The sequence below is a fragment of the Physella acuta genome, unplaced genomic scaffold (genome assembly GCF_028476545.2).
Source record: "Physella acuta isolate Inbredline_101_S28 unplaced genomic scaffold, ASM2847654v3 ptg000532l, whole genome shotgun sequence".
Classification (NCBI taxonomy): domain Eukaryota; kingdom Metazoa; phylum Mollusca; class Gastropoda; family Physidae; genus Physella; species Physella acuta.
In genome coordinates, this window is record NW_026732051.1 from 107,501 (window position 1) to 245,000 (window position 137,500).

The following is a 137,500-nucleotide window of genomic DNA, read 5'->3' on the forward strand; positions in this document are numbered from 1 at the left end:
CTGTAAGACAGGTCTAGCTGTAGCAGGTCTAGCTGTAAGACAGGTCTAGTTGTAAGACAGGTCTAGCTGTAAGACAGGTCTAGCTGTAAGACCGGTCTAGCTGTAAGACAGGTGTAGCTGTAAGACAGGTCTAGCTGTAAGACCGGTCTAGCTGTAACAGGTCTAGCTGTAAGACAGGTCTAGCTGTAGGACAGGTCTAGCTGTAGGACAGGTCTAGCTGTAACAGGTCTAGCTGTGAGACAGGTCTAGCTGTATGACACGTCTAAGACAGGTCTAGCTATAAGACAGGTCTAGCTGTAAGACAGGTCTAGCTGTAGGACAGGTCTAGCTGTAACAGGTCTAGCTGTAAGACAGATCTAGCTGTAAGACAGGTCTAGCTGTAGCAGGTCTAGCTGTAAGACAGGTCTAGCTGTAAGACAGGTATAAGACAGGTCTAGCTGTAAGACAGGTCTAGCTGTAAGACAGGTCTGGCTGTAAGACAGGTCTAAGACAGGTCTGGCTGTAAGACAGGTCTAGCTGTAAGACAGGTCTAGCTGTAAGACAGGTGTAGCTGTAAGACAGGTCTAGCTGTAAGACAGGTCTAGCTGTAAGACACGTCTAGCTGTAAGACATGTCTAGCTGTAAGACAGACAGTTCTAGCTGTAAGACAGGTCTAGAATACCTGATAGGGCAGATTTAGCTATATGCAGGGGCAAGTGTAGGTTTAGCCAGTCCAGGTAGAGTTGTTTGGCAACAGTTTGTAAGGCGAGCTATTTCCCAAAAAACATTATCCATCCCATCCTCATATAAAAACAGGTTTATGTTTAAAAAACAGGCCAGTGTGTAAAAACAGGCGCAACAGCAAAAAATGAAAAGAACAAAGCAGTAGTAAATTTTTTTTAACAATCGCCGTCTTTTTAAAATATTGTTTTGTCGTTTGTCCCGTTGGAATAAAAATTGTGAGAATAGACCCAGGTTTGAATAACAAACGAAAACAGTAACATCAAAATTGGAATAAGCTTCTGAAAAAACCTGGATAGTTTTGATCAAGTTGTTTTGTTTCTCTGTGTGCTCGTGTATGCTTTTGTGTTTGTTTCGTTGTATGTTTTATGTGGCTTTGGAAGCCTGTTTATGTTTCAGTGTGTGTATGTTTATGTATCTGAGTATATTTATGCGTCTGTATGTGAGTATATTTGTGTGTCTGTGTAATTGCATATTTATTTAGTTTTCTGTGTGAATGCTTATGCGTCTGAGTGTTTGTGTATGTGTTTTGTGAGTGCATATGTATGTGTCAATGTTTACATATGTATGTATCTTTGAATGTATGTTTATGTGTCTTGTTAGGGTCCATGTTTATACTTTTCTTTTGTTTGTGATTAAACTTCCCATTCTATTTTTAACTCGCACGTGCTATACCTTTTTATTTAAAGAGTGCACTTTTAAAAAACAAAAACGGGTGTTTCCGATTGTGAATCTTACTTTTGTTAATTACGTTTGTCAAAATTTGGCATTCAGCCTAGTTGGGCATGCCGATCAATTTGCTGGTTTTAAAAAACATGAAAATATTTTTAAAATTAGATCCTTGAAATTATTAATTTTATTTTGGAAACTTGTCAAGGAATAAAGCGAGAGTGATCTCCCCTAAATAAAAAAGCGATCTTGTTTAGACGTGTGAGTTGTTTTAGCTCAAAAACGTTTTAGTTTTTTTTTAGGACAAGAGCTGTAGGACGTTGTTCTAGGCACACACGTCACACTCACACGTGATGTTTGACGTCAACCTTAGTACTCACCTTACAGGGGCCTTCGGGGTATTTAAGAAAATCTTGAGGAACGTCTATATTCAATATGTAACTAACTTGATTCTCCACATCGTAGGGAAGCCTTTTTGTAAAATGTATATAAGTATCATCCGCATTTAAGGGACGCCTCTTGTTAACTAACAAGATCTCTTTGTGAGTAACGCTTATGGTTAACTAACATGTTCCCCTTGACGCCTATGGTTAACTAGAAAGTTCACCCATGTGTGTGACACCTCTGTGGAACAAGATATATTTATTATATTTATTTATTTATATATTTATTATATTTATTAGTGACGCCTCTGGTTTACTAGCAAGTTCCTCTTGTGAGTGACGCCTCTGGGTAACAAGTTCCTATTATAAGTTACGCCTATGGTTAACAAGTTCCCCTTATGAGTGACGCCTATGGTTAACAAACAAGTTCCCCTTCTGAGTGACGCCTATGGATAACAACAAGTTCCCCTTATGAGTGACGCCTATGGATAACAACAAGTTCCCCTTATGAGTGACGCCTATGGATAACAACAAGTTCCCCTTATGAGTGACGCCTATGGTTAACAAACAAGTTCCCCTTATGAGTGACGCCTATGGTTAACAAACAAGTTCCCCTTATGAGTGACGCCTATGGATAACAACAAGTTCCCCTTATGAGTGACGCTTCTGGTTAACAAACAAGTTCCCCCACGCTCCTAGGTCACTAGCAAAAACAATCACCTACAAAATAGCAATGGAAAACCCCAAAAAACTAGGTGAAGAATTGACCACAAAATCCAATAGTAATCGCAAGCATCAAGTAAGGAACGTATTTTCCAAATCCCCTTTGTAGCTCTTAAATCAAGCAGAGACTCTCAGTGCCTTTTCAGGGTGTACAAGGGAGAGAATTATTAAAATGTCATTGACATCCGTGGATTATATTCTCTCCCTTCTGATTAAATCAAAACCGGATTAAGTCTCCCTTCGGTTTGTGTAATCAAGAAAGCTAAGTAATAAATTGTGAATAATAATAAGTAAAACAAAATAGGGGACAGGGGACGTCATTTTAATTGCAAATATTGGTAACCTCCCTTGTATATTTATAGCACATCTTATTTAAGGATAAATTAACAGGCAATAGCAGCCATATTTTTTTTTTCTTTTTTTTTTCATTTTACCAAACGAGAGAGTTGTTGATGCGTTACCACACACACATTCCTAGATATTTTCATGATTCGGTAATCAATAAATAATTTCTTATTCACTACACAACATAATTATTTTCAATGAAAGGTAGATAACTTTTGTTTTATAAATAACATATAAATTGTCTCCCATTTTAAACACCAAAATAAAAAAATAAGTTTCTTTTTCTGTGTCTTAAATTATTACGTTAGAACGTTGTTTTTTTAATTGTGTAATTTTCTCCAAATAGACTTGCTAATACAACAAAGGTTAAAGGTCCCTGGGTTGATGGGTACCTAACTTGGGCTTGGTGAGTACCATACACAACAATGGACTATTCTAGCAACTTTCTACACAAATGGAATATTCTAGGAACTGAACAACAATGAACTATTCTAGTATCGATACACAAAAATTAAAAATGGTCTATACTAGTACCAAACGGACTATATTAGCAACTATATACTACAGTGAACTATTCTGGTATCGATACACAACAATGGACTATTCTGGTCGATACACAAAAAGTACCATTCTAGTGCCATTCTAGCAATTACACTACAATGAACTATTCTAGCATCGTTTGAATGAAACAGGAAGAAATACAAACAAGAAGTCTGTTCCTTCGAAAACATTCTCATAATATGAGAGGGTGGAAATAGCAGTATTAAATATATCGTGTGATAATGCTATTTATATCCCACGCCGGAAGGATGTTTGAAGTGAAAGCACGAAACGACGCTAAACCTGGACAACGGCTTCTTAAAAATGGCCAGTCGTGCGTCGAAAAACTGGGCTGTCCCCCTCAATCGGAAAATGATTTGATAAAAAAAAATTGTGTAATGTGTTTAAAAAACGAAGACGAATTTATCTAAAGTGAAGTTTAGCTTAAAGAAATGATCTGGAAACCGTTCAAGTATAAAAAATTTAAAAGCCGGGATCCATGCTTCAATAAAAAGAGTGGGTTTTTTTTCTGTTTTTAGAAAGGGAGGGGGGAATTCTATTTCTTTTTTATTTGTTAAATTTGGACGATTTGGTGGGGAGTAACCACTTTTCATGGACATCCCACCCTTTCCCCCCCCCCCCCAGATGAATTAATTCGCATGATAATTTACAAAATTTGGCGGGGGCCAGGTTCCAGTTGCTCCTAGCTTTTTTTTAATATACGAGTGCGTGCTTGCTTGCGCATGTGAGTGTATGTGTATGTGTATTTTGAAGTAGGGATGGGAATTAAACCACCCACAACATAAATAACAAAATTTTGGGGAAAAGGCTATTTTTAACTGTGTATCTATAAATCTACATTTGGCAGCATTTCTATCCGGAACTGTCTTATTTAGTGCCGTTGATATTAACATTATAGGTAGAAAGTCAGTATAAATTCTATATTCAGATTTAACTTTAATGTTTTATAAATGTTTAGGCTGTATTTCTATCAGCGGTGAATCCAATGAAGATGAGAAAGTGGTGGTTATAGCCAATGTGTTTTCCTAATGTAGTTTTTGTTTACTGCTTACTGCGTCAATAACTTTTTTGTGGTTTATATAATTTCAGAGGCCGATTGGATGAGCAGTTGGAGGCTAGCCCGAAGGTCTTGCGTTCGGATCTCGGTTCGGACTTGCGACTTAATGACGACACTGAGTTCATCCAGCCCTGATGGGTACCTGACCTTCGTTGGGGAAAGTAAACGCAGCTGGGCATAGTGCTGGCTACTACAATGTCAAATTCTACTTCATCTACCCAATGGATCGGTGGATCTATAGAGGAATCTTTACTTTACTTTACATAATTTAGGTATTTTTTTTACCCTGCCTATAGCTTCCAGTAACTATTCATTTTTTCAAACTGGCGGCCCAATGGGGCAACTGAAGTAGTGTTCACCCGTTTCTATGACCTCGGCATTTGAAATGATAGTATGGTCAATACAATGGCTAGCTACCTTTACTTCCCCCCCCCCCTTAAATAAGATACCCAAGTTTTTAGCAAGCTTACACAATTGTAGGTAATTGTTGCCCTATCAGTAGTTTTAAGTGGGTAACTGCACCTTGTATCAACACGTTTGTTAATGAACCTAAATAAAAATTATGAACGCAAAGATGTCTATTTTTAGAAAAGTAGGATTTTTTCGTTTCTTGCTAGGCCTAGTGTGCAAACCGCACCAAACTACTGACGTCACATCCGCTTGATTTTGCACTACAACTGTGTTTTGAATTTTACTATTTGGTTTTAAAATATCTTCGCAAGATCTAGATTTCTTCTAGATCTATCTTATTTGTGAGATAAGGTTGTGTCTTCCTTGAGCGAAAAGATATAAATTTCATGTAATACAAAATGCCGGCGTGAATGTAGCCTATATTTGTTAGATTGGTGAATAATTAACTACATTTATTTCTAGATCTACAGTTTACAAATAGTTTACATTTTGCATTGTTTAATCTTTATTATTAGTAGGATTTTGACTAGAATCTAGATCTAGATCTAAATCTATTACGTTAAAATTAATTTATTATATTATACAAAAAAAAGTATTGTGCAACTATTAAAAAAATAGATTCTATGCCGCGAAAGAAGCTTAATGTTATAAAAACGTTATTTAAAGTTCTTTTAATATCAATGGGGTGTGTTAATTAATTCAGTTTATTGATAAATTATAGTTTCTAAGTGTATTATAGTCGAACCTTTCTGTTCTGATACTATAACTGAATGCAGTAATTACACAAGATCACTATAACAAATAGACTAGGTTTTGGTAAAGTAAAAACCCCGATATAGCGTCTATAGGACATACAGTCGTCTATCCCATTCCGGAATAAATACCAGTGCTATATTCTATCCTGGTTTCATCCAGTGGCGTCGCTAGGTCGGGTGTCACCCGGTGCGGTCCGCACCCCCCGCACCCACCTCGCGACGCCTCTGGTTTCATCTATATTTAACGTTAGGCCCATCCAATGCTGAGCTAAGGGTTTGCCTTGCTCCAAAGTCGAATGAAACTTTTTTTTCAGTCCCGCCATGTTCTGAGAGGTTCATTCATAGTGTGGTGATGAGGTACCTCAGATGTGTGACATCCTGGGTCCTTCTTCATATCGCTGCGGTCATTGGCTATTCTGATCTTAGAAGTAAGTTGGTGTGTTTTGGCGGGCATTATATGGAGGTGTTGGGGGGTTGCTTAGGGGTTGGGGGTTGTGGCGCGACCCGGTTTTACATACAAAGGTGTTATATTATTAATGAAAAATGCATTTATTTACATCGTGAAGTTCCATTTTCGAATCTGACTTTAACGGTCTATAAGCCAAGTAAAGTAGAGTTCACCGGTTTTTGTGGCCTACACATATGAAGGGATAGTGTGGTCAGCTTTGTGCCTAACTAGTGTTAGGAAAAGTAAAGGCGGCTGGGCAAATTGCTGACCATACCTTTCCCTTAATATGCCGAGGTCAAGAAACATAAGCTTTACTTAATCTGCCAAATAGATCGTTAGGTCTTAAGATAATTATTTACTGGAACTGTCTTTAACTATAAACATATCCATTAAAATAAACCGGGAGTGATCTCCCCTAAACTTTCTCGAATATTTTTATATAACACTACGGGGATGGCAACTCAGGACAATATTTTTAATCCATTTTTAATTACTTAAACTTTTTAAAATAGAATAAAGCATAAAAATTACACATTTGTAAATGTTATTTTTATATGCCTAAATTTTACCCTATAATGTTACTAAGTATTTAGAGGAGGGAGGAAGGGTGGCCTAACCCACTTAAACCCACCACACCCTAACAACACCTTGGTTCAAATAAGTAGCCATTTTATGGGAGCTGGTAGAAGGGTGTTACGTCATTTGGGAGATCCTTGTAAAGTACGGGACGGGGTGGGTGGGGGGGGGGTGAGTGGAGACTGAGATGTTTGGACGTCATACCTTAAACACGCTTTCACAATTTTTAAAATAAACTCTGCTCGCAGACGACAAGTGCGTGGCTCCCTCCATGGCTGTGAACCTGCCACCGTCAAGGACTGTGTGGTCTGGGCGTGTAGACATCACCATGGAGTGTGACCAAGGTTACGACCTCGCACTTAACTCCCCGCCCGGGGCGAGGTTCATGTGTTTCCCCAACGGCAGCGACTGGATACCCGACTACATACCGGACTGTAACAGTAAGAGAGGGGGGGGTCAATGTCAGTCAGCTGTCCCCTAATGGTCAGTTGTTGTCTGTCTTTCTTCTTCTTCTTCGTTCTTAATTTTAGTGTTGGAAGGGATCCCCTCCAACACAATTAAGTATATTGGTTATGCGCCATTTAGGCCATTGACTCCGATTTCAGCCTGCTTTTCTTTTTGGGTTTGCTTCCAAACAAGAACAAACTACAAGGCAGCCGCAGCAGTTGTTTGATTTTGGAGTTGTCTCTCCTAAAAGAGTTGCTGCCCCCAGCTAACGAGCCTCAACTGCCCGACGGTTCGAACTCGAGACTTTTCGGTTTAGCTACCATGAGCTTTACCAACTCGTCTAAGCCGACCCCTATATATATGTCTGTCTGACTTGTCAGTTGTCTGACTAAAAAATTCTATCATTTCTATTTATACTCTTCGATTATGCATAGGATTATGCATAGGCCTACCTACATATTTTTGCGACTTCAATAATACCATAACCTTCACCGTGTCCCTTAGACTACAAATCCACAACGTTTCACCAGTACCTATGAATGATTGATTAATTAAAGCCCAAATTTGTGGATAAATATACCGGATAAGTGTGGATAAAGTGTGGATACATCTGGCCGAGAGAGTGAGAACAGAACATAGAGTGAGTTTGGCTAACAGATCCGAACTCTCTCACAACATGGTGATTTTTCCACAGCGAAAGCATTTCCTCACAAAATTATCCTGGTGACCACAATCATTTTGGGTAAAAACTGCCCCACTATCCCGGACATCTCTATGCATAACTCTGAGAATTTGAAGGTTGGACCTGACAAAATAATTGACATTAGCAAGTAAGTGAGCGATCTTACATTATATATATATATATATATATATATATATATATATATATATATATATATATATATATATATATATATATATATATATATATATATATATATATATATATATAAGGTAAAGACAATCATTTTGCTGTATCGTGTTTTATGGTATATTGTGGTCTGTGTATCTTATTTAAGGACTGAATCGATTTTCTTCTTTATCTTTTTTGTTATTAAGAGAGCAACAGTCCCCACCATCTGTTAAACACATAGCCTTGATTAACCACCGTTACTTGTGCGCTGATGACAGTTTTCATTATTTTAATACTGTATCTAAAAGTAACCTAAACTATCTTTTTACTTTCTCGTATATACGTAGTATAGAGAAAGTATTGTAATCGTGCAAAAAAAAAAAATCGAGATTTTTACAAATCTCGACGTTTTACACCTCACTGATACGGAAAAACATAATTTTGCAATCTTGTCCGTATGTCTGTGTGTGTGTGTGTCTGTCTGTCTGTCTGTCTGTCCGTGTGTAAACACGATAACTTGAGTACCGTTACAGCTAGGTTGATGAAATTTCATATATAAGTATTTTATCAAAATCGTAGATCCGTATCAACTTTTGAGCGATTTCCGATAACCGGAAGTGGTACTTTTCCTACTTTGAATTTTTCAAAAGCCTATAACTTGAGTACTATTTCAGATAGATAAATGAAATTTCACATGTAAGTAAAAGATCTTATTCTCTACCTTCTGTTAAATTTTGAGTAATTTCCGTTGACTGGAAGTAGTAATTTACGCTACTTCCGATTTCTCAAAAAACTAATGTAAATTTTTAAAGTACTAATAATATTGCGCACTATTATACGCGTTTTTATTCGGCGTTTGCTTGGTGCGCAATGTTTTTTTTATGAGATTCTATTCTATTTTTAAAAGTTTAAGTATTTAAAATGGATTAAAAATCATAACTATATCCCCAGTTACCATCCCCTGTTGTTTTATATAAGAATATTCGAGAAAGTTTAGGGGAGATCACTACCGGTTTATTTAATTGTTGTTTAGCCATTACATTATATTTGTCTACTCTAACCGTGACACCATTTTCCCTTAATTATAACATTTGTATTTGAAGTCCAAACTTTTAAGGATTATATAGATATAATCAACATTATGGAATATTCGCATAAGTTTATATAAGCCTTGTATTTTGTGCACATTATTTTCAAGAAATTTACACAATTATCTATTAAATTTCGCGAAATAAATAAAATTTTATGATCTATACTCACATATATATTTACTTTTGTATACATATTTTTCATGATCTAGACTTTCCAATTATTTACCTACTTATCCACTTAATTTCAAGATCTTTGCTCAACCATATCCTTTACCTAATCATAACTCGCCAACTATTTACTTCTTATACACCTACTTCAATGATCTTGACTCAGCCAGTTGACCAGATTCTCAAACTTTTTTGTCAGGATCTGTGGCCTGAGCAAGAATTTTGTCACATGTGATATCCATAGTGTATCTAAAGAGTGTGGCAAGGCGCCCAACAAGCCAGAGAATTATGTAAGTTGTGGGCTTCAAAATACGGATGGATGGAGGAAAGATATTAAAACTGAAACATATGAAAGCTTTAAAGTGGGGTGGGGTAGAAATATTAAATCACAGGAAATTATTAAAATGACTGTCTATAAGATGAATATAAAATCGATATAATAGTTATAAGTAAACAGCATAATAATTTTGAAACAAAACTAATAAAAGCCTTAGTCGTTTAGTTTCATTTTTGTACCCCTGCGCAATAGAGGTACATAGACGACGATCCATCTACTGGTTCGAGGGAATGATTTATCAATTTTGCACCTTACCCCCCCCCCCCCCCCCCTCCCCAACACAAACAAAATAATATTAATTTTCTCAAGGTGACGAAATCTGAAGGTTTTTAAATTTACCCAAATTTACCCTTTGTAAATACTGCATTAGTTGACCAAAAATCATGTTAGAAATACGATTACATTTCATATTTTTGTAATGTGTCAAGTATCCGTCTCCCCTACTCCCCCTACTCCCCCCCCCCTCCAGATTCGCATACAGATCATCGACTCCTTCACAAAAGACCTGACCTGGACTCAATACAAGTCTGATGCAGAAGAACTGAGCAAGCATCTTGTTGACCAGCTTTCTGAGGTCACCGGAAGTTCAGAGTTCAACACGGCTTTAACCGCAAGTTGTAAAGCCGGCTCGCTTGCTGTGCTTGCTGCCGGGAAGGAGATCGTCTGCCGTAAGATTGTTAAATGTATACTATATTTACTGTAGGGGGTATCGAAGTTGGTACTTTTTTAAATGACGGTAGGAAATATCAAAGTAGGTACTTTTTTAAAAGACGGTAGCAAGTATCGAAGTTGGCACTGTTTAAAATAACGGTAGGAAGTATCGAAGTTGGTACTTTTTAAAATGACGGTAGGAAGTATCGAAGTTGGTACTTTTTAAAATGACGGTAGGAAGTATCGAAGTTGGTACTTTTTAAAATGACGGTAGGAAGTATCGAAGTTAGTACGTTTTAAAATAACGGTAGGAAGTATCGAAGTTAGTACTTTTTAAAATGACGGTAGGAAGTATCGAAGTTGGTACTTTTTAAAATGACGTTAGAACTTTCTTGAGTCGATCCAGCTCTGTTGGGTACCTAATTCCGTTTAGGGATAGTAAAGGCGTCTGGGCAAAGTGCGGACTACAACTTCTCTTCATATGCCGAGGTCAAGAAATATATGAACTCTACTTCATCCGTCGAATGGATCGCTAGGTCCAATGAGGATTCTTTACTTATTGAGAAATGAAAGACAATACTTTTTTAATGGACTCTTTAAGATATCGAAGAAATTTTTTAAAATGAATGTATGAGGTTTCGAAGCTAGCTATGTTTTTTACAGTTATCCCAAAATGAACCTTAACCTTATATTTAGACTCTACCTCTGCTTAGATAGTCTTGGCCGTGCCGGTGATGTGCGTAGCAAGCCTATGAAATATTTACAGTTTAAATAGGAACCCACCCTTCCAGAGTTTCTTCCAGGCATCTCTTCGAGGATGAAAAACGTCTACAACACCCCCCCCCCCCCCCTCCCCACCCTGAACGAATAGAATATATATATAAATATTTACTTTTAGCAGTGTCCTCTTCCCCCCCCCCCCCCCCGAAATGTTCAAGTGCCCCCTCCCTCGGTGAAAAATGTCTGGAAGAAACATTGCTGCCTTCACTTCTCCCCATACTCCCTGTTGGTTATTTAGCACGGGGAGGCAACACTTTTAACAACGTAACCTTTCGTACCTCAGAGGGCTGTTCCCTGGGCCACTACCTTGTACCCGAGCAGAAGAAATGCCTGCCGTGTAAGCCCGGCTACTACGCCGACACCCCCCTGCGAACCAACTGCACCCTCTGCCCGGGCCTGGTGGGCGTGAAAGATGACGTCATCTGGGCCAACGTCAGCCGGATGCCGGACCGAGGCTACAGCCTGACCCTGTGCCCGTATGTGAAGAACGTCCACGGTCAGGCCACCGTCATCAACCCCATGGAGCAGCCGGAGGCCAAACTACAACTCTCCTCCTCCCAGGATAATAATCAAGGTACAGCGGCGGGGTACTTTGGATGGCTGAGTTAGCGTTAGGGCTGAGGTTAATGTTAGGGTTAGGGCTAAGGTTAATGTTAGAGTTAGAGTTAGAGTTAGAGTTAGAGTTAGGGTTAGGGTTAGGGTTAGGGTTAGGGTTAGGATTAGGATTAGGTTTAGGTTTAGGTTTAGGTTTAGGTTTAGGTTTAGGTTTAGGTTTAGGTTTAGGTTTAGGTTTAGGTTTAGGTTTAGGTTTAGGTTTAGGTTTAGGTTTAGGTTTAGGTTTAGGTTTAGGTTTAGGTTTAGGTTTAGGTTTAGGTTTAGGTTTAGGTTTAGGTTTAGGTTTAGGTTTAGGTTTAGGTTTAGGTGTAGGTGTAGGTTTAGGTTTAGGTTTAGGTTTAGGTTTAGGTTTAGGTTTAGGTTTAGGTTTAGGTTTAGGTTTAGGTTTAGGTTTAGGTTTAGGTTTAGGTTTAGGTTTAGGTTAAAGTTAAATTTAAGGTTATAGTTAAGGTTAAGGTTAAGAATGGGGTTAGTGGTTGGTGTTAAGATTGTTAGGATTAGGATTAGATCTAGCGTTGAGGCTATGGCTAGGATTAGGGTTATGGTTAGGGTTAGGGTTAGGTTTAGGTTTAGGTTTAGGTTTAGGTTTAGGTTTAGGTTTAGGTTTAGGTTTAGGCTTAGGTTTAGGTTTAGGTTTAGGTTTAGGTTTAGGTTTAGGTTTAGGTTTAGGTTTAGGTTTAGGTTTAGGTTTAGGTTTAGGTTTAGGTTTAGGTTTAGGTTTAGGTTTAGGTTTAGGTTTAGGTTTAGGTTTAGGTTTAGGTTTAGGTTTAGGTTTAGGTTTAGGTTTAGGTTTAGGTTTAGGTTTAGGTTTAGGTTTAGGTTTAGGTTTAGGTTTAGGTTGTTTAGGTTGTTTAGGTTGTTTAGGTTGTTTAGGTTTAGGTTTAGGTTTAGGTTTAGGTTTAGGTTTAGGTTTAGGTTTAGGTTTAGGTTTAGGTTTAGGTTTAGGTTTAGGTTTAGGTTTAGGTTTAGGTTTAGGTTTAGGTTTAGGTTTAGGTTTAGGTTTAGGTTTAGGTTTAGGTTTAGGTTTAGGTTTAGGTTTAGGTTTAGGTTTAGGTTTAGGTTTAGGTTTAGGTTTAGGTTTAGGTTTAGGTTTAGGTTTAGGTTTAGGTTTAGGTTTAGGTTTAGGTTTAGGTTTAGGTTTAGGTTTAGGTTTAGGTTTAGGTTTAGGTTTAGGTTTAGGTTTAGGTTTAGGTTTAGGTTTAGGTTTAGGTTTAGGTTGTTTAGGTTGTTTAGGTTGTTTAGGTTGTTTAGGTTGTTTAGGTTGTTTAGGTTTAGGTTTAGGTTTAGGTTTAGGTTTAGGTTTAGGTTTAGGTTTAGGTTTAGGTTTAGGTTTAGGTTTAGGTTTAGGTTTAGGTTTAGGTTTAGGTTTAGGTTTAGGTTTAGGTTTAGGTTTAGGTTTAGGTTTAGGTTGTTTAGGTTGTTTAGGTTGTTTAGGTTGTTTAGGTTTAGGTTTAGGTTTAGGTTTAGGTTTAGGTTTAGGTTTAGGTTTAGGTTTAGGTTTAGGTTTAGGTTTAGGTTTAGGTTTAGGTTTAGGTTTAGGTTTAGGTTTAGGTTTAGGTTTAGGTTTAGGTTTAGGTTTAGGTTTAGGTTTAGGTTTAGGTTTAGGTTTAGGTTTAGGTTTAGGTTTAGGTTTAGGTTTAGGTTTAGGTTTAGGTTTAGGTTTAGGTTTAGGTTTAGGTTTAGGTTTAGGTTTAGGTTTAGGTTTAGGTTTAGGTTTAGGTTTAGGTTTAGGTTTAGGTTTAGGTTTAGGTTTAGGTTTAGGTTTAGGTTTAGGTTTAGGTTTAGGTTTAGGTTTAGGTTTAGGTTTAGGTTTAGGTTTAGGTTTAGGTTTAGGTTTAGGTTTAGGTTTAGGTTTAGGTTTAGGTTTAGGTTTAGGTTTAGGTTTAGGTTTAGGTTTAGGTTTAGGTTTAGGTTTAGGTTTAGGTTCAGGTTTAGGTTTAGGTTTAGGTTTAGGTTTAGGTTAAAGTTAAAGTTAAATTTAAGGTTATAGTTAAGGTTAAGGTTAAAGATGGGGTTAGTGGTTGGTGTTAAGATTGTTAGGATTAGGATTAGATCTAGCGTTAAGGCTATGGCTAGGATTAGGGTTAGGGTTAGGGTTAGGGTTAGGGTTAGGGTTAGGGTTAGGGTTAGGGTTAGGGTTAGGGTTAGGGTTAGGGTTAGGGTTAGGGTTAGGGTTAGGGTTAGGGTTAGGGTTAGGGTTAGGGTTAGGGTTAGGGTTAGGGTTAGGGTTAGGGTTAGGGTTAGGGCTATGGCTAGGGTTAGGATTAGAGTTAGGGTTAGGCTGAAACCAATTTCTATTGTTGGTTATTGTTTTGTGTTTAGTTTTAGGCTGAGGTGGATGCTAAGTTTAGGTCCTTTTCTTAAGGTTAGGATTAAGGTAATATATATATTGGTATAGAATTCTAATTAAGGTTAGGATTCTAACTTGAAGGAGGGGTGGGGGTCATTGACAGGGGGGGTCATTGCTCCGGGGGGTAAATACGGGGGGGGTAATGTCCTGTTGCCTTTAGTAACACCAGCTAGCCATTGCGTCACATTTCAGAATAGCCCAGACCAAACTACACAATATCAAGAAGGCGGAGGCCATGAAGTCCCTACCCCCAAGCCCAGTAGAGGCGTGCTACCTGTCATCAGACTCCACTGACTCCAAGGACAGAACGTCCATAGATGACCAGAGGAGTCAGGCAATCCAAGCCATCACGCTGGGGATGGAAGCTGGGGAAACTTTTACAATCAATCACATAGTCGACTAGTCTAGATCAATCAATAAACAAATGGAGATTCTTCCTTTCGTTTAATATTGTGACTTTTCCTGTGCATTCCTTAGCATGTATTTTAGATGTGTTGTATTCCACAGTACCCAGTTTTATTGTGAGTTAGAGAAGTCTCAAAATTTACCTCTTGAAGAACTGTCACAAAAAAAAGTATATTAATACGGTGGTTTAGCTTAACCTGACATATTCTAACCTTAAAATTTGATTTTTCTCTAGGACTATATTTACATTTGACAAAATAAAACCATTTTTTTTTCTTTTACATAACGAGAGACTTATTGAGGGACGTCTATATTTCATGTGTAACTAACCACACACACTGTCCCAGATATTGTCATAATTTGATAACCAACAAATAAGTTGTTATTCACTATACAACAAAATTATTTTAAATGAAAGGTAGATAACTTTTGTTTTACAAATAACATATACATTGCCTCCCTTTTTAAACAACAAAATTAAAAATCCTTTTGTTTTTCTGTGTCCTTAGTTAATACGTAGAACGCTATATTTTTTTTTTGAGTAATTTTCTCCAAATATACTTGCTAATACTACAAGGTTAAAGGTCCCTGGGTTTATGGGTACCTAACATGGGCTTGGTGAGTACCATACACAACAATGGACTGTTCTGGCAACTTTCTACACAAATGGAATATTCTAGGAACTGATACACAAAAATGATTCTAGTACCAAACGGACTATATTGGCAACTACACACTACAATGAATTATTTTGGTCGATACACAATAATGTACCACTCTAGTGCAAAATGTACTATACTAGCAACTACACACTACAGTGATCTATTCTAGCATCAATACACAAAAATGGACTATTCTAGTACCAAACGGTCTATATTGACAACTATATACTACAATAAACTATTCGGGTCGATACACACAGAGACGTAGCTAGGGGGGGGACATATGTCCTCGGGCGCCGACCTTAGGGGGCGCCAAAATGTGTTGAAAAAACAAATCGAAAATTTGAGGGGTGGGGGTGCAAATCGAAAGTATGAGGGTGGTGCAAATCGAAAGTTTGAGGGGGGTGCAAATGGAAAGTTTGTCCCCGGGAAGGGTCGCTACGCCTCTGGATGCACAACAATGGACTATTCTAGTTCCAAATGTCGTATACTAGCAACTACACACTACAATGAACTATTCTGGTCGATACACAAAAATGTACTATTCTAGTACCAAATGTAGTATATTCCCAACTACACACTACAAGGAACTATTATAGCACCGTTTGAATGAAACAGGAAGAAATACGAACAAGAAGTCTTTTCCTTCGAAAATATTCTCACGATATGAGAGGGTGGAAATAGCAGTATTAAATATATCGTGTGATAATGCTATTTATATCCCACGCCGGAAGGATGTTTGAAGTGTAAGCACGAAACGACGCTAAACCTGGACAAATGCTTCTTAAAAATCGCCAGTCGTGCGTCGAAAAACTGGGCTGTCCCCCTCAATCGGAAAATGATTTGATAAAAATTTTTAACATTGTGTAATGTGTTTAAAAAAAACGAAGACAAATTTATCTAAAGTGAAGTTTAGCTTAAAGAAATGATCTGGAAACCGTTCAAGTATAAAAATTTAAAAGCCGTGATCCATGCTTCAATAAAAAGAGTGGGTTTTTTTTAAGGGAGGCGGAGTTCTACTGATTTTTTATTTGTTAAATTTGGACGATGTGGTGGGGAGTAACCACTTTTCATGGACACCCCCCCCCCCCCCCCCGATAAATTAATTCGCATGATAATTTACAAAATTTGGCGGGGGCCAGGTTCCAGTTGCTCCTAGCATTTTTTTTCGCGTATGTGAATGTGTATTTGGAAGTAGGGATGGGAATTAAACCACCCACAACATAACAAAATTTTGGGGAAAAGGCTATTTTTAACTGTGTATCTATAAATCTACATTTGGCAGCATTTCTATCCGGAACTGTCTTATTTAGTGCCGTTGATATAATCATTATGGGTAGAAAGTCAGTATGAATTCTATATTCAGATTTAACTTTAATGTTTTAAAAATGTTTAGGTTGTATTTCTATCAGCGGTGAATCCAATGAAGATGAGAAAAAAGTGTTGTTATAGCCCATTTGTATTGCTACGTAATTTTAGTTGATTGTTTTCTGTGTCAATAACTTTTGGTTGTTCGGATCTAGGTTCGGACATGCGACTGAGGACGTCCTTGAGGTCATTTACTTGCCCCCAACCTACGTTGGGGAAATTATAGGTAGCTGGGCATAGTGCTGACAATACTACCTCTTTCACATGTCGAAGTCAAGAAACAGACTGCTTCATCTGCACAATGGATCGCTAGTTCTAAAGAGGAATCTTTACTTTACATAACTTTAGGACCTAAATGTATTTGTTTACCCCGTCAGTAGCTTTAAATAAAGTTGCCCTTTCGAACCTGGCGGCCCATTGGGACAAATGAAATTGTTTTCTGAGCCCTTGACATATGAAATGATAGTACAGTGGCTAGCTACCTTTACTTCCCCCCTCATGTAAGGTACCCAAGCTTTTAGCAAGCTTACACAATTGTAATAGTTGCCCTATCAGTAGTTTCAAGTGGGTAGCTGCATCTTGTATCAACACGTTTGTTAATGAACCTAAACAAAAATTATGAACGCAAAGATGTCTATTTTTAGAAAAGTAGGATTTTCGTTTCTTGCTAGGCCTAGTGTGCAAACCGCACCAAACTACTGACGTCACATCCGCTTGATTTTGCACTACAACAGCGTTTTGAATTTTACTATTTGGTTTTAAAATATCTTCGTAAGATCTAGATCTAGATTACCTCTATCTTATTTGTGAGATAAGGTTTTGTCTTCCTTGAGCGAAAAGAAATAAATTTCATGTAATACAAAATGCCGGCGTGAATGGTCACTATCGGGAACTTATATTTGTTAGATTGGTGAATAATTAACTACATTTATTTCTAGATCTACAGTTTACAAATGTCAAATAGTTTACATTTTGCATAGTTTAATCTTTATTATTACTGGGATTTTGACTAGATCTAGATCTAGATCTAGATCTAAATCTATTACGTTAAAAATTAATATATTATATTATACAAAAAAAGTGTTGTGCAACTATTACCATAAATAGATACTATGCCGCTAAAGAAGCTTAATATTATAAGAAAAGTTATTTCTAGTTCTTTAAATAATGGGATGTGTTAACTAGTTCATTTTATAGATAAATTATAATTTCTATGTTTATTATAGCCGAACCTTTCTGTTACATAGTAAAATTGAATGTAATAATTAAACAAGATCACGATAACTATTAGTCTACTATTAGATGAACACGTTTTGGTAAAGTAAAAACCCCGATATAGCGTCTATAATTATTCCGGGACGTTTTAACTATAAAAAAAAACAATGAAACAAAGACATACGGTCTTCTACCCCATTCCGGAATAAATAACAGTGCTATATTGCATCATTTTTTTATCCAGTGGCGTCGCTAGGTCGGGTGTCACCCGGTGCGGTCCACACCCCCCGCCCCCACCTCGCGACGCCTCTGGTTTCATCTATATTTAACGTTAGGCCCATCCAATGCTGAGCTAAGGGTTTACCTAGCTCCAAAGTCGAATGAAACTTTTTTTCAGTCCCGCCATGTTCTGAGAGGTTCGTACATAGTGTGGTGATGAGGTACCTCAGATGTGCGACAGCCTGGGTCCTTCTTCATATCGCTGTGGTCATTGGCTATTCTGATCTTAGAAGTAAGTGCGTGTATTTTGGCGGGCATTATATGGAGGTGTTGGGGGTTGCTTAGGGGGGGAGGGGTTGTGGCGCGACCCGGTTTTACATACAAAGGTGTTATATTATTAATGAAAAATTCATTAATTTACATCGTGAAGTTCTATTTTCGAATCTGACTTTAACGGTCTATAAGCCAAGTAAAGTAGAGTTCATCTGTTTCTGTGGCCTCAACATAGGAAGAGATAGTGTGGTCAGCACTATGCTTAACTCGTGTTAGGAAAAGTAAAGGCGGCTGTGCAAATTGCTGACCATACCTTTCCCTTAATATGCCGAGGTCAAGAAACATAAGCTTTACTTAATCTGCCAAATAGATCGTTAGGTCTTAAGAGAATTCTTTACTAGAACTGTCTATAACTATAAACATATCCATTAAGAAAAAAAACATGATATTAAAAATATAAAAATTACACATGTGTAAATGTTATTTTTAAATGCCTGAATTTTACCCCAAAAGATTCCTAAATTTTAAGGGGAGGAAGGGGGGTTTATCCCACCCCACACTAACAACATCTTGGAACGATCTTAAGTTCAAATAAGTGGCCATTTTAAAGGAAGCTGGCAGAAGGGTGTTACGGCATTCGGGATATCTTTAAACAGTACGGGACCGGGTTAAGGAAAGTGGGACATAAATGTTTTGACGTCATACCTTAAACATGCTCTCACAACTTTAAAATCTTCTCGCAGACGACAAGTGCGTGGCTCCTTCCATGGCCGTGAACCTACCAAAGTCAAGGACGGTGTGGTCGGGGCGTGTGGACATCACGATGGAGTGTGACCAAGGTTACGACCTCGCGCTCAACTCCCCGCCCGGGGCGAGGTTCATGTGTTTCCCCAACGGCAGTGATTGGATACCCGACTACATACCGGACTGTAACAGTAAGAGAGGGGGGGGGGGTCAATGTCAGTCAGCTGTCCTAATGGTCAGTTGTTTGACTGTCTGACTGGTCTCACTTGTATGACTACCCGTAACAGTAAGAGAGGGGGGTGGGGGCTGGTCAATGTCAGTCAGCTGTCCTAATGGTCGACTGATGTCTGTTTGACTGGTCAGTTGTTGACCGTTATTGTCTGTGTGACAGGAGTTGTCTAATAAACCTGTTGTCTGTCTAAAGTGACTTGCAGGAAAACAAAATTCTACCATTTCTGTTTATACGCTTTGATTGGGCACAGGCCTACCCAGTGTTTCTTCCAGACTTTTTTTCTCCGGGGGTGCACTTGAAATTTTCGGGGGGGGGGGGCGGTAGACTTTCTTCGGGGGGGGGGGGCGTACACTGTTAAAAGTATATATTTTCTATATAAACTATATAAATTTTATATCGTTCGGGGGGGGCGGTAAAAAATTTTCGGGGGGGGGGGCAAGCCCCCCATGAAGAGATGCCTGGAAGAAACTCTGGGCCTACCCACAAACTTTTGCAACTTACACCATGATAAACATAACTTTACAGAGGCTTAGCGGGGGGGGGGGTATATATGTCCCCGGGCGCCGACCTTAGGGGGCGCCAAAATGGGCAGGAAAAACAAATTACAATGTAATTTTAGTTGCATGTTTGCATTATAAATAGTTTGGGGGGGGTGCAAATCGAAAGTTTGAGGTGTTCTTCTTCTTCTTCTTCGTTCTTAATTTTTAGTGTTGGGAGGGATCGAGCCTTATCTGCCAGAGGGTTTTGAACTCGAGACTTTTTTCGAATTTATCAACCATGAGCTTTGACTCGACCATGCTTCCATCACAATTAAGGATTACGTGTCAACTGGTTACGCGCCATTGTCTCCAGCTAACGAGCCTCATCTGCCCGAGGGTTCGAACTCGAGACTTTTCGGTTTAGCAAATCGAAACTTTGAGGGGGGGGTACAAATCGAAAGTTTGAGAGGGGGGGTGCATATTGAAAAATTGAAAGTTTGTCCCCGGGCGCCAGGAAGAGTCGCTCGGCCTCTGTAACTTTACCGTGTCCCAAAGCCTACAAGAACACAATGTTTCACCAGTGCCTATGGATAATTGATTAGATACCAAATTTGATGGTAAATATACCGGATAAGTGTGGATAAAGTGTGGATTAAATCTGGCCGAGAGAGTGAGAACGGAACATATAGTGAGTTTGGCTAACAGATCCGAACTCTCTCACAACATGGTGATTTTTCCACAGCGAAAGCATTTCCTCACAAAATTATCGTGGTGACCACAATCATTTTGAGTAAAAACTGCCCCACCATCCCGGACATCTCTATGCATAACTCTGAGAATTTGAAGGTTGGACCTGACAAAAAAATTGACATTAGCAAGTAAGTGAGCTATCCTGCATTGTATATATAAGGTTAAGAGTTTTACTTTAAAACTGTATATTAAAGTAACCAAACTTCATTTTTTCAATTGTTGATTATACATCCTAATATATAAATCCCCACGTTCGCACATCTCTCTCTCTCTCTCTTTCTCTGTCCGCAAAAAATTTTCGCCGGACATCACGTCAGAATCGGCAGCGATAAATCGAGAACTTTTTACGGACTTTTGTTGCAAAAAATATGTTAGATGTTTTAAATGTATAACCACAAAATTATTTAAAGAAGAAAAATAAAAAATAAAGGCGTATTCGAATATAGAGAAACAGTATTATTTATGCAACCGGAAAAGCATTAATATATGTGAAAAAGAACGCATAAAACTGTGACGTCACTATTGCTTATACATTAACTAATGACGTCATCTGCCGTGTTTAGAATGAAAAGAAATGAACTATTTCATTCAAATTTGATTTAGATCTACGTACACTATGAAATGTATACAATACAATTTTTCCGGCCTAAACTCATAAAATTTATTTTATGTATTTGGATTCTAGATCTAGAGATTCTAGATCTAGACTAAATCTAAATCTAAATCTACGCAATAACTAGATCTAGACGTAGACGCTAAGATCTAGTTTTAGACTCTAACTTCTCTAAAATCAATTCCAAAAATAAATTTCTATATTAGGACTAAACTATTTCAAGACTTATTTATTTTATACAAAATCTTTGTTATGAACTGGCTAATTTGGGATAAAAAATTAATTTGAAAGAATAGGCATATTCGCGTAAGTTAAGATTTTAAAATACGTCTTTCATTCTCCGTATTTTATAAGGTGCCTAAATAGCGGAGATGTTAGTGTACATTAAACCACGCAGGTGGTGCGGGTTCGAGACACAGCAAGTCAACTTGGTTAATGTATTATTTTTTATTATGCTCGGGCTAAACTTAAAAAAAAAATTCTTTTAGGAATCTAGCTCTAGATCTAGATTGTCGGGTGTCCGATAGGGCACTTCCCGGCGCCGCAGGCGCTTCAAATTTGGCATGATCTTGCCTTGGTGCGACAGAACACGGGGGCCGGTTGGCCGAAAAGTCTACGATGTGGGGGTCAAAACTGACCTCGACTGACCGGTACCTTATATGAGCTATAAATCGAAAAAAAATGTCCACGGAGGAACCTCTTCATAACTCTTGAGGTCGTAGACCGACCTTCGGGCGAATTAATTAAGCATTCAAATTCTCAATGTTTTCGAAAGCCTAAGCGAAGCTGGGCAGCATGCCTAGTAACATTATATTTGTCTACTCTAATGGTGACACTATTTTCCTTCAAACATAACTTTTGTTTTGTAAGTCCCAACTTTTAAGGGTTATATAGGTGTAATCAACGATATGGAATATTCGAATAAGTTGATATAAGCATGTATTTTGTGCACATTATTTTCAAGAAATTACACAGTTATCTATTAGATATCGCTTACTTAAATTTCATGATCTTTACTCACATGTATATTTACTTTTGTATACATATTTTTCATGATCTAGACTTACCAATTATTTACATACTTATCCACTGAATATCAAGATCTTTGCTCACACATATCCTTTACCTAATCATAGCTCGCCAACTATTTACTTCTTATACACCTACTTGAATGATCTCTACTCAACCATATCCTTTACCTAATCATAGCTCGCCAACTATTTACTTCTTATACACCTACTTGAATGATCTCTACTCAACCATATCCTTTACCTAATCATAACTCGCCAACTATCTACTTCTTATACACCTACTTGAATGATCTCTACTCAACCATATCCTTTACCTAATCATAACTCGCCAACTATCTACTTCTTATACACCTACTTCAATGATCTCTACTCAACCATATCCTTTACCTCATCATAACTCGCCTACTATTTACTTCTTATACACCTACTTGAATGATCTTGACTCCGCTGACCAGATTCTCAAACTTTTTTCTCAGGATCTGTGGCAAGAGCAAGAATTTTGTCACGTGTGATATTCACAGTGTCACTAAAGTTTGTGGCAATGCGCCCAACAAGCCAGAGAATTTTGTAAGTTGTTGGGCTTCAAAATACGGATAGATGGGGGAAAGATATTAAATCATATGAAAGCGTTAAAATGGGGGGGGGGGGGGCGTTGGTTATTAAATCACATGAAAGCTTTAAAGTGGGTGGGGGGGGGCTTGGAGAAATTAAATCATATGAAAGCGTTAAAATGGGGTTGGAGATATTAAATCATATAAAACCATTACAATAACTGTCTATAAGATGAGAATAAAAATCGATATATTAGTTACAATTAAACTTATAAGTAAACTGCATAATAATTTTGAAAAAAAAAAGTAATGAAAGTCTTAGTCGTCTAGTTTTATTTTTTGGATCCACGCGCAGAGGCCCGTAGACAACAACCCATCTACAGGGTCGAGGGAACCGGAACGATTTATCTAATTTGCACCTTACCCCCCCCCCCCCCCCCCCCCACTCACCCTCTCCATCACACACAAAATAACATTAATTTACACAAGGTGACGAAATCGGGAGGTTTGGTGGCGCTTTTTTTTTCAGACCATTTCCCTAAAGATTTTTTTTTTGTATCACACATTCGATGTAGATAATAGTTAAGCCGAGTAGCAGCCTGTTTTCTTAAATGTGACTGTTTTCGGTATTGTGGCTCAAACGAACTTTTTTTTTTCCCGGTTTGGTGTCCATTTAAGTTCAGTGACCGGGGCGGCCGTCCCCCCTTCCCTATAGCTACGCCTCTGTCCGTCTGAAGTCTAAGTCAAGGAGGCATATGGCGCATAATATGTTGACATGTAATATTTAATGTGTGGAAATCCCCTTCAACACAACAGTTAAGAACTAAGATGAAAATTAAGTTTACTAAAAATTACCCATCGAATTTTGTTTTTATTTCATGTAAATGCTGCATTCGTTGACCAAAATCATGTAAGAAATACGATTACATTTCATATTTTTGTAATGTGTCAAGTCTCCGTCTTCCCTACTCCCCCTACACCCCCCCCCCCCCTCTAGATTCGCATACAGATCATCGACTCCTTCACAAAAGACCTGACCTGGACCCAATACAAGTCTGATGCAGATGAACTGAGCAGACATCTTGTTGACCAGCTTTCTGAGGTCACCGGAAGTTCAGAGTTCAACACGGCTTTAACCGGAAGTTGTAAAGCCGGCTCGCTTGCCGTGCTTGCTGCCGGGAAGGAGATCGTCTGCCGTAAGATTGTGAAACGCAGTGGCGTAGACAAGGGATATTGGGAGGGGGGGGGGGTTGTAACCCCTACTATTTACTCACATCCCTATATATATATATATATATATATATATATATATATATATATATATATATATATATATATATATATATGATATATTCGAACCCCTCTCATGACCAATTCCTGGATACGCCACTGGTTAAACGTATATATATTTACAGTAGGGGGTATCGATGTTGGTACTTCTTAAAACGGCGGTAGGAAGTATCGAAGTTGGTTCTTTTTTAAATGACGGTAGCAAGTATCGAAGTTGGTACTTTTTTAAATGACGGTAGGAAGTATCGAAGTTGGTACTTTTTTAAATGACGGTAGCAAGTATCGAAGTTGGTACTTTTTTAAATGACGGTAGGAAGTATTGAAGTTGGTACTTTTTAAATGACGGTAGGAAGTATTGAAGTTGGTTCTTTTTTAAAATGACGGTAGGAAGTATTGAAGTTGGTACTTTTTTTAATTGACGGTAGGATGTATTGAAGTTGGTACTTTTTTTAAATGACGGTAGGAATTTTGAAGTTATTTTTTTTTATTATCAGAAAGAGGTATAGAAGTTGGTATTTTTTGTAGAAGGTATTTTGGTTAAAATACATTAAATGACAAAAAAATTATTGAAGTTGGTACTCTTTGAAATGTGGTTAGGAAATATTACATTTGTTCCTTTTTAAATGACGGTAGGAAGTATCGAAGATTTAACTGTTTTAAAATAGTTGTAGAAGATATTGTTTCTGTTGATACTTTTTAAAAATGTACATGTACGAGGTATCGAAGTTTTTATCATTCAAAATGGCTGTAGGAAGTTTAAATGATTGTATGAGGTATAAAATGGGACGGCATGGTCGAAGCGGTAGAGCGTTCCTAACCCAAAAAGTATTGAGTTCGAATCCGGGTCCAAGTCAGTAGAACGTTCTTGAGTCGATCCAGCTCTGTTGGGTACCTAACTCAGGTTAGGGAAAGTAAAGGCGTTTGGGCAAAGTGCTGACCACACTATCTCTTCATATGCCGAGGTCAAGAAATATATGAACTCTACTTCATCTGTCCAATGGATCGCTAGGTCTAATGAGGATTCTTTACTTTTTGAGGAATCAAAGTCAATACTTTTTTGAATTGACTCTTTAAGGTATAGAAGATATTTTTTAAATGACCGTATGAGGTATTAAAGCTAGCTATGTCTTTTACAGGTATCGCAAAATGAACCTTATATTAAGCCTCTACCTCTGCTTAGATAATCATGGCCATGCCGGTGGTGTGCGTGGCAAACCTACAACTTTCTCCAGTGTTTCTTCCAGACTTTTTTCTCCGGGGGGGGGGGGGGGCACTTGAAATTTTCGGGGGGGCGGTAGACTTTCTTCGGGGAGGCGGACACTGTTAAAAGTATATACTTTCTATATAAATTATATAAATTTCATTTTGTTCGGAGGGGCGGTAAAAAAAATTTCGGGGGGGGGGGGGGGGGGCTTCCACACCCCCCCCCCCTCCCCCGAAGATATGCCTGGAAGAAACTCTGACTTTCTCCTTACAAAAAGCAACTCAGAACAAATGAAATATTTATAGTTTAACTAGGAACCTTCCCCCCCCCCCTTCCGAAATTTTCAAGTGCCCCCTCCCCTAGGAGAAAAATGTCTGGAAGAAACATTGCTGCCTTCACTTCTCCCTATAGCCCCTGTTGGTTATTTAGCACGGGGAGGCAACACTTTTAACAACGTAACCTTTGGTACCTCAGGGGGCTGTTCACTGGGCCACTACCTTGTACCCGAGCAGAAGAAATGCCTGCCGTGTAAGCCCGGCTACTACGCCGACGCCCCCCTGCGGACCAACTGCACCCTCTGCCCGGGGCTGGTGGGCGTGAAAGATGACGTCATCTGGGCCAACGTCAGCCGGATGCCGGATCGAGGCTACAGCTTGACCCAGTGCCCGTATGTGAAGAAAGAGCACGGTCAGGCCACCGTCATCAACCCCATGGAGCAGCCGGAGGCCAAACTACAACTCTCCTCCTCCCAGGATAATAATCACGGTACTTTAGATGGCTGAGTTAGCGTTAGCGTTAGGGTTAGCGTTAGCGTTAGGGCTAAGGTTAGGGTTAGACTTAGAGTTAGAGTTAGAGTTAGAGTTAGAGTTAGAGTTAGAGTTAGAGTTAGAGTTAGAGTTAGAGTTAGAGTTAGAGTTAGAGTTAGAGTTAGAGTTAGAGTTAGGGTTAGGGTTAAGGTTAAGGTTAACGTTAACGTTAGAGTTAGGATTAGGAGTAGGTTAATGTTAAGCTTCGGTAGGAGTTCGTGTTAGGATTGTTAGGATTAGGGTTAGTGTTAAGCTTGGGTAGGGGTTCATGTTAGGATTATTAGGATTAGGGTTATTCAAAATGGAACGGTTTTTGTTTTTGTTCTATAGCGTGTGGTGTTAAAATCCGATCTAGAATTCTGTGCTTTATTTTAAAATAAGCTAAGATATATATATATATATATATATATATATATATATATATATATATATATATATATATATATATATATATATATATATATATATATATATGAGTGTGTGTGTGTGGCGGGGGTTAAGCCTTCAGGTCTCTTCTACGATCACCCTCAATGCTACGCAAAGTTATTAGAAAATAAATACACTAATAATTTCCAAAATACAATGCTGATCTACATGTTCTACCAAATTGGTTTAACCGAGCTAAGTGGAGGGCTGAAATCTCCCATCCGTAATCTCCACACTTTCCAGACAGCCGTATTAAAATACTCTTTCTAGATAATCGGATGGAAACACACGTTCTGGTCAAAAGAAAATACACTTTCTACTGTTGTCCACTCTCACAACAGTTCTACCCTTTCTGCTGACAGCGACCGACGCCCGAAAAAATCTCCCCCCCCCTCCCTTAAAGAGGGAGGGGGGGGGAGATTTTTCACTGACGGAAAAAGTCTATCCCCTCCTTCTTTAAATTCACCGAAGGAAGAAATCTATCCCTTCCATCTTTAAATTCACTGACTTATAAAATCTACCCCATCCCTCTTTAAACTGACTGACGGAAAAAACCTACCCCCCATCCCTCTTTAAACTGACTGTCGGAAAAAACCTACCCCCCTCCCTCTTTAAACTGACTGACGGAAAAAACCTACCCCCCTCTCCCTCTTTAAACTGACTGACGGAAAAAACCCACCCCCCCCTCCCTCTTTAAACTGACTGACGGAAAAAACTTCCCCCCCCCCTCCCTCTTTGAACTGACTGACGAAAAAAACTACCCCCCTCCCTCTTTAAACTGACTGACGAAAAAAACTACCCCCCTCCCTCTTTAAACTGACTGACGGAAAAAACCTACCCCCCCTCCCTCTTTACACTGACTGACGGAAAAAACCTACCCCCCCCCCCCTCCCTCTTTAAACTGACTGACCTTTAGTTACTTCCACAGGCAGCAGGGCCGAGAATTGGAGCATAATCCTGGCAGTCGTCGGCTGCACAACGCTGTTCCTGTTGGTCACGTACACCCTTAGCGCGTAGGTAATGAAATCCCTATCTCATATAGATCTAGACTTAGTGTGTAGGTAATGAAATCAGCTGTGATGATAGTGTACTTAATAGGCCTACCACGCAGGTGGTGCGGGATCGAGACACACCGAGTCAAACTTAATTTTTTTTTAAATATGTGAATCTTCCAATTTTAGACTATAAAGAAAGGAACTACTTCATTCAAATTTGATCTAGATCTATAGATCTACTCATCAAGACGTACGGATTTTTAGCTAATTAGTTATTTCGTTGCTTTGACACTAATATCGTTCAGCGTGTAGTAAAGCACATTTCGTTTTGACCAATAACTATTTCATAAATTATTTTTCTCAAACAAGTACAACATTTTAAAATATATAGGCCTATAATTCACGTGAAACGGGTACCAATGGCAAGTCTTATATAGTCTTAGTGTGTAGGTAATAAAATCAGTTGATTCTGTATCCCTACCTTATATAGTCTTAGTTTATAGGTAATGAAATCAGTTGTTTCCGTATCCCTACCTTATATAGTCTTAGTGTATGTAATGAAATCAGTTGTTTCCGTATCCCTACCTTATATAGTCTTAGTGTATGTAATGAAATCAGTTGTTTCCGTATCCCTACCTTATATAGTCTTAGTGTATGTAATGAAATCAGTTGTTTCCGTATCACTACCTTATATAGTCTTAGTGTGTAGGTAATAAAATCAGTTGTTTCCGTATCCCTACCTTATATAGTCTTAGTGTGTAGGTAATAAAATCAGTTGTTTCCGTATCCCTACCTTATATAGTCTTAGTTTGTAGGTAATGAAATCAGTTGTTTCCGTATCCCTACCTTATATAGTCTTAGTTTGTAGGTAATGAAATCAGTTGTTTCCGTATCCCTACCTTATATAGTCTTAGTGTATGTAGTGAAATCAGTTGTTTCTTTATCCCTACCTTATATAGTCTTAGTTTGTAGGTAATGAAATCAGTTGTTTCCGTATCCCTACCTTATATAGTCTTAGTTTGTAGGTAATGAAATCAGTTGTTTCCGTATCCCTACCTTATATAGTCTTAGTTTATAGGTAATGAAATCAGTTGTTTCCGTATCCCTACCTTATATAGTCTTAGTTTGTAGGTAATGAAATCAGTTGTTTTCCGTATCCCTACCTTATATAGTCTTAGTTTGTAGGTAACGAAATCAGTTGTTTCCGTATTCCTACCTTATATCGTCTTAGTGTAGGTAATGAAATCAGTTGTTTCCGTATCCCTACCTTATATCGTCTTAGTGTTGGTAATGAAGTACAATGCTTCTACGTACTTAGCGTCCTGATAAAGAAATACAATGTCTATATTCTAGGAAAATGTTATATATTTCTATAAAAGCACAGTGTGGGTAGTTTTTTACTCACACCCAGAATTAGATTGCGTACTTGCAGATAAGTTGAAGAGGAATATTTCTTGATAACTTGTGCGGTTCACTTTGATCTAATAAGAAATGTATAGACATCTCAATAATCAAGTTTAAGTGACCGAAAACTTAACTAAGCTGACCGCGGCCTTGTATAAACCTTCATCGGCCACTTTCCGATGCAAGTAAAATGCTATATAATCTGATCGTTGTTATTTTATAAATTGAATACCATAGTGCAAAAAGTACATATGTCTCAAACAACATTTTGAAATAAATGAATTTATTAATTTAAATTGGCTATAAAACTTATCGTTTTTGTTTTATTTGTTTGTTTGAAAGAGGCACTTAACTAATTTCATATCAATATTTGTACGTAAGATAAAGTCATATTCGAGGAATAATGACCATTGCTTAGTTTGTTTTTCACACAAATGTGACTTAATTAATTTTAACATTAGGCTCTTCCATTGTAATTGTAACGAGATGGTGTTCTTGTTCATCAGGAGAGGAAAAGTAAGTATAATGATGTGGCTCTGGTGCTAGTTATATTTGTCTAATGGACCGTGTAATCAAGGGATTGCAGGTGATGTGTAGGTTACATTTTAAAATCAACTCAAAGTGTACGTGTTGCTGATTTGAGAGCATGCATTGCCATTTACATTTTTTATTTTATTTTAAACATACATACATGTTTCAGTTATCATTTGACATGGTGGCTATATACGGCTAGAGCAAAGCCTAGCCGATATCGGAGTCAGTTACAGTGTGTAAATATATCAGTTCATAGGGATTAAGGGAAGAGGCCAGTTTTGGAATATAGCCATTAATATGGATTAAGATAGGGGTCCTAGGTGGAATATACCTTGTCATTCATTTCACTATTAGCCATTAGTTCCACCTAGCCATTAGTTCAATCTAAACATTTGATCAACCTAACCATAAGTTCCACATAACCATTAGTTTCACATAACCATTAGTTCCACATAACCATTAGTTCAATCTAAACATTTGATCCACCTAACCATTAGTTCCTTCTAGCCATTATTCCCACCTAGCCATAACTACCATTAAACCATCAGTTCCACCTAGACTTTAGTTCCTACCTAGTCATTAGTTCCACCTAGCCTTAAATACCATCCAACCATAAGTTCCACCTACCAATTAGTTCCATCCAACCCTTACTTCCATCTAGCCATTAGTAACGGGAACATGACATTACACCCACCCCGCGTCAATTACCCCCCCCCCCCCGGACAATTACCCCCCCCCATTACCCCCCGGAGTAATTACCCCCCTGTCAATTACCCCCCACCTCCCACCCCCGCCCAGTAGGACATTACCCACCCCCCCACCCCCGGACAGGATTAGGGTTAGAGTTAGGGCTAGGGTTAGGGTTGGGGCTATAGCTATGGCTAGGGTTAGGATTAGGGTTAGGCTTAAACCAATTTCTATTGTTGGTTATTGTTTTGTGTTAAGTTTTAGGCTGAGGTGGATGCTAAGTTTTGGTCCTTTTCTTAAGGTTAGGATTAAGGTAATATATATATAGGTATAGAATTCTAGTTAGAGTTAGGATTCTAACTTGAAGGAGGGGGGGGAGGGTAATTGACAAGGGGGTCATTGCTCCGGGGGGTAAATACGGGGGGGGGGTAATGTCCTGTAGCCATTAGTAACACCAGCTAGCCTTTTGCGTCACATTTCAGAATAGCCCAGACCAAACTACACAATATCAAGAAGGCAGAGGCCATGAAGTCCCTGCCCCCTAGTCCAGTAGAGGCGTGCTACCTGTCATCAGACTCCACTGACTCCATAGACAAAACGTCCATAGATGACCAGAGGAGTCAGGCAATCCAAGCCATCATGCTGGGGATGGAAGCTGGGGAAACTTTTACAATCAATCACATAGTCGACTAGTCTAGACCAATCAATAAACAAATGGAGATTCTTCCTTTGATTTAATATTATGACTTTTCGTGTGCATTCCTTAGCGTGTATTTTAGATGTGTTGTGTTCCACAGTACCCAGTTTTATTCAGAATTAGAGGTCTCAAAATTCACCTCTTGAAGAACTGTCACCTTCAATATGCGCCGCTAGGTAGTGTGCCATTCCGTCACATCATTCGCGGTTATAGGGCGTCCGAGCTTTGTCAATGTGGTCTCATCATAAATTTCGCCGAATGGGCGGTCTCTCACAGTGCGGACGCCCATGAGAGCACGCTCGGCTCTTCCTAATCAGTCTACCAGGAAACAAGTTAATAAAAAGTCTAGTGACAATTTAAGCGCAATTTCCTTAATTAATTTTTTGTGACCGAACGAAAGGATATTTTTGAAAACTTTCTTCGGCAATATTGTTCTAAATTACGGCAGGAATCAATTGGTAAATGTTTCAAGTCGCTAAGTGGTCTGGTTGCCGAGATATGGGCCAAAAACTGCATTTTTTTCTGGGAAATCCAGGAAGGAATTCCGGGAATTTTTTTGGCCCACAATCATCATCGGAACTTGCTTAACATATTTGCTTTTGGAACTAATCGATATTGCTTCGTTGAGGAGGAGATACTACTTAAAGCTGCGGACACACATCGGACACACATCCATCCAGATGTTAACAATCATTTGCGCTAAACCGTTGCAAACGTCCTTGTGGGCATTATAACTTGTTTTAAATCGGCCCTAATTTAAACGAATGGTTGCTATGTCTTTCTATGACGTCCGCTCCACTGAATATAAACGTATCTTTCACTAGCCCCAGTCACGGTTCGTACTTAACTGCACCATCCACTAGAGTGGTCTGTGCTTACCCGCTCGTGACCAGGGACAGTACGTCACCCCAGCCTCCGACCAATCTGACTACGCATTTGTCGTGCCCAGCTTAGTTTGAGTGCACCCACACATGGAGCTAAGTGTGTAAGTTCGCTTACGCCACTGCCTATGCCTCTTCTCTAGCTCGACGTGTAGGCTTGTCTGACCGCTGCTTAACTCGACATGGGGCTTGTTTGTAAGGCCACAGTGGCATGGCTAAGATTTGTATGTGCCCACGGCTTGTGTTCAGTGTTGGTTATTAAATATGGATATGCAGGCTTGAAGTTTCTGCTTGAGGTATTTATAGTATACCCATGTTCGAGTAGAAACAGGCCTGCATTTTTTTTTTAAACACATTGATGAGTCTTCTAAGAGGTCCGCGCGTTTGAAAAATTCACTTCTTGAGCTTGCATGATAAATTTGAATAGAAAAGAATTGCTTATTCCTAAAGCTAAAGCTATCATGTTTAGCACAATATTTATAACTTTTTAAAGAGCTAAGCCTAAAAATTAAAGAATGGCCGAAAATTTCCTGCCGTTGCCATGGTGATGGAAGCCATCTTGGATTTTATTTAATGCCCTTAATTAAATGACCTATGGCTATAACACAGAGGTCATGATATGAATTTAATGAAAATCTCAACTTTATTCCAGCTAAACAGATTAGATTTCTTTAGCGCAAAACAATTTTACTTTCATATAAATGACATTTTCTCCCCCTAATTTCAAAGCTTTTAATTTTAAAATTAATATACAGACTGCCTTCTTTCTACTTTTCAGTAATTAGATAATATGGTGAAAAAAATATTTCTAAATACTAATATTTTAACTTTTTTTACAGTTCGCAAAAATTTAATGAACATAAAAATGATTAATTAATAACAGCAATCAAAATCACATAATTCTACCTTTCTCATTAGGACTTTATTCAGAAAAGGGAGGTAAAAACAAATATCTGGAACATTTTCAATTCTGTATTACACCAAAAACTATGGATTTATTAAAGAGTACAGACAAAAGTTTTATCAGACAATACAAGAAAAACATTCAAAGAACTGCAAATTACAAAAATGTAAGATTACAATTTACAGTTGTATGGTTACAATGGAAAAAATTGCATGGTGTATGATAAATAAATGCAGACCTGGTATAATGTAAACTCTTGTTTTTACAACAGGCATTGAAAGACTTGATAAATATAAGCAGTACAAAAACATGTCAAATTGTAGAGACAAATCATGTTGCATAGGTACTCATGGATAAATATGGAATTAACATTGTCAATCATTGCTAGGGAAATATCTGATAGTTTTCTTTTTGGGGATGTCATGTTTCTGTGGGGGTTATGTGCCCATGTCATGCAGTGTGTGTGTTTGCACTAAGTTATGTGTAGTGTGTGCATTTGCACTAAGCTATGTGTAGTGTGTGCACTAAGCTATGTGTAGTGTGTGTTTGCACTAAGCTTATGTGTAGTGTGTGCGTTTGCACTAAGCTATGTGTAGTGTGTGCACTAAGCTATGTGTAGTGTGTGTTTGCACTAAGCTATGTGAAGTGTGTTTGCACTAAGCTATGTCTAGCGTGTGTTTGCACTAGGCCTAAGCTATGTGTAGCGTGTGTTTGCACTAAGCTATGTGGTAGTGTGTGTGTTTGCACTAAGCTATGTCTAGCGTGTGTGTTGGCACTAAGCTATGTGTAGTGTATGTGTTTGCACTAAGCTATGTGTAGTGTGTTTACCATTTACAAATGTCAGATTTTCATGATACACAAAATTAATCTGATTATAACATACTGACCACTGTCAAAAAAAAAATATCAAGGAAAATAATGCAGAACAAATTTTAGAGGCCTGCACAATATTATGTACATATATAATTAAAGAAATCAATACAGTTTAAGTATATCAATACTTACCATAAAAGGTAAGAATTTTTCTTTTAACAATGTGAAAGTAAGGCAATGATATTGTAAATTAATCAAACGATGGGTAGGATCATACTTGTGTACAACAAGTGAAAATAAAAAGAAGTACTTGTAAATAATTTTCTAGGCAGAAATCTCAACAAAAAAAAAGAATTGATATTACAATTGATATGAGACAATTTGTAGTTGTAAACACTAAACTAGAATCTGACGTTGATACTGTTAATGGATATGAGATCACAAATATCAATAATTCTTAGGATCAGTCCATAAATAATTGCCAATTCAGCAAAAGGGACATATAAACACAGCAATCTGTCATTTAAACTGCAAATGTGATAATAACTGCAGTCAAATCTAATTTCCCATCCCACCAGGATTACTGAACCACTATTTTAACAATGCCAGTCTCCTTTTAACTTTGAGCTTATAAACATTTTACTAATAAATTATATACTCCCTTACAATGAGTAAAAAGACTAAATTACATAGCATTTTGTGTAAAGAAACAATTTGAGAACACATGACAAAAAACAGTTTAAATATATAAATAAAATGTGACATGAAACAGCAATATTTAAACAATATACATATGTATATTTTAGCACCAAATTGCTACCAGTGCAAGAAACCAATGTCATCAAAGAACTAACTATATCACAGAACAGAATTCCTGCCTTGTATAAACTGCTATAGGTTAGCATTGAGCTACAAAAGCCCTTGGAAGTTCTGCTCAAAAAGTGCCGGGTAAGATTTCTGGAACTGCTTGAGTCTTTGTTTCTTCTCCTTGAGGGAGATGCGGGTGTTGTCTAGCACTGAGTTCATCAAGTCTATCAGGGACTCCTCTGTACAGTCCTTGGACTGCCTCTCAAATTCCTCTGCTGTCACCCGGTTACAAAAACTTGATTCTGGAGGGAATGATATGGAACAAATATAACAGATGGACTACAAAAACATGATTCTGGAGGGAATGATAAGGAACAAATATAACAGATAGACTACAAAAACTTGATTCTGTAGGGAATGATATGTAACAAATATAACAGATAGACTACAAAAACATGATTCTGGAGGGAATGATAAGGAACAAATATAACAGATGGACTACAAAAACACGATTCTGGAGGTAATGATATGGAACAAATATAACAGATGGTTACAAAACCTGGATAAGAGTGTTCCCATCCTCCTCACATGTGTGTAGTTGAATAATTAGTTACAGGAATTATTACCACATGGTTTCTTACAGCAATGTATATACATTTCCCCCAATCACACTCACCACAGGACAACATGGGCTTGCCGGTCTTGAGCTGGTAGAGCTTGAGCGCCACCTTCTGCCTGATGTAGCGAGGTATGGTGAACATGTTCTCCACCTTGTTCATCATGAACTGGATCAGCTTCTGGGCCACAGTGGACGCCAGCAGCTTGTGCTGGAAGATGGAGTTGGTCAACAGACCCAGGATGGCCAGTTCATTGGATTCCTGGCAGCAACAGATAAACAAGACTTAGGAGTGTTGACAGAACTAGGCTCTAAACCTAATGTGGAAGATGGAGTTGGTCAACAGACCCAGGATGGCCAGTTCATTGGATTCCTGGCAGCAACAGATAAACAAGACTTAGGAGAGTTGACAGAACTATGCTCTGAACCAAATGTTAGTAAAAGGATCTTATATCACTGAATATAAAGACGGGAGTGCCTTCGTGTATGGTAGAGCTCACTACCCCTAACCCAAAAGTCATGAGTTTGGACCCCTGGCTTGAGTCTGTAGAAATGCCTGAGTCAACCCAGCTCTGATGAGTTCCTCACGTTAGGGAAACAAAGACGGCTGAGCATTGTGCTGAACACACTATCCTTTAAATGCCAGTCACCAAAAAAAGATGAACTCTACTTCATCTGACACACGTGTCTTGGGCACAAACAGGAAAAGGTGATTGAATATGAGAACACTGCTAAAATGTTGCATTGAACCCTGCTTAAGGTAACCCCTTTATATCACAAGTAAAAAAATTCTTTCTTTTTTAAGTAATACACTTGAATGTCTAATAAAATGCTTGCATAAGATTATCAATCAGGGACATGCCGCTTCATTCGCATTACAAAAACTTCATACTTGAGGTATAATGGTTGACTGACATTTCAGGTGAAAGTGGATGTATTCATTTGCTGACCATACAATCCCTACACACACCAAGCTGACTCCACAACCCCCATATACAACTAACATCAACAATGAAACTCTACTTCACCTGTCAATGACAGGTTACTTTAAGTTAACAACCCAAGGCCTCCATCATCTATTCCGTATGTGTGGTAGCACACAAGAAAATGGGTACCTGAGCATCAATACGAATTGTGGAATCACAGGCAACTGAGCGCATGAACTTTAGCAGCCTGTACAACTCCTCTCTCACAGTAACTGGCAGCAGGATCATATACAGCTGCAAGGCACTCAAAGCTGGAATAAAAACAATACAGGATCATATAGAGCTGCAAGGCACTGAAAGCTCGAATAAAAACAAAACAGGATCATATGTAGCTGCAAGGCACACAAGGCTGAAATAAAAACAAAACATGATCATGTACAGCTGCAAGGCACTCAAAGCTGAAATAAAAACACAACATGATCATATACAGCTGCAAGGCACTCAGAGCTGAAATAAAAACACAACATGATCATATACAGCTGCAAGGCACTCAAAGCTGAAATAAAAACACAACATGATCATATACAGCTGCAAGGCACTCAAAGCTGAAATAAAAACACAACATGATCATATACAGCTGCAAGGCACTCAGAGCTGAAATAAAAACAAAACAGGATCATATACAGCGGCAAGGCACTCAGAGCTGAAATAAAAACAAAACAGGATCATATACAGCTGCAAGGCACACAAGGCTGAAATAAAAACAAAACAGGATCATATACAGCTGCAAGGCACTCAGAGCTGAAATAAAAACAAAACAGGATAATATACAGCTGCAAGGCACTCAGAGCTGAAATAAAAACAAAACAGGATCATATACAGCTGCAAGGCACACAAGGCTGAAATAGAAACAACGAACATACCCTTAAAAGTTAATAATAGAAATCAAATATAGAAAATACAAGTACAACTGCAGTTGTAATTAGGTAAACTTAAATTATGGTTTGGCATAAATTTTATGCTAAACAGACGAGTAAGCAAGCATGCATGTCACCTCCCCCAGGAGTTTCCATTGCTCTTTCATTCAGAAATAGTGGCCTTAAATGTGATTTTACACACCTGTAAATTTTGTCGCTATTCGTCTTATTAAAAACTATGGCTTAAGCTTATGTTTCAAGCAATAAAACCATTTTAATTTCCTTTTTTAAAAACAAGTTTGACCTACCATTATCATCCTGGCCAGCTAGAACTAGATTTAAAATGGCTATATTTAGCTCCAAATACTTTTGTGGCAACAGACATTCAGCTTGGCTGGTAAAATGTTTCACGATTATATCCTTGGCCCAGACTTTAGCTTCAATACCTCGTCTCTTGAAGATTGGCTCACTCAACAAACTAAATCCTGAAAAGAATAATTCACTCAGTTGACAGAACTTCACATTTTAGTCTATACAAGTTAATTGATACATATGCCGAGGTCACAGAAACAAGTGAACTCTACTTCACTTGCCCCATAGACCGTCAGGTTTGAAAGGGAAACAAGAGAGAGGGAAACAAAAGTCGGCTGGGTATTGTGCTGACCACGCTATCCTTTACATTCCGAGGTCAATAAAAAAGATGTACTCTACTTTATCTGCTCCATTTAAAATTAAAGCCAAATAATTTCCAATTTCATTAACAACTAACCTGAATAAAAATTTTCAATCATTGTTATAAATAACCAATGATCAACAAAAAGATGAACGTATAGAGAGGTTATATTGTAAAATTATATTATAGATAACAAATTTTTTACTACCCCTCCAACACATTAAGTATACGTGTCAACTGGTTATGCACCATTGAGGCCATTAACTCTGATTTCAGCCTGCTTTTCTTTTTGGATTTGCTTCCATAGCCTTTGTCCAACCAAGAACAAACTACAAGGCAGCAGTTGTTTGATTTTGGAGTTATCTCTCCTAGAAGAGTGGCTGTCCCCAGCTACAAGCCTCATCTGAGGGGTTTGAACTTCAGACTTTTCAGTTTAGCAATCATGAACTTTACCGACTCGACCACCCCTATCGGTAGTAAAATGCATAGATCTATATTTGCAGTAGCCAGATCTACCTCTAGGGAGGAACTCAATGCACTCCATGGCTGTCTTGAGAAGTGGGTCTGATGGTGTGTTGAGGCTGCTGGGGGTCAGGGGCACATGCCAGCTGCGGGCCACGATGTTTGAAATGATCAAATGGTCTCTCTGTTGCTGCTGCCGACTCCTTTTCTCCTCACTCAGGATCCCATCCAGGAAGGTCAGGTCTACTATGGTCAGCAGCTGCCTGAGGGCCACCTCTCTCCACATGTCATCAATTTCTGTTCAAACATACAGCAAGCAAAGATGTACTGGCATCGGATAAAAAGTAGCATTTTTTTTTACAAGGAGGGAAATTGTTATTATTACCACAAATAAAAACGGAAAATAGAGGTTTTAAAAATTACACATAAAAATATCTGGTGGGAAATTTTCTTCAAAGTTAAAAATTGGATTTCCTAAAATATTTCATATCTGAAAACGGTGACCAGAAAGATGCGCAAATACAAGTAATTATACCTATACACTTTAATTTTGTTATTAATTAACGATGGACATATGCTTTATTATGCTAAAATGCACTTTATTAATGTCTATAATTGCTTGATACTTGATTAGAAAAAAATAAAAATGCCCTTGTGCACTATTACTGTGAACCCTGGAAAGGAAAATTATCTTTTCACTTGCAGAAGTCAATAGAATAAGGCATAAAACAGAATTCATGGGAAATCTGGATCTTGTGTGGGTAACTACTAAATTGCCTTTACTTTTTACTATTTGAATTAAGCCATCCACAAATAAAGATTTATAAGAATATAAGAAACTAAGAAAAACTTGCCTTTTGTGACTTACTAGGATTTTTAAAATTTAGAGCCAAATTAAGTACTTGAAAAAATAAACTATGTGACATAATTTTTAATAAGACAATAATAAATTATTTAATTATTAGCTTGCCTATATTTAAAATGTGATGCCAAGATGGTTTTAGAATAGAAACTGGAAGTAAATTCAAACCTTCAGCGGAAAGTGCTTTAACTTTTGTGCCTGGTGTTAAGGAACAATCCAAGTCAAATGTCACAGTCCCATCTTTTATATGTTGATTTTGTATCTCTCTGAGTGGCCTGGTGTTGGTAGAGGCTTCAGAGTCATTTGGCTCCTCATCTGGCTCAAAGGCTCCAGACATCCTGGAAAATAGCAGATAACTTTTAATGATTAGGGTAAAACAAATTTCTACTATAGCTCTGTATCACAGACATACTGTATGTTTAGAGTTACTGACCCTTTGAATGGTGAGAACATTAAAACATCCTGACAGGATTATAAGACTTATTTTTACAAGAACTTGAAGCTTACTGTGAGGACCCTGATTTTTCAATCTGCACCATCACAACAAAACAAGCATATATTATCATATAGTGACCTCATGCTTTGTCTATTGAGCAAGTTTCAACATCTACAAACCTAACAGAATCAGATGACTGGGTCATGTTGTGAACTACTGATCTGTCCCCATCTTCTTCATTCAAATCCAGCGCATCCTCATCCACTGCATGCTCCCCTATAAACTGATACAGCTTGTTGCTGCTATCTTCAAACATTATTTTTTCTGTGTCTGGTTTCTCTGTGGCGGACTGAAACACTTTTCTCTGCATCAGCATTTGACAAACCTTCAAAATTCAAACACTGAATCAACATCATTTTAAAGTAATTAATTACTTTTTTTCATAATACTAAGAAAAAAACTTTTAAAATTTATCATAATAACAGTATGAAAATAATTACTACCTCTAAATTATAAAAAGATAACAACAAAATCATACTTTAACAGCCTTTTCCCTAGATAAATCTGATGAAAACATTTCCTTGTCATTAAGAAGAAAATGAAGCACAACATCAACAGCATCAGTGCCAGTAAAACATGATTCTATATGCCTCATTTTGTACCGCCTTCTCTTCAGTTCTACCTTACATTTTAAATGCTCAATAAGATCATTCCAAATTTTTGTGGCACGGAAAGGACCTGTGATTTTTTTCACATGAAAAAAAAAAATTAAAATCTGTTAAAAACAAGAATATAATTAGGGCTAGGCCTATAATAAATAGTGGGACAGACTAAATTATTGCTATTGTATTAACTTTAGGTAACTAGGCCTATGTGGTATTTAAAGTAGAAAATAAAAATCACTAGGCCTAATCACACAATTATTTAGGGTCTGCAAGGTCTAGATTTCTAGTTACTAGATCTAGATCAAGTCAAAACTATAAACTATAAACTAATGAATAGAAAACTAGAAAAGACTAGTTTTTTTTTATTTGGTTTTTTTTAAAGCTTTTTGTAAGCCCTAGTAGTAGTAGTAGATAGATAGGCCTACAGATATTCTATTATTATTAAGGCCGATTGCAGCTGGAAAAAGATGTGCATATCATAAATGCATAGCTCTACAATTACCTGGTTTTTATCAACATTTACAATATTACATTTAGCCTACATGATTGCTGTTTAGTGTTTAATGTTTGTTTACTGTATGATTGTTTAATGTTTAGGCTTCCGCTAAGGCTAGGCTAATGTCACATATGTATGTATGTTGTGATGGGACAGGTATTAACAAGATAAATACTACTTATAATTATTATAGTATAGGCCTACTTAAATAAATAAATAGTAAATCATAGGCCTACTAAATTAGTAGTTTTTCTTACTATATGTGAAATCTACTCAATTCTCAATTTAAACATGACAACTGAATAAAAAACGTCCATACTTTATCCTCTAGGCACTAATTTTGGGGGTTGTAGCGAGTTTAGACTAAATTATTGAATTTTAAAAATTTTTGTCACTCACAGCTATGATATGACGGATCATCCATGACAACCTGGTTAAAAGTTGAAAGGTTTAACTTTTTAAGTGACCGTGAAATAGATCTAATTTTTTTTCACAAGAGAGTTCCTAAAAGTAGAATTGGCCCGTCTATCGTCGGGTAATATTTTTAGAGGAAAAAAATTTAAGAGAATGTCATCAGAAAAGAATTTAAAATAAGACAAGACAGAAGTGATGTTTGAATTCTTTTATTTCTTTAATTTTATAACATTTTTTATTGTACAAAAGAGCAAAATAAAAAACCATGCCAGGTTAACGTTTCCATTCAAATAGCGGTCACGTGGTCAATCTTATAAAAAAAACGGTTGAAGATATTTGATTTATTTTTTCATAGACTGATAAAACTAATAATGCTTTACTATGGAAATCAATTTTGTGATATGGAGATCTATATTTAAAAAGTTATATTATTTTGAATGACACCGACTTTAAATTTAGCCTACATTCCCCAAAGCAATTTTTGAAAATGCTTTTCTGGCATATTTAGCCTTGCCACCTATAGCATGTTTTTATAACGTGAAAACCCGCCATTTTACTCGTGATAAACATTTTTAAAAGTAATTCTAAGAAGGTCTCTGGAACTTAGTCGAAAAACTCGCTGGAAGTCATGGTCCGATCCTTACGCCATGTTCTGGTTAGCAACCAAGGACGCTTTCAAGTTAGTGAGCCTCGCTATAAATTAGTAAAATAGGCCGTTACTAGTACTCTAGTACTAGAGGAGCTTACACTTTTCGGACACACATAGCAAAAAAACGCAACGTAAAAATTCCATGCGGTCTCATTCAGTAACCGCTTAACATAGAACACAAAAAAAAGTATCATATCTATCCGCAACCATTCTACTTTAATAATGTGTGTGTCATTTTGTATTCATACGCATAGAACTTAAGCTATTCTTGTTATAGTGACTGGGGGGTCTTAACGTGTGTTCGAACACATGTAATACAGTTTTACATGTGTTCGGACACCTTTACCCGTCATCGGACATAGCACTTTTTGTTCATTTAGAATAATTTAAAGTCAATTTAATGAATAAAAACATATATTATATGCATGTATATTGTGTTATTGATTGTTTGTGAGGTAATTTTAATAGTATAAAACCTTTTTCCCACACTCCCAAAGTTCATCCCATTCAGCCATTGCGGCTCGCGCAGTACGCTGCTAAGCCAGCCAGGTCACATGATTCCCCCTCCTCTTTCGCATTCCACTGCCTTCTTGACCTTATTTTGACCCTTTCCCTTCAATAACCAGCCCCTTTTATGCTCTAAATTCTTATTTAGTAATATTTTTGTGTTGCTGTCCGCTCCCATGTAAGGCCAAATAAGTTAGCGAACACCCCTTTTTTATTGTTCAAGCACAAAAAAACCCATTAACCTTGACATTTACGATGTTCCATACATATATAGAAGCTATTTATAGTGTAACCTTTTAGCTAAGCATTGATTGGTTCAAGTTTTGCCCCTAAGTCCAACCCTAGGTCACTTCATCCGGCTGGTGTAAAAATAGAAATGTGCGTACCATGCAACGTTAAAAAATTTCTAAAAATAATTCTTGAGAAAGGAAACGGAAGTACTTGACACGGAAGTGTTCATAAATGAACAGTTTACGTGCAGGCGCCGTGGTTTCGCGTGAGACATGCTAATTAAAGTTTCTATGAGCCAAAAACCGACGAAGTGTTCGCTCCTACGTAATTTTTGGTGTGTGTCCGAAAAGTGTAAACTCCTCTAGATCTAGTAGTAGAGGAGCTTACACTTTTCGGACACACATAGCGAAAAAACGCAACGTAAAAATTCCATGCGGTCTCATTCAGTAACCGCTTAACATAGAAAACAAAAAAAAGTATCATATCTATCCGCAACCATTCTACTTTAATAATGTGTGTGTCATTTTGTATTCATACGCATAGAACTTAAGCTATTCTTGTTATAGTGACTGGGGGGTCTTAACGTGTGTTCGAACACATGTAATACAGTTTTACATGTGTTCGGACACCTTTACCCGTCATCGGACATAGCACTTTTTGTTCATTTAGAATAATTTAAAGTCAATTTAATGAATAAAAACATATATTATATGCATTTATATTGTGTTATTGATTGTTTGTGAGGTAATTTTAATAGTATAAAACCTTTTTCCCACACTCCCAAAGTTCATCCCATTCAGCCATTGCGGCTCGCGCAGTACGCTGCTAAGCCAGCCAGGTCACATGATTCCCCCTCCTCTTTCGCATTCCACTGCCTTCTTGACCTTATTTTGACCCTTTCCCTTCAATAACCAGCCCCTTTTATGCTCTAAAATTCTTATTTAATAATATTTTTGTGTTGCTGTCCGCTCCCATGTAAGGCCAAATAAGTTAGCGAACACCCCTTTTTTATTGTTCAAGCACGAAAAAACCCATTAACCTTGACATTTACGATGTTCCATACATATATAGAAGCTATTTATAGTGTAACCTTTTAGCTAAGCATTGATTGGTTCAAGTTTTGCCCCTAAGTCCAACCCTAGGTCACTTCATCCGGCTGGTGTAAAAATAGAAATGTGCGTACCATGCAACGTTAAAAAATTTCTAAAAATAATTCTTGAGAAAGGAAACGGAAGTACTTGACACGGAAGTGTTCATAAATGAACAGTTTACGTGCAGGCGCCGTGGTTTCGCGTGAGACATGCTAATTAAAGTTTCTATGAGCCAAAAACCGACGAAGTGTTCGGTCCTACGTAATTTTTGGTGTGTGTCCGAAAAGTGTAAACTCCTCTAGTAGATTTAAATAGGCTATAAAAACAGATTTGTAAAAATTATCTTAACTTATAGATCTAGAATAGAACTGTTTGCCAGATATAACTAGATCTAAATCTATACTATACTATCATACTAATGCACTATGACAAGTTATGAATATGATTATGAACCCTCAACCTCTGCGGCCTGTGGCTGATGACTTGCTGTACTGTAGCTAGGCCGTAGCCGTAGTAATTTAGGCATTAGGCCTAATAAAGAACCAACATGTTAAATACTAGATCTAGATCTACATACCTACTGGTCCTTTCGATTCTCTGAACGGGATCGCTCTTTCAAAACGATCAGGTTGAGGAGATAAAATATCCGTAGTTAAATAAGATGCCATTCTTTCATATCTACACTTTACTTTGTTTTGAATGAACCTCCTCGGACAAAGTATGCCAGATTTTTTTAGATCAAGTTGTCATCTTAACTTCAAGTGCTCCCAAACAACTTAAAAAGTGCTATTTTGTTATGTTTGCTCTCAAAGAATTACTCACTGTTTGTCTTTAAACTAAAACAAAGAAAATAAATTCAAAAGTTAAAAAAAATATTCTGTTGTAATGCATTTCTCAAAATTACTTAGATCTAGAACTTTTTAGTTCAGCATATTTCCAACACCCTCTTCAAACCTATGAGTATTTACTACCGGGACACTTTAAAAGCTTCTGGTCAATGTTATTGAAAAGAAAATTGAAACTGATTTCAGTACGTCAACATTTTCTAAGCTTTGCAACCCATGTTTTTAGTTAACTTCATAAAATGTAACACTATTGGAATCAATAATTAGATCAATAGGCTCACAACTGGCATTAGGTCTAGGCCGGAAGTTTTGATTTTGGTTATGACAAAAAATGGCCGCATCCTTAGTTCGTACTTGTGTATTATCTCGGTTTACATTAGCGGTCACTAGAGGTACTCCCATTTGTCTAAATTATGGTGAGTAATTGAATTAAAAATTGCTTATCTCCTGTATTTAAGTACAAAACTAAGCAGGGCAAATGTTCTAAGTATTTTAAAATTGTACTCAAAATTAAATAGTAATAAAAATAGGCAGAGCGCCTATCGGCTACTAAAAAAAACTAAAGTGAAAGTGACGCTAAAGTCAAAGTGCCGGGCTAAAGTTAAAGGCCCTACCAGTGAATGGTGCCAGTGCACTGAGTGCAGTATTTGAGTATTTGCCCTATTAATTTCGAAGTCTATTCCCAGTTTTAATTTATGTTTTAAACACCAAATTAATCATGAGGTTGTGTGGCCGAGTGGAAATGTGGGTGGCCGCTGTGCTGGAAGGTGCGGGTTTGAACCAATCGGCATCAAATGTCTTGTCTTTTACACTTAATTTTATTTTTTCCTGTTCATGAAAGGGTTATGTTTGTTAATTTTTTAATCGTATGTGACGTGATTAGGCCTAATGGCATAGCTGCAATAAAAATAAAATACTTAAAAAAAACTTTTTAAAAAACCACGTTTTTCTTGTGGACTAAAAAGTAGAAAATAAATTTTTCTTTTGTGCTTCCTCGAGCTGTGCAGATTCTTGTGATGACTGACAAAAAACGTGGGTACGTTCACCATCAAATTTCCCGACCCATCTGCCCGACCCACGTTTTTTGTCAGTCATCACAAGAATCTGCACAGCTCGAGGAAGCACAAAAGAAAAATTTATTTTCTACTTTTTAGTCCACAAGAAAAACGTGGTTTTTTAAAAAGTTTTTTTTAAGTATTTTATTTTCTCCTTTTTAGTCCGTTGCTACACATGAGAAACGTGGTTTTTAAAAAAGTTTTTTATATAGTTTATTTTCTACTTTATCTAATGACTTGATTAAGTATGACTTGACTAAGTGTTTATAAATACACGGACTAAAAATCTTGAGCGACCAGGATTCGAACCTGGGTTGTCGCGGCCACAACGCGAAGTACTAACCACTATACGATCACGGCCAGCGCGCTCACATCGATTGGGGCCGAAGTAACTGTGCCAATAGGCCTCCAGTCTTGTCGGTATCTTTAGAAATCATGTCCTCAATTTTATGGTCCTTGGGGCGTAATTAAATTAAGCTAATTACGGTCTCTAATTGCTAGTTTTTATGATTGCATCTGAAATTGTTAGGCGAAAGTAGCCTGCATGCCAAATTTCAGATCTGTAGAGCAATCAGAAGTGGGCTAATTTTCGATGTCAATTTTAACAACAAACAAACAAACAAACGCGAAGCTGAGTTAAGAAAAACGTGTTAAAAATGACATGTCCCTTAGATTTTTGGGTAAAATCTTAGTTTAGCGTCGTAAATTCGGCCAAAACTAGTAATGTGGGAGAGAGTGAATTAATGAATATGTCATTAAATATGAGTATATTTTCGTATATTTTGATAAAGTATTATAGATAATTGAATAATAGATCACCATTGATGGTTAAATCAATTTAAATATCCTGAAATTAATTTTTATCAACCCTGTTCGAGATAGTAAATTTGCTATTAAAAACAGCAGCCATCTTAAGAAAATGTTATTGAGATTAGCTTCCCTTTAATTTCTATTCATATGAAAATGTATTTAAATATGATCGTCTTGTTGTGTAGTCCGTATTACAAAGCATTTTTTTTTTAAATGTGAATTTCCTAACAAACAACTTTATTAATTCTAGAAGCATTGTGAGATGCAACTTGTATCCATGTATTAAATCACGTTTTTTTTTTACTAATGTTTATTTGATCTTACTATTATTAAATAGTTGTGAGTTTTTTCTTATTGTTTGAATGTTCACTATTTTCATTTCAGGTTTTTCTTTTCATCAATTAGTAATTCTATCGTAACTTATGACATTTTTTTACTTCTCTTTACCATAATTAAACCCCAACCTCCGTCATATTTTTGTCGTCAATGTCACAACAAGTCATAATGTAAAAAAAGTACGCTTCACTCTGCCTTATCTAAGATCTCTAACCATAATTTTGACAACATTAAATGTTTGTCATCATTTATATATACAGAGAGACAAAATGTATTATCCACCAGCTTCCCTCGTAAAACATCATCTAAAACAATGAGCCAGTCCACCCCTTAAGTGCGTGTTGTCATTATTTATGGTCGATCGCAAGTCTCCACCTGCCAGACACATTTTGGTTATCCTTTGTTGTCAAATTGTCAATATCAAGTACACAAGTGAGTGATATGGGGTTGTCCATAAATGATGTCACATATGATTTGCTACGGGAGTGAGTGAAGATTTGTGACGTCAACTCAGGCGGCTTTGCAATTTATGACGTGTCGGTCTCATGAATGAAGGGAGGTGAACGGGGAAAAATACCTAGGTGATTGATGGAGAACCTCTATAATGCTTTGTTCAATCAAAATAACGATAAATAAGCATTAATATACGTATACCTTGCTTAAAACGAATCATCACAAATGTTGCAAGCCTGCTAGTTTAAGACATTCGGCAAAACGGCCGCAACACATTATCCCCGTCAAAAAGGCTTGCCACCAAATGCCTGCCGACGAATAAGCCGCGTCTAATGCGGGGCGTTAGGAATACGGCCATTAGCATGGGCCGCGTTAGAGCACCAGTAGGCTATCGCGCTTTGTAAGATGACGTAAATACTTAAATTCAATTTCGCTAAACTAAGCGAAAATTTAGTAATGTTCCATCGTTTGAGGAAATTTATTTTCTTGGACTTAAATTGAAATATCATGTTGACTGTCTGGCTCTTAATTTCCGAATATCACTTTTAATGTATCAAGATTCAGAACTATAATTTACTTTAATAAGTGACATCTTATCGTTTATTGTGGTTTTTATAAAGCGCAGAGCAGCTTCAAAATCGGACGGCCATCCTGTTTTCACCAAGCTTCTTTTGGAGCTTAATATGGGTAGTCTAGTTCTATACGATGAGAGCTTAATACATTTTTAAAGGGCCGAAAGTTTCAAGACAACAAGCTTGCAGAAATAACTACGTACGTTTAAATGGACGAGTGATAGATGTGTTAGGGGCCGTTTAATGAACACCAACTTATGTAATCAAATTAAACGTCGCAAAAGCGTCAAAAAGGCAGTGCTTGTTGTTTTTTTTTCTATAAAATTAGCCTAACGGTCGGCGGTACCGCTACATGACGTCACGTGCGAGCGTTAACTCGGTGACGATGTGCTAAGTGGGGGAATGAAAAAGGTGGGGTTCAAGAAATGCGACTCGGCAAGCTTTTTACATTTCTTGACCCTTCTTAATAGTTCTTTCGTCCCCACTGAGAAAATGGATCACCAATGAATGACGCGTCATACTTCTACAGCTGGTCTTTCTCCCACAACCATCCCGTTTTCACGAGAGAAAAAAAACCTGACCCGTCTCCAAAATCACATCGCTGAGTTCTATTCAACCTCTCCCCACCACAAATCACAATTTCTATCTGAAGCAATATGTTCATATGTTTGCTCTGTAATAATGCACGTTGTCATTACTATCTTAAGCTCGACGTCATTTATGAGCGATCTAACATTGATTTGCTTACTGCAAATAAAGTGTTCAAAAGTTCGACCTCCCAACAATTGTTGTGGTCTTGGATGCACACTATTAAGTCTGATAAGGTCTATTAGTCATTCATGTCAACTATATTAAAAAAAAATTACTATACAGGGGGTCATCCATAAATGATGTCATGCTTTTTTTTGACGATTTTTACCTCCCCCCCTCCCCTCCGTCACACGTCGTCACAAAAAGCCAGACCCCCCCCTAAAATGACGTCACACCTCAGCCTACAACCCCCCTCAAAATTGCAGTTGAATTGTTTTTAAACAGCTATATTTTTCCAAAATCTTGTCTGAACTCTGTCAAAATAGAGTATTTTAATCAATTGTTATTACAATGTATTAAAACAGTTTTTTAAAACGCAAAATAATGTCTAAAATTCGTTTTCTAACATTGCTTTTTTAAAATGCAAAAGTGTGACGTCGCACCATCTGAACCCCCCCCCCCCCTCCCCCTCATCACACAACGTCACAAAATTACGGACCCCCCCCTCCCCCCTACGAGTGTGACGTCATTTATGGACGACCCCCGGCATATACTAAAGCAATACAAAACAATCATATTAAACCACAAAATCAACACAAAAGACATGTGAATAGACAATTTATTGTTTTTAAAACATGGCCACTGCTTGTATTTACTCATTGTTGTCTCGAACGGAGTAGTTTAAAGTTTATTCCAGGATATTTATGACTGGTTTGGTCTTGGATTGTGATTTGTTTTTCAATTATCTGTTATATTATGTAAAATATGACATAAATTTGGCCAAATGAAAGAAATATTCATTAGTTACCTTCATCGCACATTACTAGCTACGTTGGAATTTACGACGCTAAACTAAGATTTTACCGATTTTTGCTAAGAAAAAAAACAACTTGGGAAAAGTGAGATGGAACTGTGAATTATAGTTGATTAAAAAGGACATCCTATTCCTATTTCACCTGATATTTGTTCTATGCGAATTTTAAATAGTAATTGACAGTTGAATATTAATGTGAACTACTAACTAAATTGATGCATAGGACTAATTAATATAGCCTATTAGGATTTATTTTAAAATTACTAGATCTATTAGGTCTAATTAGTAATTAGACTAGTATAGATTTAATTATAGTGCATAATGATAATTGATCAGTTTATCTATGACCAACGTAGCAGAGAAATATTATCCTAAAAGCTAAACTTAAACCATGTCTAATATTTTTTTTAATGAAAATGTAACACAATTAAAAAAAATAGCACTGCTCTCTTCTTAATCTATATCTCACTCCCCAATCACAATAAATGCTTTTATTATTGTAAGATATTATTCCCAGTCGTATTTAGCATGAAATGACAGCCGACTGTGAATAGCCCAAATACGGCTATTCCCAACCGAATACGGCTATTCCCAACCAGCTGGGAATAGCCTAAACCATTGGCCTATTAATTTATTAACTAGATCTATAGGCCATAGGCGTAACTACTATTAACTAGACTCTTTCAGCTATCATGATTTTCTTATTTTAATGTTAACGATTGATGCCAGTTGATAGTCATGATTTAAAATCTAATTGGAATGTACTTTAAGAACTCATGCCAGGATTTTATAACCATATTATTAATTTTAACTACGCCGTGCATAATTTAAAAAAACATTTAATGGGCCTCTCAAATACCTTTGAGACTTTTAAACTACTTTTCTCGCTCCATTCAATAATTATGCCTATTTTAATATGAACATATTCCTTGTTTTAAGTCCCCGCAAGAAACCATGACCAGTACAGAATGAGGTATTTAAGAGAAATGTACAACAGAAGGTTAAAAGTTGGTCCTGAAAAACTAAGGAAAAGATCTGATTGGATAAACTGGTAAAATAACAAGCTTACTGTTTTTTTAATCCTATTAAATTAATGAAATGGTAGTATGAATCCCGAAAACAAAGAGAATTATTCTAAATTCAAAGTTTATTGCACTCATTATTGTTAAATTTTATATGATGTTTCGATTAATGTACTTAAACATTCAAAATGTATACTCTTATAACTGTTTTAAACATTTTCAACAGGAACTATGATGCAGAAATCTTTTGTTTTGGTAAAAGGCTAAGTGAAGATTTCAATGAATCAACTCTAAAGCAAGCATTTATTCACAGGTAAGTAAATCTGAATTGTTTTATTTGATTATGGTGGAATGTAATTTCTATCTGTTATTATTTATTGCCTTAATGATTTGTGCTGTTCTTTAGGAAGTGTGGGGGAGTTAGGTTTTTCGGGCTGTCAGCAATATTGGTAACGTATAACATTGTTGACAGCCCACACAAATATTATACATTTATTGTTGACCCACCGCATGTAACAGGTCAATTTTTTTTGCAGATCCTATGTAGATGCAGAGAAAAAGAAAAGGGAAAAGCTTGGCCTAGATGATGCTGTAATGCAGCTACAGCTAGAAGACAATACAGAGCTTGCAGAACAAGGCATGTATTTCGTGCTTATATATTAAATGATTCAGTTGTGAGTTCATAGAACAGCTTCTTTTGATCCTATGGTATTCCAGGTAGTGTAGGCACATAGTGTTTCTTCCACTGTTTAAAGTATATATTTTCTATATAAATTCTATTTCGTTGGGGGGGGGGGGTGGTAGATGCCTGAAAGAAACTCTGTAGGCACATCATCTAAACTGGGTCGGAGTTTCCACAAAACCAGAATTTTCTAGATAGCCAAGGTCTTAACATGAGACAGCTTGGCTGGGTTTCAGAGCACTGGTTTCCTGAATTTGTATCGACACTACAGTCTGATGTGTATGATGTATGATGAGTTCACAGCTCCTCTTGGAGGAAGTAAATGTGATTAGGCACAGCATGGACAACTCAATATATTCATATACCGTCAAAGAAACACGTGAACTGTCTTGTGGACTATCATGATACTTTTAGCAAGGGCTGTTCTAGTTTGATGCATGATAAATTAGAAAACCAGTTAGTCAAAAATGTTTGGTTTGCAGTTAGCTTGTGAGCCGAGATCCCACGTCCATAGGGCACGTGGCTAGTTTAAGTAATAATTATCTACAATAATTTAGACATGTTCTAAAGTTATTCATAAACTGTATCTTATTTGTCATGAATTCAAGTAGGAGTTAAGTTATTTTAAAAAGTGCAATGGCTAGTGTTAATTGATGTGTAGCACATGTCTTAATAGGCACTTAACATTGACTACTTAATGCTAGGTGAGAGGTCCCAGTCGACTGACTGACTTTACCATACATGGTATGATACAAAAAAACAAGCCCTCCAGAATAATAAAAATGTATTGCATAAACTTGAATGAAATAGCAAGAAAGAAAGTGATAAAAAAATTTTAAGTAATGTAAATTTAAAAATATGCCTCATGTTTAATTTATAGGTTCAAAGCTGATGAGTAGCTACATCAAAATCTATTTAAGAAACATGTATCCATATATGTTTGAAGAAGGCATTAGGTAAATAAAATTTTAATATAACAGCTTTTATTTTCTATTTGTTTTATCTGGTTTTATTCTTAAGTAACAAATGGCTAGTTGAAATTGAAGATCTTTTTTATTAATGTTATTTGTAAGTTGTTGTTAAATTACTCGCCTGTCAGTATTGCCTGTCAGTATTGTTGTTAATTAAGTATAAGAATAAGTTGACTTTTTCTATGCCTATATTGTGGTTCAACTTATTTTTATTTTCTTATTGTTCCCAGTGCTGTGCATAATTTTCTGATGACTAATAGAATGCTTTCTTACATCGCAAAACATATTGGCTGTCGGGATCTTATTCTTTCTGAGGTACCATGTTGAGAAATGTATTGTTTTAGTCTTGTCAGCATTTCACTTCCATTTTTAAAATCATGTACCATATTTTTGTGTGAAATAATGTAAACTTACTTTTATCCAGGAGTTTCCAGTGCGGTCACCAACCCTTAGTCTAACCTTTAAAGCTATTGTAGGGGCCATCTTAAAAGATCAGGTATTATCTCTTTACAATTTTCACTGCTGCTCATTTGTTCAGTATTAAACTGATGAAGACCATGCTTTTAAGTGTGGTTTTAGTCCATTTAGAAGGTTTTAGAAAAAAAAATGTGCACGTATTTAAAATATAACAGATAGTTTGTAATTTTTTTTAAAGTATTTTTTGCCTTTCAATGTGAGTTAACATTGTCAGATTTATGTTACAAAATATACAGTAAACATTTTAATTTAGATAAAAACCCAGGCTCTTCCAAATTGAGCTGAATAACTAATTAAAAGTGATAGTCTTCAGATGAATTATGCTAATGTATTATTTCTTAATGTATTTTTTCTTAATGTATTATTTTTTTGGGTGGCAGCCACCCTCAGTTTATACCTAGGCAAGTGTCAAGCCATGTTAGTACAGTTGTCTTTCTTTTGTTGTTCAAGTTATCAAATTACGTATATGGGGTTTTTCTTTTCTGTGAATGACACTGCACTTGATATTCCTTTATTTGAGTGTTGCTTCTGTTACAACTAACAACATATTGATTTAGTTGGCCTTGTCTTTTGTATCTAGAAAGAATTGTGTTATGTTTGTATATTAACACTAAACACTTACTTGGGTAGGGCAAGGAGCAAGCGGAGAGGTTTGTCCGGGATTTTGTGCTTCCCCAGCTGATTGGGAAAGACATCAATGAATTATGGGAGATCATCAACCCCATGGGTCTGTTGACGGCTGTCCTTGCCATGATTGGGAAGGGGCCACCAGAACCAAGGTTGGTCGTCTAAAAAATTATTTTATTTTTACTTTTTACATTAAAAAAACCCTATTATAGTTTGTTGTGCTATACTTATGTAAAATGGCATGTTTTTTTTTTAATCGCAACAGGTTATTATGGAAATCAGCAACAAACACAATCATGTCCCTTTATTGGGTGGGAATATACAGTGATAAAATATTAATTGCAAAATGTAAGTTGCCCTATGTTTTATTAATCAAGTATTTTTCCCATGCAAATAGGATGTTTGAAATTTTGTAAGCTTTATTTTCTTTAAATAAATCAAAAAGTACTAATTTAAAAGAAACAAACATGTGTAAAATGTTCTAGTTCTAACCTTTATTTATAGCATCTGGTGAGGCAGTAATGAACATTTGTAAAATGTTCTAGTTCAGACCTTTATAGCATCTAATTAAGCAAAAAGATGTGTAAAATGTTCTAGTTCTGAACTTTCTTATTTCCACAGCACCTGGAGAGACTGTAACGATAGCAGAAGAAATGGCTGCGAGGGAAGCTCTGAAGAAAATCATGAAGACGGACGACAGTAGGGCACCTTTACTCCTGGGCAGAATGGCCGAAGGTTTGTCCTTAGATGAAAGTAAAGTCAACATCTCAGCGGAAGATGTCATCAAACAGTTCTACTCATCTAGCCAGCAAAAAACTGCTTCATCATAGCACAGACGATTGACTTGTTTTTGTATTTGTTTGCGTCTAGCATTAGAAATTTATATCTTAAAAACATTTTTGTCTCTGTTCATTTTTATTCACTGTTGTTTTTCTGTTGTCCCATAATTTGCTTACTGGTTCTGTTATCGCCTTTCTGTTTAAAATTTAATTATGCATTATAGGGATCGGTAAACCAGACAGCTTCCTTCTCTTGTCATCACAGTATCCAGGACTTCACTAGGAAAAAAAACTATGCCTTAGATTGTACTGCATGCTATTTATCAATACATCACAAAGTGTTTAAGATATGTATTAATAGGTTTAATAGATATCTATCTTCATTACCTCTCCTCACTTTTAGCAGTAACACGTATGAGAGAAACCTGTAACGATCACACGAGTTTGGATCCATGAGTCCACCCATCTATGAGAAGCACATTAAGGTTTTGTAATGCAAAGGAGGCTGGGCGTAGTACTGTCTACAAATTATTTTAAGTCATTGAAACAGATTAACTCAACTTCATATGGCCTATTTGTTTTGGCCATTTATGGGAAAAGTTGTGATAGTGATAGGTGAGGAAACTAATAAGTAAAACAACTTCTCTTAATTTTTTTCTTGAATTGTTTCTGTTATCCAAATAAAATTTCTGTCTATTCAAACACAATGCAAACATAAGCAACATATTCTAGCTTATGTTTTATAACTAATGTTAAATACAGACAAGCTGGCAAGGCAGGTAGGGAAAGTGACCAAAAAAAAAAAATTCAATCTCTCTCGGGTTGAGACAATTTTATTACATTTCAAATAATTGATGGCAGATATAAATACAAATTCAGCTTAAATATTGATTATCAAATATTTAATAATTTAAAGATACAGAAGTTTGTTTTATTTGAATTTGACAAGCATTTAATTTATCAAACAGATTTAAATAAATGATGCATAACAAACAACAAAAAACATCAAATCTCTTCCTTTCAAAGAATAAATTCACATACTGGAAACAGCTTAAATTAAAAACTATTTTATAGAAGAAATTTGGCTAACTAATTATTTACAAACTACTTTGAAAATGTTAGCTGACATTTTTAATAGGGACAAACAATTTGAACAAAACATGAAAATTCAAACTTTACACTTAAGCATTTAGTTAAAATTGTTACATAAAATTTTAAAAAAATGACATTAAAACACTTAAGCAATAACTGAAAGGGTCACTGTATTAACTCTTTTGACTCTAAACTACAAGTCTTCACGTGCCTAGTCAATAAACATTAATTTTCTATTTTGTTGAAAAAGACTATACTCAGGAAGTGATAGGCTGGTCTACCTTTATTTCAGTTCTAACCTCCTGTCTCTGTTTATAAATGTACTAAATTTTATTTTGGAATTGTAGCCAGAATGTTGAAATTTATGTCCCTGTTAAGAGCAGCGAAGTCCCTTGGCCATCTGTCGTAGTACTAATACAGCAGCAAATGCTGCACCTTGGCCACTTATATCCTTGGCCAAAATCATTTTTACCTGAAATAAAAAATTTATCCAGCTTAATTTTATAATTTAAATAATAATAAAGTTTTAACTAACAACTATTGTTTTAACGAATAATTTAAAATAGCGACAAAGCATTTTTTATACATGATATATTTTCTCCTGTGATATTTTGTCTTGTGATTATTTGTCCTGTCATCTTAATTAGATATATAAAATATGGGTTACCTTAGTCTGTGGACTAAACTTCTCAAACACCTCCATCATGCTGTTGTGAAACTTTGGGTGCCTTTCGTGAATTGAACCATCAACTCCAATAGTTAATTCAGATTGTCTGGCATAGTTGATGAGAACTGACATGACTAGAATACAATACACAGGACTGAGATAATACAAGACAGGAATTACATTAGACATTATCTCACACATTAATCTCACAAGACTCAGTCTAATTAAGTACCCAGCATTAGTTGGGTGAGCCAACTTGCCAGCAGCTATGATGTAGGCTCCTCTATATGAAATAAACTCACACACTCCTCTCACAAGACTCAGTCTAATTAAGTACCCAGCATTAGTTGGGTGAGCCAACTTACCAACAGCTATGATGTAGGCTCCTCTATATGAAATAAACTCACACACTTCTCTCACAAGACTCAGCCTAATTAAGTACCCAGCACTAGTTGGGTGATTGAACTTACCAGCAGCTATGATGTAGGCTCCTCTATATGAAATAAACTCACACACTTCTCTCACAAGACTCAGCCCAATTAAGTACCCAGCATGAGTTGGGTTAGCCAACTTACCAGCAGCTATGATGTAGGCTCCTCTATATGAAATAAACTCACACACTTCTCTCACAATGGCAATGTCTTCTTCTGTAGCCACAGAATCTAGGTCAAATTTCTTCAAAACATTTTTTGTGTTTGTTGTGGAATCACCTACATCACTGGTAGTAAACAAAAAAGGTTATATATTAGCCAACACATCCTATTGGTTTAGGTCAGGGGTCGGCAAACTTTTGAGACGGAAGAGCCAAAAGTTACGATTTACAAAATTTCCCAGTTTTAAAGAGCCACTAACATTTTTATTTCAATATTATGATATTTGATTAGGATTTTACATATGTAGATTCCATACATATACACATACACATACATATACATATATTTATATATATATAATATTTTTAAATAAATAGCTTTCAATATGAAATAATATTTATTCAAATAAAAACATACACGTTTTTAACAAAAAATATTAAGGTATTTTAACTAGCTCTGCAAGAATGATAAAAATCATTCATCAAATTATATAACTATAATTATTTTAAAATATTTACAATAGTTTGGCCTTGCATGCCTTTTAAAAGTTTGTTTAAACCTGGCTCTTAAGTTGTTTTTAGTTTCAAGCACGCCTCTAGATTTTTATTTGTTAGTTGGTTTCTTTACTTTTTATTATATTCATGCAAGAAAACGCTTGCTCGCATGAATATAGTGACCCAAAGATCGTCAGCACTCCAAATGCCAACTTCTTTACCTCACTGTAGTATCCTGGAAGACTATTCCATGCGTCACATAATAGTGCCCCAACTCGTGACATTTCTTTTAGAGCTGTCTACTTGTGCAGCGAAACAACATGTTTTACTGGACCTCAAACTCTCCTAGCTTGCTCTTAAGATCTGTGAACCTAACACTCCAAATAATGTTTGGTTTTCAAATCCAGCAATTGCATTTGAAGCGAGCCAGCATCAATTCCAAATAGCTCAAAGTTAATTAACCTCATTTGTTTTTATGATGAGAGATTCTACTATGAATGTCAGAGTACTTGCATTTGTTTTGAATTGCTCAATTAAGTGAATCCAACCTTCATTGTGTTTATTGTAATGCTGAAGTAATTCATGTTAATAGCAGCATTGGTTACATCATGATATTTTTTTTAGATTTTTCAAAATTAAATAATTTATCTCTCTCTGTGTCTTCAAACAAAAAAAAAAGATATTTTTTAACAATCCACTTCTTCAAGCGAGGCATATGCTTGGTTTTCCTTTCCTTGCAGTTTTACATTTAGCACGTTTAGTTTCCTTGTGATATCCACCATGAAGTTAAATGTTTCAATTCGGGATGAACAAGTACATTGAAAATACGGAGTAACTAAACATTCTAATATAATAGCGAGTGTTTATTGTTTAAATTTATCATTATACGTTCAACACCGAATGTTGCAAAAAAAATTATGACTTTTAGTTTTATTAGTTTTAAAAATAAAATATAAAAAATTATTAATATTTGTGCATGGAGCTGAAGAGCCGCATCTTAACATCAAAAGAGCCGCATGCGGCTTGCAAGCCGCAGGTTGCCGACCCCTGGTTTAGGTTGTTAAATTGAATTTCTAAAAATACTCTTATATCATCATACCTAACTTATCTACTTTTATATTTTAATTAATGAATTATTTCTATTTAAGATGGTGGTATTACAGATGTGTTTACAATCTTGTTGTCTACAACAAATGAATACAATTTGAGAAAATAGTTTTAATGTAGATTTTAAAATCCCTGATATAGTTAGCTTTAAATTACTTGTTTATTGCAGCAAAAATATTACTACCAGGATGGAATGAAACTAAACTAATTTCTGGAATATTTTTAAAATATACAGATTTCTTTGTTGGATAACTGTATTAAGTTGGGAATAGGGCATTCCCCCCCCCCCGACATTACCCCCCAGAGTAATTACCCACTGTCAATTATCCCTCATCCAGTAGGACATTACCCCTCCTCCCACTGGACAGGGTCAGAATTAGGGTTAGGGCTAGGTTTAGGGCTAGGGATAGTGTTAGTCTTAATCCAATGTCTAGTTTTGGTTTTGTGTGAAGTTTTAGGCTAAGGTGGATGCTTAGGTTTTGGTCTTTTTCTTAAGGTTAGGATTAAAGCAGTATATAGGTATAGAATTCTAGTTAGAGTTAGGATTCCAACTTGAGATTGGGGGTAACTGGGGGGGGGGGGGGTAATTGACAGGGGGTAATTGCTCTGGGGGTAAATACGGGGAGGGGGTTGTCCTGTAGCCGTTAAGTCAATTGATTAAAGTGAATATAGAAACTACCACCACATGATTCAATTTCTTTCTGTAGAGTTACCTCTCCACGGATGTAACATGGGAGGTTGTAAACTCCCACCTCCCATCCACCAACTTCCCTCCCTGGCCATTGAAAAGTGTCCCATCTTTGATCAGCCTGACCAAAACCAGACGCACAAACTCTCCCAGGTACAACCCTGAGAACGATTTCTCAAACCTGAAACATAAAATGAAATTTTTTAAATCTGCACACAGTATCTACATGCATTAAGTAGATCACAATTTTAAAATTAATGATCCATAATAATTTTAAAAAGCAAAAGTTTAGATAATTCTATGTATAGAAGGTCCAGTGTGGTGAGACTGATGACTTTCCAGCCACATTAAGTGTCCCCAACATGTCATTTACTCATTAAAGTTGGGTGGAATCAGGTCAAAAATCTAGACTTGTCCAGGACCCAATTCATAATTTTTAGTGCATGACGTCAAATGTTTGACCACAATAAATATTTAGTAGATTCAAGGAACTAACGGAATATTTATAAATAGTAGGGTATAACGAGCAGTGTTCATTATAAAGCAAGCTTAAATTAAAATGGTATGGTTTAGACTCTGTAATTGTTTGTACATATTTGTTTTCATAAAACTTATATAATTAATCTAATACAGTTAAAATAACAGTTTGTACATTTCTGTTTCATTAGCATTGATCAATTGCAGGTGATAAAAAAGCAAACGATAATTCCTACTGACGTGTAGGATCCTGGAATATTTGAAAATTTGTCGATTTCTTTCTCGTATTCACTTGTGTAGAAGTCCATACAGCCGTTGTCTCCTGTAGATCCCAACATTACATGTGAAATGTCCTGGATTAGGATTAATGTTAGACAGATTAGGATTAGATTATTCAATGATATGACAGCTATTAGATTTAACATTCTCTTAGTAATCTTAATTTCCTTTTAAATAGCTAATGTAAATCATGAATGGTATTAGATATTTTAAATTAATATCTATGTTTTTAAGCATACTTTGTTTAGTATGTTGTTATGTTATATTTGTTAGTCATCACAGCAAAACTGGGTAGATATATGACAGTAATGGCAAAAGTATTATTTTAATGCAGTTCAAAACTAAGTTAAATTGTCAACAGATGAATGATTTACTATTTAATTTGACAAATTGCCTCAGTAATTGCTAACATCCGTTTGTTATATAATAAGTTTTATTTAGCAAACTTGAATAATGTATATAAACCTAAAATATTCTTACTTGCTGAGGGTTCTCATAGTCTCCTGTCCATCTTTCAATGTCTGAAATGTTTGCTACAAAAGCTGCGTTAGCTCCAGTACCTTGGGAGAAAGTGAAACCATGAAACATCATTAATTAAAGATCAGTGTTTCAAACTGACAAAAAAGAATCAGCCAGGCACATTACGATGAATGAACAACTCTACCATTACAAGCAATAAAAGGTTTAGATATAAACTCACAACAGGGATACTGGTAAAACCATTTGTGTATTCTTGACATGCAAGCTTGAGTTGTCATTCGTGTTTTGCAGCTTTTAACCCCGCCCCTCTCCAACGTCACAAAGTATCAAAACACTTTCCCACCCAAAAACAGCACTTAAATATAAGCCATCCACTTTTTTTCCCCCACTTCAGTTTAGGGGACATAACCATGCTAATGTAATTGGCCGAAATTATTAATTGATTTGTTTCCCTTGGTATAGCTAAAGTACTGTTTGTTAGGTATGTTAGTTTTGAGAGTGTGGGTGAGGAATGTGGGGTGCATATTTATTTTAGTACAGAGCATTTATCAGATTCATTTAATTGATCAATTTCCATAAAAATTATTTAAAATTCAGTTTAAAATTACCCTCTTTTAAAAGCAAATATATAACTGCACACTTTCATACCTCGCCACTTCCCCTTCGACATCGTCACACAATCCCACTAATGTGAGATCATTTAAGGACAACTTATCTAAACTAGCCACCCCAATTATTTGTCAAACTAACATTATAAAAATAAGTAAAAATTTACATCATAAATTCATCTTCACTAACCTATCCCAAGCCCAAATCTCCATTTATAATCCAGGCCGTTTCCTGCCATCAGAGCACTCACTGTGTCATTCAAGACAACCACCACGTCCACAGGCAAGTCCTGTTAAAAACAAAAATAACCATCATTTCATGATATTTATCTACATTATCTTTCAGACAACTGTAATTTTAACAAAACCGTAAAGTAATGTGACTACATTTTTGTTTTAATAGTTGAGTAATTCTCATAATAGCAGTTTATTTTTAAGAAAAAAAGCTTATTTTAACTGGAATTATTTTTGTGTAATTGTCACAAATAAAAGAGCATCCTATAGTAAAAGTAGCAATTAGTTCTAAATTAGTTAAGTACTGCAAAAAGTAATTTATATAAATTTTAACAAGTTGGTATCAGTGTAGTAATTAACAAAGGTGTGACCTTGGCTTTCCTCTGTATGGCAGCTTCAAGCATGGCAACAGGATTTCCACCAACACCATCTGGACATTTGAACTTTTTAGGGCTGGTCAAGATGATCCTATTGTATGCAAGTTGTCTGGACGAAAATGAAAAAGTGAAACCTGGAATACAGACACGAGCCGGTAAATAGAAATAAAACAAGAAGGAATAGTTATATATAAAAACATTTTATTTTTAATAACAATTTCCACAGACAAAAGAAAACATATAATAAAAAAGGGATAAATGATTTAAAATGTAGTGTTTTGAAAGAAACATTTTATGTGATGAATCATGGGTAAAAGAAGAATAATTTACACATAAGTATGTGGGTTTAACTTTGTAGAATATGATTAGGAGGTGAGAATCTGATTCCATATTATATTAGTGCCATTGAGCCACAAAAAAATGTGTTTCTTATATGTAATATTACAAAAATAAAATTTTAGCATTAACACAACAAATACAGAAAGAATACAAAGCTCTGTAAAACAAATATATTAAACCCAATTCAAACACATTTAAAACCCAATACAATAATGATTTATTGATTATTTCAAAAGTATATATTTCTACCTGCTGGAATTTTTTCCTTTGAATTAGCCAGCCCTTGATTTAGAAGAAAATCTTGAACACTTTCAGCAATAAAATCAAACACCTGTAAGAAAAAGTCATTTTGTTAAATTTTAAAATTGCTTCCATTTATTTTCATTATCTTAAATTGCCAGAATGAAATTCCGTTTTATTAATTGTATCACCGAATCAAACAATTTAGCAAAGAGTTTCCTTAGTTATATTAGTAGTATTTCTGAGGATAACCTTAAAAAAAAAATTGAATTTAAAATGGATTAGTTTGTTATTAAACAGAAAAGAGTGCAAAAGAGAGATAACTCATGTAAGCGCCACTAACAACATCAAGACTTGTATAAATTTTTAACAAAAATGAACCGACAGGTGGCAAACGCAAAGACAGACAACTCCTGAAGGGCCACTAACCCCAGCAGAAGGTCCACTCAGAGTTTCATCAGTCAGTTCGTAGTACTGTGTTGTTGTGTCTGCAACTCCATCTTTAAATCTGACTAGAACCACACGGAACTTGGTACCTCCCAGATCTAGACCCAGGTAGTCTCCCTGCTCTGGGCAAAACATTGGGCAAGTTTGACACATTCATAAGCAGGACATTATTTACGTATTGTTCTACTATCTTAGGCCCTAAATAACAAAATTCTGAATGATTTATAACTAACCCAAATATTCAACAATGTATAGTAAAGAAAAAAGTATTTTTAAAAAATACTCTTTCGCCACTTTCGGGCCTGATAGAGTTCATCTGCTTCTGTACCCTCTGGATTTTAGGGGATAGTTTGGTCAGTTCTGTGCTTACCCTCGCGTGTTGGTTGACTTGTCTTTTCGTGAAAGCAAGTAACTTTTTAACCTCACTCAGCTGCAGAGTTTCTTTAAGAGGCCCCACCCCCCAAAAAAATTTTTTTACCGCCCCCCCCCCCCCCCGAACGAAATGAAATTTATATAATTTATATAGAAAATATATACTTTTAACAGTGTCCACCCCGGCCCCCCCCCCTCCCTTCGAAAATTTCAAGTGACCCCCCCCCCCCCCCCCCCGGAGAAAAAAGTCTGGAAGAAACACTGCTCAGCTGCTCCAAGCTTAGGTAAAACAAAATGTGACTTATATAATAATCCCCATGTTGATGGGTCATCCATAAATGTCAAATAAACAGTACTATTTCTTAGTTAATTCTTTATACAGGCCTACCTCTGTTAAAGAGAGATTAATTAATATTGTACAGAAGATTTACAGTGTTATCTGGTCATCATTTTAGGGGCATTATGATATTTTGTGACAACGTCTTCAGCGGACCTTCATTTGTGGACAACCTATCATATCTTATGTGATTTGATAGATACATGTTTTATTCTTTAGAGGCATAAGTAAATGAAACAAACTACCTGTTCCATTATGTAATCTCCTGATAAATCCGCCCAGCATTAGGTCTGACTTTTTCCTGATGTTTTCATCTGAGCTGTTGGCTAGATGCATTTGTTCTTTGAATTCATGCATAAGTTTTTCTAGAATCTCATCAGTCAGGCTGAGGGGCTTCAGTACTTGTTCCAGCTAATTAGAACATTTAATTACAGCTAATTAGAACATTTACTTAAAGCTTATTAAACTTTTTGAAATTGTGTTCTTGAAGCTATGTAAAGCATTTTAAATATAATTTTAATTCCAGGAGCAAGTGAAAATTTGGGTAAACCTCTATTTTTATTACTGGCTTTTATGTAGGCCTATATTCATAGATATTTACTTTAACCCGCATTCTGATAAAATTAAGTAAAAAATGAACTGAATTTAAGAGATTATTTCAAGAAATCAAGATTTTGCTAGCTTTTTTTTTTTACTTTCTCGTATATACGAAGTATTGAGAAAGTCTTGTAATCGTGCAAAAAAAAAAATCGAGATTTTTACAAATCTCGACGTTTTACACCTCACTGATACGGAAAAACATAATTTTGCAATCTTGTCCGTATGTCTGTGTGTCTGTCTGTGTGTCTGTCTGTGTGTCTGTCTGTCTGTCCGTGTGTAAACACGATAACTTGAGTACCGTTACTGCTAGGTTGATGAAATTTCATATATAAGTATTTTATCAAAATCGTAGATTCGTATCAACTTTTGAGCGATTTCCGATAACCGGAAGTGGTACTTTTCCTACTTTGAATTTTTCAAAAGCCTATAACTTGAGTACTATGTCAGATAGATAAACGAAATTTCACATGTAAGTAAAAGATCTAATTCTCTACCTTCTGTTAAATTTTGAGTAATTTCCGTTGACCTGAAGTAGTAATTTACGCTACTTCCGATTTCTCAAAAAACTAATGTAAATTTTAAAAGTACTAATAATATTGCGCACTATTATGCGCTTTTTTATTTGGCGTTCACTTGGTGTGCAATTAATTTGTCTACGAGATTTTATTCTATTTTTAAAACTTTAAGTATTTAAAATGGATTAAAAATCATGTCTATAGCCTGAGTTCCCATCCCCTGTTATTTTATATAAGAATATTCGAGAAAGTTTAGGGGAGATCACTCCCGGTTTATTTTCTGACAGTATATTGCATTGTGAATGAGCATCCTTTTAATCCTTTACATTTTAATGCATTGCTGAATACCGACTTTGTTTATAGTCAGTCTTAATATTATCATTGTGTTATATATTCTAACTTTTAACATTCTATGATAAAATACAACCTTGCTCCATTTTTCTTCACTAAGTAGTTTTTGTGTTTTGAGTTTAGAATTTCTACCTTCAAAACTCATTTTTCATGTAGGCCTATAGTCTGAAAATAATAGAATTTAATTAAGAATAAAAGTATAAATTGAGGCTGCTGCCTAATAAGTAAATGATAATTAATCCTGAACTTTGAACCACTCAGTTTATTTTTTTTTTCTTTGTTCGAAACGAAAATTAAGTGCCCAAAATTATGCACATAAACCTGCAACAAATCTATATTTTAAAAATCAAGTTCTCGATAGGCTTTTATGTCGCAAATGTGAACGCAACTTTAGAACTCTCCTCAATGACATAGTCATAAAGAGTCAAAGATAGCATAGTCTGTTTTTTAAATTCTTCTTATCACACTACCCCTAAATCTGTCCTAAACTATACGAGCCGACCCGCGGCGTATCATAAGCCGCTATTTAGTTGTTTTATTTTCTAATTTTCAGTAATTCAAAATTTATGAATTCGACAGTACCGACGCTGCCACTGAAAATATTTGCTTTAAAACACTAGGGGGTCATTCATAAATGACGTCACACTCGTAAGGGGGAGGGGAGGGTCCGTAATTTTGTGACGATGTGTGATGAAGGGGAGGGGGGGGGGGGTCAGATGTTGCGACGTCACACTTTTGCATTATAAAAAAGCAATGTTAGAAAACGAATTTTAGACGTTATTTCGCGTTTTAGATAACTGTTTTAATAAATTGTAATAGTTTAGACAAGAAAAGTATCGATGTTTAAAAAAAAATTCATCTGCAATTTTGAGGGGGTTGTAGGTTGAGGTGTGACGTCGTTTTAAGGGGGGGGGGGTCTGGCTTTTTGTGACGACGTGTGACGGAGGGGAGGGGGAGGTAAAAATCGTCCAAAAAGCGTGACGTCATTTATGGATGACCCCCTATCAGTAGCTCGTTAAGGACGATAACCCCCCCCCCCCCCCTCCTTTCCCCAACCCCTACCCCACACCCCCTCCCCGTGAAAGTAAACTCCTCTTCGTTACCTCCTCTAAGTTTAAAATCGTTTCAAACTAAATTATCTGCCCCTAATAGCCGTCACTAAACCCGTCTCTACGATTGTAAACATTTAGCGTGAACCACAGCTCATCAGGCCATGTAGGGGTGGGGGTGGTAGGGAGCGCGCTTACAGCTTGTTTTCTATCGTCTCCAAGAAGACAATTATATATATAGAAGATATAAAGCCGCCACCCAATCCCTAATCTAGACCTTGTATGATATTTATGCTATTTATAACTCCGACCCTAACAGTGTAACAACGATGTCGACAGACAAAATTTTACCTTTAGATCGCTGCTGTTGTAGAATTTTAGCCTTGCCTGTGTTTTATCAGAAACATTTGTTTTGTAACTAGTAGATCTAGGCCTACATTGCATTTACAGAGCAGCATACCTAGCTCTACAATTATACTATATGTAAGAGTCTATAATTAGCTTACGGGCTGATACAACTTTGATAACATATACACTAATATACAGATTTAAGTCGTGATATCTAACTAATTATAAAATCTGACGGAGTAATTTCCGTAATTATGTGACGATGTGTGATGAGGGGAGGGGGGATTCAGACGGTGTGACGTCACAATTTTGCATTATAAAAAGCAATATTAGAAAACTAATTTTAGCCGTTATTTCGCGTTTTAGAAAACTGATTTAATAAAGTGTAAAAGACATTGAATATAGTACTCTATGTTGACAGAGTTTAGACAAGATTTTAAAAAAATATCGTATTTTAAGAAAAGTTGAACTGCAATTTTGAGGGAGGGTTCTAGCCTAAGGTGTGACGTCATTTTAGGGGAGTCTGGCTTTTTGTAACAATGTGTGACGAAGGAGAGGGGGAGGTAAAAATCGTCAAAAAAAAAGCGTGACGTCATTTATGGAGGACCCATTATAGGACGAATGCTAGAGCGAATTAGGTCTGGAGTTCAGATCTCGGTTTAGACTGGGATCCGGACAAAAGGCTGACATGGACAAAAGGCCGACACGGACAAAAGGCCGACAAGACAAAAGGCCGACAAGACAAAAGGCCGACAAGACAAAAGGCCGACACGGACAAAATGCCGACAAGACAAAAGGCCGCCATCCAAAAGGCCGACAAGACAAAAGGCCGACAGGCAAAAGGCCGACAAGACAAAAGGCCGAAAGCCAAAAGGCTGACAAGACAAAAGGCCGACAAGTTTTATAAAACAACAAACTACTATTACAGACATGTTTAATTTTTTTATTGAAAACCAGTTACATAATGATAAGGGAATATTACAAAATAGAAAAAAATAGGGCCTAGTATAACAAATTGTACGCGACGCCACGCAAAAATTCAAGTGTAGTTCTGTTTCCCCTTTCTCCAATTACATTTGTTATTCTGTCCTCTTTCTGTAAATATTTTTTTTTTCTCTTTTTTGCTGGCTCTCCAAGCAATATTGCCTCCATCTCTACTTCAACTCTACCTTGTTGCTGCTTTAGTCTTTTTAGTAAACAAAAGACTCCAGGTTGATCCTTCCCTACAATTACCTGCCACCTCCTGTGCCACCCCTCAACCGTGTTTTGTGTCCTAGGAATCCCATGTACATGATTGTCATGTACAGACCAGAACTCTGGTGGAAAAAGTCGTGGAACCATCACCTCTCTTGTGTTTAACAACCTCACTCGACCACAAACGTAGGTCTCATCAAACCACTTCACCAACTCAGTTGTGTTTGGTGGGAAAATGTTTTTTAATTCATTAAATGCTGCCGGAATCTCTGCACTTGGAAGAAATGCCAGTGCTGCTATTTGCCGCATCAGCAGGCAGAACTGTGGATCCTGACCATAAAGAAGTGCCAAGCCCAACGCTTGTAGCTTTCGCCATATATTTTGGCTAAAATAAAAAAAAACACCATTTACTTGTAGCTGTTGGGAATTCAATGCAAGCATTTATTGCAGCTTTTTTATCAATACATCACAAAGTATTTAAGATATGTATTAATAGGTAAAATACATTAATAGATATCTATCTTCATTGCCTCTCCTCACTTTTAGCTGTAACACGTATGAGAGAAACCTGTAACGATCACACAGGTTTATTCCATTATGTAACATATTGTAACATTAAACTTTGTTTCCACAAAATTACGAATAAGCTCATCAGGTGTTGGCTTACAATAGTACTGAGCTTATTATAGTGATAACATTATGTTAAGACTGTTGCTAATCTACTCCAATCAGGTTTTTATAGACAGCATACTTGAAATGATTGTTTTCTATGAGATACAAAAATGCAAAGTTATTGATTTGCATACAGATGTTGGATACCAAAGGCTTGAGTTTGGATCCATGAGTCCACCCATCTATGAGAAGCACATTAAGGTTTTGAAGTAATACAACTTTACATATTTTTTTCTTGAATTGTTTCAGTTATCCAAAAAAAAATTATGTCTGTTCAGACACAATGCAAACATATAAGCAACCTATTCGAGCTTATGTTTTATAACAAACAAACCGACCCGTGGCGTATCATACGCTGCTATTTAGTTTTTTCTACTTTTCAGTAATTCAAAATTTGTGAATTCGACAGTACCAATGCTGCCACTGAAAATATTTGCTTTAAAACACTAAAACCCTCCTTTCCCCCAACCCTCCCCCCCCTCATGAAAGTAGCCTCCTCTTAGTTACCTCCCCTAAGTTTAAAATCGTTTTAAACTAAATTATCTGCCCCTAATAGCCGTCACTAAACCCGTCTCTATGATTGTAAACATAGCGTGAACCACAGCTCACCAGACCATGTGGGGGGGGGGGGTAGCGATATGCCTAGAGGGGAAGAGAGGGGGCTGCTAGGCACACTTACAGCGTGGTGTTTTCTAGGGTTTCAAGAAGAGAATTATGTATATAGTTGTTATATACAGACAAGCTGGCAAGGCAGGTAGGGAAAGTGACCAAAAAAAATTCAATCTGTATTGGGTTGAGACAATTTTATTACATTTCAAATAATTGATGGCAGATATAAATACAAATTCAGCTTAAATATTGATTATCAAATATTTAATAATTTAAAGATACAGAAGTTTGTTTTATTTGACAAGCATTTAATTTATCAAAGAGATTTAAATAAATGCTGCATAACAAACAACAAAAAACATCGAATCTCTTCCTTTCAAAGAATAATTCACATACTGGAAACAGCTTAAATTAAAAACTATTTTATAGAAGAAATTTGGCTAACTAATTATTAACAAACTACTTTGAAAATGTTAGCTGACATTTTTAATAGGGACAAACAATTTGAACAAAACATGAAAATTCAAACTTTACACTTAAGCATTTAGTTAAAATTGTTACATAAAATTTTAAAAAAATGACATTAAAACACTTTAAGCAATAACTGACAGGGTCACTGTATTAACTCTTTTGACTCTAAACTACAAGTCTTCACCTGCCTAGTCAATAAACATTAATTTTCTATTTTGTTGAAAAAGACTATACTCAGGTAGTGATAGGCTGGTCTACCTTTATTTCAGTTCTAACCTCCTGCCTCTGTTTATTAATGTACTAAATTTTATTTTGGAATTGTAGCCAAAATGTTGAAATTTATGTCCCTGTTAAGAGCACCTAAGGCCCTTGGCCATCTGTCGTAGTGCTGATACAGCAGCAAATGCTGCACCTTGGCCGCTTCCATCCTTGGCCAAAATCATTTTTACCTGAAATAAAAAATTTTATCCAACTTAATTTTATAATTTACATAATAATAAAGTTTTAATTAATAACTGTTGCTTTAACGAATAATTAAAAATAGCGTAAAAGCATTTTTTATACATATCTTTTCTCCTAAGATATTTTGTCTTGAGATCATTTGTCCTGTCACCTTAATTAGATATATAAAATCTGAGTTACCTTAGTCTGTGGACTAAACTTCTCAAACACCTCCATCATGCTGTTGTGGAACTTTGGGTGCCTTTCGTAAATTGAACCATCAACTCCAATAGTTACTTCAGGTAGGCTGACATAGTTGATGAGAACTGACATGACTAGAATACAATACACAGGACTGACATAATACAACAAAGGACATTAGAAATTATCTCACACATTAATCTCACAAGACTCAGCCCAATTAAGTACCCAGCATTAGTTGGGTGAGCCAACTTTCCAGCAGCTTCGATGTAGGCTCCTCAATATGAAATAAACTAACACTTCTCTCATAAGACTCAGCCCAATTAAGTACCCAGCATTAGTTGGGTGAGCCAACTTACCAGCAGCTATGATGTAGGCTCCTCTATATGAAATAAACTCACAAACTTCTCTCACAATGACAATGTCTTCTTCTGTAGCCACAGAGTCTAGGTCAAATTTTTTCAAAACATTTTTTGTGTTGGTTGTGGAATCATCTACATCACTGGTAGTTAACAAAAGAGGTTGTATATTAGCCAACACATCCTATTGGTTTAAATTCTATTTTCAAAATATAGAATAAATGTAAAAACTGAATTAATGAGAACAGTAGAAATATATCAAAACCAAAGATGTAAATATCAAGTAATATCAGTAAAACTACAACTGGTGATTTGAATTTTTAAAAATTTACTTTTAATTATATTTTTAAAATTGTGGTATTAGAGATGTCTTTACCATCTTATTGTATACAACATAAGAATACAATTAGAGAAATTAGTTTTAATGTAGATTTTAAAATCACTGATATAGTTAGCTTTAAATTGCTTGTTTATTGCAGCAAAAATATTATTACCAGGATGCAATGAAAACTAAACATGTTTCTGGGATATTTTAAAAATATACATTTTTTTTTTGATAACTGAGTTAAGTCAAATGATTAAAGTGAAAATAGAAACTACCACATGATTTAACTTTTTGTGTGTAGAGTTACCTCTCCACAGATGTAACATGGGAGGTTGTAAACTCCCATCTCCCATCCACCAACTTCCCTCCCTGGCCATTGAAAAGTGTCCCATCTTTGATCAGCCTGACCAAAACCAGACGCACAAACTCTCCCAGGTACAATCCTGAGAACGATTTCTCAAACCTGAAACATAAAATGAAATTTTTAAAATCTGCACACAATATCTACATGAATTAAGAAGATCACACTTTTAAAACGAATGATCCATAGTTAAAAAAAGAAAAGTTTAGATAATTCTCTGTATAGAAAGTCTAGTGTGCTCAGCACTATGCCCTAGACTGTCCAGCCATATTAAGTGTCCTTAACTTGTCATTTACTCATTAAAGTTGGGTGGAATCAGGGCAAATCTCTAGACTTGTCCGGGACCCAATTCATAATTTTTAGCGCATGGCATCAAATGTTTGACCACAATAAATATTTAGTAGATTCAAGGAACTAATGGAATATTTATAAATAGTAGGGTATAACGAGCAGTGTTCATTATATGCAAGCTTAAATTATTGTATGCACATATTTGTTTTCATAGAACTTGTCTAATTAATCTAGTGCAGTTAAAATAACAGTTTGTACAGTTCTGTTTAATTAGCATTGATCAATTGCAGGTGATACAAGTTCCCACTGGAAAAATACAACTTTTAATAAAAAAAAAGCAAATGATAATTTCTACTGACGTGTAGGATCCTGGGAAATTTGAGAATTTGTCAATTTCTTTCTCGTATTCACTTCTGTAGAAATCCATACAGCCATTGTCACCTGTAGATCCCAACTCTACATTCACAATCACCTGGATTAGGATTAATGTTAGACAGATTAGGATTAGATTTTTTTTTATATGATAGCTATTAGATTTAACATTCTCTTATTAATCTGGTCTTAATTTCTTTTTAAATAGCTTATGTAAATCATGTATGGTATTAGATATTTAAAATTAATATCTATGTTTTTAAGCATACTTTGTTTAGTATGTTTTTATGTTATATTTGTTAGTCATCACAGCAAAACTGTGTACATTTATGACAGTATTGGAAGAAGTATTAAGTATTTTAATGCAAGGTTCAAAACTAATGTTAGCACTAAGCTAAATTGTCCACAGGTGAATGATTTACTATTTTTTGACAAAATGCCTCAGTAATCGTTAATATCCGTTAGTTATATAAAAAGTTTTATTTAGCAAATTTGAATAATTTATATAAACCTAAATATTCTTACATGTTTAGGGTCCTCATAGTCTCCTGTCCATTTTTCAATGTCAGAGATGTTTTCAACAAAAGCTGCGTTAGATCCAGTACCTTGGGAGAAAGTGAAACCATGTGAAACATCATTAATTAAAGATCAGTGTTTCAAACTGACAAAAAAGAATCAGCCAAGCACATTATGATGAATGAACAACACTACCATTACAAGCAATAACATGTTTAGACATAAACTCACAACAGAGATACTGGTAAAACCATTTGTCTGTGAATTTTTGTCATGCCAAGCTTGAGTTGGAAGACTCTTGCCTATTGCTTTGTCAACAGGATAACTACACCTTCTACTTTTGGGTAATCCATAAGCGACATCACTCTTGTTTTGCAGCTTTTAACACCCCCCCCCCCCTCCACCCTCTCCAATGGCACAAAATATCAAAACACTTTCCCACTAAAAAGCAGCACTTAATTTTAGCCTACCACCCATCAATTTTTTTACATTTTCATTTTAGTTAAGGGGACTTTACCAGGCTAATGTAATTGGCCGAAATTATTAATTGATTTGTTTCCCTTGGTATAGCTAAATAACTGTTTGTTAGGTATGTTAGTTTTGAGACTGTGTGTGTGCGAGGAAGGTGGGGCTTATATTTAATTTAATACAGAACATTTAACAGATTAAGTTCGTTTATCAATTTTCATAAAAATTATTTAAAATTCAGTTTAAAATTACCCTATTTTAAAAGCAAATATGTAATTGCACACTTTCATACTACCCCACTTCCCACTAGCAACCCCAATTATTCGTCAAACTAACATACATTCATTATAAAAATAAGTAAAAATTTACATCATAAATTCATCTTCACTAACCTATCCCAAGCCCAACTCTGCATTTTTTATCCAGGTAGTTTCCTGCCATCAGAGTACCCACTGTATCATTCAAGACAACCACCACGTCCACAGGCAGGTCCTGTTAAAATAAAAATACTCATCATTGCATGATATTTATCTACATTATCTTTTAGACAACTGTAATTTTAACATAAATGTAAAGTAATGTGACTACTTTGTTTTTTAACTAGTTGAGTAGTTACGATAAAAGTTTGGCTTTTCTCACGATAGCAGTTTATTTTTAAGAAAAAACCTTATTTAAACTGGAATCATTTTTGTATAATAGGGCTGGTAAGTAGGTCACCAACAAGTTCTATGGCTCAATAAAACCTGCATGAGCCATAGAACTGGTTGGTGACCTACTTACCAGCCCTATTGTCACAAATAAAAGGGCATCCTTTAGTTAAAGTAAAAATAATTATTAAATTAGTTAGGTACAGTAAAAGGTAATTTATAAAAAATTTGAAAAGTTGGTATCAGTGTAGTAATTAACAAAAGTGTGACCTTGGCTTTCCTCTGGATGGCAGCCTCCAGCATGGCAACTGGATCTTCCCCAACACCATCTGGACATTTGAACGTTTTAGTCCAGGTCAAGAGGATGCTTTTGTTCAATTCAAGTTGTGTGGACGGGAATGAAAAAGTGAAACCTGAAATACAGACACAAGCAGGTAAATAGAACTCCAGAAACAAAAACAAATATGTAATATAGTGAGACTTGTGAAGTCAAGGGAACTCACTCTTCTGTATTAGTGTTATATTTGTGCTGTTATCTTGAGTGATGTCCCTTACATGTTTATGTATATAAGTGTCACGTGACTTCCGCCCTCTCTCTCTCTTCATCATGGTGTGAATAAAGTACTGTTAACAATCAACGCGGCTTCTCGTCAGTGTTTCCAATCCATTACATTGGCGACGAGGATAAATACTCCACTAGAAAGAGCACCTAATTATTCAAAAAGAGGTTTGCTAGAGCATATTGGCTAAGTATTTCTAGGATAATGGCGCTATATGGCCAAATAAAAGAATTTGATTCGAATGATGAAATCATTCATGATTATCTAGAGAGGTTAAGCTTTTACCTTGAAGCAAACAACGTGACGATAGAAGCCAAAAAGAGAGCTGTTTTGTTAACTGTCATAGGGCCTCAACAATTTAGGCTACTAAAGGACTTATGCGCACCAGCTAGTCTAACTACCAAGAGCTTTAACGAGCTGAGCAAACTGCTAACAGACCACCATGCGCCTACCCCATCAAAGTTTCTATGTAGAGCTAGATTTGACGGTAGGACTCGTCAACTAAACGAGTCAATATCAGAATATGTTGCTGCTTTACGTCATTTAAGTGAATTTTGTGAATTCGGAGACACGCTGTCTGACAGACTATGTGAAAAGTTTGTGACAGGTGTAAACAGCCCTGATATTCAAAGAAAGTTGCTTCTCGAGTCAGATCTAACATTAGAAAAAGCAATACAACTAGCAACTTCATTCCAGCAGTCATCCGAGGCGGCGAGATCTCTAGCACCCTCAGAGATCCATGCAGTAAACAGCAGGTTAGTCAATAAACATCAACCCCATCAGAGCATTTCAACTTATGCTAAACAGCCTGCACGTTTAAAGCCTAGATCTAAATCTAGTAATAATTATCAAAAATGTCATCGATGCAAAGGTCCCCATGCATCTCATCGGTGCAAGTTCAAGTCTGCAACTTGTTATAAGTGCAGTGAGCAAAGTCTTCGTCTGTTGCTAAATCTAGCCAGTCAAGACAGTACCGCAACCAAAAGCAGCACTATGTTAACTCTCACCAAGACTACCTAACCCAAACAATGAACCACTCTACCTGTGAAAATGCTCAAACTGATTCGCAGCCGGATTTCATCCTGTTCTCTGTGAAATCATTAAGTCATGCTCCCATCAATGTACCAGTTTATATCAACGGTAAGAGCATCAGCTTCCAACTTGACACTGGAGCATCTCTAACAGTCATCACAAAGAAGGACTTTGACGCTGTCACAGGAGGATCAGTGCCTCTACAACCATGTCACAAGTGTCTAACAACATACACTGGTGACAATGTTCCGGTGATAGGAGAGTGTATGGTTCATGTAAGTTATAATGGTCAAAGTATTAAACTTCCTCTTCTTGTGGTTGAAGGAAATGGACCACCATTACTAGGTAGGAACTGGTTAAGTGATCTTAAGTTAACTTGGGAGAGTATATGTTCAGTAATCAATGCAAGAGAATCTAGTCTTACTTCAATAGATAAAGTAATATCTGAAAATAAAAGTGTTTTTGGCAATTCAGGTTTACTAAATGATAGAACAGTGAAGATAAGCATTAAAGACACAAATCCAAGATACTGCAAAGCTAGAATTCCACCTTATGCAATGAGGGATAAAATTGAAAATGAGCTAAGTAGATTGGAATCTAATGGCATCATAAAGAAGGTAGACTATTCCGATTGGGCAACGCCCATTGTGCCAGTGTTAAAGAAGGATGGTTCTATAAGAATTTGTGGAGACTATAAAACTACACTGAATAAGCAAATAGAGCTAAATAGGTACCCTATTCCTAACATTGAGGAAATTTCTTTGAATTTGGCAGGAGGAGACAAATTCACTGAATTAGACTTTAGTCATGCTTACACTCAACTAGAACTGCATCCAGATTCAAAAGTCTATACGACAATAAACACACATAAAGGACTCTACCAATATGAAAGACTATGTTTTGGCATATCATCTAGCCCTGGAATTTTCCAGGCTGTCATGGACAGTATTTTTAAGGATATTCCAAATGTTTGTGTTTACTTTGACAATGTGTACATAACTGGTAAGAATGACACTGAACATCTTAAAACACTTGATAAAGTCTTGAAAATAGTTGGTGAAAAAGGTTTAAAGATAAACAAAGATAAATGTCAATTCATGCTGACAGAAATTAGTTTTCTTGGTTATATATTAAGCAAGCAAGGTATCAGACCTCAACCTGAGAAAACAAAAGCCATTAAAGAAGCACCCAAACCTGAAAATACCCAACAACTAAGAGCTTTTTTGGGCTTGATAAATTACTATGCAAAGTTCATAGGGAATCTGTCTGGTAAACTATCACCACTGTACAAGCTGCTACAGAAAAATGCAACTTGGCACTGGGGTAAACAACAAGATGCTGCTTTTAATGCAGCAAAAGAAGCTTTGTCGTCTGACACCTTACTAACTCACTATGACCCAGGAAAAAGACTTATATTAACATGTGATGCTTCACCAGATGGTGTAGGAGCAGTCTTGTCCCACATGGATGAGAAGGGTGACAGACCCATTGCTTTTGCCAGTAGATCTTTGAACCAGGCTGAGAAAAATTATTCTCAGTTAGATAGGGAAGGCTTAGGCATCATTTTTGGTGTTAAGAAATTTCATAAGTTTCTGTTTGGTAGGAAGTTCACCATCTTTACAGATCATAAACCATTGCTAGGTTTATTTGGAGAAAACAAACCCCTACCTGAGCATGCCTCACCAAGAATTCAAAGATGGGCTATCACACTAGCCGCATACAATTATGAATTGAGATACAAACCTGGATCTGAGAATAGTGCAGATAGTCTTAGTAGATTACCTTTAAAAAAACCAAAGCCTTAGTTATGTACCAGAAGATGTATTTGTTCTTTTCACTATCAATCATGGATAACTCCAATATAAATGTGAATGATATTAAAAAAGAAACACAAAAAGATGAGTGCTCAATAAAAGTATATGAGTACTGTAAGAATGGTTGGCCTGAAGAGTCTGTGAATGATGACTTAAGGCCATATAAAATAAGAAATAAAAACCTTTGTGAAGATAATATAAAAGATGGAGAAGATGCAGTCCATTATCAGTCAGAGTTGCCTAAACAAAGTATTTGTAACTTAATAAATGATTATGGTGATATGGCAATTTCAAATGCTTTTAAAGAAAATACATTAGTAAGAAGGAATGTGATCATCAAACAACTTTGCTAACATCATTAGCACTTACAGAAACTAAAAGGGTAACATCAAAAGTAAATACCAAACAGAAGAAGCTAAATGTGACAATGAAAGAGTAAACAGGTTATTAGCCAAATACCGCACAACTCCTCATATAACAACAGATGTTGCACCATGCGAATTGCTATGTGGTAGGAAAATTAAAACTCATCTTGACCTACTACATCCAACTGTTCAAAGGTCTGTTTCCCAACATCAACATACACAAAAAGTAAATCATGACAAATCATCCATTGAAAGAGAATTTGCAGTTAATGATAATGTGTATCTAAGAAATTATGGGAGAAGGGAAAAATGGATACCAGGTCAAATTGTTCAATGTACAGGACCTGTGTCTTATAAAGTAAAAACAAATGATGGACTTATTGTCCGTAGACATGCAGACCAGTTAAAAATAACTTGTGCAGATAATAAGTGTGAATCTGTCAATCCCACCAAATCTGAACAGTTCACACCAACTCAGTTTGTTCCACAACCAAGTTCTGTTGATATGAGTGAACCAAGTTGTCTAGAGTCAGAAAATGTAAATTCTGGAGTTAATGATTTAAATCCTAGACCTCCTGAGATAGAGAATCCAGATGGTCAGAATCTTGAGTCACCAAATCAAAAGCCACTGAGAAGGTCAAGCAGGACAATCAAAGTCCCAAATAAGTTAGACCTATGATTTTAAAGGTCAAAAGGACTTTGACATCATTGTTTTGTATTTTAATTATGTTGTAACATATTGTGCATTGTTTGTAAGGATGTAATCCACCATAGTGTTCATGTTACAATATAATTGGTGATTTTAGGATACTGTAAATTGTTCTATGGAGAGATGTGTTGTGTTTACTAAGGGTAAAGGGATGTAATATAGTGAGACTTGTGAAGTCAAGGGAACTCACTCTTCTGTATTAGTGTTATATTTGTGCTGTTATCTTGAGTGATGTCCCTTACATGTTTATGTATATAAGTGTCACGTGACTTCCGCCCTCTCTCTCTCTTCATCATGGTGTGAATAAAGTACTGTTAACAATCAACGCGGTTTCTCGTCAGTGTTTCCAATCCATTACAAAATATATATTAAATCATATTATTTTTTAATAATTTTTTTGTATTAAAAATAAAAAATATTTGATTTAAAATATCTGTAGTGTTTTGAAAGAAAAGTTTTTCACAGAGAATTATGGGTTAAAGAAGAATAATCTAGAAGCATCTTATGGGTGAAAACTAGAGGACCACAATTGAATTTGGTCATTCAATTTTACTGTAATTGGGGCCTATCTACACACACCCATCAATATGTGGGTCTAACGATAATTAATAGTCTTATGAGGTGAGAATCTGATTACACATTATATTGGTGCCACTGAGATAATTCCATATAAAAAATATATAGATTTAGATCTAGATAATCAAAGCTTAAATAATAAATAATCACAGCCACACAAAAATTTGTTTCTTATATTTTTAAATGTAATGTTACAAAAATAAAATTTTAGCATTAACACAAGTAACACAACAAATACAGAAAGAATACAAAGCTTTATAAAAATATCTATTAAAGACAATTCAAACACATTTAAAACCCAATTCAAACACATTTAAAACCCAATACAATAATAATGACTTATTGATTATTTTAAAAGTGTATATTTCTACCTGCTGGAATTTTCTCCTTTGAATTAGCTAGCCCTTGCTTTAGAAGAAAATCTTGAACACTTTCAGCAATAAAATCAAACACCTGCAACAGAAAAGTTATTTTGTAAGATCGTTTCCATTTATTTTTATTATCTTGAATTGCCAGAATGAAATTTGGTTTAAATGATTGAATCACCAAATCAAACAATTGAGCAACAAGTTTCCTTATATTAGTAGTGTTTCTTAGGATAACCTTTAAAAAACTGAATGAATTTAAAATGGATTAGAAACATATAATTCGAGCATATTATATATATATATATATATATATATATATATATATATATATATATATATATATATATATATATATATATATATATATAATCTTTATATTATTAACCAGGCAAGGGGTTTTGTAAAAATGGTAGCCTAATCTAGATGTCCTAGAAAATAGAGAACAACAGTTTATTGTTTAAAAGAGAGATAACTCATGTAAAGGCCACCAACACCAGGACTTTAATTAATTTAAACAAAAATTAAAAGATAGATGACAAACTCAAAGGCAGACAACTCCTATAAGGGCCACTAACCCCAGCAGAAGGTCCACTCAGAGTTTCATCAGTCAGTTCGTAGTACTGTGTTGTTGTGTCTGCAACTCCATCTTTAAATCTGACTAGAACCACACGGAAGTTGGTACCTCCAAGATCTAGACCCAGGTAGTCTCCCTGCTCTGGGCAATATATTTAAATATTGTGCACGTTTGACACACAATTATAAGCAGGACATTATTTACGTATTGTTCTACTATATTAGGCCATACATACCATAATTCTGAATGAAATATAACTAACCCAAATATTCAACAATGTATAGTAAAGAAAAAAGTATTTTTAAAAAATTCTCTTTCAGGCCTGATGGTTAATATGGTAGGTGAAGTAGAGTTCACCTGCTTCTGTACCCTCTGGATTTTAGGGGATAGTTTTGTCAGTTCTATGCTTACCCTCATGTGTTGGTTGACTTGTCTTTTCGTGAAAGCAAGTAACTTTTTAATCTCACTCTGCCGCTCCAAGCTTAGGTAAAAAAATGTGAATTAAATATATAATATACAAACACATGTTGATGGGTCATCCATAAATGTCAAATAAACAGTACTATTTCTTAGTTATTCTTTATACAGGCCTATCTCTGTTAAACAGAGATCAATTAATATTGTACAGAAGATTTACAGTGTTATCTGGTCATCATTTTAGGGGCATTATGATATTTTGTGACGTCTTCAGCTGAACTTCATTTGTGGAAAACCTTTCATATCTTATGTGATTTGATATATATCTTTTATTTTTTAGAGGCATAAATAAATGAAACAAACTACCTGTCCCATCAAGTAAAATTCTGATAAATGTGTTCATCATTAAAAGATCAGATTTTTTTCTAATGTTTTCATCTGGGCTGTTGGCTAGATGCATTTGTTCTTTGAATTCATTCATAAGTTTTTCTAGAATCTCATCAGTTAGGCTGAGTGGCTTCAGTACTTGTTCCAGCTAATTAGAACATTTAATTAAAGCTAATTAGAACATTTAATTACAGCTAATTAGAACATTTAATTACAGCTTATTAAAAGATTTAATTACAGCTTATTAAAAGATTTAATTACAGCTTATTAAAAGATTTGAAATTTCATTGTTCCAGCTAATTAAAACAATTATGACAGCTTATTAAAACACTTAATTACAGCTAATTAAAACATTTAATTACAGCTAATTAAAACATTTAATTACAGCTAAGTAAAACATTTAATTACAGCTAATTAAAACATTTAATTACAGCTAATTAAAACATTTAATTATAGCTAATTAAAACATTTAATTACAGCTTATCAAATGATTTGACATTGTGTTTTTGAAGCTATGTAAAGCATTTTAAATATAATTTTAATTCCAGCAGCCTGTGAAAATTATTGTATACCTCTTTTCGACTGCCATTTTTTATGTAAGCCAATATTTATAGAGGTAAACTTTAACTTGCATTCTGATATAATGAATTAAAGAAAATGAGCTGACTAGTGATTAATTTAAGAAATCTAGTTTTGTTAGCTTTTTTTTCTCACAGAATTTTGCATTGCGATTGAGCAACCTTTACATAATCCTTTGTATTTTCATGCATTGTTATATTCTACCTTTTAAAATGGTATAACAAAATATAACCTTGCTCCATTTCTCCTGACTAAGCAGTTTTTGTGTTTTGAGTTTAGAATTTCTACCTTCAAAACTCATTTTTCATGTATCGTCTGAAAATAATAGAATGGGGGGGGGGGGGGGGGGTTAAGAACTAAAGTATAAATTGAGGCCTAAGCCTAATAAATAAATAATGATTAACCCTGAACTTTGAACCATTCTTTTTCTTTTTTTTTCTTTACGCGAAATAATAATAATGCCCATAAACCTGCAACAAATCTATATTTTAAATATAAAGTTCTCCATAGGCTTTTATGTCGCAAATGTAAACGCAACTTTAGAACTCTACTGAATGATAGTCATAATGAGTCAAAGATAGCTTTGTCTGTTTTTTAATTCTTTTTATACACTACCCCAAAAATCTGGCATAAACTTTACATAAAGGTCATAAAGCCACCACCCAATCCCTAATCTAGACCTTGTATGATTTTTATGCATAATTCCGACCCTAACACTTACAGTGTAACAGCGATGTCGACAGACAAAAAATTAACCTTCTAATCACTGCTGTTGTAGAAGTAAAGCCTTGCCTTCGTTTTATCAGAAACAATTGTATTGTAACTAGTAGATCTAGGCCTACATTGCATTTACATAGCAGCATACCTAGCTCTATAATTATACTATTATTATAGTCTATAATTAGCTTACGGGCTGATACAACTGATAAATTATACAAATCTAATTAGTAATATCTAACTAATTATAAAATCTGAAGGAGTAAACACAAACAATCGTACTTAACTGTAAGCCTTCAGACGTGTAACCCAGTATAGTAGACCTATTTTTAAGTACAGAATCAAAAGTAAAAATAAAAAGCCTAAAGAACTCGATGTGGATATCTTAAAGAAATTAGGTTAAATACACGAGGCTCAATGATGCAGATTACAAATTATTTATTACAACAGCTAATGCTATAGGCCTGCAAGATTGTAACGACACGTATAGGTGCCCTGTTCGAACTGACGTAGTTTCCCATTATTAATCAAAAAACTTTTCCCATATTTTATAACTTAACTCTTTTTGGAATAAAGTATGGATCACAATTTTGGTTAGGGGGTCGTCCATAAATGACGTCACACTAGTAGGGGGAGGGTGATGGTGTGACGGCACAATTTTGCATTATAAAAAATAATGTTATAAAACGAATTATAGCCGTTATTTCGAGGTTTAGAAAACTGTTTTAGTAAATTGTAATAGAAATTTATTATAATACTCTATGTTGACAGAGTTCAGGCAAGATTTTGTAAAAAATATTTTTATGTTTTAAAAAAATTCAACAGCAATTGTGAGGGGGTGGGGGGGGGAGGGGGCTTGTAGGCTGGGGTGTGACGTTTTTGTGACGATGTATGACGGAGGGGTGAGGTAACAATCGTCAAAAAAGCGTGACGCTATCTATGGATGATTCCTTATAGGAAGAATGCTAGAACGTTATGTTTCGAGTTCAGATCACGGTTTGGACTTATGACTGTAGAACGTCCTTGAGTCTACTCAGCCTGATGGGTTGGCCTACCTGATTTACGTAGGGGAAAGTAAAGGCGGCTTGGCTGACCACACTGTCCCTTCATATCCCGAGGTCAAGAAAGATATGAACTCTGCTTTATCCCCATATTCAATGGCTAGGTCGAAAGAGAAACTTGACTTTCTAAATATATATTTTTTTGGTATGCTCTGCTTATTTTTTTTCTTCGCATGGAATCCACAGGGCAGGAGAAGCAGACCAAGAAAGACTTGGAGACGTGACCTGGAAGATGACACCAAGAAGATCAGATACACCTGGGGACAGTAGGAGAGACTAGCCAAGGACAGCTGCTAGGAAAGCTCTTATCAGCGGCCTATGTCCCAGGAGGGGCGACAGGCAAACCTAACCTAACCTCTGCTTCTTTTGGGCCGGAATAGTAGTATCCCAGGTCTTCAGTACGCTTATGTGATTTCCATATTTTATAATCCTTTTTATTTCGAAGGCGGACCTTATACTGTCGATGTAAGAGGAGCTTGTCTATAGCAATCGGTAAACGTTGATTACATTTTGTTACATGCATTATAGCTATGAGTGACTTCACAAACATAGTGGCTAATAGATGTGGATCTGCCAAAAAAGTTAACCTACCACTTTGGTCTAACCCTAACCCTCAAGGTTGCGTCCGTGCATGAAATTGGAACTGTGGCGGGGCTTAACGTTTAGCACTAGTGGCCTGGCTTATCTGGTCTACTCATACATTTCCTGACCAAATCTAGTATCCTGTCACGGATAATGTAGTGAAACAAATATCTACTAGCTTAGTCATGCAATTTTCTTGTCCTAGTGTGACCTTTGACCCCCGTGTCCATATTTTGATTTACGGCTTAGTGTTCTGCCAACATGAAAAAAAAAAGGAATTTTAACAACTATTTTAGACACTCATATACCAGGCGTTAAGAAATTATCCACTAGCATTCAGAATTGTATATTGGGTTTTAATACAGACTCTAAAACCATTAGTTCATTTTAAACAACTACTAGACTTCTAATTGTCTAGAGCAGATGTTTATTTTTCTTAGTTTGAGATTTTTAAAAAAAAACCAATCTGGCAAAGCAGTAATGCATATAGACCAGGGAAAAGAAAAATTCCAAAGCTTCTATCCTAGATGCAGGTACAAGTTTATTATATTTTAAAGCAATAGAAGACATAGGCCTAATTAATAAAAATTCAGTTTATTAATTATATCCTTATTCTTACATAACATTGACTTTAAAACAATATATATGTATAGATATATAAAAATGTCATAAAATCTTAATTTTTTTTTCATACATAAAATAAATGCACATATCTGACAAAAACTGGATTAAATTCTTTTTTAAATCAACATTAAAAAAAAAATAATTTAAGTGATTAAAAAGAAATTATGATATTCTATATGGTCCACTATTAATAGATTACCATTAATTGATTACTAGACATTGACAAAATAAATACTGTTATAGTACAGTAAAAGACAATGGTCAGTTAGTGGGGGGTGGGGTGCTGTTCCACTTTGATCTTTGTAGTCTTATTTTACTCTTCCACTCTTAAGGGGGTAGGCTCCAGAAAAACAACAACTTCTAAACTAATAAGCTTTACTTATTCATTTGTGTATATCTAAGTTAGGGTACTTAAAGAAAATATTTACATTCATTAAGGACTCTTCTGAAAGTATGCTTGCCATTAATGCTAAATTGAAAGGTATTTCTCCATACACACTTCTGAAAATTCAAATAATAGCCAGCTGACTCTAGCAGAGTTGTTAAAAGAAGGATCAATGATTATATGATCAATATATATGTTAGTTTTTTTCAAGATGGCTGGAGGTTCCACGGCGACTGTATGTTAAAAAGAGTCCCTGATGCATGCAAATATTTTCCCATTAGTACCATAACCTAGATAGACACACATAAAAAAACAAAGGCTTATTACTTAAAAAGTTTTTTTTCCTTAACGTCTGAACTGTCATAAGTTCTAAGGCCAGTTTTGGTTTGTGCTGAAAAATAAACTTCTAATAAAAACATTCTTCCCATTCACCATGGTATCCACAGCCAGATTGATAACAACATTAAAAGTCTAAGTTAAGAGCAGCGAATGCCCTTTGCCGTCTGTCGTAGTGCTGATACAGCAGCAAATGCTGCACCTTGGCCACTTCCATCCTTGGCCAAAATCATTTTTACCTGAAATAAATTTTTTTGGTTTTATTGAATAATTTACATAAGAATAAAGTTAAAAATAAAAAAATAGTTTGAAATCATCACATGTATTTCATATCTTATATGGTTTTTGCTTACAATAGTGTTGTAATTAATGAGATATATAAAATTAAAGATACCTTTGTCTGTGGACTAAACTTATCAAACACCTCCATCATGCTGTTGTGGAACTTTGGGTGTTTTTCATAAAGGGAGCCATCAATTCCTATAGTTACTTCAGGTAGTCTTACATAGTTGATGAGGACAGACATGGCTGAAGAAATACAAACAAATACATGTATAACTATTTTATAATAAGTCAATTTTAGAGGATAAAAAATATAATATATTATAATTTAAAGGATAAAAATATTTACTTATACGATGAAAAAAAATTTTTTTGGTCAAAATATGCCAGATGGAATTTTAATACATATGTCATATCTAGGATGTAATATTGAGCTCAGTCGAAGTTTAAGCTGAGATTTGTGAAAAAGGTACCACATTGATGGAACTGAGCTTGGAGGAGTTAATATTGCAACAGCTGAGCCCCAGGACTTATATATCACAGACAGAAAAAAAGCTCATAGATATTCTTTAAAACTGCACATCCAGAAATATGTGCATCGGAAAAAGGCACAATGGAAAAAAGCGCACAAAATTATACACAACAGAAAAAGCGCAAACCGAAAAAAAACCGCAAACAGAAATTTGCGCTCATAGAAATTTTTTTCTAAATGTGCATTTTGCTCTTTGCATATTTTTCTGTTTGTGCATTTTCTGTGTGCACTTTTTTATGCTGCACATTTTTCCCGCTTTTTTCCCCCTTTGCGCTTTTTCCCGTGCATCTTTCTGGTCACCCAATTCTACATCTGACCATTAGCAAAGACAGTGCTGTACTAGAAACATGAGAAGATTTGTAATTAGATGGAGGCAGAGTATTGAATAATTCCAACTTAGTGGAGTAAACAACACAACACAAGGGTCATAAGAGAGGCTGGTAAGTTGGTATACATCAAATGTACTGTAAATTTAAGTTGGGTCTAAGTTTTTCAGTATATTTGGTTTAATCAAATAGTGGGCTCACAGAGGATCAAGATAAAAAGATATGTGTTAAGAAATAACAAAATGGGTTGGATTTCTTGCATTTTCAATTCACAAAGATTACTGGTTATTGTATGGTCTGTGCACAGGGGATTTCACTCACAATACAAATGAGGAGTGGGGAGTTGAAGAAAGTTTGTTTATAAAGACAGCATAATTAGGTACCCAGCATTATTTGGGTGAGCCAGATTACCAGCAGCTATGATGAATGCTAATCTGTAAGAAATAAACTCACAAACATCTCTCACAAGACTCAGTCTAATTAAGTACCCAGCATTAGTTGGGTGAACCAACTTACCAGCAGCTATGATGTAGGCTCCTCTATATGAAATAAACTCACACACTTTTCTCACAAGACTCAGCTTAATTATGTACCCAGCATTAGTTGGGTGAGTGAACTTACCAGCAGCTATGATGTAGGCTCCTATATAAAATACTCACACACTCCTCTCACAAGGCTCAGCCCAATTAAATACCCAGCATTAGTTGGGTGAGTCAACTTACCAGCAGCTATGATGTAGACTCCTCTATATGAAATAAACTCACACACTTCTCTCACAAGACTCAGCCCAATTAAGTACCCAGCACTAGTTGGGTGATTGAACTTACCAGCAGCTATGATGTAGGCTCCTCTATATGAAATAAACTCACACACTTCTCTCACAATGGCAATGTCTTCTTCTGTAGCCACAGAATCTAGGTCAAATTTCTTCAAAACATTTTTTGTGTTGGTTGTGGAATCACCTACATCACTGTAAAAAAAAATTTGTAAAATTATATTTTGAAAGTAATAAAAAAGTATACATGATATAGTAATTAAAACAGAATAATATTTCTGTATACAGAAGTTTGAAAGACCACTGACATAAACAAAACTAACTTAGCTGTTAATTTAAAGCTCGATTTTGAAAAATTTATTTTTATAGTGTTGATGATTTCACAATTTTAGTCTTAGCATTGGTACCACTAAATTTAAAATGTTTTAATTACAATTTTTATTTAATTTTCAAATTAAGCATTTAAATAATTTGAACATAGTTTGTTTATTTGAAAATAGTTTATTTTAAAAAACACACATTCAGTAAGTCAATAGTGTTGCAGTATTTGTCAAATATCATAAAAATAAATTAAGTCAAATAAATTAAGTCCCATAATTCCCATAGACCCAGCAGGGGTTACCTCTCCACAGATGTAACATGGGAGGTTGTAAACTCCCATCTCCCATCCACCAACTTCCCTCCCTGGCCATTGAAAAGTGTCCCATCTTTGATTAGCCTGACCAAAACCAGACGCACAAACTCACCCAGGTACATTCCAGAGAAAGATTTCTCAAACCTGAAAATATATTAACAAATAATCTGATTACAATGTGTAGACAAAAAAGTTAATAAAAAGTCTAGTGACAATTTAAGCACAATTTCCTTATGTTATCCATAACAATTTTTAATTTTTTGTGACCGAACGAAAGGATATTTTTTTGGGCTAAAACCTACACGATGCTCAGTTTAAATTAAAAATATCATCCTAGGCCTACACGATGCTCAGTTTAAAAATTCTTAATTAATTTTTTGTGACCAAACGAAAGGATATTTTTGAAAACTTTCTTCGGCAATATTGTTCTAAATTATGGCAGGAATCGATTGGTAAATGTTTCAAGTCACTAAGTGGTCTGGTTGCCGAGATATGGGCCAAAAACTGCATTTTTTCGAGGTTTTTTGGCTTTTCCGGGAAATCCAGGAAGGAATTCCGGGAATTTTTTTGGCCCACAATCATCCTCGGAACTTGCTTAACATATTTGCTTTTGGAACTAGTCCTCGATATTGCTTCGTTGAGGAGGAGATATGACTTAAAGCTGCGGACACACATCCATCCATCCATTTATTCATTCATCCATCCAGAAATGACGAGTTAATAATCGCAATTGTCCGTATGGAAATTGCGCTTAAAAGTGTACTCTAACCAAATGATGCATAGAAATATTTTATTATTGTTATCTCTGCTTTGAAATTACTGTGTAATCAACACTATGCCCAGCGCAATATGCCCAGCATTATATACCTTGCCACTTTTAATTTTCCCAACTTTAGGCATCTACTCATTACAACTGGCTGGAATCAGAGACATTCTCTAGACTAAGTCCAGGATCCAATTAAAATTTTTTAGCGCATGAGTTTAAAATAATTGAAAACTTAACAATTCTGTGTATTCCTGTACCAAACAGACTGGACCCCAGGGAATGAAACTCAAAACTTTTAGGATTGCAATCTCACTTTACACTATTTAACACCTCATTCCAAAATTTAAGATTTCAATTTGAGATAATAAAACTCATAAAATGTGAAGATGATGAACAGGATTTAATTTTTAGTAACCTTAAATATCATACCATGTCCTGTAACATGCTATTGGAATATAAATTTACTTTGGTAAGACAACCCTAACAATTTTCCTAACAGTTATTCTGATTCTGTTTAAATAACGTCACTAAGACTTGCATTTAAAATTGTATATTTCCTACTGACGTAAAAGATCCTGGATGATTTGAGAATTTGTCAATTTCTTTCTCGTATTCACTCCTGTGGAAATCCATACATCCACTGTCTCCTGTTGACCCCAGTTCAACATTCACAATTACCTGGATTAGGATTAGTGTTAGGTAGGATGTTAAAATTAATAAATATTTATTTGAATTTAAATTAAAAAGGAATATTCATTCTGGGGTTAGGAGGCGGGGAAGTGGAAGATAATGATTTAGATAATGCAATGTTACTGCTCTGTGTTTATTACTCTATTGCTTTTTATTACCATGCTTTTATGTGAAAAAAGGCCCCCTTGCCTACTGTTGTTACTGTTATTGAATAAATTTGAGTAAAAGACTAAGTCATGTATGCCAAATCTGGTTAGGAAACTGGCCAGGATTTTATATCAGTATGAACAAGGTACTATAGCCATATCCAGATTTTATTTGGTTTTGACAAGCTGCTTTAAAAATGTTAAACATTGATGGAACAAAAGAAATAACTATATTCTAAGACAAAAGAGAATAAATCTTTAAAATTAAACATAAAATTTTTAAATTCTAAAATATTCTTACATGTTTAGGGTCCTCATAGTCTCCTGTCCATTTTTCAATATCTGTAATGTTTTCTACAAAAGCTGCATTACACCCAGTGCCTAAGGATATAGTAGTAAAGAACTTCAGTAAAAATAATGCTCTATTTTCATATAATTTATAATTGATTTATTGAATACTAGCAATACTCAACAGCTATAAAAGCTTACAACAACTAGGAATCCCAACATAATATAGCAATACTAAGGCATAATATATTATTATTATTATGACTACTCTAATGAAACTTGCCTTTCTTCATCATAAAAATAAAATACATTTCTAAAAAATATCTGCAAGAGAGGAAATTCTTACCTAGAATGAGCCCAACTCTGCATTTTTTATCCAGGTAGTTTCCAGCCATCAGAGTGCTTACTGTATCACTCATGACAACCACTATGTCCACAGGGAGGTCCTGTTAAAAATAAACACAGGAAATCTTTTATAAACAGAGATGAGAAAATGTAAAGTACAGCAATCACAAACAATATAGACACATGAGTAAGCAAATAATATTTTTTTAAATTTATAATGTTTGACGTTTAAAATTATTTAATATATACTTGGCAGTAGAGTTAAAGTAAGATCCCTCTTGAGACGTAGCAATCCATTTGGCAAATGAAGTAGAGTTCATGTTTCTTGACCTCGACACATGGAGGGATGTGGTAAGCAGTATGCCTTTACTTTCCCTAACATGAGTTAGGTACTCATCAGAGCTGGGTGGATTCAGAGACATTCCGCTGATGAAACCAGATTCGAACTCGAGACTTTTGGGTTAGCAGTCTAGTGCTCTACCACCAGACCATGCCTTCCCTTGGTAATAGAGTAGTACATAAAAATAAGTGTGACCTTGGCTTTCCTCTGGATGGCAGCCTCCAGCATGGCAACTGGATCTTCCCCAACACCATCTGGACATTTGAATGTTTTAGTCCAGGTCAAGAGGATGCTTTTGTTCAATTCAAGTTGTGTGGATGGGAATGAAAAAGTGAAACCTGGAATACAAGGGACAAAAAGATTTTAAAATTCTAAAAATCAAGCAAAAAATTATTTATTGCCTGTAATTAACGTAACAGAAATAAAATCAAAGAATTAAACTGGTTTTTTTATAACTATTTCCAACAAATAGTTAACCCATCTTGTCATATAATGGATAGATAATTGTATTTTAAATCCTTGAAATGTCTAAATAATTTTTTTTTTATATATAGAGGAAAAGAACGAACTATTACCAAAATAAATTTAATCTCATAATAAAGGTTCTCAAAAACTATTGAATATTCAACAAAACACAACATATAAGGTGTGATATGAAAACAAATTTAAGCATATAATCCTAACTCTAAATAATTTTGTTTAATAAAAAATAATGTTAAAAAATGTTTGAGATAATAAATCTAAACAATTTTAGTTTTTGATCACCTGATCCTCCAAAATTAGGAATAGTTAACCCTCCAAAATATTTGGTATTAGATAATCTTATTAAAAAAAATGACAAATAAATATAAAAAACAGAAGAAAAATAGTCTACTATCACACCAGTCGAACTCTAGATAATTTTATATCATGACAAACTAATTTTCTTACCCAATGGAATCTTTTTCTCTGAATTTGCCAGCCCTTGTTTGATAAGAAAATCTTGAATACTTTCAGCAATAAAATCAAAAACCTGCAGAAAAAAATTATTTTGTTAGACACTTTACTGTCCTTTATTTTAATGTATTATGACTTGCCAGATATGAATGCACCCAATTGGATGTGCTTGTGAGAGTACAGCACAGAAATGTCATTATTTCTGAGGGTCATATCAATTTACTCATCTAATTTTTAAAATTTAAACATAGAAAGACTTGGAAGGCTTTACCTCCAGACTAAGAGTCTTGATATAATATATTTTCAAATAGTTTTTAAATTATAGAGACAGATTTTTAAATAATGCCCAGACCAAGTATTTGCTATCTATCAGAGTTTCTTCCAGGCATCTCACCCCCTCCCCCCCCCCCCCCCCACGAGAGAAAAAAGTCTGGAAGAAACAATGCTATCTACTCTCTTATTATCAAGTGTTATTTTACTATCCGTTTCTTAGGCCCAAGATATTATTATGATATGTTCCTAAACTTTATATTTCCAAAATAAATAAACGAACAATGTTTTTTTGGAACATAATAATGACATGAAGATAATTATCTATTCAGAATGTTGTTTTTTTAAAATGTAGAAATGCATAGGAATGATTGTTAATTAATTGATTAATTGAATAAGGTCAGTATTTAAATTCATTGACAATCAGTAAAACTGGGTATTAACTTAGTGGTCCAAAAAGTTCACATAGTAAATATAATATCTACACTTTTGGTAAAATAAGCCTATTCTCCATGACAGAATTTTTTATCAGAAGATTCCATATAAACTTTAAAACAGAACATGAAGATTGAATTGGAAAATGAACACATACACAATTAGGGTTGTAAAGGTTTAAATTTTTTCAGGTATTAGCTTTTATAAGTACATTCAGGACTTTTTGTTTTAAAAAGTGATGGGATATGTGACAAGCTCAAAGAGAGACAACTCCATTAAAGGCCACTAACCCCAGCAGAAGGTCCACTCAGAGTTTCGTCAGTCAGTTCGTAGTACTGTGTTGTTGTGTCTGCAACTCCATCTTTAAATCTGACTAGAACCACACGGAAGTTGGTACCTCCAAGATCTAGACCCAGGTAGTCTCCCTGCTCTGATGGAAAAAATTAGACAATTTTAACTTTCATTTAAAAATTCAAACTATTGTTACGAAGTTTGTCAAGGGACCCTAAATTGCACCTAGAAAGTCAAACTTTTATGACAGACATATAAAATTTGTATTGGTTACTTATACAACAATGAATCATTTAAATATATTACTGGAAATAAACAATGAAACAAACTACCTGTCCCATCAAGTAAAATTCTGATAAATGTGTTCATCATTAAAAGATCAGACTTTTTTCTGATGTTTTCATCTGGGCTGTTAGCTAGATGCATTTGTTCTTTGAATTCATTCATAAGTTTTTCTAGAATCTCATCAGTCAGGCTGAGTGGCTTCAGTACTTGTTCCAGCTAATTAAAACATTTAATTAAAGCTTATTAAAACATTTAATTACAGCTAATTAAAACATTTAATTAAAGCTTATTAATGGATTTAAAATTCCAGCTAATTTAAACATTCAAAAATTTAAGTCCAATTAATATTTAAAAGTTACTAAAACAAATCTTTAAATTATCTTTTAACTAGAAATTTAATAAAATTGTTGATTTGCTCATTAAGGTTAAGTGTGTTAAGAAAGGCAGGAGTTTTAGAGTGTAGTAAGATAGTCCCTGTTAAATTTTTCATGTAATAAAGGTGTGTACAGAATAGCACCCTATCACACCACAGGACTGGCAAATTGAACCTGGGCTAAGTAAAGTAAAAAAGGTAAAAAAAAAAGTAAAGTTCCCCTTACATATTTGACAACAAGAAGTAAAGTTCATCTGTTCCTTGACCACAGCATATGAAGAGATGGAGTCGTCAGAACTATACACAGCTGCCTTTACTTTCCCTAATGTGCATCAGGTACCCAACAGAGCTGGGTGAACTCAGATTATCCTACATACTTGACCCCAAGATCTGAACTCAAAACATTTGGGTTAGCAGTCGAGATCTCTACCACTCGACCACGCTGTCCCTTCAATGACATAGTGACTTAAGTTAAAGATTTGCAATCTGTGAATAATTTGGTAATTTTATCATCACTACATCTGCTTGTGTAGACAAAAACACCCATTCTGGTAATAATGTTTGTAGCATCTATTGTGGATATATAATTTATTCATACAGTGGAAATAAATTCGCTGAGTGCTCTAAAATTTCTTCACAAATATTCAAAACTACATTACAATGGAGCTCCGCCTAATATATCAACACTTTTCCTGGGTGTTATCTATTTATCTTAGCCAAGCACATATTTGTCAAGTTTCTTCTTGTGGTCTTATCATTACAGTTAGCCAACTCCAGCAGTGTATGTGCCAAAGATAACTATATGGCTCTCTATGATAAAAAACAAAAAATTAGTCCTTTCAAAAAGGAAAAAAATTACCTGGTTCCATTTTTCCTGACTTAGGAGTTTAGCGGTATTGAGCTTGGAATTTCTACCCTCAAAACTCATTTTAAATGGTTACGTCTGAAAAAACAACAAAATTAAAATTTCATTGAAAAAGGCAGCAAATATTGTTATATATAAACAAATAAACTATAAGTGGTGGTTGTAAGAACACCAGTAAGATGTATCCAAGTTATTTTTTGTGTGCATTAGTTAAAGATTCTGCTGTTTCTATGGTAGTATCACTAAAGAAACACTTTCCCTTATCCTAATCACTGTATCTAGGCTAAAAAATTCACAAAGAACTTTCAAAATGTGTATTGTCAAAATAGCTATTACAGGGAGCATCAAACGTTATACCTCCCCTAAAATGGCATCACACATCAACTTATTTACACCTACATCCCAAATACAATATACATATTAACAATGATTTCTTTCAAAAATATTAATTGGATTCGGTCATGATCAAGTATATTGATCAATTTTAGTTACAATTTCTCAAGCCTTTAAAAATGCAAAGTAACTTATAAAATTCAGTGACAGACAGCCAATTTAAAAAAAAAAAGCTTATGCCAAACTCCGAGGGAGGAGGGGGCTTGGACTTTAAAGATGATAATCTGAAAAAAAGGAGCAGGAAGTTGAAACTTTAAGAAGGGTATTTTCTATATAAATTTTGTTTTTAGTCCAGGAGGGGGGGATAAGTGGAGCAGTGCCCCCCCCCCCCCCTCTCCTCCTCCCTGCCTTAAAGAACCACTGGATGGTTATAAAAGTGACCACACCATTTCATATCTTATAAAATCATGTTTGAAAGTGAATGTTGATAGAGCTCCATAAATATGACAAAATGAAATCGCTTTGAAAAAAAATGACAATTTGTTGTGTTATTTTATTAGGGGAGGGGGGTCTGTTTTTTTGTGTTAATCACCACAAATAGTGACAATGGGAGGTAAAAAAAACCAATGTAATATTGTTTATGGATGCCCAAAGCCCTAATGCAAGCAAGACAAGCTTTTGAGAATTTTATTATGCCTAGCAAATAACTATGGGCAGTCACAACTCAGAAAAGAGGGGGGGGGGGGGGGGGGTGGGCAGTCCATACCAGAAAGTTTAACTGTTGTAGGAGGGGGTGGGGGTGACACCTTCACATTTAGGCTAACTTGCTATTTCTTACATTTGAAAGCAAACACAAAATAACTGTATGTCTTACTTAATATTATTAATAATAATACTAGACTCTAGATCTAGATTCTAGATCTGGCAATATTAATATAATAATAAGCCAGAAAAAAAAATTATTAAGACATAGTTCTGACATAGAGATCTAGATTCTCTAGATCTAATTAAATTTTAAAAATTAAGAATCTAGATAGTCTAGGTAAAAAAGAGAGTAGATCTAGAAATAAAGTTTTGGCTACACTACACTATATACTATATACACTATAAAAGTGAAGATCTACTATACTAGACTTAAGATCTAGATCTATATAGTATATATAGATAGTACTATATAGATAGTACTATCATAGTAGGCCTATGGCTATAATATAGATTTAAATAAATCAATAAGGGACTTAACTCTTAACTAACTGGACTAATATAATTAGCCTATATTTTTTATTTATTAAGAACGACTATCTTACTATGATATTACTATCTATCTCTACATTATCTAAAATCATTAAAATTAGTAACCTTTCCTGGAATCGAAAAACACGGGTGATTGTTTTTAAGCGTCTACGTGTAGACTACCGTGTCTGAACTATTTTTGTGTGTGTTGTTAGCTACCCTTTCCTACAGCCTTATGCTTTAGCCTGAATCTAGATTAATAGCGTATAGATTAAAATTTATTTAGACGTAGATCTACATCTAGACATTTAAAACTCAACCGAGATTGCACATTACTGCAACAAAACAGTAATTCCAGATCTAGTACACACACACATCACAGAAACAAAGTTATCTAGACTACTAGATTCTACGTGGCATAATTAAATTAGATTACGATATTTTAATTAGGCCAAGGGTGGCGAGGCTATTTATTATTATTAAAAAATTAAAAAAATATTGCCGATAGTTTGGTTTAATACACTAAACACTTCAGCAATTATTAAATAGATATTTAAACTAAAAGAACTTGAGATAATTTACATACAACACAAAAACAGTGTACCGTTTTGCTAAGCCAAAAGTAGAATTCTAGATCTAGACCATGGACCGACCCGGTGTAGACAGACAAAACATGGGAAAAAAAATAACTCTAATGAACTCGCCTTGATGTCAAGGTCGTGTTTTAGATAATAGGTCACGTGCATGGGGTCGAATGATAATGAAACGAATTGCATGTAGGCTTTCGCAGTGGCGGAAACATTTAAAATGCAGTCCCTCTCCCTCTCTGCAAATTCTTCAGGTTTCCTCTAGGTTGAGGGTAAAAACTCAATTTACAGGGTATTATTGACAGATAAATTAATTATAGATTGCTAAGATTAAGATGTTACATGAAGTTGAATGTATAGGCTACTTATAATGTTAAATGTTGCAACTCAAACATTGTGCACATCAACCACTTTTTAAAAAAAATCAAATTAGAATTTAATGATGTGATTGAACTGTGGCAACTTTGTAAGTTTTTAGCGCAATTTCCATACTGGACAATTACGAATATTAACTCGTCATTTCTGGATGAATGTGTGTCCGCAATGGATGTGTGTCCGCAGCTTTAAGTCGTATGACGTATATCCTCCTCAACGAAGCAATATCGAGGACTAGTTCCGAAAGCAAATATGTTAAGCAAGTTCCGAGGATGATTGTGGGCCAAAAAAAATTCCCGGAATTCCTTCCTGGATTTCCCAGAAAAGCCAAAAAACCTCGAAAAAATGCAGTTTTTTGATGGATGTGTCCGCAGCTTTAAGTCGTATCTCCTCCTCAACGAAGCAATATGGAGGACTAGTTCCGAAAGCAAATATGTTAAGCAAGTTCCGAGGATGATTGTGGGCCAAAAAAAATTCCCGGAATTCCTTCCTGGATTTCCCAGAAAAGCCAAAAAACCTCGAAAAAATGCAGTTTTTTGATGGATGTGTCCGCAGCTTTAAGTCGTATCTCCTCCTCAACGAAGCAATATGGAGGACTAGTTCCGAAAGCAAATATGTTAAGCAAGTTCCGAGGATGATTGTGGGCCAAAAAAAATTCCCGGAATTCCTTCCTGGATTTCCCAGAAAAGCCAAAAAACCTCGAAAAAATGCAGTTTTGGATGGATGTGTGTCCGCAGCTTTAAGTCGTATCTCCTCCTCAACGAAGCAATATCGAGGACTAGTTCCAAAAGCAAATATGTTAAGCAATTTTCGAGGATGATTGTGGGCCAAAAAAATTCCCGGAATTCCTTCCTGGATTTCCCAGAAAAGCCAAAAAAAAAAACCTCGAAAAAAATGCAGTTTTTGGCCCATATCTCGGCAACCAGACCACTTAGCGACTTGAAACATTTACCAATCGATTCCTGCCATAATTTAGAACAATATTGCCGAAGAAAGTTTTCAAAAATATCCTTTCGTTCGGTCACAAAAAATTAATTAAGAACAAATAAGTTTATATTTATAGGATGATATTTACTACTTTACTTTTTTAAACTGAGCATCGTGTAGGCCTACTCGTTAAAATAAAACTATTTCCGTTGATATAGGTTAATATAGTTGTCTTTATTTTTTACTTATTAATTCATACGTTATTTTTGTACCCTATTAAATAATAAATATTTTTTCTATTTTGTTTTGAATTATTAAAACCGCTTGTGTTGCATTATTTATTTGCTGAATATATGATTTATCTCGATTTAAAATTGTTATGGATAACATAAGGAAATTGCGCTTAAATTGTCACTAGACTTTTTATTAACTTGTTTTATGTACATTCACTGAAAAGGCAAAGGATTCCCAAGTTAACAGCTGTCTCACCCTAAGTTAACAGCTGTTTTCTCACATCACTTTCAAAGCTTATAGTTTGAAAACGTCCGAATACAATAAAATAAGAATTTTACATTCTTGTAATAGCTATGACACACATAGACCATCTCTAACACACACAGACAGACAGACACACACACGCACGCGCACACACGCCTAGATGAAGAATACAACATTTGAACCCCTCTCACCACAGTCAAATCTTGCCTATGTCACTGTGTCACTTAACACCTGTATGCATATAATAAAAGATGTCTGTAGTTATTGGCAGTATTGATATTGTTTTATACAACATCCCTATTACATATTTCTGCTAAACACTATACGACAATCCTAATAATAACTGAAATTTCATCTTTTTTTCACCAGTTATTTACAATTGTGGTTCTATTGCTGGCAGATTTTGAAAAAAACTTTTTTCCTGGCCATTGTTGAGCCAGATCATCTAGAGATTCCCATCGCTACACATGGTGTAGGGGCGAGAACAGGGTCCCAGAAATGTACACACCACCAGTGGGGTCACAAGAGTTTGAAAGGGGTGTGGGCCAGGGTTTTTTTTTATTAAATTTTTTTTTTCTATGGGAAGGGGTGTATATTTTCTATATCAATTTTATATTCTGGTTGTGGGTGGGAGGAGATGAAGGTACATGAAAGAAACACTGCGGGTGAAAAAAAAATTAAAGCTAATTACTAATTACAGACACTTTTAAGAAAAAAACTATACGGTAAGAAATTTAGCAGTTTTATTTTCTCAATGCTTTTGGGATATGATATAGATCTGAAAGTGTAGGATAAAAATATTACAGAGAAATAATCCAACCTTTACTTTAAAATCTCTGATGGCTATCCCTCTTATTTTAACCTTAATAAAAAAAAATTATGGTCGAAGGGAAACAAACATGAAATTTATTGACTGCATAGTTTAGCAGAGGTTATCTCGCTTAAATATTTAGAGTCAAATTTTGTTGAAAAAGTCTCATTTAAGAACATAGACACGTTTAATATTAACTGAATAGACTAGTAATTCATAATTTGTGATATCGACAGTACCAACGCTGCCACTGAAAATATTTCTTTAAAACACTATAAGTAGCTCGTTAAGGACGATAACCCCCCTCCCCCTCCGTCCGTTACAGTAAACCCCACTTAGTTACACCCCCCCCCCACAACGTTTAAAATCGTTTCAAACTAAATTATCTGCTATTATCACTATCACTACCACCCCCAACCCACCCCCACATGATCTGGTGAGCTGTGGTTCACTCTAAATGTTTACAAATCGTAGAGCCGGGTTTAGTGACGGCTATTAGGGGCAGAAAATTTAGTTTGAAACGATATTAAACTTACAGGAGGTAACTAAGAGGAGGCTGCTTTCACAAGGGGGGGGGGGTGTAGGGTAGGGGTTGGGGGAAGGGGGGGGGGTAGTGTTTTAAAGCAAATATTTTCAGTGGCAGCATTGGTACTGTCGAATTCACAAATTATGAATTACTGAAAAGTAGAAAATAAAACAACTAAATAGCGGCATATGATACGCCGCGGGTCGGCTCGTATTACTATCTAATATATAAAGCTCAGTTCTGTATGTAATGCATTTGTATGTCGTTGGAATTGTACGAATTTAAGTGTTAGAAAATTAGCGTGCGCATTTGTCTAAATTTATGAGCTAAAAAATTACCATTGAAAGTGTTGGGAAATCATTTTCATTTTTCAAATTACAGTAATAATTGTCGGCATGTTCATTAAACACAAGTTTAAAAAAAATATCATCTTTTACAAAAATTCTAATTATGTCTTTATTTAGTCCTATAGCACTTACTTCCCTTTGATAAATTAGGAAAACAAAATTACTTCCCTTTATAAAACCATTGCATTAGTCGAAAATAATTTACTTTTTAATTACTTTGTTTTGGTGTTGGGAAAAAAAATAATTACATAATTAGCGGGGATTGATCAAGTGCAAATGTTGTAGGTATTTTACGGATAAGCTTGGAGTATTAAAATTGTTCATCAAATTGAAACAGGCGCGTTCGTTTAAGTGAGTGCAAAAGACTATGAATAAGTTGGGGTACTATAGTCGTTCATTAAGCTAAAACAGGTGATTCCGCCCCGGGCGTTTATGTTCGCGTTAGTGTTGTCTTTGTGTTTAGGTGGGTTTGCGTTAGTGGTTGCGTTTTGATTTGGTTCGTTTTTGTTCTTTCTTTTTTCGTTTTTGTTTGTGTTTCTTTGTTTGGGTTTGTATTTGTGTTTTTGGTTGGTTTTGCGTTTGGATTTGGTTTGTTTTCGTTTGCTTTTTCGTTGTTTTTTTTTTGTTGGTATTGGTGTTTGTGGTTGGGTTTGTTGTTAGGTTTTTGTTTTCGTTTGCTTTTTTGTTTGTTTTTTCTTTGTGTTTGTATTGGTGTTTGTGGTTGTGGTTGGGTTTGTTGTTAGGTTTTTGTTTTCGTTTGTATTTGTAATTGTGTTAGCGTTATGTTTGCGTTTTGTTGTTTTGGTTGGTTGTGGTTTGGGTGGGCAATGCCGGGTTTAGGATGATTACTAAACACACAGGTAATGGTCTTTAACAGAAAGGTTTTTCACAGAAGCCAGAGCAGGGCCTGGCCGGGACGGCTAGTATTTATATAAACAGCAGCCATTTGTAAAATAGAGTGGCTTCCCCTGAATCTCGCGCTACAAGTTAAAAACGTAAACAAGATGGCTGCTTTAATAAATGAGCATTGTTGCATCTATTGGAAACATCGCTAGTCTTCATTTAATACGTAAAAGTTTTAATTCAATAGTTAGAACAGGTAGAATCTACAAACTTTTTGTATTTTTAAGGGCAGGTTAAACCCCCAAATTGAAATTTTAAATTTAGTTGTTAGGACTTTTTTGGGTAATCTATCGGTTTAGGTAGATCTAGATCTAGATCTACGTAAAATTAGTAAAATCGCCCGCGGCTATAAATGTACGAAAACGTTACCTCATTGTCAAGGCTTTAATAGAAGTATATATTGGGATATGTTTGTGTCAAATATTATTATATTATATTATAGATAAATGATTAATAAACCTAAATCAATGGCTAAATAATAATATATTTAATATATTTAATTATTTATTACTGAAAAGTTTTAATTCAATTGTTTAAAAACAGGTACATAAATGAAACAAGGAAACATTTTTGAATTTCTTAAAACATAAATCCTCATCAACATGTGAAATAATTATTAAAATTTAAGGAGTCACCTGTTTTTCACATTACAAGTCGCGGGCGATTTTACGTACCCAAACCGATAGATTACCCTTTTTTGAGTGATAAGGAAGTTGTAACTAACATAGATGTCTAGTATTTTAGTAATTAGTATGATAGTATCATAGTAGGCCTATATCTATATATATAATTCTCTTCTGGGAGACGTTAGAAAACAAGCTGCAAGCGCGCCTTGCAGTCCCCTCTCTTCCTCTCTATCACTACCACCCCCACATGGTCTGGTGAGCGGTGGTTCACTCTAAATGTTTACATTAATCATAGAGCCGGGTTTAGTGATGGCTATTATGGGCAGATAATTTAGTTTGAAACGATTTTAAACTTAGAGGAGGTAACTAAGAGGAGGGGGGGGGGGGGTATAGGGTAGGGTTGGGGGGAAAGGGGGGGGTAAAAGGTTTGGGGGAAAGGTAATCTATCGTTTTAGGTGCGTAAAATCCGCCCAGGCTAGTCATGTGAAAAAAGTTGCCTCATTGTTAAGGCTTTAATAGAAGTATATTACGATATATGAGCCGACCCGCTGCGTATCATACGCCGCTATTTAGTTGTTTTATTTTCTACTTTTCAGTAATTCATAATTTGTCAATTCGACAGTACCAACACTGCCACTGAAAATATTTGCTTTAAAACACTATCAGTAGCTCGTTAAGGACCATACCCCCCACCCCCCGTAAAAGTAAATTCCTCTTAGTTACCTCCCCTAAGTTTAAAAAATCATTTAAACTAAATTATCTGCCCGTAATAGGCGTCACTAAACCCGGCTCTACGATTGTATAGATTTAGCGTGAATCACAGCTCACCAGATCATGTAGGGGTGGGGGTGATAGGGAGCGTGCTTGCAGCTTGGTGTTTTCTGTCGTCTCCAAGAAAAAAATTATATATATAGATATTTGTCAAATATTATAGATAATAACTGAATAATAAAACAATGGCTAAATATATCAATATATGCCCGAAATTAACTACAGCAGTGTTTGCGAGCAAGATTTGCTATATAAACAGTGGCCATCTGTAAATTAGAGTGGTTTCCCCTGAATCTCTAACTATAATTAAGCCAAAAAATTTAAACAAGATGGCTGGTAAAATATATTACCTTGGTTACATCGGATGTAAACATTGCTAGATCTAGTCTTTATTTATTACTGAAAAGTTTTAATACATTTATTTAAAAACAGTTACATGAATGAAACTTTGAAACATTTATGTAGCTTTCAAAACATAAATCCTCCTAAAAATGTAAAACAATACATTTAATAAGTCACCCTTTTTTCACATTACTAGTCTCGGCTGATTTTTACGTACCTAAAACGATAGATTACCATTAAATATAGAAATTTTAGAAATTTTACACTTCACAGTAAAAAAAAATTGGTATAGACAATTATAGAGTACTATAGAGATCTAGATCTAGAAAACTAGATCCTAGTCTATATGTCAAGAGTTTTTTTCATGACATTTGGATTTAACTAGACTACCCGTCATCCCTTGGATAACTGGGTTTCGGGGGTCATCCATAAAAAAAACATCACGTCTGTCACTTATCGTCACAAAAAACCAGACCCCACATTCAAAAAGATGTTTTTTTATCTTTTAAAAACACCGATTTCGGACTATCCCTTCATATACTGACGTCACAGGTGAGACCTACTCAACTCTACTTCACCTGCCCAGTGTCCTGCCAAGTCTCAGACAACATGTTTTTATCGTTTAAAAAAAACGATTCCGGCCGAGCATGTATTTGACCACACTATCCCTTCATATGCTTAGGACAAAGAAACAGATGAACTCTACTTCACCTGCACTGTATCCCGCCAAGTTCAGATAGGCAACTTTATCATTCACCTCTAAAAAATAAAAAAAAATTAACATTGACGTGATGTTTCTAGAACCCATGTCACCCGCACGAAAGCCTATTACACTATCAACTTAGCTATTAAGACTCGTGACATCACTGATGTTTTTTTATGGTATACTTTAATACTTGAGTCTCCTTATGCAACTTGATTTACACACATAAATCTACATCTAAGTCTAGTAGTAGTAACCTTCAAATTAAATTTTATCTTAAATTAGCCAATTACATAGCTAAACAAACAAAGATTTATATAAAATAATGAAGGTCTAAATCTAATCTTTGAAATTTAATGTGGTTAAACTACCTATGAATAAATCAATAAATTAATTAACGTCTTTAAATAAATTTGTGATTAACAGTCTGTCTGAAAACAAAAATTGTTCTCTACTTACATACTATTTTACAGCACTCCACATAGCGTAGATCCTCTACAGTAGTCAATCAGACAAACAAAAAAATAAATATTCAAACATGTAAACAAACTTGAGTTTTAGAAGTATATAGATAGGCCTATAGTTAGAAATTCAAATTATGGTCAGGGCGTAGGCGTATGGACTATGGTAGGTACTAGATCTAGGTAGGGCTAGGATTTCTTTCACATTACTAAATGAAAATGATTACTAGATCTAGTACTAGCTGACAGTAGCTGTGGCCTATTTTAAAATAATTATAAGTACCTAAAACTAAAATTGATAGTTATTGTTTTTATTAGAATAGAATCTACCTTTAAATATGTAAATATAGGTTTTTAGGTAGGTAATAGACTTAAAGTTTTACAATATTTTATAACAAAGATCCTAAAATATTCAAAATATACTTATTTATGTTAATATTATTAATTAAAATTAATGCTTCTTTATCAACTCATAGCCCTTCTCGAAAATCTCATCAAGGCTTTTTAAAATTTAAAAACGATAAAATAACCGGACTATTAATAATTAATATAATAATTAAATATTTAATTAGGTAGAGGTATGAAAATTAAATTTTTGAGTATTTTATCTCTAAACCATATGAGTTTGTGGGCATTAAGCTTTCCATTGGTACTAAATTTATGAATCTAGCTTTATTAAGAGAAGAGGAATTTTTTTGTTCTATTTAATAAAGGTTGAACTAAAAGATCTCTTATATCTATATAAAATTCTAAAAAAAAATTAAGCAAGTCTAAAGTTAAGACATATATATTTAAACATTTTTATAAATGCAATCAATATATTTTCAAATAGTATTTTTAAATTGAGTTTTTTAATTAGGATTGTTTTTATTTCAGTTTTTTTCTGCAATAATTCATCAATCTAAAGCTATGGAAAACACAAAGGACACTAATGGTATAGTTTGGGAGAGTTCAATTATGGTTAAACAGGAATTGAGTGACGAAATCATAACATTTATGGACATGAAATCAGATGAAACATCAGCTATTTCAAGTTCAGACGAGTACAAACAAATATATCAACACTCTTTTTCAAATACTGAAGATATAAAGCAGAATGTATCAACACAATTTTCAACTGTTAAAGACAAATACTTGGAGGAAACAATGCCATTTTTAGCTTTAGAAGATACAAATCTTGATAAAACAAAGCCTTTGTTTAATTTAGAAGAGATGAAACAAGATAACCCAACATCATTTTCATCTTCTGAAGACATGAAACCAAATATATCAACAGCATTTTCAATGTTTGAAGATATAAAACCTGAGATATTAACAATTTCATCTTTAGAGAGTGAACAACAAAATGGTTTCAAAGTACAGCAACAACTTTCTTCCCCACCAGATTCAACTGATTTTAAAGAAAATTTAGCAGTTTTAAAATCAGATCTTCATAATGAATTAAAAGAACTCAAGTTATTGCATACAAAATTGATTGATAATCTCCCAACAGAATATCAGATCAATGTTATGATCAGTGAGGGTGAACAGATTAACAAAATAAACCTAGAACAGGTATACAATAAATCTAGTTTGTCTAAAACATCTACTACAAAGTCTAGTTTATCTACACATAAAAATGTTCATTTACCAGAGAGACCATATGAATGTGATGTGTGCCATAAAAAATTTAGGCTTAAACATAATTTATCAGCACATAAAAATGTTCATTTACCAGAGAGACCATATGAATGTGATGTGTGCCATAAAAAATTTAGGCTTAAACATAATTTATCAGCACATAAAAATATTCATTTACCAGAGAGACCATATGAATGTGATGTGTGTCACACAAAATTTAATTCTAAAGGTAATTTATCTTCACATAAAAATGTTCATTTACCAGAGAGACTATATGAATGTGATGTGTGTCATAAAAAATTTAATCATAAAAGTACTTTATCTACACATAAAAATATTCATTTACCACAGAGACCATATGAATGTGATGTGTGCCATAAAAAAATTAATTCTAAAGGTCATTTATCTACACATAAAAATATTCATTTACCAGAGAGACCATATGAATGTGATGTGTGTCACAAAAAATTTAATTCTAAAAGTCATTTATCTACACATAAAAATGTTCATTTACCAGAGAGACCATATGAATGTGATGTGTGTCACAAAAAATTTAATTCTAAAGGTCATTTATCTATACATAAATATATTCACCAGAGACCATATGAATGTGACATTTGTCATAAAAAGTTTGCTCGGAAGTCTAGATTATCTACACACATACACAAAATTTCACTCAGGACTTAAGCCACCTGAATATGTTGTTGGTCATTAAATTCTCTTTCACAAGGATCTTTAATTATCTGTATATAAAATTATTGCTTTTGTACTAATATCACATTGTGTAGGCTGAAAACCCACCATTAATGTTTGTCATACAGGATATAATACTCTTCATTCATAGTATTATTTGTCTTACAAAGTATTACTAATGATTAATATGCTATCTAGACATTTCACACAAAGGAAGAAAAACTACATGGAAAGAATGGATGTCATGAATCTCCATAGCACATTTATTATCTTGTACAAGGTGTTATGGCTAGCTTTGTTCAGGTTTTTATTGAAAAAAATGATGGCTAAATTCTTACCCATACAATAATACTAACCACTAATAAACACCAACATTTTATTATGTACCATTATAATTTGAATCATTGAAGTAATATTTACTCTATATTTTTCTATATTGAATATATTCCATTCTAAATTCTAAATTTTGTATAAATAATTATATAACCCATTAAGTTAATCATAATTATGATAATTGAAGTGAGCAACAAAATGTATTAATTAATGTAGCTGAAAATGATTAAACTTTTTAGACATAAGATACAATTTATTATTATGATCATTATTGATGTTTAAGTTATCATTTTTTTAAAGACAATAAATATTTTCAGCTATTAATTAATCAGAAAGCGTTTATTCCGTTTTATTAGGGTTATTATGATTGGATCGGCTGTTATGATATATAGATCTAGACCAATATATATATATATATATATATATATATATATATATATATATATATATAAATGAATGCATGGGTTTGTTTGTTAATTTGTCCTTATGGCATTACTACACCTTTCACCAATCGCCATCACACTTTGGGGAGTTGCTGAATAGGTTTCTTTCTGTGTTGAAAGAGGTGGGAAGAAGATTCAATTTCACAAGGGCGGCGCACCGGCAAGGTTTGATGCGATTTGTCTCTATAATACGGTATATAAAAAGTCTGATGCGGTTAGACACTGTTCATCCTAGTGCCATAAAACTTTGGGGAGTAAAACTCCAACAGGCGCAGCTCACTAAATTAAATCAGGCGCAAAGGCGCCTACGTTCGTGCGATGTATAAATTGGAGTCTTATAGTATTTTATCGAATGATATTGTTTGCTAAACTTTGCAATGACTGTCTTTCGCGATTAAAAAAAAATATATTTCGGCCAATTCTAATTGAATAAAATGTGAACGATTGTCTGTAGAGCATTGGGGTCGCGAATGGCTTTCTGGGGGGGGGGGGGGGCGCGAACTGGTAGACTAAACCCTAGCAATGAAAAGAAAAACAACAAATATTTAGAAATTAGAAGAAAATCTTAAATTCAGCTTTACTAACATCTCAGGAAATGAAATCAAGAAAAACTGCGTACTGTGCAAAGTTGATCTCAGCCATGGGTCTATGAAACCTTGAAAACTTAAACGTCATTTTGAGACGAGTCATTCGGTACACCAATAAACCGGGAGTGATCTCCCCTAAACTTTCTCGAATATTCTTATATAAAACAACAGGGGATGGGAACTCGGGCTATAGACATGATTTTTAATCCATTTTAAATACTTAAGTTTTAAAAATAGAATAAAATCTCGTAGACAAAAGAATTGCACACCAAGTGAACGCCAAATAAAAAAGTGCATAATAGTGCGCAATATTATTAGTACTTTAAAAATTTACATTAGTTTTTTGAGAAATCGGAAGTAGCGTAAATTACTACTTCCGGTCAACGGAAATTTCTCAAAATTTAACAGAAAGTAGAGAATTAGATCTTTTACTCACATGTGAAATTTCATTTATCTATCTGAAATAGTTCTGAAGTTATAGGCTTTTGAAAAATTCAAAGTAGAAAAAGTACCACTTCCGGTTATCGAAAATCGCGCAAAAGTTAATACGGATCTACGATTTTGATAAAATACTTATATATGAAATTCATCAACCTAGCTGTAACGGTACTCAAGTAATCGTGTTCACACACAGACAGACAGACATACGGACAGAATTGCAAAGCCCAGTTTTTCAGAATGGATTACGCATAAAACCTCTTAATTTTGATAAATCTGGATTGATAATTTTTGCCCGATTAAAATAATTCCTCTATACTTCGGATGTGATGAAGAACTGAGGTGTAATACGGTGAAAATTGTTAAAATTTCAAGACATTTTTTTGCACGATTACAATACTTTCTCTATACTTCGTATATAAGAGAAAGTAAAAAGACATGGAGCTCTTTCGTCGGCATGAAGTTAGTTGCAAATGTCAGAGACTTAATCGAACAAGTTTTCTAAAATGAGACACAGCATTAGTGAAAGCATCAAATGAAGTCGCGATAGAAATTGCTAAGCAAAAACAAAAAACAGTAGGATAAAATTTCATCAAACCCTGCATGTTGAAGATGGTGAAATTAATTCTTGGGGGTTCCAGTGCAATAAAGATGCAACAAGTATCTCTGTCTAATATACTATTCAACGGCTTATAGCAGCCATTTCCTTGGATGGTTATAGAACAAATTTTTAATGTAATCAAGCTTTCACCATTGTTTGATTTTCAAGTTGATGAATAAACAGATGTAAGTTCGTATTCGCAGTTGTTTGTCTTTGTAAAATATATTCGTTCAAATGATAGGAAAGAAGAGTTGCTTTTTAGTGAAAATATCATGGAGAAAATAAATACGTTTTTTAAAGCTGGATGATTAAAATGGGAAAACGTCTGTAGGACTTGTATGGATGGTGCGCTATCTATGTTTGGGTCAAAATCGGGCTTTTAGAAACTGATAAAAGATTTAGCTGCCTAACCCACGGGAAATCTACTGCACGATTCACCGGTATGCCCTCGCCAGTAAGACTCTTCAGACACCATTGCTAATAAACGTCGTAAATTATATTAAATCTGAAGTCCTAAACACACGTCTGTTTAAAGAACAGTGCAAAGAAATGATAAAGATCACGAAGTTCTGCTTTTCTTCACTACAGTACGTTGGCTGTCAAAAGAAAATATTGTGAATTGCGTTTTTGAATTGAAAGATAAAATAAATCAAGATGTTCTTAGAAGATCAACGGAAACAAGATCTTTTGATATACTTTGACGACAAAGAGTGGTTAGAAAGAGTAGCATATCTAGCAGATATATTCGAACATCAACATAAGCTTAATCTGAAGCTTCAGGGAAAATGAACGAATATTATCTGTTTTCGTGATAATCTCTTGGCATTTTTATCAAAACTGCAAATTTGCGAAGAAAAATACGTATTGGAAATATTGCCTTGTTTGAGAAACTCTGCAATGTGGTTGATGAATCTGATTGTGAGATAAATAAAAAAAAATGAAAGAGGATTCTGGGCATCTTGAATCTCTAGAAAACGAACAGTGGCGTTATTTTCCCTGTGTTGAAAGAATAAGAATCTGCCTTGACGCGTTACGTATTCTCTGCTTCCCTTGCTCAGTGTTTCTTCCAGACTTTTTCCGACAGGGGGGAGGGGTGGCGGGGGGATGTGCATTTGAAATTTGGGGGGGGGGGGGCGGACTAATTTATCCGGGGAGGGGGGGGGTCAGACACTGTTAAAAGTATATATTTTATATATTTTTTCTGTCGGGGGGGGGGGGAGGGGAAGAGATGACTGGAAGAAACACTGCCCTTGATCTTTCCAGCATTCCCGATGAATTATAAGATGAATTCTTGGATTTGCGGAGTGATTCCACGTCAGATGAAAAACTGTTCACGCAATTTCGGTGTAGTATACAGCTGTCACACCCAAACGTGAAATTGATTTCCCTTTGAGTTTTAGTTTCTTTTGTTCCAGCATATCTTTGCGAGAATAGATTTTCAAAAATTCTCCAATTAAAAACAAAACATAGAAATAAATAAGGTTGGCGTTAACAGAAACTCAACCGCGAATGTTGAGGCTAGTTAATAGCATGCAATTTTACTCATCGTATTAAAACAGTTATCAAGAATAATTCATATTGAAAGGCTACTGGAAAATTTTATTTAAGTGCTTATAATTTCCTTACTGATTTCGATTTTTTAAAATTCTAAGAAGGTCGCGGGTCACTTACTTTTTATAAAAGGGGGTCGCCACTTGAAAAAGTTTGGGAACCACTGCTGTAGATGTGATGGATTGGCAAACACTGACGAGAAGCCACGTAGATTGTTAACAGTACTTTATTCACACCATGAGGAAAGAGAGAGAGAGGGCGGAAGTCACGAGACACTTATATACATAAACATGTAAGGGACATCACTCAAGATAACAGTATAAATATAATACTAATACAGAAGAGTGAGTTCCCTTGACTTCACAAGTCTCACTATATTACACCCCTTTACCCTTAGTAAACACAACACATCTCTCAATAGAACAATTTACAGTATCCTAAAAATCACCAATTATATTGTAACATGAACACTATGGTAGATTACATCCTTACAACAATGCACAATATGTTACAACATAATTAAAATACAAACAATGATGTCAAAGTCCTTTTGACCTTTAAAATCATAGGTCTAACTTATTTGGGACTTTGATTGTCCCGTTTGACCTTCTCAGTGGCTTTTGATTTGGTGACTCAATATTCTGACCATTTGGATTCTCTATCTCAGGAGGTCTAGGATTTAAGTCATTAACTCCAGAATTTACATTTTCTGACTCCAGACTACTTGGTTCACTCATATCAACAGAACTTGGTTGTGGAACAAACTGAGTTGGTGTGAACTGATCAGATTTGGTGGGATTGATAGATTCACACTTATTATCTGCACAAGTTATTTTTAACTGGTCTGCATGTCTACGGACAATAAGTCCATCATTTGTTTTTACTTTATAAGACACAGGTCCTGTACATTGAACAATTTGACCTGGTATCCATTTTTCCTTTCTCCCATAATTCCTTAGATACACATTCTCATTATATCCAAATTCTCTTCAATGGATGTTTTGTCATGATTTACTTTTTGTGTATGTTGATGTTGGGAAACAGACCTTTGAACAGTTGGATGTAGTAGGTCAAGATGAGTTTTAATTTTCCTACCACATAGCAATTCGCATGGTGCAACATCTGTTGTTATATGAGGAGTTGTGCGGTATTTGGCTAATAACCTGTTTACTCTTTCATTGTCACATTTAGCTTCTTCTGTTTGGTATTTACTTTTGATGTTACCCTTTTAGTTTCTTTAAGTGCTAATGATGTTAGCAAAGTTGTTTGATGATCACATTCCTTCTTACTTAAAGCATTTGAAATTGCCATATCACCATAATCATTTATTAAGTTACAAATACTTTGTTTAGGCAACTCTGACTGATAATGGACTGCATCTTCTCCATCTTTTAGACTTAATTCCATTTTTCTTATTTTATTATGGCCTTAAGTCATCATTCACAGACTCTTTAGGCCAACCATTTTTACAGTACTCATATACTTTTATTAAGCACTCATCTTTTTGTGTTTCTCTCTTAATATCATTCACATTTATATTGGAGTTATCCATGATAGTGAAGAGAACAAATACATCTTCTGGTACATAGCTAAGGCTTTGGTTTTTTAAAGGTAATTGACTAAGACTATCTGCACTATTCTCAGATCCAGGTTTGTATCTCAATTCATAATTGTATGCGGCTAGTGTGATAGCCCATCTTTGAATTCTTGGTGAGGCATGCTCAGGTAGGGTTTTGTTTTCTCCAAATAAGCCTAGCAATGTCTTATGATCTGTAAAGATGGTGAACTCTTTACCAAACAGAAACTTATGAAATTTATTAACACCAAAAATGATGCCTAAGCCTTCCCTATCTAACTGAGAATAATTTTTCTCAGCCTGGTTCAAAGATCTACTGGCAAAAGCAATGGGTCTGTCACCCTTCTCATCCATGTGGGACAAGACTGCTCATACACCATCTGGTGAAGCATCACATGTTAATATAAGTCTTTTCCCTGGGTCATAGTGAGTTAGTAAGGTGTCAGAAGACAAAGCCTCTTTTGCTGTATTAAAAGCAGTATCTTGTTGTTTACCCCAGTGCCAAGTTGCATTTTTCTGTAGCAGCTTGTACAGTGGTGATAGTTTACCAGACAGATTCCCTATGAACTTTGCATAGTAATTTATCAAGCCCAAAAAAGCTCTTAGTTGTTGGGTATTTTCAGGTTTGGGTGCTTCTTTAATGGCTTTTGTTTTCTCAGGTTGAGGTCTGATGCCTTGTTTGCTCAATATATAACCAAGAAAACTAATTTCTGTCAACATGAATTGACATTTATCTTTGTTTATCTTTAAACCTTTGTCACCAACTATTTTCAAGACTTTATCTAGTGTTTTAAGATGTTCAGTGTCATTCTTACCAGTTATGTACACATTGTCAAAGTAAACACAAACATTTGGAATATCCTTAAAAATACTGTCCATGACAGCTTGGAAAATTCCAGGGCTAGATGATATGCCAAAACATAGTCTTTCATATTGGTAGAGTCCTTTATGTGTGTTTATTGTCGTATAGACTTTTGAATCTGGATGCAGTTCTAGTTGAGTGTAAGCATGACTAAAGTCTAATTCAGTGAATTTGTCTCCTCCTGCCAAATTCAAAGAAATTTCCTCAATGTTAGGTATAGGGTACCTATTTAGCTCTATTTGCTTATTCAGTGTAGTTTTATAGTCTCCACAAATTCTTATAGAACTATCCTTCTTTAACACTGGCACAATGGGCGTTGCCCAATCGGAATAGTCTACCTTCTTTATGATGCCATTAGATTCCAATCTACTTAGCTCATTTTCAATTTTATTCCTCATTGCATAAGGTGGAACTCTAGCTTTGCAGTATCTTGGATTTGTGTCTTTAATGCTTATCTTCACTGTTCTATCATTTAGTAAACCTGAATTGCCAAAAACACTTTTATTTTCAGATATAACTTTATCTATTGAAGTAAGACTAGATTCTCTTGCATTGTTCAATGAACATAAACTCTCCCAATTTAACTTAAGATCACTTAACCAGTTCCTACCTAGTAATGGTGGTCCATTTCCTTCAACCACAAGAAGAGGAAGTTTAACACTTTGACCATTATAACTTACATGAACCATACACTCTCCTATTACCGGAACATTGTCACCAGTGTATGTTGTTAGACACTTGTGACATGGTTGTAGAGGCACTGATCCTCCTGTGACAGCGTCAAAGTCCTTCTTTGTGATGACTGTTAGAGATGCTCCAGTGTCAAGTTGGAAGCTGATGCTCTTACCGTTGATATTAACTAGTACATTGATGGGAGCATGACTTATTGATTTCACAGAGAACAGGTTGAAATCCGGCTGCGAATCAATTTGAGCATTTTCACAGGTAGAGTGGTTCATTGGTTTGGTTAGGTAGTCTTGGTGAGAGTTAACATAGTGCTGCCTTTGGTTGCGGTACTGTCTTGACTGGCTAGATTTAGCAACAGACGAAGACTTTGCAAAGCAGGCCTTAGCAATGTGACCTTGCTTACTGCACTTATAACAAGTTGCAGACTTGAACTTGCACCGATGAGATGCATGGGGACCTTTGCATCGATGACATTTTTGATAATTATTACTAGATTTAGATCTAGGCTTTAAACGTGCAGGCTGTTTAGCATAAGTTGGAATGCTCTGATGGGGTTGGTGTTTGTTGACTAACCTGCTGTTTACTGCATGGATCTCTGAAGGTGCTAGCGATCTTGCCGCATCGGATGACTGCTGGAATGAAGTTGCGAGTTGTATTGCTTTTTCCAATGTTAGATCTGACTCGAGCAGCAACTTTCTTTGAATATCAGGGCTGTTTACACCTGTCACAAACTTTTCACATAGTCTGTCAGACAGCGTATCGCCGAATTCACAAAATTCACTTAAATGACGTAAAGCAGCAACATATTCTGATATTGACTCGTTTGGTTGACGAGTCCTACTGTCAAATCTAGCTCGACATAGAAACTTTGATGGGGTAGGCGCATGGTGGTCTGTTAGCAATTTGCTCAGCTCGTTAAAGCTCTTGGTAGTTAGACTAGCTGGTGCGCATAAGTCTTTTAGTAGCCTAAATTGTTGAGGCCCTATGACTGTTAACAAAACAGCTCTCTTTTTGGCTTCTATCGTCACGTTGTTTGCTTCAAGGTAAAAGCTTAACCTATCTAGGTAATCATGAATGATTTCATCATTCGAATCAAATTCTTTTATTTGGCCATACAGCGCCATTATCCTAGAAATACTTAGCCAATATGCTCTAGCAAACCTCTTTTTTGCGTAAGTAGGTGCTCTTTCTAGTGGATTATTTATCCTCGTCGCCAATGTGATGGATTGGAATCACTGACGAGAAGCCACATTGATTGTTAACAGTACTTTATTCACACCAGGATGAAAGAGAGAGAGAGGGCGGAAGTCACGAGACACTTATTTACATAAACATGTAAGGGACATCACTCAAGATAACAGTATAAATATAATACTAATACAGAAGAGTGAGTTCCCTTGACTTCACAAGTCTCACTATATTACAGTAGAGAATCGTATTTTGTAGAACGAGGTGCCAGGACGGATTGCGTTTGTTATATGAAATAGGAGGCCTACAATTGTACATTGAAATATCAGTTTGATAGACAATTCTTTGTTTAGTTGACTCCTGCTGATTGCGTCGACTTCGCAAATAGCGACTAAAAGTAGATTTTTTTTTCAGACTAAAGGAATACAGCGGGGTTAATTCTGTGCTTGGGGGATATACTGAATGATTAGTCTTCTGCTGACGACCCAAAAGTAAAAATCCCTTTTCAAACCGGACTGTCTGTGGAGCAAATGAAGTAGAGTTCACCTGTTTCCGTGACCTCGGTTAGGTACTATCAGAGCTGGTTTAACTCAAGGACATACGACTCACTTTAACCTGGATTCCAACTGGAGACTTTAGGTTTAGCAGTTGCGCTCTGATGACCCATTAAATGGAATGCAATGATATGTTCAGTGTCGTAGCCAGGATCGTCTCAAGGGGGGGGGGGGGTTCCAATTTGTACTCGGGGACAAGCTTTCGATTTGCACATCCCCCCCTTCGCGACCGAAATCGTAAAAATTTACATTAGATTGATTAGTTGATAAACGTTACCACATATGAAAAAAACCAATCGTACTAAAGCGTATTGTACGATTTTTTCACCGTAAAAAAATGTAGTGACATTTATCAAGATAGTAAAAGGGGGTGGGCGCTTTTTTTCGCTAAATAAAATTGCAAGGATTTACACTGGATTGGTGAGGAGATAACCCAGATCGCTTAGAAAAGAAACTAATTTTACTAAAGTGCATTGCACGATTAAAACCTGTTCTACCAACCTTGTCCAAGATGGTGGGGAGGAGTGTTGTGGTGGGAAACGCTTTTTCACGAACAAAAATCGCAAGTATGTGTACTGAATTGGTTTTAACACCTAGAAATAAACTAATTATATCAAAGCGTAGACGTAAATCGAAAGTTTTAGGGGGGGGGGGTGCAAATCGAAAGTTTTAGGGGGGGGGGGGGGGTTGCAAATCGAAAGTTTGAGGGGTGGGGTGCAAATCGAAAATTGAAAGTTTGTCCCCGGGAAGAGTCGCTACGCCTCTGTGGGGTGACACCATTAAGTGCCGCACCGGGTGACACCCGACCTCGCTACGCCACAGCAAAGGGAACCAAACATGAAATTTGTTTACTGCATAGTTTAGCAGAGGTTATCTCGTATAACCCTCAGAGGCCCAAATTATGTTGCAACGGTAGGAAAAATATTTCATTTGGTGTACATGCATACTTTTAGGATAGAAATCAATATCAATCATAAAAAAATTACAATTTTGACCGTGACCTACTTTTCCAATTTGTTCCACTGGTGACCCACTGGGCTTTAGAGGTTATGAAAATACAATTATTCTTACACATAAATATTTAAAATGATACATTTGTTTTAAACTTTATAATACTTTATTTTAATTTTGAACATTTCAATCATTCATGAGCTAAAATGAAACTCCCTGAAGCAGTTTCTTTTCTCTGTGAAACAATGAAAAACATTACACTTTTCACAAACATTGTTTGTTTTAAGGCTGCACAATCTGCATCGTTGGTGATTGTCATTTTTTATTATAAAATGATTGTAGCCATCTGTTGCTATTTGTGGATTGGGCAGAAGTGTTTGCAGTCGTCTTCTTTTTACAAGGCTTTCTTTACTGCACTCTGCAGATGGCCGCCCCCGTTTCCTTTCACTGGAATTTTCAAACTGAATAAGAAGTGTTGCTAGCCTGGCTTGAAATTTTCGCTGGTTCATTGTGTCCCGTTTTGAATATCCAAGCAGACCAGTGACACGACGATAAGAAAGCCAGGCATTCACAAGCATCATTCTAATGGTCTGCCAAAAAATGTACATGTACCACGGCTTGGACTTAATGCGGTAGGAATTTTTGGCCACACAACAGTCATGAAGGTCTACCCCTCCCATGTTTTCATTGTACAGTTTTATAACTGCTGGCCTCTGTACTGGGACATACATTGATTTGGATTTTTCAAATTGACTAACTGGATTTCTGGGATCTGTACCAGAGAATGTAGATAGTACATTGACAGCTCTTGTGTCGTACCAACGAACAGCGACTATTTTAGTGTTTTTTTTTATGGACTGGTCCATAATACCACGGCCTTTTTTCTTCATTTCAGCCTCATTCTGAAGATTGATTCCTGGTATACGGTTAGGTCTGACTGTGCCTGTATAATGAATACCTAGCTTCTGCAATTCAACTAAAAGAGCCATACCTGTAAAAAAGTTATCTGCATAAATTTTATAATTGAATGAGGGTTGTCCAGGTACATTTTGTGGCAAAGATGAACACAGCTTTAAAATTACATCCGACTTGCCAGTTTTCTCCACACTGTATTGATTAGTCATTTCAACTAGAAGATCTAACATGTCCTCAGTCAAAAATTCTTCAAAGAACTGCAGAGGAGATGGCAGTTCATAATGGTCTGGAAGTTGCAGCTTTTCACCTCTGAAGATGACATCCGGTGGCTCAAATGTTGTTTTGTGCCAATGATATGTTTTGTTTTTTGTTTTAACTGACTCTGGAGTTTCTAGCAACTCATTCTCATCTGAGTCTGGTGTATCTGCAACACCAGCTATTTCTTCATTGTCATATTCATTTGCTAAGGTGTATAAATAGTATAATTCATCTTCATCATCAGTGGATGATACATCATCTTCTAAGTCGCTTTCATTATGGTTAATAGTATCTAAAATGTTCAATACTTCACTTGTAGTGTAGAACGTCTTGGAGGAATGTGCCATTCTGTTAAGAAGAAAAAACAATAATTATTTAGGGTAAAGGAGGGCGTTAAGAGCCACACTTTTTAGCATCTGTACATTTTTAAAGATTTCTACTAATCTAAGAATTTTTTAGTATTGAAAATATGGCAAAATTATTCTAACATATCTTACACAATATAAAAATAATAACAAAGTCTATTAAATATACTTTAAATGGGTTTAATTGAACATTTATTGTCATACCCCCGAAATCAGCATTTGGGGCGAAAGGAGCCGGGCAATGGGGCAATAAGTATTATCTCCTAGTTTAGACTAACTCCGCATTAAAAATAATTAATTTCTAACCCCAACATAGTTAATGCTGTGTACACACACTTTAACTGATACTAGCTATCACTAAGCCTTAATGGGCCCAGTCTACAATTGATACAATTGCAGGTGTACATAGGGCCTAAAGTCTAGTAGTTTACAGTAGGCACATTAGTATGCCTAGTGTGTAGCTAGTATACTAGTGTGTAGCTGTCCAGAGTTAACATTCTTGTATGTAAAAAGGGGTGGTACTAACTAATCTGCCTTAATGCTTTCCCCTGATAAGCCATGTGTGCTATACATTACATAACATGACATGGAGGTGAGAAATGTTGAGGGGAGAGCAGTGGTACTGGTTTTCCTTTTGTTCTCCTTGCTGGACCCTGAGGGCCATAAATTACATAAGGAGATGCTATCTCTGGTTGGCTGAGATCTAAGAACTAAGTCCATGCTACCTACAAAGAGATAAGTTTTATGGTGGGTTAGATACAGGTGGGGGCTGAGTATCATGGGGGTGAGATATTGTGAGGGGAGAGCAGTGGTACTGGTTTCCCCTTTTTTCTCCTTGCTGGACCCTGAGGGCCATAAATTACATAAGGAGATGCTATCTCTGGTTGGCTGAGATCTAAGAACTTAGTCCATGTTACCTACAAAGAGATGAAGTTTTATGGTGGGTTAGATACAGGTGGGGTCTGGCTATCATGGAGGTGAGAAATTGTGAGGGGAGAGCAGTGGTACTGATTCCTCTTTGGTCTCCACCCTGCTAGACCATGAAGGTCATATATTACATAACATGCCACCCCAGATTGTCTGAGATCTGTAACTGTAATCCATGTTACCTACAAAGAGATGAAGTTTTATGGTGGGCCAGAAACTGGTGGGGCTGGGTATCATGGGGGTAAGAAATTGTAAGGTGGGGAGCAGTGGTATTAATGTGTCTGTTTACTTCCCTGCTGGACCATGAGGGTCATAAATTACATAACATACCACCCCAGATTGGCTGAGACCTAAGAACATTTATTCATGTTACCTACAAAGAGATTAGAAGTTTTATGGTTGGTTAGAAACAGGTGGGGGCTGAGTCGGCTGTATTGCCCCTTAGGGGTAATAAGTATGTGTACCATTTTAAAAATTACCTGGCTAACATCAGATGGCTGAATTTTTACTTTTTAGCAGATTAGAATTGTATTTCTATCATTTAGACACAAGTCTATTTAACAATTAATGCATTTTGTGTTAACTATTCCTATACCAGTGTCATATTCAGTGGTCTAATAAATGAGAAACTTGCACATAGGGTTTCAAGAGCCACATAACAGTATCTGTTATAACTTTTCTGAACAGGCAAGCTAGTGGACAAAATTAATGTATTCATGTAGATTTAGTTATTATCTAACAAATAAAACCATTATGGTAATGATCAGTCAAGTTTTCCTCTGATAATGATAAAAACTTTATAGCATGGTAAAATGGGACAAACGTCGGCCATTTTGTTTTGGCACCAATAATCACTGTCCAAAAAAAATTCACCAAAATAAAACTATTCTAGCCATAGCTATAAAAATAGTGTTAAAATGTACAACAACCAATGCTCTAATACAGGAACTAAGAATGGGCTTGAAAAACTCATTTGGTTTATTACAAAGTGAAGTTTCCCAAGTTATGTCTATTTGGAAAAAAAGTTCACAAAATGGTTTTATTGAGATGAGAAATTTTAGGGAAAGATCAGTGGGATTAAATCCTGTCTCATCCTCTCCCTATTGGACCAAGTGGGTCATAAATTACATAAAATGAATCCTCTGCTTCTCTGTTATCAAAGAACAGCAGTGGTTGTTACATCAGAAGTAGATTAGCAGTGTTATTGGGGGTTTTGTGGGGGTGGGGTGTTGATTGGGGCTTAATACCACACGGCTCTTAACGCCCTCCTTTACCCTACAATTTAAAAAAATACATTCAAATATTTAAAATAATCACTAGATCTTAGGTAGATCTAGAACTTACATTCTAGATGCCTAAATTGTGTAAATAAAACCATATCTTGCAAATGAATTAAATAAATATAAAATTTAATTGCTAAAAAATTAAAAATAAAGCTATTTTTTTGTTTGTATAAATAAAACAACAAAAACCATATGACAATTTGGTTACATTGTGCACCAGTAACCATTAAAGCCCACTGGGTCACCAGTAACCCAAACAATTTTGAACGTCTAAAACTAAAAATTAGCCGTACTTTTTATTAATATTGACATTTAAAGTTGTTAATTAATATATTTTAAATTAAAATAAAACGTAAAAAGTATTTATAACTTACCTAAAATGATGTTTTTATTCTTCAAAAGCAAGTCGTGAATTGTATTTTTAAAGCTGCATGGGAGCCACCATTTGCAAAAGGGAAATGACTTAGTAATATTAAAAATAAGACAACAGAATTAACTCCCTTGTGTACCACAGTATGAACAATGGGCTTTAGAGGTAAAAAATATTTAAAAAATGCATTTTGTAAAAAAGTGTGAAGCTTTCAGCCAGGTGGGTAGCCGGTGGCCCAGTGGGCCTCAGAGGGTTAAATATTTAAATTATATAATTATATTAATAGCTTATTTTGTAAGAGTTATTCTTCTCAAAATCTAGCAATACATTAAAGGTCAAAGGGGAACAAGCGTGAAAATTATTTAAGACTCCATAGTTTTCACGGGGATCTTTCTTAAAATAATATAAATTTGTATAATGTATATTTATATTAGTAAGAGCGATAATAGCTGAAAGAGAAAACAACTAAGAAGAATCAAGAAGACTATTCTAAATTTAACTTAATGTTGAAAAAAAAAGTAGTGATACTATTTTGATTTTGTTAAAGAAATATAAACTTTATTGTTATAATTATTACCACCATTACTCTTTCCATTAACGTTACCATCATTATTAATATTTATATTATAAATACAATGTATTAAAAATTTCTAAGCGACTTCAATGCGGCTATACTACAAAACGAAATAATTTTCAAGTTTGTTTCCCTTTGACTACACATTTATTATTGCGCAATTAATGTTCTTTTAAGTCATGAAAACGTTTCAACTGATAGATGAAGATAAAACAAATTAAAAATAAATAAATAAAAGGCCTGTTTCCTAGCCACATTTAATAATGAACATATACCAGTGGCGGAACTAGAAAAAATGGGCCACCCCGCAAAAAATTTTTTTGGGCCCCCCATATACAGTGTTTCTTCCAGACTTTTTTCTCCGGGGGGGCACTTGAAATCTTCGGGGGGGCGGTAAACTTTCTTCGGGGGGGCGGACACTGTTAAAAGTATATATTTTCTATATAAATTATATAAATTTCATTTTGTTCGGGGGGGCGGTAAAAAATTTTCGGGGGGGCTTCGCCCCCCCGGAGAGATGCCTGGAAGAAACTCTGCCCATATATGTATGTATATATATATATATATATATATATATATATATATATATATATATATATATATATATATATATATATATATATATATATATATATATATATATATATATATATATATATATATATATATATATATATATATATATATATATATATATATATATATATAAACACACAATACGAACATAGGATACTCATTTCTGGCCTGATCGGGTTTTGAAAAAAAAATTCAATTAAATCTAATCACAACAACATGTCATGTGTATCAGTGGCGGAACTAGAAAAAAAGCCCCCCCCCCTCCCGAAGAATTTTTTTGGGCCCCTATATATATATATATATATATATATATATATATATATATATATATATATATATATATATAGATATAGATATAGATATAGATATAGATATAGATATAGATATAGATATAGATATAGATATAGATATAGATATAGATATAGATATAGATATAGATATAGATATAGATATAGATATAGATATAGATATAGATATATTATATATATATATATATGTAACTGGGGTGGGCCTAACCACCAGTTACAAATGATAACGAACGAGAAGCCGCGACGCAGTATGAAATCTGACGCAACCATAACAGGTGGCTTATTGGATCGGTCTGATGACGATCTCAAAGCCAACGCGTGCTATTTTGGGAAACGGTACGAGAAGTTTCAGACGAGCTGTCAACTTTGATGGATGGGACGCAGATGTTTTAGTGAATCGGACGGTACGTCAGAAACTGCGACATTAGTATTCGGATACATCGATTACAAGTATCGATTACGGAAATGGAGACAAGTACGACTACGATTTCAAGGCATAAATAGGAGGGGACGGCAGAACTCGTCCTCTCTCTTCCCGTTTCGAGGCTCTTACCTCTTTCATCGCTCGCTTAGATCAGTCAGTCTGTGTGACTATGTCAAGTCGGTTATAGAACGGGTTAGCCGTATTGTGTTAAGAAGGATTATAGACATGTGGATTCAGTTATATAAAGCCTAGTGAAGGACTGTTAGGGGTCAGTTGATTCAGACTATTATTGAGAAGCATTCCTGTTGATTTATTGTGTTATTATGAAGCATTTCTTGATTCATGTAATAAAGGATCAATAGCGAACCTGCATCTTGAGTATCTATACTGTGGTCAATGTTGTCTAGAATGAGTGGTTAAACTCGTTAACACGTGGCACTACAGGCAATTAGGTCTCATTACATGTGGCGTTGCGAGCATGGTAACTGTTGGCTCGTTACAATTGGCGTTGTCGGCAGGATAAATGTTCGCTCGTCACAATTGGCGCTGCGATCAGGATGAATTCAACTAGACTTGCCGTTTAAGGCACCTATAGTCAACCTTGTGCATAACTGTGTTTAGTGTGTGTGTGAATTCGGACATTCAGGAACTGTGAAAATTGAGGAACGAGGAAAAATTTTTCATACACACACGGTAAGAAAGAACTCTTTTTTTTTAGTACTTAAGGAAGAAAATGTCTACTCTGGACGAGAAGCAGACCCATATAGTGGTCCTACCCAGAGAGTCCCATATTAACAAATTCTACGGGGACGGAGATCCAACTTTAACCAACAGGTTCAGTGAAGAGGTCAAAGCGGCCTGGGCCTCGAGACATATGTCACCAGAGGAAAGATTAAGACTGCTGATGGGCAGTATAGGTGAAACGGTTAGGGCAGAGGTTAAGTGCCACGATAGGACCGTCCAATCAGATCCAGATAAGGTGCTAGATCTGATTATGGAGACCTTTGGGGAGAGACGGTCGGGAGTGCAACTGCTATCGGGATTCGTGGGCTTAAAGCAGAGAATGGCGGAGAGTGTGATGGAGTACTCACACAGGATGAACAGGGCCTTTGATTTGGTAAAGGGCAAATCACCGGACATTGATGTACGCCTACTGAGGGACCATTTCATCGAGGGGCTAGCAACCCCGATCTTAAGGAGAGAGTTGAAGGAGGAGGTCCACAGAGACCAGCAGTTGACCTTCCTTCAGGTCAGGAACTCAGCGATCCGCAGGTCCGAGGATGAGGACCAATCGAACTGTTCGGTGGACAAAGTCTCTGTGCCTGAACAGAGACAATCCCCACCCACAGGGGCCGACACGATGGAGACCATGATGGCTCAACTGTTGGCCCACCTAGAGAAGGTTGACCAACGCTTGAAGTGGTTGGAAAGCAGGTCAACAGCTGAGAATCAGGAAAAGAACGGTACAAAACAGGGACGGGTTGGACGGCCGCGTCCTGCCAAGCCATCACTCCAATGGACGGCAGACGGTCGACCAATTTGTTTGTCTTGTTCACAACCCGGACATATGGCACGGTACTGCCAGGGAAACGGTCGTCCTCTGTAAGGCAGGGCCAGGCTACAGAGGGGCGAGGTTATGGCCCAAGAAGCAAAATGATGGGAGTCTGTCCTGAAATGGTGATTGCGATTGGGGACATCGCGGTGAAGGCAATTGTGGATACAGGCTCCCAGGTGACGACAATCACGGAAAATTTTTACACCAAATGGATGAAAGGAAAAGACCATAGGTTGAGGTCTGACACATGCATGCGCCTGACGGCAGCTAATGGACTAACCATTCCATACTGTGGTTATTTTCTGGCGGATGTCGTGGTGGCAGGACATAGGTTGAAGCAGGTTGGGGTGTTCGTTACGAAACACAACCTAGAGACAAAGGTGTCAAATATACCTTGCCTGTTGGGCATGAATATTCTTGGCCAGTTGCCAGAATTTCTTACAAATATTGTCGGATCGACCACACCAGGTCGGGGATCCAAGTTGGCCAGGTTTGCCAAGACCAGAGGAAGGATATCAATCCCGGCAAACACGGTCAAGGCAATCACATTACAAATTGGTGATAGAAGCGTGAATGGTGATGTGATGATAGAACCATGTGGCGCCGCACTGAGGGCAGGCGTCGTGTTACTGCGGACATACACATCAGCGGAAAATGGACTAGTTCAAGGATTAGTGGCAAATGTTTTGGATGAGGAAATTTTTATACCGCCTAATACTCTGGTAGGAGTACCACAGAACGTCGAGGTACAAAGGTCGGCACAGTGCATCGAACTGAGCAATACCAGCAGTAATGAAGTAACAATTAGGTCGGTCAATGTGACGGCCGAGGTGAAGAAAGAGGATGGCCGATCATATATATTCCCGGAAACTGAAGACCCAAAATTAAATGAATTACTGAATAAATACAGGGATGTATTTGCCTCGTATGAGGGTGATTTGGGGTACACGGAAGTAATCAAACACCAGATACCCTTACTACAAGACAAGCCGGTGGCGCAACCTTATCGAAGATTACCACCGAGTCACTACTCGGCGGTGAAGGCACACCTGAATGATCTACTAGAAAAGGGAATTATTACAACTAGTACAAGCCCGTATGCAGCACCGATTGTAGTGGTAAAAAAGAAGTCAGGGGAGATAAGACTGTGTTGTGATTACCGGAAATTGAACAATATCACGAGAAGGGATGCATTCCCCTTGCCTCGTATTGATGAATGTCTTGATGCGTTGGGGGGAGCAAGATTTTTTTCTACCTTGGATTTGGCCAGTGGCTACCACCAAGTGGCCATGCACCCCAACGATCAACATAAAACTGCATTTATTTCTCCACTGGGACTGTACGAGTGGACCCGTATGCCGTTTGGTCTAACTAATGCACCTGCTACATTCCAGCGAGTAATGCAGAGTGCTATGAGTGACTTTCTATTTCAAATAATGTTGGTGTATTTGGATGATATTCTAGTTTACTCAAAAACTTGGGAGGACCATCTAAAAAGATTAGAACAAGTGTTTCTCCGTCTTAGGGAGATAGGAGTAAAGCTGAACCCAGACAAATGCTGCTTTGGTTTGAAATCGGTACATTTTTTGGGTTACGTGATTTCGTCGGATGGCATCGCCACTGACCCAGATAAAATTGCAGCTGTTAAAGAATGGAAACAACCAACAACTACGGTAGAGGTCAGGTCATTCTTGGGCTTTGCTTCCTATTATAGAAAATTTGTGCCGGGTTTTGCAAAAATTGCCGCACCATTGCATGACTTGGTAAACAAAATGACAAAGAAACACGGTAAGGAGAAAAAGAAAGGTAAAACACAACTGATAGGTGAACTGTGGACTGATGAATGCCTGAACTCGTTTAAACTCTTGAAAAAGGCTTTGACAGAGGCACCGATATTGGGTTACGCGGACTTTGACAAACCATTTCGGTTAGAAATTGACGCCAGCTCTAAAGGCCTGGGAGCTGTGCTATCACAACAACAAAAGCAAGGTTTCAGGGTTATTGCGTATGCCAGTCGAGCTCTGAAGGAATCAGAGAAGAACATGACAAATTACAGCGCCATGAAACTAGAACTTTTGACATTAAAATGGGCTGTGACTGAAAAATTCAGGGACTATCTCTTAGGTGCTAAATGTGTGGTATACACTGACAATAACCCCTTGAGTCACCTAAAGACAGCAAAGCTAGGATCCATCGAACAGCGATGGGCAGCAGAATTGGCACTCTTTGACCTAGAGATAAAGTATCGCCCGGGGCGGTCCAATGGCAATGCGGACGCCTTATCAAGGAATCCTTACGAGAAACCGGGTGATGAGGAAGAAACGCTGACAGGAATATGTGAGGTCAGAGCGTCAACAGATATCCCTCATGGGGTACAAGTGATGCAGAACGGGCAGACCGGGGTGGAGCACATATCCACAGAGCCCGAACATATGGACAATAGTGATTTTAATTGCCTTAATCACCAAAAGATAAGAAATGCCCAGAGAACGGATAGTGGCTTACAACCGCTATTGAAATACGTCCAGGAACAAAAATTCCCAGGAAGAAGGGAAAGAGAACAATTTGGTCGAGAAACAAAGAAAATACTGAGTCAGTGGAACCGTCTCAGTATAAAGGATGGTGTTCTCATGCGGAGAATTCATGACCAAATTGATGGCACAATACACCAGGTGGTGGTGCCGGGACAATTACGAGAAGAAGTGCTAAGGTTGGCACATGACAGGGCAGGACACCAAGGTCAGGACAGGACGCACAAAATATTACGACGGAGGTGTTACTGGCCCAATATGGAAATGGAGGTCAAACGCCATTGTGAGGCTTGTGTGAGGTGTCAGCATGCGAAAATGCCAGTTGTCAAAATGAGACAGCCATCAGGACACCTACTGGCGACAAAACCACTAGAGATTGTGGCTATGGACTTTACGTCGTTGGAGCAATCATCGGATGGGACGGAACATGTGTTGGTAATGACTGATGTATTCACCAAATGGACTGTGGCGGTGCCCACACGAGATCAGACTGCCAAAACAGTGGCAAAGGTCTTATTAGAACATTGGTTCATCAAATATGGCATACCAAGACAATTACACTCTGACCAAGGAAGGGCTTTCGAGTCAGAAGTAATTAACCAACTGTGCAGCCACTACGGGATCAACAAATCTAGAACAACCACATTTAATCCGAAGGGAAACGGACAGTGTGAACGGGTCAACCGCAGCATGCATGATTTGCTGCGTACGCTAGAACCTGAACAGAAAAAACGTTGGCCTGATTTTCTCCCAGAGTTGGTATATCTATACAACTGCACACCCCATGCCACAACCGGCTTTACGCCATACATGTTGCTGTTCGGACGAGAGGCTCGACTCCCTCTTGATTTGTCCCTAGGAAAAAGGGAGAGTATGACTGGCTCATACACCGCACTGGAATATGTGAATGAACATATGAGAAGAATTAGAGAAATGTACAGGGTAGTACAGGAAAGACTAGAACATGAATCTCGGCGAAGGGAACCGCCGATACAGACGAAGGACCCGCCACTCAAACTGAATGACAGGGTATTACTGCGTAGCCACCCGTTAGGCAGAAACAAAATCCACGATCTCTGGGGACAGGAGATATGGCAAGTCGTGGAGATGCCTAAAGCAGCAGGTGGCCCCTTTAAGATAAGACCCATCGATCACGCCAAACCGGATCGGTGGGCGAATATTGCTCAATTAAAGAAATATTGGAATAGGCAAGAAGAGCAGTTACACACAGAGAAACCCAAGACAATTAGGGAACCGGAAGTTATAACGGAAAGTCACATACCCATTCCGGAACCATATCACCATCAACAGAACAACCGCGATACGCAAGGGGAGGATACCGGCAACAATGAGGATCCCGGTCCCTCCAGAAGCAGAGAGACAGTAGACCATCAGATAAGTGGTCCGCGGAGAAGTTTAAGGAACAGAAGGAATACGAAATTTTTTGTCAGCAACCATCAATTCTTTCATGGTCGCGCTGGTATGAAAACAGACTGTTCAAAGAGCTATAGAAGTGAACTGGTGAAGGCACCAAATGGAAAGGGTGGATGTGAATTCTAGAACTGTTTTGTGTCTCAGGAAGATGATGTAGACACAGTTGATATGTGAAATAGGTATAACTGTCAATCGTATACGAATGGAACGTCGTGGACAGTGAGTGGAACAATAAATTTTTTTTTACGATGATGCGATGGACATTTAGGAAGTGCACCTGCCAGGCGTTGTTTGTGGTTGAAAACACACAAAAAAAGCAGGGGTGGATGTAACTGGGGTGGGCCTAACCACCAGTTACAAATGATAACGAACGAGAAGCCGCGACGCAGTATGAAATCTGACGCAACCATAACAGGTGGCTTATTGGATCGGTCTGATGACGATCTCAAAGCCAACGCGTGCTATTTTGGGAAACGGTACGAGAAGTTTCAGACGAGCTGTCAACTTTGATGGATGGGACGCAGATGTTTTAGTGAATCGGACGGTACGTCAGAAACTGCGACATTAGTATTCGGATACATCGATTACAAGTATCGATTACGGAAATGGAGACAAGTACGACTACGATTTCAAGGCATAAATAGGAGGGGACGGCAGAACTCGTCCTCTCTCTTCCCGTTTCGAGGCTCTTACCTCTTTCATCGCTCGCTTAGATCAGTCAGTCTGTGTGACTATGTCAAGTCGGTTATAGAACGGGTTAGCCGTATTGTGTTAAGAAGGATTATAGACATGTGGATTCAGTTATATAAAGCCTAGTGAAGGACTGTTAGGGGTCAGTTGATTCAGACTATTATTGAGAAGCATTCCTGTTGATTTATTGTGTTATTATGAAGCATTTCTTGATTCATGTAATAAAGGATCAATAGCGAACCTGCATCTTGAGTATCTATACTGTGGTCAATGTTGTCTAGAATGAGTGGTTAAACTCGTTAACACGTGGCACTACAGGCAATTAGGTCTCATTACATGTGGCGTTGCGAGCATGGTAACTGTTGGCTCGTTACAATTGGCGTTGTCGGCAGGATAAATGTTCGCTCGTCACATATATATATATATATATATATATATATATATATATATATATATATATATATATATATATATATATATATATATATAAAACAAGGTTCGCTCTCAATTTAAAAAAAATTCCATCTGGTACACGAATAAATCAGAGGTTTTCCAACACACGAGCTGGCCCCTTTCTAAATCTAGTCCAACACACTAAACTGAGGCTTTCATCAAAACGTTACTAACCGTGTGCCCTGTTTTCCAGAAGTTGAATTAAATGTTAACAATGTCGGCAGTTCATTTCTTGGATCTTAATGCGCGGGTTTGTCCACACTACCAACTAGACACGCCAAGGCATGCTGTAAATCCCTCGGCGACGGCCCAGGTGTCAAGGGAGTCACGGGGCTCTTGGAGCTACCGGTTACATTACTGCACGGGTGATGGGTGTGACACATTGTTTCTTCCGGCAGAGCTCCCCCCCCCTCCCCTCCCCCGAAAACAGTCTACCCTGGAAGAAACATTGGTGCGACACCTAATTAGATTTAGTCATCGAGTGTAGTAGCGAGACTTATTCCTAGTGTTGTGGGAACTTTTAAACGACTGTCTGTGGGGGCCAACTTGCTCATATGTGATGCGCTCAGAATGACACTGACGCCAGTTGTATTCAAGTAGTAACCTCATCCGCTTATGCAGGATCACGGGGCGCTAAATCACATATTTCCGTTAGGAGTCCCCACTCAAATATGTACAAATGTTAGGCCTATGACAGAGACCTTTGCGGGGCTGTACTCAACAGCTTCCCAAGTTTTCATGGCGATTGGGTGAATGATGCAGTAATGCATAATAATAATAGAGAGAAAAATGTTTTTCACATGTACAACTGTATGTGGCCAGGTCACGCGTTGGATAACCTTCTGATTTAGGGGAGGGGGGGATTAACAAAAAGCCTGACCCTCACACACCCCCACCTCAATGACTATTAATAATGTTCAATTAATTCTAAACGTTCTAATTAATTTCTAAATAATTATATAAAAAATAATCTTACCTGCCCTGTTTTGTGAATTAGATGTGCCTAATACTATGAAAGTAAATTAATATGTGTTGACTAGATCTAGTGCTGTCTAGTGTCTGACAAAATGTGCTGAAGTGGTGAATCGTACGGTTAGGAAGTAGTTCATAAACGATACATTTATCTCCTCGATACTTGTGAGGTTGAGAAAGAGGGATGGGATAGGGGTCGGCTCGGGAAAAAACTTGAAAGGGACAACAAAACGCCTTGATCTATGTATGTCAGCATCGCCCTTTGTAAAACTTACTCAGGGGAGATAATTTGAAGTATAGGCCTTAAAAGTTTACTATATTTCTTGTAAAATCAAAAACAAGTAAACGTATATAAAACTGAAGTTTCTAGTATTATATAATTTTTTTAAAATTATTTGTACGATACAAGATAGTACAGGATACAAATTCAACCACTATCACAAACACATATTAACATTGAAAAATGTACAATGGATTTCGGGTCCCCTACCAATGCCGCAAATATTGAAAGTATTGCAAGCCCACTTCATATGTAGCGGCTTTTCGTGCTATGGACTTTGTTGTTTTTTTAAAAAGAATTTTGCCGGCGACAGCGTGTGTTTGATTGTAGGGAAATAGAACTCGGCCTTGACGATGGTTAAAAAATACAACTATAAATAACTGTTTTAAATATGTAAAGAATTTGTCGACAATTTTTTAACCCCCTTTTTGGTCCCCATCCGCCACAGTATTCTTTGGAGGATCGGTCAAACAGTTACGTGTCCTCTATTTAGCTATCAAAGGGAGGGGGGGGGGGGGGGGGGGCAACGAGTCAAAGAAGTCATTCAAAATTTGAAGAGTTGCCTATATTTTACACTGTAGTTTGTGTAATGGATTTTATCTTTTACGGAAGAGCGTGGTATAGTGACTGTAAAATAAAGATAATCGTACCGCAGCTACAGTGTTTTTCTTTTACAAACCAAATATTAAGGCAAAAATTAAATTCAAAATTTAAAAAAAAAAAAATTTGGTCAGCCGTGGGCCCCTAAACGGCCTCCCCCCCCCCCCCGCGCATTGCGGGGTCTGGCGGGACTGTAGTTCCGCCCCTGTTCATCAGGTAAATGAACAACTACTGACTAGTGTCTTTAACAAAATGTGCAGAAGTGGTCAGTTTACAATTCATAGACGGTTCGTTAATCTATGCATTACATCTTATTGTAAGAGTAAGGGTGTGGTGAGGGGTAGAAGTGAGGGGTAGGGGGAGGGGGGGGGAGAGTTGGGAAGGGAAGGGGACAAGAAAGCGCCGATAAACATCTACATCAATAGTGCCGACTTTTTCCGATCGTCTAGAAGACCAGGATAGTCGCCTCGCCGCAACATTTCCCCAGCCCGATTTCAAAGCGTACCGGCACAGTCAAATTTCAGATGCTTCGTCTTTGAAGTTGTCTATATGTCTGGCGGTCTCTCGAGCTATAGTCAGTGCATTTTTCTCAAAGACGTTTGCCGACTATCGTGTTTGTTTGTAACTGTAGAAGAAAGATAACTCGACCTCCACCTAATTTTTTTTTTTTTTTAAATAATTTAGCCAGGATTTTTGGGCCCCCAATTGGTCTGGGCCCCCCCCCGCATTGCGGGGTCTGGCGGCACTGTAGTTCCGCCCCTGACATATACACTATTTAAAAAAAAAACAATGTAAAAAATTTTTTTAAGGGGAGGTAAGATAAAATATGACGTTATGTGGGTGGTGGTTAAGCTTTTTTGGGTGACGGGGAGCAGAGTTTCTTCCAGGCATATAGAATATATATACTTATAACACTGTCAGCCCCCCCCCCCCCCCCCCCCCGAAAATTTCAGGCCCCCCCCCCCACCCCGGAGAAAACAGTCGGGTAGAAACTGATGGGGAAGGAGTTGGGAAAGGGTCAAATTATATTTAACAGCGTGTCTTTCCTTACGGTTGGCTTTTAACTTATCTGCTGAACCCTTCAGCATAACGGGTTAAATAATGACGTTGTGTATTTTGAAATTATATATTTGTTGAGAGCATTTTTAATAGACCTATATATCTATGGACCTCCACAATAATAATACGTTGTAAATAGACGAAGGGGGGGGGGGGCGGACGTCATAAGTTGATGACTCACACGTAAGAAATAGAGACAATATACACCCTAAATAGTCTTTACAGCCGTGTATTTTCTAATTCTTGTATTATCCCAACAAACACGTCTCCCATTCAACAACCAAGATCAAAATAAACAGTCTCTATATTTTCAAAATTTTCACCCATTACCATAACAGATTACGATAACACCCCCCCCCCCCCCACACACACACTTATCTCTTTCACGTTAGTGCTACATCAGCCAGTCTCACCCCCACCCCCCTCCTCCCAACAACAGTCACACGTAGCACAGTGCTCTGTGTTTTAGAGAATTACCTGCTCTTTGGCACTGCATGCCGTTCTTCTCATGGTTCGTACAGGTACGAGAGACTGGTACGTTTATTTTATCTTATGTCCAACTAGTTCAATCTTGTTACTTTTGTAACGAAAAAAATGTATTTATTTCTGCTCAAACTTATAAAACAAAAAGACAATTTCATTATATAAGATAGGTCTATTATGTGGCAAAGCATCATGAATCGTATCATTTGACATTTTGTTTTGTAGTCTCGACCTTTAACCTCAGTCAAGTTTTTAAGATTATGCGAACATTTCAGAAAATGTGTCTGAACTAGATCTGAGCCAAGGTACACATTTTAGCCTACACATTAGAGTGATCATGCATTTATTACATAATCTGTTAGGGACAAACATACATATGCAGCTTATACATATATATATATATATATATATATATATATATATATATATATATATATATATATATATATATATATATATATATATAGGCATATATATTATATATATATATATATATATATATATATATATATATATATATATATATATATATATATATATATATATATATATATATATATATATATATATATATATAGGCATATATATATATATATATATATATATATATATATACATATATATATATATATATATATATATATATATATATATATATATATATATATATATATATATATATATATATATATATATATATATATATATATATATATATATATATATATATATATATATATATATATGTATATGCATATTAAATTGGTAGTGCTGATGTTTTCATTAGTAAAATTACTGTAGCCGACTATCCTAACAACCACTTATTAGAAAAGTATTTGCCCTTCCTTGATAGAAATAGCTACTTTAAAGGAAATATTGATCAGAACAGTTTTTCTACTTTTATTTTCAGACCACACCGTGAAAAATGAGTTTTGAAGGTAGAAATTCTAAACTCTACACTCAAAATCATCTTAGTCAAGAAAAATGGAACAAGGTCAGTTTTTCATTTAAGTATTTCTTTATTATAATTATAAGAAACACAGATTATTAATTAATTAAACTACAACTATGTACACAGATTATATCACATAATTTATGCTAGATAAAAATTACTACAATTCAAGTTAACAAATATAGGTCTCTCTATTGTAGAGGGATATTAATCCACCTGGCTGATTTATAATAAATTTATCATTTTTTCCTTTTTATGCCCAAGACACAATCATGGGGCCACCAATAACTGATTCAGCCATCTTTAAAAAAAATTCATGCAATTATGTACTCAATAATGGGATTTCAGATTTACTAGTATTAGTAAAAACCTTGAATCATTGATGCCTGAATCTACTTCCTCTTGACCTAATATATCTTGGTCACCACCTTAACATACCCTACCCTGTTCTCAACACACTCAACTAAGCATAAAAAAATTTACATTCATTTTTATTTCAAAAACTATTTAGCTACTATTAATAATAAAAGTTTTACATTTAGTAAATGATAAATATGTTTTGGTTTTAAAAATTAAATGTTTTAATTTGCTAGAGTATATTTCACTAGATCTAAATCCTATAAAAGCTGGAATTAAAAACTATCAATTAGCTGGAACAATGCAATTTCAAATCCTTTAATTAGCTTTATTTAAATGTTTGAATTAGCTGTAATTATATGTTTTATATTGTAATTATATGTTTTAATTAGCTGTAGTTAAATGTTTTAATTAGCTTTAATTAAATGTTTTAATTAGCAGTAATTAAATGTTCTAATTAGCTGTAATAACATGTTTTAATTAGCTGTAATTAAATCTTTTAATAAGCTGTAATTTAATGTTTTAATTAGCTGTAATTAAATATCTTAATAAGCTGTAATTAAATCTTTTAATAAGCTGTAATTTAATGTTTTAATTAGCTGTAATTAAATCCTTTAATAAGCTTTAATTAAATGTTTCTAATTAGCTGGAACAAGTACTGAAGCCACTCAGCCTGACTGATGAGATTCTAGAAAAACTTATGAATGAATTCAAAGAACAAATGCATCTAGCCAACAGCCAAGATGAAAACATTAGAAAAAAATCTGATCTTTTAATGATGAACACATTTATCAGAATTTTACTTGATGGGACAGGTAGTTTTGTTTCATTTATTTGTGCCAGTAATACATTTGTATAATTTCTTGTATAAGGCATTAAAACATATCTTGTAAATTTTATGACAAGAGCTTTCAGATGATGAATTAAATTGAATCAGTTCAACTTACTGTTACTATTTCCTTTACTCATATATCAAGCATTAAAGTTTTGAATTGGTATTTGAAATGGCATACATATTTTTAAACATTAACAATAACATTTTAAATATATTTCTAATCATTTATTTTTAAAAAATATGCGTTAAATTTGTCAAATATTTTGCCCAGAGCAGGGAGACTACCTGGGTCTAGATCTAGGAGGTACCAACTTCCGTGTGGTTCTAGTCAGATTTAAAGATGGAGTTGCAGACACAACAACACAGTACTACGAACTGACTGATGAAACTCTGAGTGGACCTTCTGCTGGGGTTAGTGGACTTTAATGGAGTTGTCTCATTGTATCTGTTACTTTTTCCTTAATTTATAAATTAATATTTAGATTCTAAAATAAATCAAATTATGAGGGTTGTATAGATTTATAAATTAAAATGCAATTCAAAATTTAGATGGTTGTTTATTTTTAAAAAATGTCTTTATACTATGATCTTACACTTTGTTATAATATAACCCCCCTCCTTCCCCACACACACACTACCTAAAATAACTTTACCTATAACATTGTACACGGGATTGTGTGGTCGATTAGGAGAGCATTCGACTGGTAACCCAAAAGTTTTGAGTTCAGATCCCGTGTTTGCATCTATAAGACATCCCTCAGTCCACCCAGCTCTGATGGGTACCTGACTAGGTGGAAGTAAATGCAGCTGGGCATAGTACAGACTATACAATCCCTTTATATACCCAGTCACTAAAACAGAAGAGCTCTACTTCCTCTGCCTCATGGACCATAACGTTTAAAGGGCACTTTATTTTATTACTTTATGTAATACACTTTGTTGTTAAAAAATTATTTACAGAAATAAGTAAATATTAGCAGCAACTTTTCTCACTTCTGTAAATAATTTAATTCCTGTCAAATATTTTTTAGAACTGAGCTGTTAAGCTATTGTTGTTGGCACATTGTTCATTGACAGACAACACAGCACAGTGTTCATTGATTGAAATTACTGAGTTCCCATAACTCAAGCCTGTGAAGAAAATTAGGGGAGGTAACCAATATTATTATTTCTAACATTAGGTGTTTGATTTTATTGCTGAAAGTCTTCAAGATTTTCTAACAAAACAAGGGCTGGCAAATTCAGAGAAAAAAATTCCATTGGGTAAAATTTTTGTTTTATTATTGTTTGTCATTAATAATTATTTATTTTCCTCTTTCAATGAAGTAGTAACCTAATGTTTTTTTGTTCTAAAACTTACCTATTTATCTTTCATCGATTTTCTTAAACCTAATGAGATTCTTATATAGGCTTTTATCTTTCAGATTAATTTAGCAGCCTCTAATGCTTTTGACCAGGGGTCGGCAACCTTTTCAGACAGAAGAGCCAAAAGTTACAATTTACAACATTTCCAAGCTTTTAAAGAGCCACTAACATTTTTATTTTAATATTATGATCTTTGATTAGGATTACGTATATATATATATATATATATATATATATATATATATATATATATATATATCAATGTATGTAGTATGTAAGTGTGTGTGTGTTTGTGTCTGTCTTTTATTCATTACTATACCTTTCATCATCCGATCGCCATGAAACTTTAGGAAGCTGTTGAGAATACTCATGGGGAGATATTTGCGAAAACAAAATGTCAAATTTGCAAATAGAATAGCGAGTGTTTAATTTTTATATTTATTATTATATCGTTCATTACCGAGTGATGCAGACTAATATTTTTATGAGTTTCAAGAATAAAATAAAATAATTATTAATATTTGTGCATGGAGCTGAAGAGCCGCACCTCGACATCAAAAGAGCTCGCGAGCCGCAGGTTGCCGACCCCTGCTTTTGACCATACATTCCTTTTATGTGTTTAAAAAAAAAGCTAAATTTAGTTGACATTTATTGTTTATGTTACTTTTTGAGAAAGGATTATCTAAGTTTTGATTTATTAACACCTGATACTTATCCTCCATTTATCTTCTTGTCTGTTTCAGGGTTCACATTTTCAATGCCTACACGGCAACTGGCATTAAACAAAAGCATCCTGCTGAAGTGGAGTAAAACGTTCAAATGTCCAGATGGTGTTGGGGAGGATCCAGTGGCCATGCTGGAGGCTGCCATCCAAAGAAAAGCCAAGGTCACACTTATGACTGTATATTTATAAAATAATGATAATTAAATTATCCTGTATAATAATTAATAATTATAAGTATTTCCTATATTTACAAAATGAGACAGTGTGGCCTAGCCGTAGAGCACTCGACTGCTAACTGATAAGTCTCACGTTTGAATCCAATTTCAAGTCAGTAAAACGTCCCTGAGTCCACCCAGCTCTGATGGGTACCTAACATACAGTAGGGAAAGTACAGGCAGCTGGGCATAGTGCTGAGCACACTATACCTACATATGCCGAGGTCACAGCAACAGGTAAACTCTACTTCATTTGCCCTATGGACCGGCAGGCTTAAAAATATCTAAACTATCCCCTATAATAGCTATCCACTATATAGTAAATTTTCACCAATATTATTTTCATTCAGCACAATAAAATATTAAACTGAAATATGTAATTTGATGATCTATTTCCAGTTATACATCTATTTTCTGTCCAACTAAGTATGATTAATATAATAAACTTTTTTTTGCTAAAAATCCTCAGGGGCATAATACAAAAACAATGTTGATTTTTTAAAATTTATTTTTCACGTTTACAAAACACACAAAAAAAACCCAGTTACTTCCCATGGTACACTAAATACATCTGATTTGAAACAACAAAAAAAAAACCAGTTACTTCCAATGTTACACTAAATACATCTGATTTGAAACAACAACAAAAAAAACCAGTTACTTCCCTTGGTACACTAAATACATCTGATTTGAAACAACAACAAAAAAACCCAGTTACTTCCCATGGTACACTAAATACATCTGATTTGAAACAACAACAAAAAAAACCAGTTACTTCCCATGGTACACTAAATACATCTGATTTGAAACAACAACAAAAAAAAACCAGTTACTTCCCATGGTACACTAAATACATTTGATTTGAAACAACAAAAAAAAAAAAAAAACCAGTTACTTCCCATGGTACACTAAATACATCTGATTTGAAACAACAACAAAAAAAAACAGTTACTTCCCATGGTACACTAAATACATCTGATTTGAAACAACAACAAAAAAAAAACAGTTACTTCCCTTGGTAGACTAAATACATCTGGTTTGAAACAACAACAAAAAAAACCAGTTACTTCCCATGGTACACTAAATACATCTGATTTGAAACAACAACAAAAAAAAACAGTTACTTCCCATGGTACACTAAATACATCTGATTTGAAACAACAAAAAAAAAAAAACCAGTTACTTCCCATGGTACACTAAACTATCAGATTTAAAGTTGTGCTGCTCATTTAGCTTGTCTTTTAGTGATTGCCAACCAGAAATGCCTCCAGTAGATTATAGGGAACTGGGCTTGAACTAAACTGTGATGTGCTATGTGTAAAAGATGGATCTAAATTTATTTTTAAAAAGCCAAAGTCGCTCTTTTTTCCTTAATTCATAAACATAAACTGTCAATAATTTCATCCCTAACAAAGTCTATTTTGTTGTCATTCATAATATGTAATTTATAACAGTTTACTGTTTATTGTTGATTTAAAACATTCATATGTATGACTTGTAAAGATTTGTGGTTTTACAGGGTCTTCCTGTGAAGATTGTGGTTGTCATGAATGATGCTGTGAGTACTCTAATGGCTGGAAACTACCTGGATAAAAAATGCAGAGTTGGGCTGATTCTTGGTGAGTAAATTTTTTTGAGCATGAGGTCAGCAATTTGTGGCTTATATGAGCTGCATGTAGCTCTTTTAATAACCTGCTGCTATTTGTTTTATTGTTTTAAAAAACTTGATAACTTAATATAAAGGAAACAAATCCTACTTCTTGTTTTCAATGTATTGCTTTGCTCTAATCTTTAAAACTATAATATAACTTTGTGTAAGCATACATTAATATTTGTAATAGAAAAAAAAACTACACAATTGGTCATTGAATGCCCTTTTTATTTATTTTTTAAGCTGTAATCTATGTATTATATTCAGTATGGAAAGGCTTTTTCCATCAAAGCAGTTAATGTAGCTGCTTTGGTTATGATGATGTGTGTGGTTGCTATGTGATAAGGGGGGGATTACTTTCAAAAACTGTTTTTTTGTTGTTGTTGTTCTACGCTGCTGTTCCTTGTTATGCTTGTTATTACAAATAAATAGCATTCATATTTTCGTATAAGTAAAAAAAAAATGGCCTCTTCTGACCTGGCTGTCATTCGGGCAGATGAATTAGAGTTTATTTGTTTCTGTGACCTGGACTCAATGAAGGGAAAGTAGGGTCAGTTCTATGCCTAGCTGCCTTTGGTATTTTTAACTTGAGTCAGGTACCCATTAGAGATGGGTGGATTAAGGGACATCCTATAAGACTCGAACTAGTGACTATGGTTTAGCAATCAGGTCCTCTAATGCCTGCCCATGCTGGCCAATTCTTTAATGCATTAGTTTATCTTCTTGCTGTCATCGTTTGGTCCCCAGGTACTGGATCTAATGCAGCTTTTGTAGAAAACATTTCAGACATTGAAAAATGGACAGGAGACTATGAGGACCCTAAACATGTAAGAATATTTTAGATTTTAATTTTATGGATTATAGAAGTTTGGTAAATAAAACTTATGATAACATTTAATTTTGTTAACTATAGTTGAAGTGAGATGGTGCAGTCTAGCAATAGAGAGCTAGACTGCTAACCTGAAAACTCATGTTGAAATCTGGGTTCAAGTCAGTAGAACTTCCCTGAGTCCACCCAGCTATAATGGGTAACTGACCACACTATACCTTCAAATGATGAGGACTCTGAAACTCTACTTCATCTGCATCATATCTCTTGGGCACGAATGATAAAAAAATAATGAGCTGTAGTCGAAGCAGTTTCTCAAACAACATAAAAGTTTGAGAATGTAAACTAAATGGTTAATCTCTTTGGTACAAAGTTTGGTACTAACATGTTTGGTACAAAATTTGGTACTAACATGTTTGAAACTAGCAATTTCTTGCACGAAACAACTTCCTATCATTACATATACAGCCATGTATTTTACATAATTTTGATGAAATGAGTAAACTGCAGGAGTCCTAGATCTAGCTCCAATTGCTCAAATCCTAAGTTATGTTTTTTACTACCCAGACCAGCGATTACAAAAAAATAGTGCTTATTAGTAAGAATCATTAACCTTGTAAATTAATTAAAAGTTAAATAACGGAAATTTCAGGTGATAATTAGCACAGAGCTGGCAGGAACAGGAGACAGTGGATGTATGGATTTCTACAGAAGTGAATACGAGAAAGAAATCGACAAATTCTCTAATTACCCAGGATCAAACACGTTAGTTGTGATATTTATATTGTTTACTTAATTAAAATACCATAAATAGTTTTATTAATCAGAATATCTTAACTAATTTTATTCTTTAAAATATATATTATAAATTAGAACATTATTCCTTATTTTATTAGTTAGAACATCATAATGTATTTAATTAATAAATAAACATACCTTATTTTATTTTATTTATTAGAAATTATACCTTATTTTATTTAGTTATTTTATTCGTTAAATTATCATATTTTATTAATTAGAAAATTATAATTAATTTTATCAATTATACTATCATACATCATATAATCAATCAATAAACATACCTTTTTTTATTTAGTATAAAATAATTTTATTTATATTAATAAGAATATAACAATCATACACTGTTTAATTAATAGTAGTTTTGTGTTTTCTAAATGATTTTAAGTAATGGTAATCAGATTTAAAATATTTTCTCTAAATGTTTCAGGTTTAGTAAATCTTTTACAGGCTTGTACCTGGGTGAGTTTGTGCGTCTGGTTTTGGTCAGGCTGATCAAAGATGGGACACTTTTCAATGGCCAGGGAGGGAAGTTGGTGGATGGGAGATGGGAGTTTACAACCTCCCATGTTACATCTGTGGAGAGGTAACTCCTGCTGGGTTACGTGGGAATCGTGGGATATAAATTCTTTTCGAAGTTTTTTAGTTATTTGACGTTAATGCAGTTCTCTACTTTATGACATCACACTATTTATGTTCTTAAAAATGCAAGAAAAAAATAGCCTAATACAATATTTCGTGAAAATATTCATTGTAAGAAACTGTTAGAGAAACCACCTGATTCAAATCTACCTGACACCTTATCAATTTAACTATGCTAAAAATTGTTACTTTTA

At 35.7% G+C, this 137,500-nt stretch overlaps 10 protein-coding genes across 13 annotated transcripts in view; 5 read left to right on the plus strand and 5 right to left on the minus strand.

Moving 5' to 3' along the window:
* The first annotated feature begins 5,269 nt into the window (after window positions 1-5,269).
* Window positions 5,270-14,380, plus strand: LOC131945236 (uncharacterized). 2 transcript variants are annotated; one of them, XM_059306279.1, is made up of 8 exons: window positions 5,270-5,303; window positions 5,939-6,052; window positions 6,897-7,088; window positions 7,790-7,925; window positions 9,407-9,497; window positions 10,014-10,212; window positions 11,259-11,549; window positions 14,138-14,380. In XM_059306279.1, exons 2-8 carry the CDS (start codon window positions 5,977-5,979, stop codon window positions 14,341-14,343), a joined length of 1,191 nt encoding a protein of 396 aa, XP_059162262.1. In that variant the 5' UTR covers window positions 5,270-5,303; window positions 5,939-5,976; the 3' UTR covers window positions 14,344-14,380. The 2 variants fall into 2 exon arrangements, with proteins under 2 accessions (XP_059162262.1, XP_059162264.1); XM_059306281.1 differs by having other exon boundaries at window positions 14,133-14,238.
* A 2,713-nt stretch (window positions 14,381-17,093) lies between these two features.
* Window positions 17,094-30,552, plus strand: LOC131945235 (uncharacterized). 2 transcript variants are annotated; one of them, XM_059306277.1, is made up of 9 exons: window positions 17,094-17,285; window positions 17,988-18,101; window positions 18,826-19,017; window positions 20,280-20,415; window positions 22,408-22,498; window positions 23,480-23,678; window positions 25,451-25,741; window positions 27,137-27,221; window positions 30,311-30,552. In XM_059306277.1, exons 2-9 carry the CDS (start codon window positions 18,026-18,028, stop codon window positions 30,519-30,521), a joined length of 1,281 nt encoding a protein of 426 aa, XP_059162260.1. In that variant the 5' UTR covers window positions 17,094-17,285; window positions 17,988-18,025; the 3' UTR covers window positions 30,522-30,552. The 2 variants fall into 2 exon arrangements, with proteins under 2 accessions (XP_059162260.1, XP_059162261.1); XM_059306278.1 differs by lacking the exon at window positions 27,137-27,221 and having other exon boundaries at window positions 30,311-30,423.
* Window positions 30,553-32,327: 1,775 nt separating this feature from the next.
* Window positions 32,328-43,574, minus strand: LOC131945233 (DEP domain-containing protein 7-like). Its single transcript, XM_059306275.1, has 9 exons — window positions 43,453-43,574; window positions 39,361-39,560; window positions 39,002-39,207; window positions 38,555-38,724; window positions 37,579-37,821; window positions 36,698-36,874; window positions 35,662-35,783; window positions 34,607-34,808; window positions 32,328-34,232 (listed from the first exon to the last, which is right to left on the minus strand). The coding sequence occupies exons 1-9, from the start codon at window positions 43,541-43,543 to the stop codon at window positions 34,033-34,035; spliced, it is 1,611 nt and encodes a 536-aa protein (XP_059162258.1). The 5' UTR covers window positions 43,544-43,574; the 3' UTR covers window positions 32,328-34,032.
* A 454-nt stretch (window positions 43,575-44,028) lies between these two features.
* Window positions 44,029-53,185, plus strand: LOC131945234 (large ribosomal subunit protein mL44). The gene is made up of 10 exons (XM_059306276.1): window positions 44,029-44,136; window positions 49,450-49,561; window positions 49,759-49,845; window positions 50,069-50,169; window positions 51,095-51,170; window positions 51,416-51,500; window positions 51,610-51,681; window positions 52,293-52,441; window positions 52,555-52,637; window positions 52,911-53,185. The coding sequence occupies exons 1-10, from the start codon at window positions 44,052-44,054 to the stop codon at window positions 53,117-53,119; spliced, it is 1,059 nt and encodes a 352-aa protein (XP_059162259.1). The 5' UTR covers window positions 44,029-44,051; the 3' UTR covers window positions 53,120-53,185.
* Window positions 53,186-53,895: 710 nt separating this feature from the next.
* Window positions 53,896-64,834, minus strand: LOC131945231 (hexokinase-1). The gene is made up of 13 exons (XM_059306272.1): window positions 64,766-64,834; window positions 63,442-63,530; window positions 62,145-62,310; window positions 61,173-61,312; window positions 60,753-60,834; window positions 60,159-60,298; window positions 59,744-59,843; window positions 58,946-59,025; window positions 58,427-58,539; window positions 57,735-57,890; window positions 55,403-55,545; window positions 54,828-54,961; window positions 53,896-54,632 (listed from the first exon to the last, which is right to left on the minus strand). The coding sequence occupies exons 2-13, from the start codon at window positions 63,508-63,510 to the stop codon at window positions 54,534-54,536; spliced, it is 1,422 nt and encodes a 473-aa protein (XP_059162255.1). The 5' UTR covers window positions 63,511-63,530; window positions 64,766-64,834; the 3' UTR covers window positions 53,896-54,533.
* Window positions 64,835-67,426: 2,592 nt separating this feature from the next.
* On the minus strand, window positions 67,427-80,128 carry LOC131945230 (hexokinase-1-like). Of its 2 annotated transcripts, none has more exons than XM_059306268.1 (13): window positions 80,070-80,128; window positions 79,303-79,385; window positions 78,471-78,639; window positions 77,689-77,828; window positions 77,117-77,198; window positions 71,960-72,102; window positions 71,435-71,534; window positions 70,584-70,663; window positions 70,046-70,158; window positions 69,342-69,497; window positions 68,710-68,852; window positions 68,351-68,484; window positions 67,427-68,157 (listed from the first exon to the last, which is right to left on the minus strand). In XM_059306268.1, exons 2-13 carry the CDS (start codon window positions 79,369-79,371, stop codon window positions 68,059-68,061), a joined length of 1,428 nt encoding a protein of 475 aa, XP_059162251.1. In that variant the 5' UTR covers window positions 79,372-79,385; window positions 80,070-80,128; the 3' UTR covers window positions 67,427-68,058. The 2 variants fall into 2 exon arrangements, with proteins under 2 accessions (XP_059162251.1, XP_059162252.1); XM_059306269.1 differs by having other exon boundaries at window positions 80,075-80,091.
* Window positions 80,129-82,026: 1,898 nt separating this feature from the next.
* On the minus strand, window positions 82,027-93,127 carry LOC131945229 (hexokinase-1). Its single transcript, XM_059306267.1, has 13 exons — window positions 93,047-93,127; window positions 91,349-91,432; window positions 90,164-90,332; window positions 89,831-89,970; window positions 88,830-88,911; window positions 88,095-88,237; window positions 87,561-87,660; window positions 87,228-87,307; window positions 86,656-86,768; window positions 85,313-85,468; window positions 84,743-84,885; window positions 83,170-83,303; window positions 82,027-83,014 (listed from the first exon to the last, which is right to left on the minus strand). Exons 2-13 carry the CDS (start codon window positions 91,415-91,417, stop codon window positions 82,916-82,918), a joined length of 1,428 nt encoding a protein of 475 aa, XP_059162250.1. The 5' UTR covers window positions 91,418-91,432; window positions 93,047-93,127; the 3' UTR covers window positions 82,027-82,915.
* A 4,849-nt stretch (window positions 93,128-97,976) lies between these two features.
* Window positions 97,977-103,291, plus strand: LOC131945224 (zinc finger protein 558). The gene is made up of 2 exons (XM_059306261.1): window positions 97,977-98,060; window positions 101,674-103,291. The coding sequence occupies exon 2, from the start codon at window positions 101,707-101,709 to the stop codon at window positions 103,102-103,104; it is 1,398 nt and encodes a 465-aa protein (XP_059162244.1). The 5' UTR covers window positions 97,977-98,060; window positions 101,674-101,706; the 3' UTR covers window positions 103,105-103,291.
* Window positions 103,292-112,806: 9,515 nt separating this feature from the next.
* On the minus strand, window positions 112,807-117,167 carry LOC131945237 (piggyBac transposable element-derived protein 2-like). The gene is made up of 2 exons (XM_059306282.1): window positions 117,004-117,167; window positions 112,807-114,402 (listed from the first exon to the last, which is right to left on the minus strand). Exon 2 carries the CDS (start codon window positions 114,399-114,401, stop codon window positions 113,076-113,078), a length of 1,326 nt encoding a protein of 441 aa, XP_059162265.1. The 5' UTR covers window position 114,402; window positions 117,004-117,167; the 3' UTR covers window positions 112,807-113,075.
* A 12,676-nt stretch (window positions 117,168-129,843) lies between these two features.
* The window catches only part of LOC131945222 (hexokinase-1), an 11,799-nt gene continuing 4,142 nt past the window's right edge, over window positions 129,844-137,500 (plus strand). Inside the window, exons 1-9 of the mRNA XM_059306259.1 lie at window positions 129,844-129,932; window positions 130,894-131,062; window positions 131,354-131,493; window positions 132,264-132,345; window positions 133,191-133,333; window positions 134,906-135,005; window positions 135,785-135,864; window positions 136,519-136,631; window positions 137,095-137,250. Coding sequence (XP_059162242.1) covers window positions 129,864-129,932; window positions 130,894-131,062; window positions 131,354-131,493; window positions 132,264-132,345; window positions 133,191-133,333; window positions 134,906-135,005; window positions 135,785-135,864; window positions 136,519-136,631; window positions 137,095-137,250 — 1,052 coding nt within the window. The 5' untranslated portion in view covers window positions 129,844-129,863. The remainder of the gene's footprint in view (window positions 129,933-130,893; window positions 131,063-131,353; window positions 131,494-132,263; window positions 132,346-133,190; window positions 133,334-134,905; window positions 135,006-135,784; window positions 135,865-136,518; window positions 136,632-137,094; window positions 137,251-137,500) is intronic.

Excerpts from the sequence above, each read along its gene's own strand:
- LOC131945231 (XM_059306272.1), bottom strand. The coding sequence starts at position 63,510 with ATGAGTTTTGAAGGTAGAAATTCTAAACTCAAAACACAAAAACTACTT. Across the intron at positions 60,299-60,752 it reads AAAGGAAAAAATTCCAGCAG|GTTTCACTTTTTCATTTTCG; the intron begins GTAGAAATATAT and ends TCTGTATTCCAG. Across the intron at positions 54,962-55,402 it reads AGCCTACATCATAGCTGCTG|TCATGTCAGTTCTCATCAAC; the intron begins GTAAGTTGGCTA and ends ATTGTATTCTAG.
- LOC131945234 (XM_059306276.1), top strand. The coding sequence starts at position 44,052 with ATGGCCGCATCCTTAGTTCGTACTTGTGTATTATCTCGGTTTACATTA. Across the intron at positions 51,501-51,609 it reads GGGATCTTATTCTTTCTGAG|GAGTTTCCAGTGCGGTCACC; the intron begins GTACCATGTTGA and ends ACTTTTATCCAG. Across the intron at positions 51,682-52,292 it reads GGGCCATCTTAAAAGATCAG|GGCAAGGAGCAAGCGGAGAG; the intron begins GTATTATCTCTT and ends TTACTTGGGTAG.
- LOC131945230 (XM_059306268.1), bottom strand. The coding sequence starts at position 79,371 with ATGAGTTTTGAAGGTAGAAATTCTAAACTCAAAACACAAAAACTGCTT. Across the intron at positions 77,829-78,470 it reads AATTTTACTTGATGGGACAG|AGCAGGGAGACTACCTGGGT; the intron begins GTAGTTTGTTTC and ends TATATTGCCCAG. Across the intron at positions 69,498-70,045 it reads AATTTCCCAGGATCCTACAC|GTTTGAGAAATCGTTCTCAG; the intron begins GTCAGTAGAAAT and ends TTTATGTTTCAG.
- LOC131945224 (XM_059306261.1), top strand. The coding sequence starts at position 101,707 with ATGGAAAACACAAAGGACACTAATGGTATAGTTTGGGAGAGTTCAATT.
- LOC131945236 (XM_059306279.1), top strand. The coding sequence starts at position 5,977 with ATGAGGTACCTCAGATGTGTGACATCCTGGGTCCTTCTTCATATCGCT. Across the intron at positions 6,053-6,896 it reads TGGCTATTCTGATCTTAGAA|ACGACAAGTGCGTGGCTCCC; the intron begins GTAAGTTGGTGT and ends CTCTGCTCGCAG. Across the intron at positions 7,089-7,789 it reads CTACATACCGGACTGTAACA|CGAAAGCATTTCCTCACAAA; the intron begins GTAAGAGAGGGG and ends ATTTTTCCACAG.
- LOC131945237 (XM_059306282.1), bottom strand. The coding sequence starts at position 114,401 with ATGGCACATTCCTCCAAGACGTTCTACACTACAAGTGAAGTATTGAAC.
- LOC131945229 (XM_059306267.1), bottom strand. The coding sequence starts at position 91,417 with ATGAGTTTTGAGGGTAGAAATTCCAAGCTCAATACCGCTAAACTCCTA. Across the intron at positions 87,308-87,560 it reads CAGAGTTGGGCTCATTCTAG|GCACTGGGTGTAATGCAGCT; the intron begins GTAAGAATTTCC and ends CTATATCCTTAG. Across the intron at positions 86,769-87,227 it reads ACTATGAGGACCCTAAACAT|GTAATTGTGAATGTTGAACT; the intron begins GTAAGAATATTT and ends ATCCTAATCCAG.
- LOC131945233 (XM_059306275.1), bottom strand. The coding sequence starts at position 43,543 with ATGGCATCTTATTTAACTACGGATATTTTATCTCCTCAACCTGATCGT. Across the intron at positions 39,561-43,452 it reads AGAATCGAAAGGACCAGTAG|GTCCTTTCCGTGCCACAAAA; the intron begins GTATGTAGATCT and ends AAAAAATCACAG. Across the intron at positions 36,875-37,578 it reads CATTGAGTTCCTCCCTAGAG|GATTTAGTTTGTTGAGTGAG; the intron begins GTAGATCTGGCT and ends TATTCTTTTCAG.
- LOC131945235 (XM_059306277.1), top strand. The coding sequence starts at position 18,026 with ATGAGGTACCTCAGATGTGCGACAGCCTGGGTCCTTCTTCATATCGCT. Across the intron at positions 19,018-20,279 it reads CTACATACCGGACTGTAACA|CGAAAGCATTTCCTCACAAA; the intron begins GTAAGAGAGGGG and ends ATTTTTCCACAG. Across the intron at positions 20,416-22,407 it reads AAAAAAATTGACATTAGCAA|GATCTGTGGCAAGAGCAAGA; the intron begins GTAAGTGAGCTA and ends CTTTTTTCTCAG.